This window comes from Mustela nivalis, assembly GCF_964662115.1.
Source record: "Mustela nivalis genome assembly, chromosome: 11".
NCBI classification, from domain to species: Eukaryota; Metazoa; Chordata; class Mammalia; order Carnivora; family Mustelidae; genus Mustela; species Mustela nivalis.
In genome coordinates, this window is record NC_139030.1 from 94,914,720 (window position 1) to 95,048,021 (window position 133,302).

The 133,302-nt window shown below is 38.1% G+C and overlaps 1 protein-coding gene across 3 annotated transcripts; it reads right to left on the reverse strand.

Moving 5' to 3' along the window:
• Window positions 1-9,829: 9,829 nt before the first annotated feature.
• PTH2R (parathyroid hormone 2 receptor) lies at window positions 9,830-96,027 on the reverse strand (the record flags this gene model as incomplete). 3 transcript variants are annotated; one of them, XM_082688993.1, is made up of 13 exons in its annotated part: window positions 9,830-10,383; window positions 12,023-12,064; window positions 14,043-14,181; window positions 20,491-20,585; window positions 26,360-26,426; window positions 40,792-40,852; window positions 46,093-46,246; window positions 47,427-47,616; window positions 50,832-50,929; window positions 59,694-59,815; window positions 59,930-60,040; window positions 67,828-67,930; window positions 95,676-96,027. In XM_082688993.1, 13 exons carry the CDS (start codon window positions 95,748-95,750, stop codon window positions 9,988-9,990), a joined length of 1,653 nt encoding a protein of 550 aa, XP_082545119.1. In that variant the 3' UTR covers window positions 9,830-9,987. The 3 variants fall into 3 exon arrangements, with proteins under 3 accessions (XP_082545119.1, XP_082545120.1, XP_082545121.1); XM_082688994.1 differs by having other exon boundaries at window positions 67,822-67,930; XM_082688995.1 differs by lacking the exons at window positions 12,023-12,064; window positions 14,043-14,181; window positions 20,491-20,585; ... (1 more) ...; window positions 67,828-67,930; window positions 95,676-96,027 and having other exon boundaries at window positions 59,694-59,771.
• Between the last annotated feature and the right edge of the window lie 37,275 nt (window positions 96,028-133,302).

The window sequence follows — 133,302 nt, forward strand, 5'->3', positions numbered from 1 at the left end:
TGACATGAAATGAGATGCGGTATGTCAGAGACTTCAGACCTTTCTAATGTTTGGAGCTGCCTCATGATTCTTCATCAGTTTGCCTTTAAATGTTATTTTCAAAATTATAAAATTATGCTGATTGAATGGCCCATGTCAATTAATCTTGCTTCAGTGTTTTATGTAAAGTAACAACTGATTAATATTTACCAGTGGAAGTAATCCTGTTTGCCTTTACCATTGCTTTTCTAATATTCTCTCTGATATTAATATATAAAGCATCTTCTAGTGGACTTCTGAAAAGGTAAACCTACTTTTTCTGAGTCTCTTCAATATGTCAGATTTATGTGTGAATGCAAATTTCTCTAGTTATTTTTCATAATCTATCAGTATGCCTTTAAGTTTCCTTAAAAAATTTCTAGAATATCTTATAAACATATAATCTTCATGAATACCATTAGAATAGTTTTAGATTCTTTACAGAATTCCTGGATTGATTGTTACAAACTTAAGGCAACCTTTTAAAAAGATATACATGTAAAACATTACATGGATAAGCACGCATCACTAAGACCACCAGCAACAAATGATATGCCATATTTGATGCTCTTTGTACTATCTGATAGCACATAAATCTTCACATTAGAAAACTGCTTATGAGCCAGAGAGTGGGGATCTCAACTGCAAGGGAAGAGGTTTAGGTCTGAGAAGGTCACACAGAAGAGGTAATGGGATGTGGAGCAGGTACTACAGTGCTTGGTAAAGCCAGTGATGGATATGAGGAGACAGACCTCGAGTTTCAAATACTGAGCTGTTACTACAGAACAGAAAAGTGCATGAGATTCTAAGGCTCTGGGTGAAAAGAACTTTCAAACACTGTGAAGTCCTCTGAAACAGGAATTCTGAGTTACTCATCCCTTTATTTTTTGTATCTCCCACAGAACTTGGTACATAAAAGTCATGAGTGTTAGTCAAATGCATGACTTATGAATGAAGTGGAAGTCCATCTGAGTTAAAAATAGGGGGTACTATTTATTCATGAGAGAGAGGTACACCAGGCTCAGCCCTCCAGTCACATCTCTCTTGCTCATTATCTTCAAATAATACTTTTTCATCATATTTTTAGAACACTCAGAGCTCTTCCTTGCTGAAGAATTTTGCCCTTGCTATGTGCCATCTCCCTCGAACATATTTCCATAGCTGGCTTTTTTGTCTCAACTCGGAAGCTACATCCTCAGATAAAGGCCTTCTATGACCTACTGTATCTTAAGCATCTCCCCCAACATTACTCTCTATCACATCACCCTATTACTGTTCTTCTTAACAGCTAATTCAATCTGGAATTATCTTATCTGTGCAAGACTTCATTTATTTACAGACTGTGCTATCTTTTCCCAAAGAATACAATTTTCTTGAGAATAAAGATCCTGTCTATCTGTTCACTGCTTCACTCCCAGGTCTTCGGACACAACCTAGCACATGATAAATATTTGCTGAATGAATAAAATAAGCTTCTAAATAAAATGTGACTTTTTATATCAACATAACTCTGAGTTGAAAATGTCAGAAAAACCTCAACTTGAGGCAAAAAATAAATAAAATAAGGCATTGATTGGTTTCATCATTTAAGCGATCCCATACAAGGTAGAGGAATTGCTACCTAAAACAATGTCATCAGATGTACACATCAGCTTTATTTGCCTCTTCAGGGTTGGCTTTGTTTTTTCGTTGTCAAATTCTGCTTCAGGCACACATCTTAACAATCAGTCCAGGGAAGGAGAGAGCTTCTTTTTCCTGGGACCCCAGCATATTTCTGCCTGGTTATACCCTCATCACCAACCCAATAACTAGCCAGAGGAAAGAAATAAATTGCTTGATTGCAGCCTAACGGGTCCTACCTAAGACTTATAAGTGAGGTCAATCCCACCCAAATCACAAGACTGAGAATGAAGGGGGGGGTGATTTCCTAAAGGAAACTTGGCATCTCATTACTAGAAAGAAAGAGAGCGGATGCTGGGCATCAAACACAAGATGCCTTCTACAGTATCATTCTTCTAATCCCTTAATTGGAATTAGTCACAGCTTGATTCAAACTTATCCCTTTTGTTTGGATGTTACTTAGTTTTACACAGTTCTGCTATTTCTGATCAGAATAAGGAAGACAGAAAGGAGTACAGAGGCTATGTTACTCAGTATTCCTTTGGTTGTTCATGAATATTTCTATAGCTTTAATAGCTGGTTGCTACTCTGCCTGAATGCCCCATGGCTCTTTTCTTTGAGCTGGAAGCTGATAAATAATACTTGGGGGAAAATAAGTAAATTAAAATTTTAAAAAATTTTAAAAATACTTAGGGAAGTCTTGGTGGTATAGCCAGCAAAACTCTGGAACATGCTTGCTCAGCAGGCAGGGAGGTAAACTTTTGCAGTTGGGAGGTGCTGGGGGGAGACAGAGAGTAATGTCTCCGCATTAGACTTCTGCTTCCATCCTCAGGCTACCTTGACTTACAGCGCTCTTGAATTCAGCACACCCAACTCTGGGATTGCAATACAACTCCAGGAGTTCAGCTGCTTTCCAACTCTCTTCAATGTAACAGAAATTCAACTAGAATAAAGATAGCATTCAAAAGACCAGGGCAGGGGGTTGGGGTTGGGGGAGAGAGAGACAGATCTCTGTTAACATGCTCTGGGGAGGTCAAGGTGAGAAGACTTCGGAAATGTCTTTGGTCAGCAAGAATCTGCTCTATGCCCTAGAGATGTGAAAAAAAGTTACACAAACTCATAGCTTCATATACTAAATGTGTTTTCCTATTCAGCCATTTAAATCTTGAATCAAAAGAACCCATAAGCTCCCAAAATGAAATGTGGTGTTGGAAAAGACTAGGGATCTAAGTAGGAGCTGACTCTTATTTTTTAAGTGCTAACACATTAAACTAACAGTCAGTGAGTGAAAAGGACATTTACCTTTTTCTTGGCTTCTGCACCATTTATAGATACTTTCACTGAGTAGTTTTTATAATAGTGAATAAGTGAAAACCCACATAAAATTTATCTTTAAATGCCATAAAGATGAGTAATCTAAAGTGTTCAAAGTCATCTTTGCAACAATACGTGGGCAAATTTTCCATGGTCTCATGAGGCAGCTTAAGAAGGATTTAGATCACTATATCTCTAGCTATAGATTCCATCTAGAATTAAAAGAAGAGTTGAGAAGAAAATAATTTAAAAGTTATTTTTTCCTTTTGTTTAGATTTTATTTATTTACTTGACAGAGAGACACAGCAAGACAGGAAACACAGCAGGGGGAGTGGGAGAGGCAGAAGCAGGCTTCCAGCTAAACAGGGAGTCAGTCCAATGCGGGACTCGATCCTAGGACCCTGGAATCATGACCTGAGCCTAAAGCAGACACTTAACGATGACTGAGCAACCCAGGTACCGCAATATGCTATTTTTTTATTCTAACAGTCATAAAATTCTGGAAATAAAAATGCTTTTACCCAAAACTATAATCATGTTATTACTGGTTTTCACATTCTCATAATTGTTGGTAAGTTGTCATCACAGTAGTTAAAATAAATTCTTATTTATTCCCTGGTTGACTTGGCATAATATTAGTTTCCTGACAAAGAGAGTAAAAATGTCCATAGGCTTGAGAGAACAATCGAAGACCTTGGAGTCAAACTGAACTGGGCTCAAATCTGGATTCATTCCCTTCCATCGGAGCAAGTCATCTACCTTCTGATTATCTCTACATTTTTGAAATGGTGATAACTCCACAGTGTGTTATGAAGATTATATGATAAAATAAACAGAAAAGGCTGAATTCAGTTTCTATGTTATTCCTAAACTACTCACAGGGCGGGCCATCTTTCAGCCTAAAACTTCCCTGGCTGAGCAGGCAAGAGCTTTCTTTACTGAGGAGTTGAGTCCCTGCGTGTCTCATGGAGAGAGGCTGAGGGTAGAATGACATAGGCAGAGCAGCCTAAAAAGAGACACAGTTTGAAATCCTATTCATAAATCCAGATACTTAGTAATCCTTTAGAAAAGTTGAGAATGGCCTTTCCTGATAAATATTTATGTTTCTACAATGAAACAACCGCTGGCTTGGGGCACCTGGGTGGCTCAGTGGGTTAAGCCTCTGCCTTCGGCTCAGGTCATGATTTCAGTGTCCTGGGATCAAGCCCCACATCGGGCTCTCTGCTTGGCGGGGAGCCTGCTTCCTCCTCTCTCTGTGCCTGCCTCTCTGCCTAATTGTGATCTCTGTCAAATAAATAAATAAAATCTTTAAAAAAAAAAAAAAAAAGAAAGAAACAACCGCTGGCTTGAAAAAAAGTGAGTTTGGCAAATAGGCAACTTTCCTCCCTATAATACATGCATCATATAAAATATGATAAACATTAGGGAAATAATTGATTTCCGTGAAGTAAGCAGGTAAATAACAATTATTCAGCATAATTCTAATAAGCCATTATAATTCTTTCCATATGGACCATCTATAGAAATCTCTGTATAGGTTTCTTTGGGTTCCATAACATAGTACCACAAAGTTAGTGGCTTAAAACAACACAAATTGATGGGTGCCAGTGTAGTGCAGTTAAGAATACTACTTTTGGTTTCAGCTCGGGTCATGATCTCAGGGCCCTGGGATCAAGCACCATGTCTGACTCTGTGCTCAGCACAGACTGCTAAGGATTCCTCCTGCCTCTCCTACTTGTGCTCTCTCCTGCTGAAATAAATAAACACATCTCTTTTAAAAAACACACAAGTTGATTATTTTACAGTTCTGTAGGTTAGAAGTCCAATAAGGAGTATACTGGGCTAAAATCAAGGTGTCAGTAGGGTGATACTTTACTCTTTCTGCGGGTTCTAAGGGAGAGTTATTTTCTTTGCCTTCTCCAGTTGCCTACTAGATTCCTCAGCTTATAGACCCTTCTGCCATCTTCATAGTCAGCAACAAGAGGTATTCCTTCTTACATTATGTCACTCTGACATCCTCTTCTGCCTCTCTCTTCTACTTTTAAGGATTTGGGGACTATGCAGGACCTACCCAGATAATCCACTGATTTTAAATTCAACTGATTAGCAATACTTCATTCCCTGTACAACCTAATTCCTCTTTGCCAGGTAACCCCACATAGTCACAGGTTCTGGGAATTAGTAGGCAAATATCTTTGGGGGAGGAAGAGTGGGCATTATTCTGCCTACGATAATCTGTAAGAAAGATCACCTGAATCACATACTATTACTCTCTGGCTGTAAATAATATGCTGCAACTCACACATACCTTATTCATTCTCTTCCAACAATTCAAAAACAGTGAAGTTCTTTCAGCAACTTTAGCTAAAGTGTTTCTAATTGGTTTAACAAGAGCAGAAAGAGACAATGTTCTGACAATACGAGTTATGTGACCAAGATCATTCCTGTTTATACCAGACAGTGGAATTCTATTTTCTCTGATATCAGGGTTTCTTTGGCTATAGGAAAAATAAAGTATCAAAATTCATACCCATGTCAACAAACCCTATATGGCTGTCTTCACACACCCCGTAACCTACCATACAATTCTGTCCTTTTTGCATCTAGAACTTGCTGTATCTCCAAAGAGAAAAATCTCTGTTGTGTTAGCAATAAGTCAGAGTGATGACTTGGAAAGTGAAGCATAGTGTGGTTGAGATCTGAAAGCACAGAAGCTGTGGGATTAATTTTTTTCTTCTGAACAGAATATTTGTGATTTCAAGCCTAAATATCACTACACATAAAAATAGTGGGTTGCAAAAAAAAATGAAAAATAAAAAATAAATTCTTGATTGCTTAACTTAATTAGAAAAATTAAAATTATATAGAATGTCACTCCACAAGAACATTTTATAAAACTATTGTTAAAGTTTTATATAAGTGCATTGTCTAGATCAAGAGATGTAAATTAAAGGGGCCTGGAGCCAAAGCAGGTAACAGAAATTAAGTGGATGAGGCCAATGGCACTGGGTTTACTCGCACCTTTGTCGTCCCATCTGAAAAGGTCAGCCACCATTCAGCTCTAACAGCTGATTTTTGGTTCATAAGATTGTCTGACATTTTTTAAATTGAGAAAAAATGTAATTTTTATGTGGAAAACATTCATATTTTCAAGGCTGGCAACTTAACAATATGCTGCAATCTCTTGATAGAGCAATAAAACCCAGCCATGGACCAAATTTAGCTAATCACCCAGTAGTTTGCACTTCTGAATCTAGATCAGCCAATCCTTAATAACTACCTGATATTTTACTTGATAAAATTAAGAGTAGTATAACTTATTATTTAACTGGATGCAACCGTCAAAACCTGGAAGAAAAATTGCGTACACAGATGAGGTAAAGAGCCTTAGCATGCACCTAAGGGGTTCTTTGTTCCTTACTGGGAATAGATTAATGCCTTATGTTTCATTATGGCCCTAGGGCATAGTGTAGTATCTGTCAAATGACAGGTTTTAAGTAAATATTTGTTTAATTAATGAATAACTGAACTTTTGGAGCACCTAAGTGGCTCGGTGGGTTAAGCCTCTGCCTTCAGCTCAGGTCATGATCTTAGGGTCCTGGGATCGAGCCCCACATTGGGCTCTTTGCTCAGCAGGGAGCCTACTTCCCCCCTCTCTCTGCCTGTCTCTCTGCCTACTCATGATCTCTCTCTGTGTCAAATAAATAAATAAAATATTTTTTAAAAAATGAATAAATGAACTTTTAAATTTTGATTACTCTGAAGATTATACTCATACTTGTTAACATAAAGAATTAGTAACCTAACCTTAAAATATGAGGTTGACTTAGAAAGCAAGAACACTTGGGGTGCCTGGGTGTCTCAGTCAGTTGGTCATTGGCCTCTTGATTTCAACTCAGATTATGATCTTGGGGTCATGAGATTAAGCCCCATGTTGTGTTCCATGATCAGCATGGAGCCTGCTTAGGATTCCCTCTCTCCCTCTCCCTCTGCCCTTTCCCCCACCTTACGTGTGTGCACATACACATGCATGATCTCTCCAAAAAAAAGAAATAAAAGTAAGAACCCTTAATATTTTCCATATTATCAAAAGATATATATTCTAACAGTTGTTGTGTTGTACTGGCCAATAAGGTCTTATTTTTTTTTTCCAGTGTTCCAAGATTCATTGTTTATGCACCACACCCAGTGCTCCATGCAATACGTGCCCTCCTTAATACCCACCATCAGGCTCACCTAACCCCCCCACCCCTCTCCCCTCCAAAACCCTCAGTTTGTTTCTCAAAGTCCACAGTCTCTCATGGTTTGTCTCCCCCTCCAATTTCCCCCAATTCACTTTTCCTTTCCTTCTCCTAATGTCCTTCATGTTATTCCTTATGCTTCACAAGTGAAATCATATGATAATTGACTATCTCTGCTTGACTTATTTCACTCAGCATAATCTCTTCCAGTCCCATCCATGTTGATACAAAAGTTGGGTATTCGTCCTTTCTGATGGAAGCATAATATTCCATTGTATATATGGACCATATCTTCTTTATCCATTTGTCTGTTGAGGACATCTTGGCTCTTTCCACCATTTAGCAATTGTGGCCATTGCTGCTATGAACTTTGGGGTACATATGACCCTTCTTTTCACTACATCTGTATCTTTGGGGTAAATCCCCAGAAGTGCAATTGCAGGGTCATAGGGTAGCTCTATTTTTAATTTCTTAAGGAATCTCCACACTGTTTTCCAAAGTGGCTTCACCAACTTGCATACCCACCAACAGTGTAAGAGGGTTCCCCTTTCTCCACATCTTCTCCAACACTTGTTGTTTACTGTCTTGTTAATTTTGGCCATTCTAACTGGTGTAAGGTGGTATCTCAACGTGGTTTTGATTTGAACCTCCCTGATGGCTAGTGACGATGAACATTTTTTCATGTGTCTATTATCCATTTATATGTCTTTGGAGAAGTGTCTGTTCATGTATTCTGCCCATTTTTTTTTTACATGATTATCTGTTTTTTGAGTGTTGAGTTTGGGGAGTTCTTTATAGATCTTGGATATCAGCACTTTGTCTGTAGTGTAAGGTCTTTTATAACATAATGGAGAAAAGCCAGATTTTAACTCGAAACTGTAATGTAACAACAACCCAAACCAAGTATTTGTATGAAAATTTTATGTTACAAAGTGCTTTCCATATGTGACTTCTCTTATCACCAGAACATTTCTCTAAAGTAGACAGATATTATCTTCATTTTAAAGATAGAAAACTTGAACTACAAAGGAAGCTAAGTGATTTTATAAAGACTTGCAGAAAATTAGCTATAGAACTGAACTTAATCTTTCCACCCATGCTCTTTCTTTCCTGGTAAGGAGACAGCCTGCAGTGTGACAATAAAGCATAGAATCAAATTAATTAAATTTGTACAATGGCACCTTCCTAAACAGGATGGGAAGGAAATTACTTCTGTGTGGCACAGAGGAGGAAGGCAAGAATGAGCATAGAAGGAAAGTATAATATTTTTCATGATGGTGTGTATACATCAGGGTACCTTATTCATCACGACACCAGTTGCATGTTGGTTAAATCATTCAGCACAATGAGATTGATCAGCTTGACCTGTGTTGTTTCACTTAGATTGCTTGTAATATATTCATTTCATATATATATATATATATATATATACCCCACTAGAGTGGAAACATCATGAAGGTCAAAGTTTAAGAAGTAATAAGAGTTCTTAAGCACTCCCTATGAGAAGAAACTAATTGAATATTTTCATTGGTTAATGAGAAACATATATATTGGTGATAGTGGAGCTAATGGTTAAGAACACGGGACTTGAAGTCGGTAGATCTGTGTCAGAAACCATGTTCCATCAAGGTCTAGCTGTGCAACTTTGGGCAAGTTACTCCACTTCTAGGAGTCACAATGCCATCTGTAAAGACGGTGACAGTGATAAAACTGAACCATAAGTCTGTAGTGAAAATTAAAGAAGTTAATGTTTGTAAGAAACCAGCAAGATGGTGGGTGTCTGATACACACTCAATAAATGTTTCACTGCTACAACATACTGAAGATTCAAATTCGGGAAAGTGCTACAGCTACATGCTGATCCCTGCAGTTTTGAAGAAGGAGCATTCGGTTGGTTCTCAAAAACAAAGTTAGATGCTGAGAGAAAATCTTTTAAAGTGACCCAAAATGTATTTTTAAAACAAACTTTTAATGTTAACATAATGGAGCAAAGCCAGATTCCACATGCCATTTGGAATATAATAATAGAACAAAGAAGAAAAAGGCACAGTGTGCCTATCACTACAAATTGATTACAAACAGAATCGGTTTGCAGACACAAGCTCACTGACAGAGAAAACCGGGTGGCATGTCAAGGTTTTCAGGAGCGAAGACCTGAGATTTGGCTGGTCACAGAGGAGACATTCAAAGGAAGGAATAGGTGCAATACTATCTTGATAATTTTCCTTGTTTCTAGAAATAAACATATTTCACCAATTTATTATCTTATCAAAGTCCAGCCTCCTTTTTATTTCCAGTGTGTACTTGTGCTGAGCTCTTTCATCGTTCAAGGTATGTTTTCAGATGCTAATTGCTCCTATGCACAGGCAATAGGAATGAAATTGTAGAAGTACATTAAAATGAGGAAAAGAGAATGTTGATTTCTTAAAAGGGAAAGGACACATATGGAATGGTCTCTATCATACTTAAGTGATATTTTTATGAGAGAAAACTAGAGCCACGCAAGTGAAATGGTTTTCTACCCAAAAGTAGCAGGAAAAAAATGAACAATCACAGAGCACGTACCACACCAACAATTTAGAAGAGGATTTAATGCCAAAATAAGGTAATACACTCCTCCACTGACACCTCTCCTGGGTCTTCACTATTTTTAGAATCCAATCCACGCAACCTGAAAACTTCGGGGAAGCCACACTTTGAACCCTGGATTTTCAGTTCTGCGGCTCAGGCAGAGCAAGGCCAACCAAACCAACACAACCAGAAGAATCGGCTCTTGGAAGCGGCAGGTGTTGACTCAGAGAACGTCCTCGGTTTCTCCTCTGCTTCCTTCCGGCTCTGGGTTCGATTCCAGCGGCCGGGGGGGCGCCGCCATCGGAATCTCCTCGCGCAGCCCCGCGTTCGCCTCCGGGGTCTCCTCAGGGATCAGGTGTGGCGGGCAGTCCTGCTCCGAGCTGCTCCCGACGTAGCCGGGTAACGTCACGTGGCAGTCGGGCTGGCGGCCGGCTGTCCGCGGGGGTTTGCCGGAGAGGAGCACCAGGCGAGCGCTGGCTGCCCCCTGCGACTGGCTGCTGGTGCTGTGGGTCAACGTGGTGAGCACCGAGCCGTACCTGGGGCCGCCGCAGGGGGGCGTCCTTTTCCAGTCGATGGAGAGGCTCCACCGGCTCCACACCTTCTTCACCTCAGACTGAACCTAAGTTGCAGGAAACACGGTGCGTCAGAAACCGTCAGGGAGACCCGGACGGAGCCCTGGCACTTGACGTGGACGTTTGCCCGTCAGCGACGGTCACCACTGAGTTTCCACCCTGGGTGCCAGCGACTTGACGTACATAGTGTCTCTCGACTTTGAAAAACCTCAGAGATAGGTACGCGACCAGAGATGAGCAAGCGCTGGTTTTGAGGAAGGTGAGGGGACTTAACCCAAGATCAGTATTTTAATAGAATTTCAAATGCAGCCCATAGAAGCGTCTGACTTGGGGAGCCTGCGTGGCTCGGGCAGGTAAGCGTCAGACTCTTGATTTCATTTCAGGTCATGATCTCAGGGTCCTGGGATAGAGCCCCCTGGCCTGGGCGCTCAGCGGGCGTCTGTTCAGGGATTCTCTCCTTCTCCCGCTGCCCCTACTCCACCCTACTTGATACTGGTCTCTCTCTCAAATCAATACGAAAGAAAAAAAAGAAAAGAAAAGAAAAGAAGGAAGAAAGGAAGAAGAAAGAGAAAAGAAAGAAAGAAGAGAGAAAGGAAGAAGAAAGAAAGGAAGAAGAAAGAGAGAAAAAGAAAGAGAGAGGAAGGAAGAAGAAAGAAAGAACGAAAGAAAGAAAGAGGGAGGAAGAAAGAAAGAAAGAGAGGAAGGAAGGAAGGAAGGAAGGAAAGAAGGAAGGAAGGAAGGAAACAAGGAAAGAAGGAAGGAAGGAAGGAAGGAAGGAAGGAAGGAAGGAAGGAAGGAAAAGAAAGAAAGAAAGAAAGAAAGAAAGAAAGAAAGAAAGAAAGAAAGAAAGAAAGAAAGAAAGAGAGAAAGACAAACATCTGACTTGTGGGAGAGGGAAAAGAGGCTTATGGGTTGGAAGAGAAGGAGAGAGACATCGTGCCAGCTGTGGCTGAAGAATGGCATCAATTTACTCAACCTGAAATGTAATACTATCCCTTTTGCATAAGCATCCTGAAGGAGGAAAATATGGGGAAGAAACTTATACCATGAAAAGCAAGCAGGCAAATGCATTGCTAATGGGGTGGGGCGCTTGCTTCCAACCTGTGGTTGAAGATTCTATTCTACTGCTATTGCCATTTACCAAAAAGGAGCTTATCTGGAAGTTCTGTGGAAAACAGTAGAAATCGGGTTAGCTGGTGTCACCTGAAAAAACAGGAGGGCTACTTCTCCCCAGCCAACCCCTAAATGAACTGAAAGCGTCCCGTAACCATTGTATAGTTATAAATATATCAAAATATTCTTTCTTGTCTCAAGGAAACTTTTTTTGTTATTTCTTATTGAACTTGAAATTAAATATCAGTTTAAGTATTGACTGGAATACAAAATTCACTGTCCTTCCAAGTATCAGTTTATACTCTTAACAAGTTGGTATTTTGCTATCAGAGTTTCCAACTGAATTGACATTGAAAAGTGCTAGAAGAGAAAGACTCTAGCTTATTTACATTAATTCTTGCTTTCCTCAAAATCATTTATGATTGAAATATCTCCTTTCTCCCTACTCATTTTTTCCTGTAGCTCCTGGGAATCCTAAAGAGATTAGGTCACACTGTGATAGCCATTTCCAAGCTTACTTGGAGCTAGAGCTGTGGGATATGGGACGGGGGTGGGGGGGTCCTTCAAACCTACCTCTCCATTGCAGTAGCAGTAGATGATAGACACAAAGAATCCCTGGGGAACAGAAGAGAAGGTTAGCATGCTGACAACTCATGATGTCCACAGCACTCAGGCACCTTGGATCACAATACATACATTGAAAAACTGGGTTGTGTTTTGCTTCCTTCAGAAAATTTTATTAATCTTTAAGTTTACATTATATTTGTCTGAGATCCTTCCTTGGTTTCAGCTGAACCAAACAAAGTAATGGGATAAAACACTCTAAGACACACAAATAACTGATTTCTTGTTGGAGGCCACGGCATGGTTGCAGTCGAGGACCAAACCAGGCCCTGACTTGTGTCTCTTTTAAAGTCCAGATGCCTTGACAAGGGGTTAAGGATGGGAAAGTTGAGTAAGACTGAGAAAGGGTCTGTGCTATGTGTCGTGCGCTCGCCTATGTGACTTCCCACACACTCCCCCTACAGAAGGGAACAATGTGGTCAGGGTCATGAATTCCTAGTTGGTCCTTGTTGTTCCTGTGCTTCCCATAACCCACTCCCTGGTTGATTGTCTTGCATCAATAGTAGCTAATGGCATTAGCCGTGACTACGTGACTACCTGGCATCACGAGGTTTGCTTGTAGTTAATGTAAACTTGTTATAGAAACCTGCGGTCATCTGACTAGATACTGATGTATTACTCCTTCCATTGTGGTCTGCCTTATAAATGCTTGTAAGATGTGGAATAAAATCGGCACTGTTGGACATCATCCTCAGTGCTCCTCCTGCCCCCATCTCTTTGTCTCTTAATTTCTTTTCACCATCCTCTTACCCTCACGTTCCTGGTCGATTTGTCGCGCCGGCCGCAACAACTTCTATTATATGAGCTTTATTTATGTTGTCACTCAAGGATTACAGAATATCCCCTGGTTGGTAAGAGATATTTATACACTGCGAATGCTGGAAACTACAGACATAGGCTATTATATGGTAAAAAGACAAAGAAACTTTTTGTTTCTCCTTCAAAAATATTTATTGAGCTTCTACAGGGCAAACTGCTCAGCATGCCAGGAATAAATGAGTCAATCAAGACAGAGAAGGTCCCTGTTCCCTTAGAGCTACATTCTAAAAGGAAATATGGATGATGGATAAAATATAAACGACTAGCCACACTAGAAAAATGTAAAATAATAAGAGCTATGCAGGCCAAACAAGTGGCGTGAAAGAGAATGGAAATGAATGGGGAACTAAATGAAGACCCGAGTTGAAGAGATGGCATTTAAGCTGGTTTGAGTGACAAGAAGAAGGCTTGTGAATATCAGCAGGGAGCACCTTCCAGACAGAGCAAACAGTAACTCTGAGCCCCTGAGACAGGAATGAGCTCAAGGAACAGAAAGTGTGGAAGGGCTAGTGGGGCTCAAACTTAGCCGGTGACTGGGAACATGACGGCACGCAACGTCACAGTTGGACAGGATCCCTGTCACAGAGGGCTGTGCACGGCAACAAATGGCATTTGGATCTTATTCTGAGTGCAGTGGGAATCTCTGGTACTTCTGGTAGATAACGGACATGATCAAATTTACTTTTAAGATCCTTCAGACCCTTGTATGGAGACTGGATTAAAGGCAGCCATGGGAGGCAGCGAGTAGCCAGGAGGGGAAGAATGGTGTCCACAGAAAGCCATGTGAGAGATGATGGCAATCATATTTTCAAATGAGATAAAAGGGAAAGAAGCTACTTTTTAATTTTCTCTCCCTCTTCCCTGTCTGCTTTTTCATTGTCTTTCATTTACTTTCTATATACACATGCTACTCTGTACACATTACATAGTCTACAGCAATACGATTTCTTGTCTCACTGCCCAGGCGTGTTTGTGAGATGCAGCTCCTGCTCTGGTCAGAAGTTAAAAGCACAGACTCCAGAGAATAATGCCTTTTCATGGCCCTGTGGGGACAAGTCCCTGAAAGCCCAACAGAGGGGCAGAGAACAAAGTTGCAAAGGGGGAATAAAAGCAAAATGCAAGAACCACATTACTAGCTGGCACGCTCTACCTGAAAGGAGTTGAAGAAGAGCTCACAGTGCATCCGGACCTCCCAGCCCAGCCCCGTGAAGGAGTGGGGCAGGCACAGGAACACGATGTAGTGCACTCCAAAGACCAGCACAAGGACCAGGGTTGATTTGGCGAGTTTCCTGAAAGAGAATACCAAGCCCTTATATTCATCAACTTCCAGTGCCCGTCAATAGAGACAGCTTGCTGGGGAAAAAGCAAAGCTTACTAGAGCTAAGGGGGGCTGCATTGTTTCCATCTCTTTCGACCCCATGGCTTCTGCTCGCCTTTATTCCCCTCCCTCCTCCTCCTGCCCTTTTATACTAAATCAAGTCACTTATTCTCATGTCCCAAGATTATTATCCCTTCAATCTTTCTAATCCCATTTCCACTCCTCTGGCATAGGATGCTAGTTTCATAAAGCCATGAAAAGCCCTTTTTCTCTGCCCTAAGTTTATTTTAACATCTATGTTTGGGACTTAAAACAAGTATTACCTCCATCCTTGTTAACTGTCTTTACCTTCATAGAGTACATTTCTTCATTTTAAAATTAACTATCCCCTAAGTTCTTCTTACATTTGGATCTGCATTAATCATTTTGTATTTTCTTATAAGCTGCATGTGGTCAGTAGTTCCTACTTTTCTAAATATCCTCTGGCAAATATCCTACAAAATATCTACAGTTCTAGGTTTTGGACTCTTTTTTTTTTTTTTTTTTTTTTTTGCATGCTAAGCAATTTGACTTTATTTCTCATAACTACCTCTTCACATACATTTTCTTGTGTAACTGGAGGAACCCCAGGTTTCCAAGATGTTGGTTGATTCTAAAATGGCCCCCAATGATCCCTATCTGGTATTTACATTCTTGTTAGTCCTGTCTCCTTGAGTGTGGGCAAAGACCAGGAACTTGCTTCTAACTGACCAATTACAGCCAAAATGATGAGCTGTCACTTCTGTGATTACATTTCATAAGAGTATAACTTTCATTTTGCTAGTAAAAACGAAAGTTTATTTTGCTAGTAAAAAAAAAAAAAGAGAGAGAGTTTACTAGCAAACTCTCTCCTTTGTTTGGTTCAAGGAAGCAAGTAACCATGTTGTGAGCTACTCTGCTGAATGGGAGAGATGGCAAGGAGAGGTGGCATCGGCCAACAGCCCGCAAGAAACTGAATCCTGTCAACAATATATTGGCTATGGATTCTTGGAAGTGGATTCTTCCCCAGTCTTGGGATAAGACTGCAGTCCTGACAGCCGTCCTGACTGCCCTATCAGCTGAGTCTTGTAAGAGATTCTGAAGCAGGAGACCCAGCCAAAGCATGTCCAGACTCCTGATCTAAAGAAACAGTCAAATAGCAAGTGTGTTGGTAAGCCACAGATATTTGCAGCAATCCATTTGCACAGCACACAACTGATACATCCAAGCACATCATGTGTTTCTGTTGTACTTTTTATCCAAGAAATAGCCAAATCTGGTCGATTCTTTATTTCTCAAATATTCCCTTCTTTACAAATCATTGATACCTCAGTAATCTCAAACAACTGCAACCTTCTCCCTCTCTCACTAGTCTTACCTCCAGCTACTTTTCTTCCTTCTTTCCTACCTCTCTTCCCTCCTTCCTTCCTTATGTACTTATAAACTTACTTAGTTCTCTTCGTGGAAATAACCAGTATGAGTGAAGCCAAACAGAACTGGATTCAGGTTCCAGATTTGCCATTAACTTCTTGAGTGACTGTAATTCAGCTTTCTTTTCTCTAAAATGAGGGAACAGGGCCCAGAAGTTTATAAGAGCTCCACAGTCTAACGCTTTCATGGGGAGGATCATCTTCCAGACACATCCATTTTCCTACTATAACCATCTTTCTAGGTCCTGCAGGAGCTGGGTATCCCACAGAATCGTACTAAAATGCCTAAATTGGGCATTTGGAGTTGCACACCTGCCCCATCCCATTCTCCTCTGCCTCTTGTATCTCTCACTAGTGCCCAGGCCTTCTGCTCTTCTTGGCTCAGAGCCATCTGCTCTGCCTCACACCCAGTTTCCCTGGTGGTCTAGGGGCTTTCTCCTATGGTGCTCTAGTCCCATACTTCCTACCTTGACTCACCAATAGTCTACTTAATTTGAAAATTCTACCTAAAGTCTGTTTCATTCAAGGCAGCATCCCTGATAAGACAATGGATTTCTCTGACCTAACTCCTTCTCTCAACTTTCGGAGGCTCCTCCTAAACGCACCTAGTGACTATCCTCTTCACACCACGGCCTATATGAGCAAGACACTGTGAGTATCTTTATGATGCTGTAATTCACTCTAATCAGATAAAGGGGAACATACTTGCAGAATTTTAGAAGTCTTGGTTAACATCAATCTGAAAAAACAAAAACAAACAAACAAAAACCACCCTGCACTTCTTCCTTTAAGATGAATGGATAAATCCCCCTGGAGACTATTCTCAAAATCAAGCTAACTTTAATTGCTACTATTGTGTGTGCCTAGGAGCCAAAAACTAGGCTAAAACAAAAAGAAAAACAACAACAAAAAAAAAAAAAGAAAGAAAGAAAGAAAAGAAAAGAAGGGAGGGGACAGCGGGAGGGAAGAAGCGAGGGAGAAAGAAGTAAAACACATTGTGAAAAAATCACAAATAAAAAGTTTACGGAGAGTTTGGTTCAATGCAGAGTAAGAAAAAGCTGTCAGACTAAAATTTATTGGGAATCCTGCTAGCTCAGCCGTCTGGGTTTTCTTTCTCCCTTTATCTGTGACTAGGCTCTTTTATAAAAACTCTGTAGAGATAAAAGTGAACTTGTAGAAAACCAAAATTGAATTCATTTTCTATTGCTATGAAACAAATCACCACAAATTTAGTGGCTTAAACCAATATCTATTTTGTCTCTCTCGGTTTCTAAGAGGTCCCCCAGATCTTAACCACAGACCTTCACAACATGTCAGATTACTTCTTCAAAGCCTGCAAGACAATCTCTCTCCAGGCTGCCAGTCACAGGAGTGACTACCCCATCACCTTTCCAATATAATGTAACCTAATCAAGGGAGAGCTTATCCCATCACAGGTCTTGCTCAAGAAGGTGTGTGAAGGATGAGGATTATATAGGGCATATACACCAGAGGTAGTAATCTTCTGGGGGGCGTGGGTTCATCTTAGAAAGCTGCCCTCCACAACAGTGCAAATAAGTTCTGTCCATAGAAATGCAATTTGTGTTCAATGTAATGCCACTAATTACAGCCCTGTGGGTGTTAATAATTTATTATTTGCATCCATTTGTAAATTCATTTTAACATTCATAATTCTCTGTTAAACATGTGTAATGCCTTACCATTTCCCCCATTAATGAATGAAATAAAATCTTTGAGGTGTGTTCATTTATGATTACATCCTCTTTTAAGATTTATCCTTCAATGACAGTGAACAAGTTGAAGCAGAGGCATGTGCCTGGCCAATGTATACATGGGTCATCTATCTGTCTGTTCATTTATAAAGATGGATTTTTCCACGGACATCAAATCAGGCAGCCATCCTGGGCACTGATTTGCTTGGTGTCCATCTGGCCATTCATGCACATTATACATCTTTGCAGCCCGGCTCTCTGAAAAGGCACAGCTGTCTAATGAAATGATCAGCGGTGCACCAGCTGAAGTAGCCTTCTGGCTTGCTGGAGACATGGTTGTGGTTCTGCAGCCAAGAGCAAAGCCATGGGAGGAATATAAAGGAATCAAACGGTGTGTAGGACTCAGCATCCTACTTAGAAAACAGATACCCAATTCTTGCACTCTCTCTCTCTCCAGGTGAAAAGTGCTGGAAATTTTCTACTATTCTATTAAGAGTCAACTTAGCTTTTTTTTTAAAAAAAAAAAAAAAAAAAAAAAAAAAAACAGTACTTACCCTAAGCCTCTTTCAATCCCTCTTGAGCTAGAATTAATCTTTCCTTTTTTTCTATACACATAACACTTTGGAAGTGCATTTCTACTAGCACTGTCCTCATTTTAATTAAATCAATATCTATCTCTCTCTCTCTCAAATTTTTTTCACAGGCAGAAACCATGTCTTCTTAACTTTGAATCTCTTGCATGGCACAAGAAGTGTACTCAGTCAATGAAGCCGTTGGCTATCACGCTCCTGTCACTTCCTGTACTGGTTGCCTTCTTTTATTCTGCCAACCATGTGAGAGAGCCATTATTCTCCTATGTCCAGATAAGGATAGAGGCTCAGAAAAGGAAAGTATTCACCCGAAGTTAGACAATGAGTAGAGGATTCAACCTTAAAATCTGTCCTCTTTACTATCATATTGCATAATAAACACTGATTGCATTTATTCCAAAAATAATAAACACGATTTTTGTCTGATGTTGAATAGAATGTCAAATTTGCCAAAATATTCAAGTGTTCTTTTCCACTGAATTTTGCATTTTTCATATCTCATGTTCTTCCAGTCCAGGCAATCTTCTCTTACGGGGATTGAGTTGTAATATAAAAAAGAATGAGATGCATTAGCCCTATTGTTAAATCTGATAGATTAGTTAATTTTCTACACAATTTGAAAAATCCTTCTTGTTTTAAAATAACTAATTTGAACTACAGATACGTAGAATGTCACTTTTGAGGGAAACTGGGTAAAAGATATATGTTATATATTACATACATATATATATTATTTTTACAACTCTGTATTACTTGTATGTTTTATTTTACCTCTGTATTACTTTTATAACTGCATATAATTCTGCAGTTATCTCAAAATAAACAGTTTCTTAAAAGCTGACTGTATTATTTCATTTCAGTATTTTTGTTAAGATTTTATTTATTTGAAAGAAAGAGAGCAAGAGACAGAAGGAACAGTGGGAGATCTAAAACTCAGAAACTAAATACTGAATTCTCAAATCACTGCCAAGTAAGTAACCACATGTTTCTCTCCAAAAAGAAAGATGCAGTCATTCCTCACCATCTTATCTGTAACTTTGAAGATTATTAAGAATTTAAATATGTTTCAGCTACTTTAAAAAAATGTATTTGGCAGGAAAATACTTTCCTTGACTACTCTTAGCCTAGACCCTGTTCAAATTAATGGCTCCAAAATTTAAAAATTTCCAGGCCCCAATTATTTAAAATTTATCCTGAATTTATCCTGAATTCTAAATAGTAAATTATTTTAATCTTTGATAAATGTTTCTCTTCCGTTATTTTGAGAAATAATCTCCTATGAGTGAACTCAAAGTATTGTCTATTCTATTTTTTACAATAATTCACCCTTTGTTCTCTCCAGAGTTTCTCAAATCTCTTGGGAAACTTTTAACTGAAAGTACAAGTTCACATCATTCAGAACTAGAGAAATAGGAGCTTTTATTCAGGGCTAGAAAAATAAATAACTTTCAGAAACCTTTGTACTGTTCCACTTTACGGAAAAGAATGGAAAGCTATTTACGTTTTCCATTGTTCTATCATCCCTTGGCCTTTGTCTTCATCAATGGGATGTGACATGAGACATGCTAGGAGTATAGCAAAGGGCCATCACTGGAAACTCTCAGGCACAATTTATAACGCTACCGCTAACAGCACATTACAAACGGCTGAATTCTACAGCTGCTGGTTTGTTCATACTCTATAGCCTATTCCAGACTCCAGTCCACACCCAGCATCTTTTCTTCCTGACAGTGAATGTTACCTAAACAGTCAAGGGAAATGACTCAACAAAGGGCTTTGAGAACATTTGTGACACAGGACCAAAATGCTGACTATGGTTTCTTCCTTTCTGTGTCTCAGATAGCATTTCCTAACAAACCAAGACAAAAAGAAATAGATATTTATGAAGATCAATTCCACCAGAAGATCAAATCCACCAGACTACTGGATGTGTATATCTAGTTGGGTAGAGGCTGCTGTTATTCAGAACTCCCAAAATGATCATTGGAAAAAGTTGACACACCCTTAACATAGTTCAATAATGATTATAAACACTCAATTTTCCCCTTTCTTCTTGAAAGACTGAAAAACAGACCTCACTCAATCAGTACATTTGAAAGTTCTTAAAGATTTACATTCAGTAGAGGCCACTCTGATGGACCGATTGGGATCAATACAGCAAACCCAATTTCTTGATATTTTCAGTTATGATATATTATTTTAAGAACACAGATAAAATTGTCTGCCAAGATCATCAACAAGAGATTTTCTAGGAAGTTACACAGTTTATGGGAAAATTCCAATATGCTAAGAACAGATTAAAAATTTATATTAATTAATACTTAAAACTTAAACACATTAGGAAGGTTTTGAGTTATTTAAATTTTCCTAAAATACATATACTCTCCTGATAAATTGCACAATTAAACCAAATGAAAATTAATATGCATAAATTTATCTCTCAGAGACATTTCAGATCAATCAATATCTGTTCTTTACTCTAAATGGTAACACAAATATTTCCTCTGGTGCATACCTGTCCTGCAATTACCTGTATTGTTTTCTTGTGTCATGCCCAACTGCATTGGTCTCCCAGATTTTGGTAGCCAGAACTCTAACAGTATTCAGAAACAGAATAAAATTGAGCTGAAAGAGAAGGTAATATTGAAAAGCATTATTAAGGGAGTCTTCAAGATTATAAAAGTCTTCAAGATTATAAAAATTTACATAAATTAAACTTCTTTGTATTCAAAAACTGAAAATTACCTATTCCACAAATGTGAATGAGGGACCCTGAGATAAGATATCAGACAGTTAGTGATTCATGAGTTGCCATCGTGAAAACATAGAGATAAAAAGTCTCAATAGCACTGAATGGAAATACCAGAGGACGATCTGCCAGAATGAATAGGGAACTTCCAAACGAAAGTTAGGATAAAGTCCTGTGGCAGACTGGCGGGATAAAGGATAACAGTTATTATGTAAATATAACTAACTGACCTTTTTGAAGTTAATTTCCCAGCTTCTGTGTCTATTTTAGGGAGAGGAATAGTAGAGTTGTTTGGGGGATGGTGTCCCTCTTGGAACATAAGAAGTATAGGGTGTTGCCTTAAAAGATCAGTTAATAAAATATACCCATGTACACACACACTGATAGCTCCTACACCAGTTGGGTAAAATTCCGAATAATTACTCTGAATAATTTAGGGAAGTAGAGAATAAAGGTGAATTAGGAACTAAGTTATCAACTACTTATTTACTATTCTAAGTGTATGAGGTGAATTGACTCTTAGTCGTCACAACAGTTCCATGAGATAGGCACCTCATTGTCCCCATTTTGTGGGTAAAGAACCTGAGTAACAGCTTCCACAAATTATCCCTGATCACACAGCCAGCAAGCAGCAGTGCCCTGAAGCCTGTGCAACCTGGATAATGGAGAGTGGGGACTCCACCATAACACCATGCTGCCCATAAAACAGAGTTGAGTTATAGCAGATTGAGATGAAGACAGAAATTTCTTAAAGAGCAGGATGGATTAAGAAAAGATTGTAAAGACTCTAAAATAAATCAAGTTTTAAAATCAATATCAGAAACAGCAAACAGTAGATCTAACAAAGCAGAAGAACACATTGAGCCATGTAGAAGACCACTGAAGACTCTTCCCAAATGGGGGGATAAAAAACAAAGACCCATATGACGAGGGGAGAGATGTTTACACGTATGACATGGAATTGAGAGTCATCGTGCAGATTTATTTCTATCTCTGTAGAAAAGATTATGATAAATTGAAGGAATCAATAAAAATATGAGAGGAAAATTCCTTTGCTAAAGAAAGATCTGAGTCTATAAATGACCTTACACACTGGGCAAATGGAATGAAAAAAACAAGACCAAGTGGAAACTTCTGGTGAGATTGTTAAATTTCATTTTAAAAGGTGTAGAAATAATGCTAGAGAAAATTATTTAGAGAGTCCTTGTATCTCTCATGTGCACTTCCTCTAAAATTTTGCTCAAAGGTCTACTTCAGGCAAAGTACAGATAAAACAAAGAAATAGGAAACTGAGAAGGTGAAGAAAGTGACCCCTCCCTAAGCATTAAAACTAGTCACACATTGAATAAATTTTATGCAAATATGTTTTTTAAATAATGCAAACATAAACATTAGATTCTTTCTCAATTAAAAATTTAAAGATGCATTCAAAGTGAACCACAAATGAATCAAAACAAAGAACTCCAAATTTAAGTTTTGAAACCTCTGGCCCTCAGGCTATCTCAGACTTTGTTCCTGGAGTCTCCTTTGCATGGATCATTCTTCTACTCCCTCTGCTCTCCTTTCCTTACTAGGTTAGCTCACTCAGGTTTCAGGCTGAATGTCAGCTTTTCTCAGAAGCTGTTCCAGCCCTACCACAGCATTTGTCATATTTAAATCTTCACCTCACCAACTCTGTTAACCTTCATGAGAATTGGTGTCTTTTTTTTTTTCTCAGTCAGATTTTATTCCCAGATACACAAATGCCAATTAATAGAATTACTGCTATTCTAATATCCAAAGCCAGAATTCAGTGAGGGGTCCAACTTCTATTTTGAAGTTTTGGTGGAATGCCTAGGAAGCGCAGTTGGGTAACTGTCCAGCTCTTAGTTTTGGTTGAGGTCATGATCTCTGGGTCGTGAGAAAGAGCCCTGTATTGGGCTCCATGCTCAGCAGGGAATCTGCTTGAGATTCTCTCTGTTGCTCTCCCTCTGCCCTTCCCTCCTACACTCATGCTTGTTTGTGTGCTCTCTCTCTGTCAAATAAATAAACCTTCAAAAACGTAAAATTAAATAAATAAAATTATTGACCAATAATTTTTGATAGCATATATGGAGCATATTTATTTATATAAAACCATGCTACATATAATGCAAGTGTGAAAAGCAAATATTTTATCCAGACTTGATATATAAAATACCATAAACATTACCTTAAAAATGGAAAAAAACTTTTTTTCCCATGGAGCGCAAGTGAAAACATGGTCAAAAAATGTAGTTATAATCTTATTTTGTCACACTAGCTATGTGACCTTTATCTGAGTAGGCTTTAGTTTCCTTCTCTAGAAATGAAAAGCTTGCATGAAATGGACTCAAAGGTTCTGTAATCATACCTAACTTTGCTTTGGGCTTTTATTTAACCTCTTTCCTCTTACCAGTTCTCCAGGGCATCTACTTTGTATGCCAGCTTTATTTCTCCAACAAGTATTTATTGAGTGATCACTATGGGTCAGGAAGCTTGCTAGGTACTAGAAATACAGGCATTTAGGAAAATGTGGTCCTTATGGCTTAGTGTACAAGATGGACTTTCAACTCTCAGAAGTTTTATACATTGTGATGATCTAGAGAACAATCTCACCTTGCTCTTTGGGTTATAACAGGTGACCTAATTTAGACTGGAGGCATCAAGAAAGCCACAATGAACTGTTGCATTTAAAGGGAGGGATAGTAGGAAGCACATTGCAGGAGTCTAAGAATGCAGCACAGAACATGGAGGAGACAGAGGTGGACAGGTTCAAGGAACTGAAAGGAAAAAATGTGGATGAGGCATGACACGTAAAGGGTGCAAACACAAGTGACAGGGTCTTCCCTAGTCTACTGGGGATGTTGGCTTTTACTGTAAGTGCAGGGAGCTCATTGGGTAGGGACACTGACCCTGAAGTTAGAATCCCACTCTACCATTCACTAACTGTGTGATTGGGAAGTTTCTCTACTTAAAAGATCAGATAAATCTATGTAAATAAAGCACTAAGAACAGTGGCCACTGCATGGCACTATGCAGTGTCTGTTGTTATTATTTGCATCATTCTTTCTAGCTTCAGGACACTGAACAGCTGAGATGAAGGGACACTTCACTCAAAACACTAGGATGGAGTTCAGGGCACATCTCTTCCCTTACAGACTGGTTCTACAATAAAATGAGGGAATCTTAAAAGGGAACAGTGATAATTGAATTATAACACTAAAACAAAAAGGTAATTCAGTGAATAGAAAGGTGCTCTTGAATCTTTGATTTTTTAAAAAGATTTTAGTTATTTCTTTATTTCAGAAAGAGCGGGTGCATACATCGGGGGAGAGGGAGAGAGAGAGGGAGAGTATCTCAAGCAGGGCTCAATCTCACAACCCTGAGATCGTGACTATGATTTTTAAGATTAAATGGATATTGTGATACTGGAAAAATACTAAAGAATTCTTGCTTTGAAGGTGTCATCATTTAATCAAGACGGTTAAAATGGATTTCATCTAAGTTTTCTTTAAAATGCATATGCAGGGTGCCTGGGTGGTTGGGCGACTGCCTTCAGCTCAGGTCATGATCCTGGAGTCCCAGAATCGAGTCCCGCATCAGGCTCCCTGCTTGGTGGGATGACTGCTTCTCCGTCTGATCTGCCCTCTTCTCATGCTCTCTCTCGCTATCATCCTCTCTCTCAAATAAATAAATAAATAAAATCTTTAAAAAAATAAAATAAAATGCAGATGCATTGAGCATACCATCATTTCTAGCTCCCTTTCCCCAATGGGGAATTTTCTAGAACCTCTATAATCACCTAATTTTATTGTTTCTCTTTGCAATGTAGAAATCCCAGCAAATAAACTTCTCATGCATGTTGACAATGTGAGTAAGTAAGATCTGCAAACAAAAACCAAAGCTTTGGTTAAAAATCAAGTGTTTCAATGGAGGATGTCTCATGATGTATTTTTGTCCACTGTTCTTTGCTTCAATTCTTAATTTGGTAAGGATTTCTTGGAGTTTTAATATATCTTTTCTTTTTGTCAAATGAAAACTCATACTTAATGTTCTTAAATTTGCCCACGTTTTCATATAATATTTAATTATCTCATTTCACAATTCCCGTACAAGGCACTGAGGACACAAAAAAGTAATAAGGCCTAAGTTATCTCCTTCAAAAGAGGATGGTAAGCGATGGACGAACAAACACAGTGGAGGAGGAACTAGGAAGAAAGAAGATGAAAGGCTAGCAAGCACAGATGAGGACAGAATATCCGTGGATGAAAGGGACATAAGAGCAGTAAAGGCTAGACACTACTTTATAAAGTTAATTTGTATCTTTAAGTTCACTAATGTTCCCTAGGGATGCAGTTTATCAGTAGATGATTGGATGGGATAGCTCATCACTAGACTAAGATAGCAGTACTTCATTAAAATTAAATGATAACAGTTTATAAATTTAAGTCATTCATTCATTTATCCACAGTCTGTTCCCAGCTTCTCCTAGGACATTGAAATGGGATCTAATTTGCTAAAGGGATGTTTTAGCAAGGATACAAACTGGCTTCTCTAAAAGTCTTCTATATTTTCTTTCTCCCTATAAACATTTACTCAATGCCTTTTTGAAATGATGAGTCCTTTTCAAGCTTTTCTCTTTCTGTATCTGCATTTTTCCTATGAGATAAATAAGCTTTTCTCTGATTCTGGATAGATCCTACAAAACCTCAGTCCCATTAATAGTTGTCCCTCTGCTATCAAACATGGCAATATAATGATAAACCTGGTGATGCATTATGTTACAGAAAACAAAATGAGAAATGTGAGAAATTGGAGATCAAAGACAAAAAAAAATTAGGCTGCTGCATTACTTTCAAGTTAATATGGGAACATAAGTCCTCTTTTTAAGATGTTTATAATCTTGAATTAATACAAGTATAATTTCTTCATCAAACCATGGAGAAGCTAATGAGATAAAATCTTCAAGGGAAATTAAGAATAAACATTTTGGGGACTTGTATTAGACACAAAGAAGTACAAATTTGTTTTCTTTTACAACACACGTGTAATAATATGTAGGTGAAATACAACAGACAGAAAAGGTCCATGCAATATGCATTGTTTTCCCCAGTCTTTTCCTCATGACCTATCCAACAGGGTTTTGTGGTCTATGTTTCCATACAGAATCATCTTAACTCCTTGGGGATAGCGTGCCAAGGAAGAGCTTTAGTCAATGCTTTATAATGAATCATACTATCATTTTTCTCTCTCTCAGTAATTCCTCCATTCTCTGGTTATTTGTCTCCTTCTTCTGACCTACTACCAAGTGATCAGAACGTTAAAGTGGAGCTCTAATATTATGTATGCAAAGGGGGAAAAGTTTTAGACCTTCCAGCTCCTTGAACACGTAAATGTTCACAGATATTTTGAAGCCCCAGAATTGAATCTATGTGCTAGCTGATTAAAGGGAGGGTGTGTGCTTTATGTATGGATCTCAGTGTCACCTGTGAATATTAGTATGATCCCCAGTCCAGACTCTCCCAACAGCTATTGCTGTAAGGCAAGTCTCCTAAACCTTTGTAGAACAAAGTAAGGTCTTGGTTTTAGCAGCAGTTTAATTATGCATCCTTTTTTCTTTCTTTCCACAACATAAGCTTTTAACACTTACCCCAATAGCTGCTAAGATTGGGGCTTGGTAAATCCACTTGATGTTTCCAGCACTAAGTTCCCAGCATCTGAGACATGAAAAAGAACTTTCATGAATAAATTGGCAAACCAAATAGGCAGTGAGAATTAAGTAGCATTTAAGTTTTACTGAACATTCCAGTCCCAAGCTTTTGATTAAAAAGTAAGTAGACAAAAAGAAATCTCATAAAACACCCAAACCAGTAAAAAATGTGTACTAAATGTGTTACTAAAACCAGTAAAAAAAAATGTATAATAGGACCTAGTTTCTATACTATTAGCTATAGAAGATTATAAATATTCTTTTCAGAGCCACAAAAAGTTATTGTTGTGATGCACTGGTCCCTGAATTGATCTGGATATCTATTAGACCATTCTGAACACCCACTAAATCAGTCTGTGATGTAAGAAGATATATCTGAATCTCTACAAACAATATCTCAGGGAGTTGGTCTTGAGGTATGAAGCAGGGAGCGGTGATTCAGTGAGCAGCTATTGGAAGATAAATGGAAGGGGGAAGGAGCATCTGGAATCCTGTACCTCTGGAACACAAAAGCCTCCCTCGCTGGGGACCAGGCACAGACTTGCAGACTGGTAGTAGCAGGAAAAGGACTTTAGGGCAGCCCCCCAGATTGAAACCTGGAGGTGCTGGGGGGTAGGGGTCCTGCGGAGGGGCACATGGGAACTGGAGGCAACTGGCAGTTTTAGAAGCACAAAGGGCAGAGATGTGCCTGGACCTGGAAGCAAGGGCTGGGAGTGCTGCTGTGGGATGTATAACCCAGGATGTGGGTTTTGGCAGCACAGACAGAAGTGGGGAAGGTGTGGTCTGGAGAGCTCACCAAACAGACAGATTTCTCTGTTGAGACAGAGGTTTGGATACAGTCACTTCTGCTCTGACTCTTGATGGGGATGCAGAAAGCTGCCAGAGAAAGTTGCCAGAGAACAAAATCCCCCCAAAAGCAGTTTTCACTGAGCCCATTCCCTCCCAAAGGGGGTAGGGCAACTCCACCCAAATCCGGTTGCCTGAGTAAGAGCATGGCAGTCCCCTCCCCCAGAAGACATTCTCAAAGAACAAGAGACTGACAACCTTAAGGTCCCTATAAAACAGGTGTATCCTGCTTGGGTTGTGGTCAATAATTTGGACTCTGTACATTCCCTCAATGACCCCTCAACAGAATGCCTAAGAGAAGGAACTCCCAACATAGGAAAAACTCAGAGACCGTGATCTCTGCCGCAGAACTAATGGATATGGATTTAAGCAAGATGTCAGAAATAGACTTCAGGGTAACAGTTACGCAGATAATAGCTAGGATGGAGAAAACAATTAATGACAACATAGATTCTCTAAGGGCAGACATGAGAGCTGATCTGGCAGGACTCAAAAATGTTATCAATGAGACCCAATCCAATCTAGACACTCTAACAGCTAGGGCAAGCTAGGCAGAAAAACGAATTAGTGATCTAGAAGACAAACTGATAGAAAAGAAGGAACAGGCTTGTTTAAGCCTGGAACAAATAGCTTAAAATCCATGAAACAGAATAAGAGAAATCAATGATGCCATAAAATATTCCAATGTCAGAATTATTGGGATCCCTGAGGGGCTGGCGAGAGAGGACCAGAAGTTATATTTGAGCAAACTGTAGCCAAGAACCTCCTTAATCTGGGGAATGATACAAGAATTTGTGTCCTAAAGGCAGAGAGGACTTCTCCCAAGATCAAGGAAAACAGACCAATGCCCCATTATGTAACAGTAAAATGTGCAAATCTTAGAACCAAGGAAACCACCTCAAGGGCAGTTAGAAGGAAGATATTCATTACATACAGAGGACGAACATGAGAATAATGTCAGACCTGTACACAGAGACCTGGCAAGCTAAAAAGGGCTGGCAAGACATAGTCAGAGTAGTAAATGAGAAGGACATGCAGCCAAGAATTCTTTATCCAGCAAGGCTATCATTAAGAATGGATAGAGAGATAAGGAGCTTCCAGGACTGACAGAAACTGAAAGAATATGTGACCACTAAGCTGGCCCTGCAAGAAATATTAAGGGAGAAATATTAAGGGAGAAATACTCCAAGAATGATATAGAACTGAAATATACAGAGACAATTCATACAGAGACAATTCATAGATACAAGGACTTCACAGGCAACATGATGACAATAAAATCATATCTGCCAATAATCACTCTCAATGTGAACAGCCTAAGTGCTCCCATAAAATGGCACAGGATTGCAGATTGGATAAAAAGATAGGACCCATCCATATGCTGTCCACAAGAGACTCATTTTGAACCTAAAGATACATCCAGACTGAAAGCAAAGGAATGGAGAGCCATGTCTCATGCCAATGGACCTCAAAAGAAAGCTGGGGTAGCAATTCTCATTAGAATTTAAACCAAAGACTGTAGTTAGAGATACAGAAGGACACTATATCATTAAAGGGTCTATCCAACAAGAAGATCTAACAATTGTAAATATCTGTGCCCCCAACATAGGAGCAGCCAACTACATAAGCCAACTATTAACCAAAATAAAGAGACATATTGATAATAATACATTAATAGTAGGAGACCTGAACACTCCAATTTCAGCAATAGACAGATGATCTAAGCAGAAAATCAACAAAGAAACGAGAGCTTTGAAGGACATGCTGGACCAGATGGACCTCAGACATATATACAGAACCTTCCACCCTAAAACAACAGAATACACATTCCTCTCAAGCATACATATAACTTTCTCCAGGACAGACCACATACTAGATCACAAATCAGGTCTCAACTGATACCAAAAGATTGAGACTATTCCCTGCATATTCTCAGCCCATAATAACTTGAAACTGGAATTCAATCTCAAGAAAAAGTTTGGAAGAAATTCAAATACTTGGAAGTTACAGACCATCCTGCTCAAGAATGTTTGGGTCAACCAGGAAGTCAAAGAAGAACTTAAACAATTCCTGGAAACCAGTGAGAATGAAAACACATCGGTCCAAGGCTTATAGGATATGGCAAAGGCGGTCCTAAGGGGGAAATACATAGCCATCAAAAAAAAAAAAAAAAAAGAGTCACTTATGGTTTGTCTCCCTCCATAAGTGACTCTTAATCTCACAAAACAAACTGAGGGTTGCTGGGGGGAGGGGCTTTAGGAGAAGGGGGTGGGATTATGGACATTGGGGAGGGTATGTGCTTTGGTGAGTGCTGTGAAGTGTGTAAACCTGGTGATTCACAGACCTGTACCCCTGGGGATAAAAATATATGTTTATAAAAAATAAAAAATTAAATAAAAAATTAAAAAAATTAAATAGAAAAAAATAGAAAAGTCCTGAATACACAAACTATCAACCACAAATTAAGCCTAACGCATGCATAAGAAAGAAAATAATTAAGATTAGAGCAGAGATCAATGAATTAGAAATCAAAAATACAGTAGAACAAATCAATGAAACTAGAAGCTGGTCCTTTGGAAGAATTAATAAGATTGATAAACCACTGGCCAGACTTATCCAAAAGAAAAGAGAAAGGACCCAAATTAGTAAAATTATGAATGAAAGGGGAGAGATCATGACTAATACCAAGGAAATAGAAACAAACATTAAAAATTATTACTAATAGCTACATGGCAATAAATTAAGCAATCTGGAGGAAATGAATGCATTCCTGGAAAGCTATAAACTACCAAGACTGAAATAGGAAGAAATTGACAACCTGAATAGACCAATAACCAGTAATGAGATTGAAGCAATGATCAAAACCTCCCAAAATACAAGATTCTACAACCTGATGGAGTCCCTGGGGAATTCTACCAAGCAATCAAAGAAGAAATAATTCCTAATACCCTGAAGTTGTTTCAAAATATAGAAACAGGAGGAAAACTACCAGATTTATTCCATGAGGTCAGCATTACCTTGATTCCCAAACCAGCAAAGACCCCCTCAAAAGGAAGAATTTCAGACCAATATCCCTGATGAATATGGATGCCAAAATTCTCAACAAAATCCTAGCTAATAGGAACCAATAATACATTAAAAGGATTAGCCACCACAACCAGGTAGGATTTATCCTTGGGATGCAAGGGTGGTTCATTATTCACAAATCAATCAATGTGATGGAACATATTAATAAAAGAAGAGAGAAGAACCACATGGTTCTCTCAGCTGATGCAGAAAAAGCATTTGACAAAATACAACATCCATTCCTGATTAAAACTCTTCAAAGTATAGGGATAGAGGGAACATTCCTCAACTTCATAAAATCTATCTACAAAAAACCCACAGCAAATATCATTCTCAATGAGGAGAAACATACAGCCTTTCCATTGAGATCAGGAACACAACAGGGATGCCCACTCTTACCACTATTGTTCAACATAGTACTAGAAGTCCTAGCAACAGCAATCAGAAAACAAAAAGAAATAAGAGGCATTCAAATCGACAAAGAAGAAATCAAACTCTCTCTCTTCACAGATGACATGACACGTAATGTGGAAAACTGAAAAGACTCCACCCCAAAAGTACTAAAACTCATACAGCAATTCAGTAATGTGGTAGGATATAAAACCAATGCACAGAAATCAGATGCTTTTCTATACACTAACAATATAACTGTAGAAAGAGAAATTAAAGAATCAATTCCATTTACAATAGCACCAAAACTCACAAGATACCTTGGAATAAACCTAACAAAAAAGGTAAGGAACTATAGAACACTCATGAAAGAAATCAAAGAAGACACAAAAAGATGGAAAACCACTCCATGCTCATGGAATGGAAAAATAAATGTTAAAATGTCTATCCTGTCCAGAGCAATCTACATTTTCAATGCCATCTCAATCAAAATACCAATAACATTTTTCAAATTGCTGGAACAAACAATCCTAAAATTTGTATGGAACTAGTAAAGACCCCAAATGGTCAAGAAAAAGAAAAACAAAGGTGGGGGCATCGCATTGTCTGACTTCAAGCTATATTACAGAGCTATGATCACCAAGACAGCATGGTACTGGCACAAAAACAAATACATAGACCAATGGAACAGACTGGAGAGCCCAGGTATGGACCCTCAACTCTATGGTCAAATAATCTCCAAAAGAAGGAGGAAAAAATATACAATGGAAAAAAGATAGTCTCTTCAGTAAATGGTGTTGGGAAAATTAGACAGCCATATACAGAAGAATGAAACTGGACCATTCTCTTACACCATACACAAAGATAAACTCAAAATGGATGAAAGACCTGAATGGGAAAGGAATCCATCAAAATCCTAGAGAAGAATGTAGGCAGTAACCTCTTTGACATTGGCCACAGCAACTTCTTTCAAGACATGTCTCCAAAGGCAAGGGAAACAAAAGCAAAAATGAACTTTGGGGACTTCATCAAGACAAAAGTCTTCTGCACAGCAAAGGAAACAGTCAACAAAACAAAGAGGCAACCCACAGAACAGGAGAAGATATTTGCAAATGACACTACAGACAAGAGGCTGGTATCCAAGGTCTGGAAAGAATTCTCATACTCAACACCCAAAAAACTAATAATCAAGTCAAAAAATGGGCAGAAGACATGTAGAGATAGTATTCAAAAGAAGACACATGAAAAAAGTTTCATTATCATTAGCCATCAGGTAAATTCATATCAAAATCACATTGAGATACCACCTTATACCAGTTAGAATATCAAAAATTGACAGATCAAAAAATGACAAATGTTAGAGAGGTTGTGGAGAAAGGGGAACCCTCTTATACTGTTGGTGGGAATGAAAGTTGGTACATCCACTTTGGAAAACAGTGTAGAGGTTCCTCAAAAAATTAAAAATAGATCTACCTATGACCCAGCAATTGCACTACTGGATATTTGCCCCAAAGACACAGATGTAGTGAAAAGAAGACCCATATGCATCCCAATGTTCATAGCAATGTTCACAATAGCCAAACTGTGGAAAGATCCGAGATCCCCTTCAACAGACAAATGGAAAAGAAGATGTGGCTCATAATACAATGGAATATTACTCAGCCATCAGGATGGATGAATATCCAACTTTTACATCAATATAGATGGGACTGGAGGAGATTATTCTAGGTGAAATAAGTCCCAGAGAAAGTCAGATATCATATGGTTTCACTTATTTGCGGAATGTAAGGAACAGCATGGAAGATGTTAGGAGAAGGAAGGGAAAAAATGAGGCAGGGAAATCGGAGCAGGGGAAGCAAACCATGAGACACTCTAAGAAACAAAATGAAGGGAGGAGAGTGGAGGGATGGGTTAGCTAGTGGTGGGTATTAAGGAGGGCACATATTGCATGGAGCACTGGGTGTTATATGCAAACAATCATGGAACACTACATCAAAAATGAATGATGTACTATATGGTGACTAACATAATAAAAATAATAATAAATAAATACATAAATAAATAAATGTGGTGCACATGGAGGCACCTGAGTGCCTCAGTTGGTTGAAAGTCCAACTCTTGGTTTGGGCTCAGGTCATGATCTTGGGGTTGTGGGATAGATCCCCATGTCAGGCTCCATGACCAGTAAAGCGTCTTCTTCCCCGCTTCCTCTCCCTCCGCCCTTTCCTCCCCATTCTCTCTCTCTCTCTCTCTGAAATAATCTTAAATAAATAAGTAAGTAAATAAATCTGGTGCACCTGATACTTCATTTTTCTTATCACAGGGAAGATAAAGTCCTCTTACTTCCAGAAGCTCCACCAATTGTATGCTATACTTCCACATGCTATAGAATATTGACAATAATGCAAATCATTCTTACCATCGAAATGCAATAAAAAGCTGACAGTAATGCAAATGATTCTTGTTGGTAGAAATGCAACAGAAAACTAGATGCAAATGATTTTTGTGCTTAGAAATGAAAACTAGTTGTGTTCAATGAAATGTGATTAATCATTGTCTTATAAATGCCTTATGAATTGTTGCAAGTATTTATAAATTTATTTCAGGGTTCATTTTGCTAAACACATGCATGTGATTTCTTTATTTCTTCTCTGAACAAGTTATAACATCTGGTTCCTTCAATAATTAGGGAGTTTAAAAAAAAATCTTTGACAAGTGCTCATTTTATATCTGCATAAAATCCATGATTTTATCTTTAACTTTAAAAGTTCATTTTTAGCATTACTTAATAAAAACACTATGTAATTTACCTATTTGTTATGTTTATCTTCTGCTTCACTCCCACCCCAGCTAGAATTTAGTTTCTGCATGAACAAGGATCATTGTTCTTATTTTCTGATGTATTTTAAGTGCCTAAAATAATACAAAGCATATAGATAATCAAAAATATTTGTTAGATTGAACTGAATTCAAGGTAAGTTTGACTCAATCTCACTCAACCTGGTTTATGATGTCATTTTTACACTGAAATAAATGCAACGGAATTGAGAAAAATTAGTTCCACTTGAAACTGTAATGTAGCTTTAAACTTTGAAGATATATAATACTTTGAAACTTTGAAGATACATAATTCTTTGAAACTTTGAAGATACATAATACTTTGAAGATACATAAATAAAATCCTCCATTTCTTTCTCCTTAGACAAAATCTAGCATTGATTGTGGGGATAATAAATGAAATTTTATAAAGAAATTTGAGGGATATAATTATAATTTTTTTAATTCTAGATGATAAACTTATCAAGAAGTTACTTTTAAATTAATGAATAAATTCTGGATAACAGAAAGCTATTTCAATTATTCCTTGAAGGTAAAACACTTTCAGGACATACATAATGACTACGTATTTTTACATTTTAATATTTTCATATAGGCAATACATTCTCATTTCAAAAATCAAACTGTATAAAAAGACAGCCATGGAGACATCTCAGTCCTTCCCATGTTCCTATCTTCCTCGGCCCTGTGTCTCTTCGTATAGGTGATGCTACCTAACATCTTTTATTACTTTATTTTACATGCTTCTAGTGTTTTCTTATGCATATACAGATACAAATATTATCATCTTATTTTCCCCTACCCTACAAAAAATGCAATGTATACTCCATTCAGCAACTGGCTCTTTCCTTTTAATAGTATATTTTTTATTTCTTTCCATATCAGTACCAAGACAGCTCAGTAGGACAGCATTCCATTGAAAGGATGTCCCACAGTAGAATCAACTAGACCTCAAAACCAAAGTGTAATTCAGGTCCCACCACATTGAAATCTGCAAAGTCAATGGACTTGAAGTTTGCATAACATGGAAATATCAAAGACAGGGAAATTTTGCATTTGCATGTTATTAAACATTTCCTAGCATTCTTTGCACGCATCTATGCTTCACATTATTCAACCAAACAAGAAGGATAAAAGAGTGTTCCTGAGTAGTGCAGCACATCTATCACATTACCCTAAAAATATTCTCTACTATATAGAAAGTGGCATATCTGAAAATAAATAAATTGAAAAAATTTAAAAAAAAGAAAAAGAAAAGTAAATAGTATATATGATTGTATTAATATAAATTGAATACCGATTCAATTCTAGCTATGAGACTCCTAGATTCTGTAAATTTTCTTTTTGCTTTGGCATTTGGTAATATCTTCACAATCTTCTTTCTTTCCCTCAGTAACATTTCATCATTGTGTCTCCTAAAACATTACAACTCAATTGCACAATTCCAGGTTGGCAAAATACTTATATTTGGAAATAGGTCAAAACCAGCTACCTCTAAAAACAGAAAAAACTTGACTTTGATAGTTTTCAATGTCAAAGCTTCAAATTTGCCCTTTGATATGAAAGGCAACTGAGATTTCAGAATTTTTTTTAAAGGAAAACACTATCAATCCTTGTTTTTCATTAATTCTTTCCTATCCCAGCTCACACTGTGTTTGTTAACACAGCTCAGAAACTACCCTCTATTCAGACTTTGTAAATGTAATTTTAACGCTCTAGAAAATGCAGAAATGAATGTCAGTAAAAATGCAGTTCTGAAAGGTAAGGATGAGGCACCCAGTTCTGCCTAGAAAGTAGAAACTCTCTACAGCCAAGATTAGGAATAGGAAATGCATGTTCTGCAGGAGGAATCCAGTGAAATGAACACTGCATTGTGTCCATAACTCACATTCTGAGAAGAGGAAGTACAGAAGCTCTGAGACCCATGCAGATTTCCTAGAAATGACAGAGGTTATCTTTTCTTGGTCCTTTGCATTACAGGACCCGCCTTTCCTGCCATTATTCCATTTCCTTTGCATGAGCAGGGAAAAGGTAATGAGGTATCATATAGGGTGTTTCACTTTGGCAAGTAAAAGGAGAAACAAAGGGGCGCCTGGGTGGCTCAGTGGGTTAAGCCTCTGCCTTCAGCTCAGGTCATGATCCCAGGGTCCTGGGATCGAGTCCCGCGTCGGGCTCTCTGCTCAGCGGGGGGCCTGCTTTCCTCTCTCTCTCTGCCTGCCTCTCTGCCTACTTGTGATTTCTCTCTGTCAAATAAATAGATAAAATCTTTTAAAAAAAAAAAAAAAAGGAGAAACAAAAATACTCACTTTATAAGCTCATTTGTCCAATCAAAACTTTTCAACTTTCTTACCCTACCTAAGTCCAATAACTTTTGATAGAATTTCAGAACTGTAAGACTTCCTTTAGACTTCAATATCACCTAGAATGTCTTCAAAACTGGATCTGATTTGCTTACCTCTAAATGGCCAGGATGCAGAGAAAATCAGAGTTCTAGCCTTGAAAGTCCAGATCAGAAAAAGAAGGATCTCAAATGTAAGAGCTAGGAGCAGAGACCCCACCTGTCCTTTGGAGATGCTCCAAGCTCGAACTTTGTGACAGAGGACTATATGGAGGTCAGATTACTTGCAAGAAAGCCCTCAAAAACTCTCTATCTAGAGAGAAGATGAATTCTAAGAAAAATCAAATTAAGGCAATTTTGAAATCATGCTATGTATATGATAATACAGTTTTATTTTATATGCAAAATAAATATAAAATGACCCCTTAACCCAATTATCCTGCTCAGATCAGGGCACTATAGAATTCAAGATTTTATTCTGAGTTGGTATGAATAAATGTTTTGCACAGAGGAGTCAACATGATCTAACACCTTTAATTTTTTTACATTAAATCAACTGTTTTAAAGAAATATTCAATATCAGTTGCATTTTTTAAATATTATGTAGCTCAAAAATAAACTTTTTTCCTTGAAAAATAATAATTTTTCCTTGAAAATACATAACTATTAATGGTTTATTATTTAGTTCATAATTTTCAAGAAATAATACAACATAACTAAGAAAACTAATTATCTAATTCAATATAAAGTGTGTTTGTGAATATACTTGCTTGCATTCTGTGCTCAAGGCTTGGAATGTCTGTTGAACGGATGAATGAGTCAAAACTGCTACAGGCTGTGAAAATGCAACCTGATATCTCTGGGTCTCATTTTATTCATCTGGCAAATGAGGGATTAAACCAAAAAATGCCTTAGGATTTACTTTCTCTAAAACATCAAATGTAAGTTTTATGGTTCCACATCTCAGGTAAAAGTATTTAGCATTATCTAGTACCTCTTTACTGACACAACCCACCCTCCAAGAAATCAAATATCAGACACTCTAAGTTTTCTTTGACATTTCCAGTATCATTGTACACGTATAGCAATGATGATATTGTTGATAATATTAACCCTCAACTATTAACCTAATGTTTGTATAGAAGCTGGAGTTTACAAAGTCTTTTCATAAATGGGCTTTCATTGGATTTTCAAATCTACCCCCAGCAGACTCAATCTTACTCACAGCCACGAATATTCCCATTTTACAAATGGGAAGGCCTTGACTGAGAGAAACTGCCACAATTAACGAATGGACGAGAAAACACATTTCCTAGTGACTCACAACTTGCATGAGTCAAACTTTATCTTTGCTCAATAGACACTTAGCAAATGGAGGAAAGTGGCAAAATAGATCCGTAAGAACTAATCAGCAAGTTTTGGACAGTCCTCTATTGTAAAACAGAGAATTTTACTCCAGCCCATTTGTAACTCATAATTTTTTTAATCTGACAGTTATAGATGAACATCAAGAGAAATAAGATAGTATGTAAGAAAGAGATTAATTATAGAATCTACATACAAAATGCTAAGGAATTTGATGAAGATTTTACATGGGGAAATAGCACCTTTGAAACACACTGAAGTGGTAGAGTACTTGTAGCTATGGCTTTCCCTTATGAACACCATGAAAGGTGGATATAATTTTATCATGTGAATGAGAAAAACACGTGCCAGTAGACAATGCTGTATGCTTACATGCAGTACAAATACACAAGCTTGAACTCATACCTAAGTAAAAACTGTGAACTACTGAAAAGTCCAAGACAGGTGATGGACTATTTCTTATCAAGAGAGTAGGAAGAACTACAAGTGGTAGAAGGACAAAGAGTAGATAAAATGAAGGTAAGAAAAACTGTCCAGTGTACAATGGGCGTTGTCCACCACGCACTCCTCATTATCAGGGGTGTTTGAGCAACTGAAGGGTGAACAGCTGTCAGTGATACTGTAAAAGGAATCCCTCTTCAACACTCCTCCTCCACAGAAAATAAATACCAGTGATCTTAATAGAAGCCTCTAGTCTTCCCATAGTAGTTATTGAGTGCCTCTGGAGCCTAACTGTCTAGAAAATTCCTTCTCTACTATTTGTGGCTATGCAATACGAGGTACAGTTTTTCTGGCCTCAGTCTCTTAGGGTTGATAGGAAGTGCAAATAAGTTAATATTTGCAGAACCCTTAAAAGTGTGTGGAATGTAGGTATCATTCAAAAATGTTAGCTTCATCTTTATTATTACTTTTCTCCAATTTTCCCTCAGTGTCCTGGCAATGATCTTTATACAATGCAAATTTGTTGTCATGATCACTGAAAAAAAAAAAAAAAAATGCCGAAAATCCTAGTATGACCTATGAAGGTCTGGAAGATCTGACCCCCATCTCTTCTCCAGCTTCATTTATAAGCTCTAATTTTAGCAGAATCAAGGCTCCATGGACTTGATAGGATAAATATCATCAGTTAAGATTAATGAAAAAATGGGACGCCTGGGTGGCTCAGTTGGTTAAGCAGCTGCTTTCGGCTCAGGTCATGATCCCAGCGTCCTGGGATCGAGTCCCACATCGGGCTCCTTGCTCTGCAGGGAGCCTGCTTCTCCCTCTGACTCTTCCTTCCACTCTGTCTGCCTGTGCTCGCTCTCACTCACTCTCTCTCTGACAAATAAATAAATAAAAAATCTTAAATAAAAAAAAAAAAAAAAAAGATTAATGAAAAAATAAGTCCTGCTTTCTAATGGAATAACAATAAACAAAAAACATTATTTTTTATCAAACATTATGCATAGGTATAAATTAATGAAATAATTAAAGGAATAATACTTGTTAATAAGTATTTAGTATTTATTATTCCAACCCCTATAGTATTTTACGTACAATATCTCATTCAATTTACAACACTCTTGTGAAGTGAATATTCATTTTATCTGTATTTGATCAATGAAAAAACCAAGGCTCAGAGAGGTCAGGTAGGGCATCTGTTGTCAGAGAACCAAGAAGTAGCAGAAAAGGCCAGTGAGTTACTTGCACCTGAACCCTTTCTCATCATGTTCCCGTTTAGTGCCTACTAGCTGCCAAGCTCTGTGCTGTGTTTTGTCTATTTTAATGTAATTCATACATTATTGTCTCTGCTTTAAACTAAGAAATGGGCATACAAAAAGATCATGTGTGTTTCCCGTGGTCTTAAAACTAATAGCTGGACCAAAATTTGAACTCAGGTCTGCCTTAGTCTAAAAAAGCATCTTTAACTATCATCCAGCATCACTACCCTATACTTTAAAATGCTGCTTTAGGGGTGCCCGGGTGGCTCAGCTGGAAAAGTGTCTGCCTTGGGCTCAGATTGTGATGCCAGGGTCCTGGGATTGTCATGTTGGGCTCCCTGCTCAGCGGGGAGCCTGCTTCTCCCTTTCCTCCTCGCTTGTGCCCTCTCTCACTGTCTCTGTTTCTCTCTATCCCAAATAAATAAATAAATAAAATCTTTAAAAATAAAATAAAATAAAATGCTTCTTTAAATGAACCCCAGTCTACTTGAAAATCCTATTGAATCACGAGGCTGGATTCCAGTTCTAACGTGCATTTGTTTTCTTTTTTGAAAACATTTAATTGTGCTATAGAAGACCAAAAAAAAAAAAAAATGGGATGGATAAAACCCATAGTTTGCATCAAATTCAACTAAATAGGTAATAAGTGGACCCCATGCATGTTAAACGTAAGTATAACTAGACACTAAATATTCATGATACACCTGGGGCACCTGGGTGGCCCAGTCAGTTAAGCCTCTGATTCTTGGGACGCCTGGGTGGCTCAGTTGGTTAAGCAGCTGCCTTCGGCTCAGGTCATGATCCCAGCGTCCTGGGATCGAGTCCCACATCGGGCTCCTTGCTCCGCAGGGAGCCTGCTTCTCCCTCTGCCTCTGCCTTCCACTCTGTCTGCCTGTGCTCGCTCTCCCTCTCTCTCTCTCTGACAAATAAATAAATAAAATCTTTAAAAAAAAAAAAAAAGCCTCTGATTCTTGGTTTCAGCTCATGTCACAACCTCAAGGCAGTGAGATCAAGCCCAGCATTGGGCTCCATGCTAACGGCAGTCAGCTTGAGATTCTCTCCCCTTCTCTCTCTGCCTCTCCCCCCAACTGCATCTCTATCTTTCTAAAATAAATAAATAAAATCTTAATAAATAAATAAACACTCATGATACACCAAATATATGAGGCACAAAATATTCCCTGATACACAGGAAGTGCTCAATATTCTTAACATCTTAATTCAGCCACTGATTGGTGAAACCCATCCCACATACCCTTTGCCCAAGACACACAAATAAAACCCAAAGCTGTTTAGCAGGCTAACTAGCAAGCTGCAGCTACAACCAGGCATAGTTGCTTCCCAAAATATGAAAAAGCAAATGTGTATCCTTGGCCCAAGGCACCTTCTGTCTGTGGGTCTCCTTGCTGCAATCTCATCTCTGGGCTTCATACCCACACCATGAAGTGGGGAAGGCTGATGTAGAACAGATCTGAAAATTGCCCATCCTGGGACCCAGGTGGTGTGGTCTTTCCACATGCTTACATCATATCCTGTGATAACTTAACCATCCCCTTCCCCTGCTTCTCACAATATATTTTTAAATGCTATTATACACCGAAGAGGTCAAGCATCCTAAGCTGGTCTGTGAGTCCTTCTGTCCCATGACCTCTGGGATTGGCTAGCTTACTGGTAATGTATCAAAGGCTACAATCACATCAAGGTATTTCCTACGTGACATCCCTGGGAGGACGTGTGATCAACAACAGCAGCAAGTGTCAGTTCCAGGCAGGAAAACGGAGTCTTGAGAAAATCGGAGGTGCTCTCTTTACCTCTCGTTTTTCACTCACCTTGCATCAGCCAGAGTTGCTCGTGCCACAGCCCAGGCCACAGCAAATGCTGCTGGGAACCCTGCAATCAAAAAAGGATTCAGAGACCATATTTAAGATGAAGGAAATTTTTTAATCTCATACTCAACACAAATAAGAATATACTATTACAAGTTGAAAGAGAGGGGTGCCTGGGTGGCTCAATGGGTTAAGCCTCTGCCTTCTGCTCAGATCATGTACTCAGGGTCCTGGGTTCAAGCCCCACATCAGGCTATCTGCTCAGCAGGGAGCCTGCTTCCCCATCTCTCTCTACCTGTCTCTCTGCCTACTTGTGATCTTTCTCTCTCTCTCTCTCTCTCTCTGTCAAATAAGTAAATAAAATCTTTAAAAATAATTAACTAAAAATTTAGAAAGTTGAGAGAGAAAAACAGATATGAAAAATGTTGATATATCAACAAGAAATTCCACTTAATTATCATCTTGCCCATTCAAAAAAATGAGCAGGTACATTGCTGTCATTTGTTCCTAAAAGTCTGAAGATTGAAGGTTGACCCAATTTTCTCTTGAGGGATATATCCCTCAAGCTATACCGGGAGGGGACAGAAGTTACTGGGGCCAGAAGCAGGCAGCAGTTGGAGCACTGGACTTGACTCTTGCTACTCTGACAGCTACAGGCTTTCAAGAAGGAGTGAAGAAACATGACAGACTTCATGAGAAGCAGCAGGGAAGCTGTCATTTTAAAAAATTAGAACTTAGCCATTCTAAAAGTGCAAGCCATTGAGAAGTTACAAAATTGAGAAGTTTTGATCAGTTTAGCCTCTTCTTTTTGAGGGGTTCATATTGGCTGAAGACAAACATTTGCATGCATTTAGACTAAGGGGTGCCCGCTATATGGTTCTGGTGATTTCAGGGTGAGATATGTATTCCTCATAAATGTTAAATACCTTGTGAGCTTGTAACATCAGATCTATTACACTGACTTTCCACAAGCCTGAAAAGGCCACCTATGGTAAAGGCTGACTGTTCAGTTCATGTTATCGTTGATAAGACTCTGACAGCACACACACAAAAAAATCAAAAAATCATAGCTTCTGTGGAACACAACAAAATAGGACTAAAGGATTTAATGGGCAACTTCTCATTCTGTGGAATTTATAAAAGGAAAGAGAGAGCATCATGGAAACATTGCAGAAGTTAAGAAGCACCTTAAAAGAGAGAGAAAATTTTTAATCTAACTTAGAACATTTTTTACTAAACACCATATTAAATTTTCCTTTTAAAAACACACTTTCAATTTTTCAAATAATCTTTTTTTAGCAAAAAGTAAAAAAGAATAGATTCAGATGTAGGAAAATGCTATTAAAAATGAAAGTAAGATGATACCCTGCAATAGAAAACTTTTTGGCCTCCTCAGTGATCAACTAATTGAATTTAACCTCAGCCTGCCTGTGTGGCTATTAGATTTTATGATTCCATGTTCAAAGTTTATTTGTTTGCTAGAACATCTGAATTTCAAACACCATTTTAAAAACGTTCAAATTCCATGAGAATTGGAAATTGTTTTTGTCAAAATAGATCTACCTAGGGATGCCGGGGTATGTCCAGTTGGTTAAGTGTCTGCCTTCAGCTCAGGTCATGGTCCTAGAGTCCTAGAATTGAGTCTTACATCAGGATTCATTGCTCAATGGGGAGCCTGTTTCTCCCCTGGCTGCTGCTCCCTGCTTGTGCTCATTCTCTCTCTCTCTCTTTCTCTCTATGACAAGTAAATAAATAAAATATTTTAAAAAATAGATATACCCAATTCTAGCTATTCCTTAAGTTCAGTTCACATATTTTATCTATCTTTCTATCCATCTCTGTATCTATCCACCTATCTGTCCATCCTTCCATCTATCCCATAACCATTTATTAAGTGCCTATGTATGTGTCAAGGATTGCTCTACTTTCAGAAGATAAAACAATAAACCAGCAATATCCCTATTTTTCTGAAGCATATGCTGGAAGGAGATGCAAAACTAATAACATAACTTTGGTTATCAATCAGCATTATGAAGAAAAAGCAAGAATGATGTTGTATAATGCAGTAGAGTTCCTTCCGATATAGTGGTTCAAAAAGTCCTGATGCATCTCCCTTTACTCTTCTGCTGCTTCGACTATCTTTTTGTCTTGATCAGAATTTTCACATTTTCTCATTTATAGGTCTTTATCTTTTGCTTCCTTTACAATCTCCCAATCAAGCAATTTCCTGCGTGGTGTTCTATACACATTGATCAATGGTCCTTGAGTTGGAATTCTGTTTTAGATGATAATCATAACAAATACCTTATATCAGATACCATGTCTTAATGAAATTACTTTTCTCATCATCTTGGAAGACTTCCACTCACAAAACTAGCACAGAGGCAACCATGGATGAAAAAGAACTGAAACCACTCTGGGATTTAAAGATTTTTTTTTTAAGATTTTATTTATTCATTTGACAGAGAGACACAGCAAAAGAGGAAATACAAGCAGGGGGAGTGGAAGAGGGAGAAGCAGGCTTCCCACTAAGCAGGGAGCCCCATGTGGGGCTCAATCCCAGGACCCTGGGATCATGACCTGAACCAAAGGCAGACACTTATTGACTGAGCCACCCAGGTATCCCTTAAGGATTTTTGATCACCAATATTAGTATCATATTATTAAATAATTGAGAACACATAAATATTTGAAGTTTAGATGTTATTTTTAATTTAAATATTAATTTGAGTAAATTTAATATAAATTTGAATGTTACTCAATAAATGCATTTACCTTGAGAACTCAGTTATCTTCATAAAATGTCAGTATAAATAAGTGACTCTGAGAGGGATGCAATCTTTAGACTAAAAATAAACAGATGTGGGTTCTAGTGTGGTTCCATTACTACTCTTCTTTAAAATGAAATTTTGGACTAACTAATAGTAGCTAAAATGTGTTAGCAATTAAACCCTTCCTTCACATAAAAACTTAACAGCAGCCAACTGCATAAAACAGAAATGCTCTGAAGTCAAAAATTATAAATGGGATCTTCTCACCTTGGTTTATGTAGTTTCGTCTTGTTTTGGATATTTCAGAAGCTTCATAGAACCATACCTTAGCCTTACCCTCTTCCTGTGGTCCTACTGTAGTATTGTAAAATCACAAACTGATCATGAAGTATAAAGTTAGACCTAAAAAGTAGACACCCATCATAACATAGGATGCCTAGCTTTGCTAAACACATACAGTATCTTACCAACCAGAAACCTTGATTCCCCTAGGAATCCATCTGTATTGACTGCTCAGACACGAAACTCTAGGTTATGCTTCCAGTTCCCTCACTACTCATCATAGAATGCTGGAGTCAATACCCATCACCTATGTTTCATCCTTTAAGGAACCCAGAAGTATCTCTATATGATTTTGGCAGTATTGTTCTCAACTCTCTAAGCTAATACTGAAGGAGTATATCTCTCTTTCAGGAAAATTGCAAAGTCTTTGAAAGTCTTTCATTGCTACAAAGAAGAGGGTCTATTTATGAAACTTTAGAAGAGCTACCTCCTCCTGAGATGGAATTGCTACAGGAAACAAAAGAAAAATTTAAATATGTACCTAATTTATAATCCAAAATAAATGCTCTAGAAGAATAGAGTAAGGCATTGTGGGAAAGGACCAGTCTAAAACAGAAGAGCTACAATAAAAAAGAAAATGTTTACTGAATTAAATATGGCCAGTGGGCAGAAACTATGAAAGACCAAATTGATGGAGATGAAGTGAAATCTTGAAACCAGGTGAACTCAGTGAGATAAATCTACATAACTGCTACAAATACAAATCTAAATGTGACTATAATTTGTTTTATTTTAAAGAGGTAATAATTTATATAATCTTAAATGGTTAGGAATAAAACCCCAAAACATCTCACTTTGGAGGAGAAAAAAAAAAGTCCTTCAAATTTAATCTTGAGCTGCTCAGTTAATTTTTTTACTATGCTGAGCACCTTATAATGTGGGTATTAAAATAACAATAGAGATCTGCAATTGTCCATCATGAGGCTTCTTAATTATAACTACATATGAGTTTCAATTTCTCTTAAATTTGAACAAGCAACATCTTTTCCCCATGTCCTGTTGAGTTAGTGCCTAGTCCAGTGTAGTGCTGAGAAGGCATTTTTGGAATGTGAAATAAATATCCTCTTTTTTTTAAAGTACTTTTGCAGAAAGTAGTTTGCATTGTTTCCTTCCAAAAGACATGAAAAGTCTGCATAATTAGTTGGTAATTTGTATCTTTAAATGCAGTCAAGATGATCTTATAAATTCCTTTATGGAATTCTCATCATATAATCTAAAAATGCAAATCAACATTCATTACTATAGCTTAGAAATTTAAATATCAAAACATTTAAGATGAAATTATTGCCAAATCAGGACATTGACATAAGAAATGAGCATAGCAGTTCTAAATGTGTATGGTGAACAATGTGTTCTTTTATATTTCCACCAAAGAATTCTCTCAAGAATCTGACCTAAGAACACTAACCATAAGTTAAAGATGGTAAATTTGTTACTATTGGGAGGATTTGAGACTTGATCTTAATAATCTTCCCCAATGAACAGTGGAAGAGAAAGAAGATAAAAGGTAAGATGGAGAGATTTCAGGAAAATGGCTGAAAGTATGTTAAGGATACATGATACAGGAAAATGCTGAGTATTCAGAACAAAGTCAAGAAAGAATTCTTGAGTTGTGTTTGGTACAAAAGGTTGTTTTACTAAAGCAAGGGGACAGGACCGTGGGCAGAAAGAGTGGCACTTGGGTTGTGATGGGCATGTGACTGTATACTTTCAAGTTGGGAGGGGGTTAATGCCATCATAAGTCCCTAAGGAATTTTGGAAACAAGGTTTCCAGGACCCTGTGGGAGCTAGCTATTGTTAAGAAAAGGTCACTTTTTACCGTATAGTAAAAGCTCAGTTCTGTGACACTTCAGATGTGTGTCAGTGGGCCATATACTAGGAGGATGATTGCTAACATGTACCTGATGGGTAGAGATAAAGGAAGTTTCCAAAGGAATTTTTATATGTTAAAGAAGACTTACTGGATCTTGGAGGTCAGCATAAGGTTAAGATTGCCTTTTGCCCTTAGCAAAGTGTCAACATTGAGGCACCTGAGATCCTAGAGGAATGTCACTCTTCTTTCCAGTGCTTGTCAATGGGCTGTACGTAGTAAGGACATTTAATTTTTTCTTTTGTTTTTGTCTCTCACATCAGTAGGTTTAAGATAAATCCATAATACAGTTTAAAGAGAAAAGGGATATAAATACCTTACCCCAGCCTATCAAGATGAAGCCCCACAGGTATTTGGTGTCCGAAAAGAATGCCACAAAGATTAGACTATGCAGGTAGAGACCTTCCACCAAGATCCAATAGTAATTTGTAGCCAAGAAGTAAATGAACATAACAACAGCAATCTTGCACCCAATCTGTTACAAGTAAACCAGAATTGCATCATATTAGAACTCAATTATACTACATAAAACATCAGACCATGAAAAAGTAGTTCTGTATTTCTTTTTTATGATCTGTTTCCTGTACGTAGGCAAGCCAAGACTGTTGAATGAGACCAGAACAAAGTTATTTTAAGACAGCATCTCTAAAACTATCGACTCGATTCTATTTTTAAAATAAGTTTTCCTTTAGAAGTTACCAAAAAATCACTTTTCCGTGATTTTTTCCTGTTTATGAAAATAATACTTGATCGCCAGAGAAAATTAGGAAAGTACAGAAAAGCATAAAGAAGAAATACTAACCATTTTTCTACCATAACTATTTTATTCTCATCTTTTTTCTGCCCCAAAAGTCAATGGCTAAAATAATAAGCATTTACTACATCTTATGAACCCATGCATTGGCTAGGTGACTCTGTTGATCTAGGCCAGCCTCTGCTAATCTTGAGAGCTCACTCCCAGAGCTCTACCCCTCACTGCCACACTATCACTCCCACTTCTATTCTATTGGATAAAACAAGTCACAAAAACCAGCCCAGAATCAGAATCAGCAGGGACTACAAAGTTACAGGGCAAAAGCCAAAGCCACAGAAAGGGCATTAATTCAAACCATCAAAACATATAATCTATTACACTTAATTCCCAGATATGTGCATCAGTGATTTAATTAACTGAATTATTCAGTGGTTCTATTTACTAAGTTACACCAGGACATTTCAGAGCAGAATCAAGTACCCCAGAATCTTATATTAGAACAAGCGTGAATCTACAATAAAGTAAATGTCATGGGCTTTTAAACAACACACTTCTGGTTTTGCAAGTGGGCTTTTTACTTCTGAACAAGGCAAGACATGACAGCTAGTTATGAGCCATACATCAAATGCACTCCGGTCATGTGATTTTTGAAGTTTCCATTCCAGAGTGTTCTTACAGAAAGAGCTCAAGACTTTTAATAGTCTAGGATGATGAGTAATTAAGTGTAAAGCTTAAGGACAGAATTGAGGTAGTAAATATCATTATATAAATTAGTCATCTAGCTTGGTTAATTCAGAGATTGCGTAAGCCAAAACAAGTTAATATTTAGTGGACTGTAAAATTTCACTTGTCTATAATGTTACAGGAATCAGTCATGAGAGAAAGTGGTGAAAACACTTACATATTGTGACTTGTCCACAGAAGGCATTTCTATGGAACTTTGTAGGTCATCCTGCATCAACAGGGACTGCAGCTCCTTGACTCCTATGTGAGCATGGACCACTTTATCCTTGACAAAGATGCTTACAGCTCTCAGCATGAAAGACACAAACAAGTGCATGTGGATGTAGTTCCTTGTGCAATGTAATCGTCTATGGAAAGAAAATATTCAGTACTTAGATTTGGGTGAAATTAGACATAGGAAAAGAAAATACATACAAGTCCATACTCAATACAAAACAAGTCCATACTCTCCTCCAAAAAAGAAGAAAATATGGTAAGCCTGAACAAAGACAGAAACCCATTACTATCTACTTCCAGTTGAAACAACTGGGATCAAGAACTAAAATGTAACTTTTTGAGAAATAATTTCAAATTTAACCTGATCTACTATGATGTTTATCTTGATTTTGCAGAGTTAACTATTATGCTATATTATACTAAAGCATTATACTAAAATATATATTACAGTAATAAATGACTAATGGAGAATCATTTTGAAAAGGGATAAACATTATTAAAAACGGAGCTTTCAGGGATGCCTGGGTAAGTCAGTCGGTTAAGTGTCTGCCTGCTGCTCAGGTCATGATCCCAGGGTCCTAGGATGGAGTCCCACATTGGACTCCCTGCCCAGTGGGAAGTCTGCCCTCTCCCCCTACTTATGCACTCTCAATCTCTTTCTCTCCCTCACTCTCTCTCAAATAAGTAAATAAAACCTTTTTTAAAAAATGGAGCTTTCACATTTTCAACACATATGCTACAAGAAAAACTAAAATATTTTGATAACATTACACAACTTTATGTCCTAGTAATGTTAAAGAGTAAACAAGCTTACTTTAACACAAAAGCTTTAACAAAAAGTTTTGCGTTTATAAAAGAATCTTAGACACAAGTTAAGTCATAACATACACAGAAGAAGATATAGCATTACTAATTTCCTGTACAAAAATTTAACTCCAGAAGAAATCTTTTCTTCAGTTTAATGGGAAAATACACTAAGAAAAGGTTGCAGAATCTAGCCCAGCTCTACCATTGCTTGACTGCAAGACAATACAACTTTCCTGTACAAAGATCACCCTATTACTACTTCTCTTCCAGAAAGGACAAAGTGCACAAGTATAAGAAAGTAAGAAAAAAATTTTAATCCAATAATACATTTTTACATTTCATAATATAGTAGGGATAAGCCAACTGAGAATGAGCTAAATTTAGACATTTCAGAAATATCTTGTTTGTATGTTAGGGACACGCATGCATGTCCATTGTACCCAGAGAGTCCTCCTCATTGGTCAATTCCTTCTGGGGAGTGTGTTCACAAATGAGCAGGATTTGACCAGATAGGTTATCAGGTATCTGTGGAAATTATTGACCACGAATAGTGCCATCACAGTATACAAGTGGGTATTGACTTTTAGAAGACTCAACACTCTCTACTATTCTAATAAAAAAGCATTTTGTTGTGTGAAACAGAAGAGTTTCTGAAATTTTTGTGTAACGTCATGCTGTACAGTTTAGTAATTACATAAAAGTATTATAAAGAAAGAATTTGTTAAATAGAGTGATAAATTACTATGTAAATTGAAGAATTACTACGTAGTATAATAGTATATATCCTCCTGAAATTTTATGTAAAAATGTTTTTCTCATAAATATTCATCTATTATTCTGAACAACCAGAGCTACATTTAGTATAATGGAATGAACTCTGGATAGGAATTAGAAGATGAGGTTCTGTTTCCAGCTGTACTACCTATGACCTTGTGACCTTGGACACTAAACTTTAGGTTCTTAGGTCTGTAAAATGAGATAATACTGCCAAGCCAATTTCATGAAACTGTTTTGAGGAGCCCCACCATAATCCACAAATCTGTGTTTCCCTTCTACTTTAAAAACTTCATTAGCTCCCTATTCTCTACCCTTACAAGATAAAATTCAAAGCCTTTGACAAAGACCTGCAAAACACAGTGCTGCAAAATCTAGTTTCTTCCTAGTTATCCCTCTATGGCCACTCCACCCTATGCTCCAAATGTTGCATTCTCATGGGATTCTTCAATGTTCCCAGAGTCTACCCTGCTCCTTTCTGCCTCTGAGTTTTACACATTCTGTTCCCATCATCTGGAATATACTAAATTCCTTCTCATCATTGAATTATCAGTTCACATACATGTCAGTGTGTTCTAGGAAGTCTCCCTCTCTTACCTAGTCAGTTTTAGCCTCTTTGGTCATCTAGCCTCATTCTTTTTCTCCATGCATAGTTTAACCCTGAAGTCTTAAAATGTTCTTGCCTTAATTACTATAGCTCAAGGCCTTCCATTTCTATCCAATCCTCAATCCACTGCCCCTGGTCAGGCCACCATCTTCCTTTCCTGAGTTACTCTAACAGCCTCTTCCAAATGGGCTTCCTATCATGCTTCCCACCAACTTACACTCCACCTCACAAGTGACCTTTCGTGTCATGCTTCTGCTTAAACTCCTTCAGTGGCTCTTCGTCACTTTTAGGGTAAAGTTCAGATTTCTTCATATAACCCACAGTCTCACTGCCCATCTCTCATCTGCACCAAAACTCTGAATTCTCAAATATTCCATGCTTTGATCTAAACTTGGGTTTGGAATTCTGTCCCCTGGTATTCTCTTTGGGATACATCTTATTTAAAGTCATGCTTCTTTTGAAATTTCACTTTATCCCCTTACTCTGCCTTCCCAATTACCATACACCACCTGAATCATACCATTTTTCACACTATATACTAATTGTTTTCTTAGTTATGTGTATCACAAACCAGGTGCAAGCATCATGAGTATACATTTCCCATACATGTTATGTACTGCTTTATCTCCATATTGGTGCTCAAAATTTTGTCCTGATTTATACCAAATTGAATTGGGCAAAAGTTTCAGTGGATAAAAAATAAACCATAACAGAAGCAATAAATATGACTTCTTTAGGTATAATATCAGATCATTTGGGGGATTATTTAAAATGAATTTCTGTCCAATGGCACCAAAATCATTTGGGAAAAATGAAGTCTTTGCAATATGAATGAAAATTTTTGCAGCTCATTCTGCTCTACCCAGTAACACTTTGCAGACAAACAGACTGTAGTGCAGATCTATAGGCTTAATGGTTTCATAGTGCTTTGATGTTTTTAAAGATTTTTCTTTTAGCTTTTAAACACCAACAATAAAAACCCTGAATTTCCTCATGAAAAATAAATTTTCAAAGCCAAAAAATATTATAACACTAGGCTGAATTCATAAACTTGTGCTGGGAAAAGTATCTAGGCCAAAAATTGTGAGACCTCACATCTTCTATACATAGGACACAGAACCTGTCCCTTCATGGAGAAAGGGATTGGGAATCACTCACCTGAAGTAGCCAATGATGACAATAGCCACAGCCAAGGAACCGAAGGAGACAGAATATCCAATTGTGTACATGACATAGAGGCGTTCAAAGAATTCTTGCTGAAGGGGAACATATTTAATTAGAAAAATAACTTTAAACAAGTAGATGTGAATAAACTTAAAAATCATGCTTCTTCCTGTTTAGACAGGCAGTGTGTTAGCACATTTATATAACATAGATTGTTAATCTAGCCTTTCTTTCATTTCTTATGTTCAAGTGAGAGATTTTTTTGTTTTTTTGTTTGTTTGTTTGTTTGTTTGTTTTTCTAATATTTTATTTATTTATTTATTTGAGAGAATGAGAGAGAGGGGGCATGAGCAGGGGAAGGGCACAGGAAGCAGCAGGCTCCCCAACGAGCAGGGAGCTCCCAACACAGGGCTCCACCCCAGGACCCTGAGATCATAACCTTGAGTTGAAGGCAGAGGCTTAACCAAATGAGTCAACTAGGCACCGCTCAAATGAGAGTTAAAGATGTAATAATAATAACATGTGGCATTTCTTGCTTTAGTGAGGTCAAATCAAATGTTGCAATATTTACTTAGTGAATTTTTGTGCTGTCCATTTTAGTTATTTGGAATTATGTACCTAAAATGATAGCTGAAGTAAACAAAACATGTGTTATAGGGCTATTCTAAGAGGAAACTAATAAAAAAAACTTTCATTTTTGGAATATTATTTCTAGTTTTCCTTAAGCTTTTTACTGAGCTGTAATTTACATGAAATAAAATGTACAGATGTTAAGTGAGCACTTTGATGGGCTTTGATAAGCCACGTCTGCAGCCAAAAAACTATCCACCATTCACTTCCAGGTAACTACTGTTCCAATTTCTGTCAACACAAATTGGCATCAACCGTTCATGTACTCTGTGTACTTTTTGACTATTCTTAGCCTTCTTAGAATTAGATAACATATACTTAGTATATACTCTTTCTGTCAATATACTGCGCAATAGTTCTGTATCTCAAATGTAACGCCAATTACAAAAGTTTACATATGTGATAAAATGACAGAACTATAACACACAAATGGCACCATGTCAGATTTCTCCCTCCGATATTTTAGTATAATTATGTTAGGATGTAACCATTGGAGAATACCAGGTGAAGGATAAATGGGACTTTTTTTTACTATCTTTTCCAGTTCTTGTGAATTTATAATTATTTTTAAAAATTACAAAGGAATGGACCATTGATTCATGCAACAATATTGGTGAATGTCAAAAATAGATGAAGTCTTAAAATTGTACTGCCTTAATTACTATACCTCAAGATGTCCCATTTTTATCCAGTCCTCAAGCTATTGCCCTTGGCCAGGCCACCATCTTCTGTCCTGAGTTACTCTAACAGCCTCTTCCAAATGGGCTTCCTATCATGCTTCCCACCAACTCACACTCCACCTCACCAGTGACCTTTCATGTCATTCTTCTGCTTAAAATCCTTCAATGGCTCCTCATCACTTTTAGGGTAAAGTTCAGATTTCTTCATATAACCCACAAGTCTCAAAACATTCTCCCTTCACCATTGTACACTTGAAGGCCTTGAAGACCTGCCTTGTGCTGTCCTTTAAAGTCACCCATAGACCCCTCTTCCCCAGCTTCCCTGACACCTAGCAACCATTAATCTGTTTTCTACCTCTGTAATTTTGTCATTTCATAAATGTTATAGAAATGGAATCCTCCAGTATGTAATCTTTTGAGATTGGCTTTTTTCACTCACAATAATGACCTCAAGATCCATTCAAGCTGTTGTATAGGTCAAGTTTGTTCCTTTATAATGCTGAATACTACTGCATTGTATGTATGTAACCTAGGTATATCAGTATATATAAAATGTTTCAAACTTTGTAGACAGCATACATTTGGGTCATATTTTTTAATAGATTCTTTCGATCTCTGTTTACTGGCATAATTAGATCATTTTTAAATATAATATTGCTATGTTAAGGCTAAGTCCATCACCTTATATTTTTATTTTCTGTTATTCTATTTTTCATTTCTCTGTTTTATTTTTCCTGCCACCCTGTGGGTTACTTGAACATTTTGCAGAATTCTATTCTGATGTTCCTTTTCAAACACTTTTAGTGGTTGTTCTAGGTATTACATTGTACAGCTTAATGTGGAGACTTTGATTACTGAATGCTTACCTTTCTTCTTTCCTAATTAAGCTATAATTAAGCATATAATTGAGCTATAATATAATTAAACAAATAATAAGCTATAAATCTTCTAAAGTCTGCTTTTGTAGTTTCTCCCACTTTTTTGATATATTCAGCTTTCATAAGTATTCAGTTCAAACTTTTGCCATGGGTCACACACATATTTTCCAACAATTTGTAAATTGTCCACGTATTTTTATTTTTTTTAAAGATTTTATTTATTTATTTGACAGATAGAGATCACAAGTAGACAGACAGGCAGGCAGAGAGAGAGAAGGAAGCAGGCTCCCTGCGGAGCTGAGAGCCCGATGCGGAGCTTGATCCCAGGACCCTGGGATCATGACCTGAGCCGAAGGCAGAGGCTTTAACCCACCGAGCCACCCAGGTGCCCCAATCTTGAGATTTATTGACACTTCTTTATAGTCCAGCATATGTCCAATCTTAAAGAAATTTTGATGTGTAATTTCAAAGAATGTGAATTTTGTTGTGTTTGGTGATTGTATTCTATAAATGGCATTTTCATCAAATTGTGTGAAAGATATCCTATGGGTGTTTTTGTCCGATTGTTTTACCAATTACTGAGAGAATGGTATTTTCATAAATTGCAACATGGTGGGACCTGATCATGTCTCTTTGCTTTGACAATTTTTGCTTTATTCAATATGAAGTCCCTAAAAGCGTGCATATTTAGGATCATTACTTCTTTAAATGGATTCTTTAACCATTCTGACATGGCCTTCCATCTCAGTAATACTCTGCCTTGAAGTCCACTTAGCAATACCAACCTTTTTGATGCTGAGGGCATGCACTGCATTAACTCATCCACCCTTTTAATTTCGACACATCTGTTACCTTCACATTTATCTGTATTTTTATAGAGTACATTTCTTACAGACATTATATACCTAAGTCATACATTTATTACCCATTCTACCTTAAGTGATTGGTAAGTTCATTTACACTGAGCACAATCATTGCTATGGTCAGGCTTAAAAATAACACATTGGTACTGGCATTCTAGATGCCCTATCTTTATTCCTCTGTACCTACTTCCTTACCTTCTATTTGGGAGGTGGTGTCAATCAAGTATTTCTTAATATTTCGCTTGTGTTATTTTTTAGCAATTACGCACCCTGAACTTATCAGAGCCTCCATTTAAGTAATATTGAACTGTTTCACAAATGACTTAAAACGTATAAAAATGTATACTCAATTTTGCTCCCTAGCCTTTGCCCTTTTAGATTTTGTCTACATAGTGCTTGCTTTGGCAGCACATATAAAATAAATTTTGCCTATGTAATTTATAAACCTTTGTGAGACTATTATGATTGCTTTAAGCAGTCAGTAGACTTTTAAATGAATTATAAAGATATAAGTACAGTAATAAATAAGGATAAGAATATAGTTTTGTTTACTGTTGTAGTCTGTCACTTTTATCCATATATCTATGTACATATACCCATTCTGGTCCTCTTCATTCCTTCCTACCAATCTCTGTTCTCGTCTGGCATATTTCTCTTTGACTTAGAGAACTTTCTTGAGTATTTCCTATACTGAAGGTATGACGAAGATGAATCCTCTCATATATTTTCTGTCTGAAAAGTCTCATTATTTTACCTTTATCTTTTTGCATATTATCACCTTAAGGATGTCATCCCATTATATTCCAGCCTCCTTTAGGAATCTTTTTTATTACCGTTCCCAATGTGCCCTTATACTCTGCCTTTAAGTTTTCTTTTTACTGTGATTTATAGCAGTTTAACCATGATGTATCTAAGTATGATTTTATTTTATCCTGCCTTGCATTTGCTAAATTTTTGAAATATATGGGTTGATTTATTTCACCCATTTAGAAAATTCTTGACCATTGTCTCCTCAAATATTTATTTTGTCCAATTCTCTCTAGTTACCTCTAATTTCACATTGTTAGACAATTATATGTTGTCTCACAAGTTTCAGATGCTTCCAATTTTAATTTATTTTTTTCTCCTGATGCTTCGGTAGGAAAATTTCTATTGACTTTTCTTAAAAGGCATTAATCTTTTATCATGCTGTATCCAGTATGCTGTTAAGCAAATCAAGTGAATTCTTCATTTTTGGATTGAATATTTCAATTTTTAGAATTTCCATTTTGGTTTTGTTTTGGGTTTTTTTGAAGTTTCTATTTCTTTGATTTTTCCCATCTATTTTACATACCTTCTCACCAAATCATCTAAAATATTTAAAATAGTTATTATTAAGTATTTATCTGAAAATTCTAACATCTGGATCATCTGGTTTTTTCTGCTCTTATTTTTACTCCAGATTTGGGGGCCCTGCCTTGTAATTTTGTATCACACTCTGGGCCCTGTAAGTAAAAGAATGATAGATACTGAAGTATTTGATGTCAACTGCCTGAAAAGGCAGGCCTCTTCCTCCATCACGCTTCTTGAGTAGGGAAGCTGGATTACTCTGTTGTTAACTAAGTCGAGCTTTGTTGTAGTTTTTGTTTTATGTTTTTTGTGATCCTTTTATCCTGGTTTATTTAGGTTTTGAGCCCAGAATCAAGACTCCTTCAGCGGACCTCGCGATCTTAGCGCTAGCAGCCTCTAGTGGCCATTTTATGGATTTTAGTTCACCTGACATTTTCCAAGCCATAGAACTTTTGATGCTCTTTGAACCATCGTCAGATTTTTGAGTTGCTAGGGATTTTACTTTGCTCGCCTGACCTTCCTTGGCGTGCAGTCTGTAGCAATGATGCTCCATGTATCTTTTGTCCCATGCCTTTGGCTAACTGCTGCATTTCACTCTGAGTACTTCGCAACTCTCCCAGAATTTCTCTTACCTTACCTGTGCTGTCCCCAGCCTTTGGCACATGGCCTCCACTCCCATGGGTAAAAACTGGCTGGTGGGTGATAGCGCACTGTGAATGGGCTCACTTCTTGAGATTCTAAGCCTATATGCCAACGCTTATCTATTAAAAGTTGATTTAAGGGGCACTTAGGTGGCAGTTGGTTAAGTGGCAGACTGTTGGTTTCAGCTGAAGTCATGATCCCAGGTCTTGGGGTCAAGACCCATGTCCAGGTCCAAGTCCTTCACCGAGTCTGGCCCAGCAGTCTGTTTCAGGACTCTTTCTCTCCTTCTGCACCTGCCCCAAGCTCACTTGTTTTCTCTCTCTCTCCCTCTAAGATAAATAAATCTTTAAAAAAAAAAAAAAAAAACTGTTGTTTTAAGAGCCTGGCTCTTTTCTTTCCATCTCTTTCTATGACCTGGTTGTTCCTCTTCTGCTACAGACCCAGGGATAGATAGCAGTCATGGGTCTCTTCTCTTATAGGAAGGGCTTGCCCCCTTCTAGAAGTGGGATCATTTAGACTTCTTGGCATCCTCAGCTCACTGATGAATTATTACAAATTACTGACTTTGCATCTTACTTAATCTGTTCCTACTGTCACAACTTCCAGCATCCTAATTGAAAGCAAAAGATTTTGCCTTTTGTTCCTTTTTAAAAAAAGGTTTACTACATATTATTATCAGTCAATAAAATACAAAACATTTTATAGAAAATATTTGGGAATGCCTGGGTAGCTCAATCAGTTAAGCGTCAGTCTGTTGGTTTCAGCTCAGGCCTTGATCTCAGGGTCATGAGTTCAAGCCCCACGTCGGGCTCCATGCTGGGTGTGGAAGACTACTTAGGAAGGAAGGAAGGAAGGAAAAAAAAGAATATATTTGGATAATGTGTGAAACACAAAAGAGGGAGGAACCTCCCAAATTCCTACCAGCCAAAAAGAAACACTTCATGTATTTCTTTTTATTCTATCCCTATGCAGCATTTTCTGTTGTTTTGAGCATCTACATTCCCAATTTATATACAACTTTATTACCTTATTTTTTTTCTGTTAACTGTATAACAAAGGAAATTTCTAAGGCCACAAACTCTTTACAAAAAACATTTATGTAAGTTTATTTAAACTTCTCTGGAAGGTTCTTCACTGGAAACTTAAATTCTTTAGAATATTCACTACAAAAATTAATAGTTCAATGAATATTCTGTCCACTCAATTCTCCACACTCCAAATTCTTATACTTGACTCTTAGAAGAAACTTCATAAGATCAAAAGATATGACCGCTTTGAAGTTATTTTAATACATATTGTTAAATTGTTTTCCAGAAGTTCATTTAACCTTTAAATGTGAGATGGATTATATGGTAATTTCTGCAGTAAGCTGTTGTTTTAAATATAATTCTCTAATGAATTTAATAAACCTATGGCCTATCAGAAGAGTTCTTTCCCATCTTTTTACTAAAAGAAACTGTCTCTTATAAAGAACTTATCCAACTCAACACCTATAGAACAAATAATCCAATCAAGAAATAGAATACATGAATGGACATTTCTCCAAAGACCTCCAAATGGCTAAGAGACACATGAAAAGGTCCTCAGCATCACTTGACATCAGGGAAATACAAATCAAAAACACAATGAGATACCACACCAGTCAAAATGACTGAAATTAACAAGTCAGGAAATGACAGATGTTGACAAGGGTGTAGAAAAGGTAAGCCCTCCTACACTGTTGGTGGGAATGCAAGCTGGTGCAGCCATTCTGGAAAACAGTATGGAGGCTCCTCAAAAAGTTGAAAATAGAGCTAACCTATGACCTAGCAGTTGCACTACTAGGTATTTACCCAAAAGATACAAATGTAGTGATCTGAAGGGGCACGTGTACCCTAGTGTTTATAGCAGCAATGTCTACAATAGCCAAACTATGGAAGAGCCCAGATGTCCACTGACAGATGAATGGATAAAGGAGAAGTGGTACACACACACACACACATACACACACACACACAGGAATATTACTCGGCCATCAAAAAGAATGAAACCTTGACATTTGCAGTGACATAGATGGTATTAGAAGGTATTATGCTAAGCAAAATAAGTCTGTCAGAGAAAGACAATTATATGATCTCACTGATTTGTGGAATTTAAGAAACAAGGCAGAGGATCATATAGGAAGAGAGGAAAAAATGAAACAAGATGAAACCAGAGAGGGAGGCAAACCATAAGAGACTCTTAATCCTAGGAAACAAACTGAGGGTTGTTGGAGGGGTGAGGGGTGGGGGGATGGTATAACTGGTTGGTGAACACTGGGAAGGGTATGTGTTATAACGAACGCTGTGTATTATATAAGACTGATGAATCACAGACCTGTAACCCCTCAAATAAATAATACATTCTAAGTTATTTTGGAAAAATAATAAAATATGAAAGCTAATAAATAAATAAATAAATAAATAAATAAAAGTAAGCGCCTCATTTTGTCAAGCCAACAATAAGGAAATTATTTTAGGAAGAAGACAATAGATGTTCAAAAAAATCTTAGACGTATTTCCCTCCAATAAAGATGTTTATTCTCAATGCACACCTTTTTGTTTTTTAATTTATTGTTCCTTCTATAAAACTCTCATTCCTGGGCACCTGAGTGGCTCAGTCACTAAAGCATCCTCCTTTGTCTCAGGTCATGATCCTGGAGTCCTGGGATTGAGGCCCACACTTGGGGTGGGGGGGTTCCCTGCTCAGCACGGAATCTGCTCCTCCTTCTGCCTCTCCCTCTGCTCCTGCTCTCTCTCTTTCTCAAATAAATAAATTTTAAAAATCTTTTTTTTAAAATGAAGTCCTGACTATTAGTGCAAAATCAAAGAAATCTTCAGCTCACTGCTTCCCCTACTATTCTCCCTATTCCCAACCCCCAGCAAAAAAAAAAAAAAAAAAAAAAAAAAAAAAAAAAATCAAGCATAAAGAAAAATGTCTAATGCTGGTACAGTTTATGTATGATAGACTGTTCTCAGGATCCCCATAAAAGCCATTTATACATCCATGAATCATATTAACTCCTAACATCATATGCATATATCACCATGCATTTTACTTACAAGGTCTGAGTGATAGGAATTCAAGCATAACTCAGTTAAATTCACTATCTAGGATTTCCAACGTTTTCATATGATTGTTACATTGCAAATAGCACTGATCAGGTATTTGGAGATCAGGATTCAGCTGTAGATCCTGTCATCAGTGAGCTGAGTCACTCTAACACCTAATCTCTGGTTCTGAGTTTACTCATGTGTAAAATTAAGGTGTCATCTGGAAGACCTATGGGATGCCACTTGTTTCTCCTTAATTCTACAATCTAATCTTTCATATACTAATAATATCACTTACAGGCCAATCTTACAAAAGGACAAATACATATTTAAAATACAAATCTCCTTCAGGAATACAGAGTGAAATGAGATGTAGCCATTCCTAGGTAACAAAAAAGAAATCATAAATCATGTTGCTGACTACCTATTTTGATTTTGAAGTAAAATATAATGCAATATAGCATAATGTAATATAATATAAATATAATGTACTATAACATAATACACACAAACACATATTTGTAAGTATAGATGCATGTATCTTAGCCAGATAACTCTAACCTAAAGAAAATACCGGAATGTTTCAGGTCCTACACCATTCCTTAACCAGATAGCTAAAAAGATTCCACTCTTGCTTTTTATCTTTCAGAACATTTGTGTTCTAGAATAAAGGGGTTTTTATATATAATAGTTGGCAATCAAGAAATGCATAAAAATATTCCATTTTCCCTGTGCGGTTCACAAATACAAAAATTATCATTACCTTTCCTATGCTGATATCTGGCTGCATAAAGCGAAGGCAGTCTGAATAATTAGCCCATGTTTTATTTAAACTGTACATAAAATCCCACGTTCCATTGGGGTTACAGTGTCTAAAAGCAACTCCTGTAAAGACATGAAGGAAAACATCGAGATTGCTCAATGCTCTTGGCTTTCACTAGGGAAAAAAAAAAAAGTATATTTCTATTCCAAATTAATCATTTCAGAAAAATTCGATACCTTTATGATTGAAGTCATAAATATAAGGAGGGCATGGGACAGCCAGTATTTTCCCCACTGTTCCTCTGGGCCAGCAAATGAGTCCATCCCATTCTGGGAAACAATTTCCCTCTAATAAAAAAAATTAAAAAACAAATAAACAAAAATGCAATTGGAACCAGACAGTAAGTACATTCAAAATACAAAATCTCAGGTCTCTACCTGCAGCAAAACATAGAACAAACTGGTAGTTATGGAAACTAGAATGGGGTAGATATGACGCAAATGTCCTAATCTCTATCCACCTTGCCTCGTTAAAGGTCCATTAATAGAAACATTTTGATTTGCAGAAATTAAAAATATTTTAGTGATTCCACTCTATGTGAATTATAGCAATTAATATATAAGAAACATTGGAATTCATTGTGAACAACCATAGTAAAATTCTACCACAGTTCTACCTACATTTTTTACCCTAGATTTTTAAAAATTGCTATTAAAAAATATGATATGTGAAACAGATTGAGCTTCCCAGTAAGCTCCAAGATTTGAGTTTGCCTTTTTACCAATAATTCTTTTTTTTTTCTTTTCAACAGTTACTCTAGTAATTTGTTTGAGCCTAACTCTCATCTCAAACAAAGTTCTCACAAGCTCTACTCTCCTTAAGAATCAAGTATAAAGATTTGGAGCGGGAGGTACTGAACGGACAAAATGCATCCAGAACCCAAGTAGTTCTCATAATCTCCATTGCCACATCCATGGTCAAAACTCATTATACCATGATGTTCACACAGAAAAATCTAGAATTTGGAAACTTCAACTTTGTCTCTTTTCAGTTCTATAACTGAACTGATATTATAATGTAACCATAACACAGAGAAACCAAACATTTGTGAAGTTGAACTGGGATGAATAATATTTTGAGTTTTGCTTTTAACTACTTGAATCATTTTATAACTAGGTATTTGCATGAACATTCTGTTTTCTTTCATAGACATGAGGAAAATTTTTATTACAAAAATTTTTTCAGGGGAGCCTGCGTGGCTCAGTCGTTAAGCATCTGCCTTCAGCTCAGGTGTTGATCCCAGAGTCCTGGGATCGAGCCCTGCATCGGGCTCCCTGATGGGCAGGAAACCTCCCACTCCCCTTGCTTGTGTTCCTGCTATCACTGTGTCTCTGTGTCAAAAATTCTTTCATAAATAAAGCAATATAATCTGTACACACACACACACACACACACCCCTCACTTAGAATTGACACTTGCTTATATTTTTATCATATTTATTTCAACTATTTTTGCTGTGGTATTTTAAAGTAAATTGCAGACAGCATAACAGATCACTCTTAAATATTTTGATACCTATCTCTCAACTTTAAGGGAATTTCAAAGTGGAAATTTCTTAAATTAGCTAATGAATTCAAAATGCTGTTCTAGTTTTTTACACATAAATTGAAGAAATTTCTTTTTATTTTTTTAGATTTTATTTATTTATTTGACAGAGAGAGAGATCACAAGTAGGCAGAGAGGCAGGCAGAGAGAGAAAGAGAGGAGGAAGCAGGCTCCTTGCCTAGCAGAGAGCCTGATATGGGACTTGATCCCAGAACCCTGAGATCATGACCTGAGCCGAAGGCAGAGGCTTAACCCACTGAGCCACCCAGGTGCCCCAAATTGAAGAAATTTCTTATTGAAAGGTAAATCTGGTCTTCCTGGTTCCATTCTTGCTCTCCTTTCATTCATTCACACAATAAGCCAAAATCTTCCAAAGGCTTCCCCTCTCACTCCCAGCAAAAGCCAAGTCTACAAAATCTGAAAGCCCTTCAACATCCTCTTTCCCCCATACTTATCTCCCTGACCCTGGTTCTGCTAAGGTCCTCCTAGCTCTCCCTTCACTTCAGTCCATTCACCAGATGGCTTTAAGGTTTATTCCCATTCACCCTACAGACTTTTTTACTCACAGGTCACTTCTAAGTAAACTTTCCCCATTTACAGTTACCTTCAAAACTTGCCTTATCCCCTTTCCCTCTATACTTTTTACCTGAGCTCTCATCATCTTCCAATAGGAACTGTTATTTTACTATGGTTTCTTAAACCACAGGAACCCTGAAGGTGGGGAATTTTGTCTGTTTTGTACCAGCCCTAGGCAGGCGCTTAACAAATATTCAGTCAGAGTCAACACTGTGTGTTCTTCAGGACTGCTCTCTGTTAGTTGCATATTTAACTTCCAAGAAGAGAGCATATCCTCCATTTAAAAATGAGATTACTTTTTTTTTATAATTTTTTATTTTTTATAAACATATATTTTTATCCCCAGGGGTACAGGTCTGTGAATCACCAGGTTTACACACTTCACAGCACTCACCAAAGCACATACCCTCCCCAATGTCCATAATCCCACCCCCTTCTCCCAAAGCCCCTCCCCCCAGCAACCCTCAGTTTGTTTTGTGAGATTAAGAGTCACTTATGGTTTGTCTCCCTCCCAATCCCATCTTGTTTCATTTATTCTTCTCCTACCCACTTAAGCCCCCATGTTGCATCACCACTTCCTCATATCAGGGAGATCATACGATAGTTGTCTTTCTCTGCTTGACTAATTTCGCTAAGCATGATACGCTCTAGTTCCATCCATGTCGTCGCTTTAATGCATGTTGTATCCATGTTTCTATTGCTACCATAACAAACTACCACAAATGTAATGGCTTCAAATAACCCAAACTTATTATCACACTATTTCTTTAAGTCATAAGTCCAGTGAGTTCAGCTAGGACTGAGTTCCCCATTTCCTTGAAGGTAATCAACTTCTAGAAACCACTTATATTCTTTGGTTTATGACTCCTTTCCTCCATCTTCGAAGTCAGCAAGGCAAGCTGACACTTCTTATCATGTCTCTCTTCCACTCTCTCTTTCCCCTCCTGATTCATCCACCCCACACACCACATTGGACCCATCCAGATAATCCAGGATAATCTCCCGACTTTAAGGCCCATAACTATAATCCCAGCTGCAATGTCCTTGCACCATTTAACATAGCATATACACAGGCATAACACCAAGTATTGGGGTATGGACATCTTTGGGGACCCTTATTCTGCTACCATTATAGCTCCCTTATTTTTTAGTTACCAATTACACTACGGTAGCTGAGTAATTTTGTTCTAGCTGATGTTCATGATGTCGAGTTGTTTGTTCAGTTTTGAATAGTCATGCAAACCCTGATCTGTAAAGAAAAGAATTCAGCATAAACCTGAAATTAATTTCTTACTGTCCTCCATATCACATGGAAACAAATAACCTGATTTGCTTTGGGGATTGCTGAAGCAATAAGAAAAAGGAAACGCCTTCCCTTACCCACACTGTTCTTATAGAAGAGAGCATTTTCTTGGAAATAGCCTCACTTTGCCCACACAATAAAAGACTGTGCTTTACATATTAAAGCAACCCAGGAACCCATTATACTGGCTCTTGCTTCTGGTGCAGGGCTTCACCAGCTTCTTTCCGCCATTACCTGTGTTTTGTTTTTCTTTCCTGTTCAAACAGAGAGCAATGAATCAACCTCTTCCACCAACTTTACCCTAGACATTCTTCTGTATCTTGCTACCATTCCATATGGCTTCACAGACATTCACTTTGTCTTTAACAAGACATGCATCCTCATTGACCTGTACTGTCCAATCTTTTACCAGAGAGCTATTGTACAATCTACCAAAATTGGACCTGGACACACATTCTTGAGTTCCGAAAACTAGCTATCCCTCTAAAATGTATGCTGCAGGGGTGCCTGGCTGACTCAGTAAGTTGGCACCCAACTCTTGATCTTGGCCCAGGTCATGACCTCAGGGTTGTGAAATCAAGCCCAGCATAGGGCTCTGCACTGAGCACAGCGCCAGCCTGGGAATCTCTCTCTCCCTCTTCCTCTGTCCCTCCCCACTACTTGCATTCTCTCTCTCTCTAAAACAGATACATAGATAAATAAAATGTATGCTGCAATATCCTGATACTTTCTGGCAAGAGTTAGTTAACATGATGGAATAAGGTCTTCGTACAAGTTTAAAACCCAATGACCATTTATTTTATAACTATGTAGTTTTAAACTACTATGGAGATAAATCTGCTGATATTTTCCTCATGCTCTAAAGGGGACAATTTTTCTAGTTCCCTACAAGATACCCCACACACATACACATACACTCCCCAAAATTCAGAAAACCAACATTCCTCAAAAATAAGGTTTCTGTAGATTGTGTTCATCTCTCTGGTGGCTCTTTGACAAAAAGTATAATAAATAGCCACAAACAGGGCGCCTGGGTGGCTCAGTGGGTTAAGCCTCTGCCTTTGGCTCAGGTCATGATCTTAGGGTCCTGGAATCGAGGCCCGCATCGGGCTCTCTGCTCAGCGGGGAGCCTGCTTTCTCCTCTAGGCCTGCCTCTGCCTCTCTGCATACTTGTGATCTCTCTCTCTCTGTTTCAAATAAATAAAAATAAAATCTTAAAAAAAAAAATCCACAAACGTTGAAAGGATTGAGGAAGCCATGGCCTCACACAGCTAATACAGAGATCTTAATTAACATCTACTCTTTGATCATCATTTCACATCCTATGTGAGCAAATACTTTCACCAGTTACCCAGAAACTAATTAATTGCCTGGTAATTCACCAATCTCTCTTTATAAATTAACACCATTAATTATATTCCCTGTCATCTTTTGTGTATGCCAGAACAAACTACTTATTAGTGATGCTTGTCAAACCATGATCTTTACACAGAACAGTCTAAAATTTGGAAACTCCAACTTTGTCTCTTTTCAGTTCTACTGTTACCCATAATACAGTGTAGCCATACATTTGTGAAGTCAAAGTAGGATCAACAATATTTTGGGTTTTGTTTTTAACTACTTGAATCATTTGATAGCTAGGTATTTGCATTTATACTTCCTCCACTTCCACAGACATGATGAAAAATGGTATTTTCTTTTTACTACAATTTTTTTCATAAATAAAAGAATATTTTATATATACAGCACCTGGAATTGACACTTGATAATATTTTGCCATATTTATTTCATCTAATTTATTTTATGAAGACACAAAGGGTCGGAGAAGGTCCTATATTTATCTAATTAGTGTTCCAGATGGAAAGACTAGGAAAATGGGAGAGAACAAAGTTTCAAAGACAAAATAGCAAACCATTCCCATGAATGACTGAAAGACATAAATCCTCAGACCTCAGAAATTAAATGAATCCATACCTAGATACGGAATAAAACTGCAGAACATCAAATACAAAGAAAAGCTCTTAAAAGGAGCCAGAGAAAAAAAATATCATCAACAAAGACTGAAAACTGATTTGTCACCAATAACAACAGAAGCTAGAGTAAAAATGAAATAATATTCAAGTGCTAAAAATAAATACTTATCAACCAAGAATTACACATCCAGAAAAAGTATCTTTGACAATTGAGACTGAAATAAACATTTTTTCTGACAAACAGAGCATTCACTGCAAGCAAGTTCACAAAAAGACATATTTCATCTTGAAGAAAAATTATAATATATAATTAAGATAAAACTATATGACTTTATTAATATAAAATTATATGACAATAGCATATAATTTGGAAGTAATTAAAGTATTTCAAATTGCTTATATTATTTAAGAGGAAGAAGTTATAAATTTTTTTTTTTTAGATTTTTTTTTTTTATTTATTTATTTGACAGATCACAAGTAGGCAGAGAGGCAGGCAGAGAGAGAGGAGGAAGCAGGCTCCCCACTGAGCAGAGAGCCCGATGCGGGGCTCAATCCCAGGACTCTGAGATCATGACCTGAGCTGAAGGCAGAGGCTTTAACCCACTGAGCCACCCAGGCGCCCCAGAAGTTATAAATTTTAAATGTTCTTAAATTAAGTATTTGGAGATTAGAATGAAGGAGATCAAACCAGATATTTCACTATAGGGCATAGCTTTTTTTTTCCTTTTTAAGAGAGGGAGAGGTGGGGGGAGGGGCAGAGGGTAAAGAAGAGAGAGAATTTTAAGCAGGCTCCACATTCAGTGCAGAGCTCAATCTCACAACCCTGAGTTTAACTAATGGAGCTACCCAAACATCCCAGGGCATAGCTTTTATTTATTTATTTATTTTATTTAAACTCAATTTAGCTAACATATACTGTATTATTAGTTTCAGGGGTAGAATTTAGTGATTCATCAGTTGCATATAACACCCAGTGCTTATTACATCAAGTACCCTCTCTAATGTCCAGCATCCAATTACCTCATCCCCACAATGACCTCCCCTCGAGCAACCCTCAGTTTATTACCTAGAGTTAAGAGTCCCTTATGGTTTGCCTCTCCCACAGATTTCATCTTATTTTATTTTTCCTTCCCTTCCCCTATGTTCATCTGTTTCATTTCTTAAATTCCACATATAAGCAAAATCATATGGTATCTGTCTTTCTCTGACTTATTTCTTTTAGTACAACACTTTCTTGTTCCATCCATGTCACTGCAAACAGCAAGATTTCATTCTTTTGATGGCTGCATAATATTTCATTATAGAAATAATACACACATCTTCTTTATCCGTTCATCTGTCCATGAAAATTTGGGCTCTTCCCACAGTTTGACCATTGTGGACACTGTTGCCAGAAACACTGGGCTGCAGGTGCCCCTTCGGATCACTATGTTTGTATCCTTTGGATAAATACTTAGTAGCCCAATTGGTGGGCTGTAGGGTATCTCTATTTTTAACATCTATTTTTAACACCTCCATACTGTTTTCCAGAGTGGTTGTATCAGATTGCGTTCCCACCAACAGTGAAGGGGGTTCCCCTTTCTCCACATTTTCACCAACATCTGTTGTTTTCTGACTTGTGAATTTTAGTACAGCATAGCTTTAGAGACATCTGCTGCATTCAGACTGTTGAGAATTTAAAAAAAAAAAAAAATTCCTAAATTATACTCAACTATCAAGGCAAGGCATTTTCCCATATAAAACATTATAATTTACCTAATACTCCAAAGATTCCAATAAATAGTTTTTCTCAATGGTCCCAATAAGAACTATGAGTCATCACCAGGCCCTGAGGTAAACAAGCCACAGGTTCCTGTGCAGTTATAACAGCAGAGTAACCCCAAGAGCACCAAAGCCACCACAAGCTCACCTGTAGTATTGTTTTTCTTTTCTAGTTCCCCACTTGAAGGTGGAACTAGTTGAGAAATTACACAGAGAGTCAGGCATATGGAAATTAAATAACCATTTTACTAAAAAGAAAAAATATTTTGAGAACAGGGCCTAGGTACATATAAAAGGGTCTGCTTATTTGTTCTTCTAATATTTATATATACTACCAAACTGCAAGCAATACACACAAGAACAGAGTCTGTCTCTCCAAGCTTACTACCTGGTTGAGGGCAAACCAGGATGCATGCTGTCTGCAAGCAAAGAGATCCCAAAAAGAGGCCTGAGAAACAGACTGTTGTGCATGTGCCCAGCTGCTATTCTGAAACTCTAAAGTCAGGCAAGTCATTCTGTCCATAGGGAAGGAAGAGCTTGTGGTTAAAGAAAGGAAAAGAGGACACCTGGGTGGCTCAGTGGGTTAAAGCCTCCGCCTTCAGCTCAGGTCATGATCCCAGAGTTCTGGGATCAAGCCCCTGCTCAGCGTGGAGCCTGCTTCCTCCTCTCTATCTGCCTGCCTCTCTGCCTACTTATGAACTCTATCAAATAAATAAATAAAATCTTTTAAAAATTTTAAAAATAAAATAATTTTTTAAAAAAGAAATGAAAAGAGCATGGCTCTGCTACATGATCCTTCACATGGAAACATGGAATGAGTGATGAGGAATACCCAACTACTACTTAAAAGGGGAACTTGGGTTTTTTTGAGGACTGGGGCCAGGACACAAGAAGACATGATTTTTAGCACCTTTACCTCCTTCCTGAAGCTGAGCTGTGATGTTGAGCTCACACTGTACTTTAGCTTTCAGCACAAGGACAATCTGCTCCTCTATCGTAATAGTGCCATCAGAATCCAGCTGTGGAAATGAAAAAAAAAAAACAAACAGAAAAACATTCCCATTACCTCTTTTTTAAACTATGATATAATATTTCATTGTCTACCTTCTAATACTGTTGAAAATTAAAGTTTTGATATCCTCCTATCTGGAATAGTCTTTTATCTGAGTCAAACTTTCTACGAGGTATCTTTCATTCCCACCCTGGAACATGCACCTAACATACAAGTGAATAATGAATTCTAATTGAATGGGTTCACCTAGGTTTGGCTTTAACACCACCAGCAATGGAGAGGAAATTCTACTTTGGAAAAACTTTCATTTCAATAAAATATATTTTATCTTAAATATGACAAAGCATCCATAAGTGTTTGTTCAAAGTATGGTGCTTGGACAGCCTGAATCTGATTCATATACAAAGTGTAGATCCTTAAGCTAGCATCAGATTCAGTGAATCCTGGAGACAGCAACTGGTAATCCCCGTGTTTCACAGGAACCCTTTATGGTTCTGGCACTAACTTTAACCAACTGAGCCACCCAAGCGTCCCTGGCACTAACTTTAATGAGTTTAAAAACCAACATATGTGAAGGTACAAGATAATGGTAAATATCATTATATTAGTCAAGCTTCAATCAGAGAAGGAGAACTATTAAGAGATTAAGATAAATTACAAAGAAATACAGGTACAGATAGAGATAGAAAGAGTACTTGTGACAGGGATTTGACAATTTGACTGAAGTATTGTGGAAGTTAGTTAAACATCTCCAGAGGCTTTTTTTTTTTTTTTTTTTTTTTTTTTGGTCTGATGCAGGAGCTAGAAATCTGCAGGTCAGGAAATCAAAAAGAGAAGATAAATGTAAAGGGAGGGAGAATAAGAACAAACTGGAACCATGAGCATGAGCTAGAAACCAAAAGGACACACTAAAATACATGTGAATTCTTAGTGCCTCCAACCTTCATGTTGCTGGTGTCCCGAAGAAGTTGGCATTTTTTATCATGGACCTAAATACACACTTAGCCCAAGAATCAGAGAGTTAAAGGAGGACCCAGGAAAAGATGAAACAGCTGCAGGCCTGGCTACTGTCTCTCCCCAGTGAGATGAACCCAAATATAAGCAACAATGTGTGTGAGATATGAAAGTACCTGCCTTGACCATCTGAGTGTAAAAAGACAAAATGGCTGCTGCTTCACTTCTGTCCACCAGCGCTCATGAAAAAATGTCTTGTGTGTCACCCTAACCGGAAACATAAAGGGAATGGGAATTCTGGGGTATACATTTTAACATAACCAAACTGACATATTACAAAGTCATCAAAATCCACCTCTGCTGACTTGGCACCCACACACCTCTTAAAACCACAACGAACTTCCAGAAAACTCAATAACAAAGTCATGCTTCATCTATCACGGTACAATCTACTTGGTACAAAGCGTGATTCCAAAAGAACAGAATTTTAAGGAGAAAATGTCTGTATTCATCATCTCTATCTATGTAACAAATTAACCCAAAACCCTTTGGCTTAAAACAACAAACATTAATTATCTCACAATTGAGAGAAGCTTAGCTGGGTGGTTCTGGGCTCAGTCTCTTAAGAGATTTCAGTTAAGACTTCAACTATAGATGTTGTCACTATAGATGTTGACTGGGACTAGAGAATCCACTTCCAAGATGGTGCCTTCACACAGCTATTGGCAGAGGACTTCAGTTTCTCAGTGGCTGATTAGAAGAAATGTTAGTTCCTCACCACACAGTTCTATTCATATGGGTGCCTGAGTGTCTTTACAACATGACAACTGGCTTTCCACAGATGAGTGATTCTAGAAAGAAAGCAAGGGAAACCCACTATGCCTTTTATGATCTAATCTCAGATGTCACTCATGGTCATTCCCATCATATTCCATTAGCTAAAAGCAAGCCACCAAGTCTCACTTAAGAGGAGAGGAATTAATCTCTATCTTTTAAAGAGAGATATCAAAAAATTTATAATTACATCTTTAAACAACCACAAATTTCTATAAGTGGTCCATAGAAAGAGAATACTGAGTATTAAGGGTTTTGCAGATTTATTAATAATCATAGGGTCCAGGGGAACATGGGGGGCTCAGTTGGTTAAATGTCTGCCTTCAGCCCAGGTCATGATCCCAGGGTCCTGAGATCCAGCCCCATGTTAGGCTCCCTGTTCAGCGGGGAGTCTGCTTCTCCTTCTCCCTCTTCCTCTGCCCCTCCCCTGCTCATGCTCACTGTCTCTCTTTCTCAAATAAATAAATAAAATATTTAAAATAATAATTATTAGTAATGATGATGATGATAGAGTCTAAAGCTTTGCATTTCTGTCTTTCTGTAGGCGACTTAGAAATTCTTAAATCAAATGAGAAGATAAAACTCATCAATTTACCTCAGTAACCAAGTCCCAATAATACAACACTTTGCAAACCCTAAATCTTTAATTTCAGGCTGCAAATACTTATTCTCTAGAACCATTCATTAAGGAACATTGGAAAACAACCCTTTTAATGTTTTGCAGTAAGACATTATGGATTAAAAAATAGAAATAGAAAGATGTTTATATTATTAGCCATAAAAACCCAGAGATTATGACAATTATGATTTTAAATAACATAAAATGACAACCTGGCAGGTTAACTTCAAATGGAGAATATGGAAAAAATATCTATGATAAGAACTAGTTTCAGAATAAAAAAAGTCCTATTCCTGAAAATTATGAGTTTATTTCCCAACATATTTATAATATAAAGAGCAGTTCAGTGAATAGTCTGGTATATAGTTTTAGAGACTTCTGAATAATATTCATAGTTCAATGTTCACATTTAATGATATTTATGGAAGGAGACAATAAACAAAAACTAATTTTTTGGATTGGAATACACACCGTAATTTAGTCATCAGGAAAACACAATGCAGATCCTGACTTAAAAGTAACTACACTAAAAATGAGCTAGAAAAAGCTCACTTACCCAGAAAGGAGAATGAAATGTGGGCCTAATGAACCATCTGGGTGAGCATGGTAGTGAAACTGACTTCTTCTCATTCATTATCCAGAAACAGCCAAGCACCATTCATTTTTTGTTTTGCTCTGTTTTCTGGCTGGTTTTTTCTTTGTTTGTTTTTTTCAGTTCAATAGCTATTTTATTTTACTTCAATCCTAGAAAAACGCTGGGTAAGCTGTGACCAAGTTTCAGAACTCTAAATTTGATTCAGAGAACTGTGACTTCAGTTATCAAACATGAACACTGCAAATCATCCCTTGCTCATTTTTACTTGAATTAATACATTTTTTGTTTTCTTTTGTGCAGATTTAGCCTTTCTATCAGGATAACATTTTCAGGAACATAAGCATCATATATACTATAGCTTCTACAGATATTTTGCTCTATACAATGTGGCCAGTTTAACCAGGAGCAAATTTGATTAGAATGTGCTAATCCATGATTTTTAAATTGCTCTTCAGTCATCAAGTGAGAATATGGAAAATGTTTAACATCTTTTATATTGCTTTCTCTTCCTCCTCAGTTACAAGTGTTCTTCACCATAGAGGGGCAGTAAAATCATAGTGTACTTAAAACAGAAGAGGAGTTTTCATGGTCAATGGCTGTTACTCCAAAGGCAACAATTGCATCCAAAATAAAATGGCACATTTAGTTAAAAAAACAAACAAAACATTTTTTTCTGGGTAAGTGATCATTTACAATACAATTTGAAATAAAAATATTGTATTTTACTGAAAGTACTTAAAGTTGTTGTTATAGGTACTGATTAATTAAAGTCAGAACATGCAAATTCTTATAATTTCAATATTCACATTTATTCCATTTTTAAGTTAACATGAACCCATAAATTAGATGTTCTTAAAAAGAAGCATTCTGGAACTTCCACTTCTGCACAATGGAGTAAGTGTATTTTTTGCTACTTCTCCCAGTGAATACAACTAAAAACTCTGGATATTATATATAAAATGAATATGAGATGATTCTGAAAGGCAAAAAGCAGAAAGCAGACCAGCTAGGGACCTCAGATCCCAAAGAACAACACAGTGGTAAATTCTCTGTTTTCTTTTTGCCTTATGTATTTGGGACTTGGAGTTGAGAAGCTGGCAACAACAGACACTGACTCAAAAAAAAAAAAAAAAAAAGAAAAGCCTCAAGAAAACCACACTCTCCGCAGCAAGGAAGGAGAGGAACCACCTGACTAGACAGAAAACTTTTACATAATAACAGCTCAACCTAAAAATTGGGCAGAAGATATGAACAGACACTTCTCCAATGAAGACATACAAATGGCTATCAGATACAAGAAAAAATGTTCATCATCACTAGCCATCAGGGAGATTCAAATTAAAACCACATTGAGATATCACCTTACACCAGTTAGAATGGCCAAAATTAACAAGACAGGAAACAACATGTGTTGGTGGGAATGCAAGTTGGTGCAGCCACTTTGGAGAACAGTGTGGAGATTCCTCAAGAAATTAAAAATAGAGCTTCCCTATAGCCCTGCAATTGTACTACTGGGCATTTACTCCAAAGACACAGATGTAGTGAAAAGAAGGGCCATCTGTACCCCAATGTTTATAGCAGCAATGGCCACGGTTGCCAAACTGTGGAAAGAGCCAAGATGCCCTTCGGCGGACGAATGGATGAGGAAGATGTGGTCCAAATACACTATGCAGTATTATGCCTCCATCAGAAAGGATGAATACCCCACTTTACAAAAGTTGCTACAAGCAGCATGGACAGGACTGGACTGGATGCCCTTTGGCGGACGAATGAATGAGGAAGATGTGGTCCAAATACACTATAAAGTATTGTGGTCCAAATACACTATGGAGTATTATGCCTCCATCAGAAAGGACGAATACCCAACTTTACAAAAGTTGCTACAAGCAACACGGACAGGACTGGAAGAGATAATGCTGAGTGAAATAAGTCAAGCAGAGAGAGTCAATTATCATACGGTTTCACTTATTTGTGGAGCATAACAAATAGCATGGAGGACAAGGGGAGATGGAGAGAAGGGAGTTGAGGGAAACTGGAAGGGGAGGTGAACCATGAGAGACTACGGACTCTGAAAAACAATCTGAGGGGTTTGAAGGGGCGGGGGTGGGAGGTTGGGGGAACCAGGTGGTGGGTATTAGAGAGGGCATGGACTGCATGCAGCACTGGGTGTGGTACAAAAACAATGAATACTGTTATGTTGAAAATTAAATAAATAAGTAAATAAATAAAATTTTAAAGTAAAATAAAATAAAATAAAATAACAGCTCGACCTAAGCCAAACATCACACAAAAACACTGCAGTTCTAACCCAATTGACACCAGCAAAGGACAAGTGGAGATCCACCCTTAGTAGGTTGAAAGGAGGTAACACTACAGTCTCTGCAGAGCAGTTTCAGAATGAAGTAGAGAGCCAGGATGTTCACCACGCTGGTCTGTAACATGCCCCTTCACACCTCAGGTATCAGTAAAGACCACGTGGAGAGCCTGGACTTCCCTCTCCTGCTGGCAGTTAAAGGGTAGCCCTCCTTGGGGTGTTGTCAGAAAAGACCAAGTAGGGAGTCAGCCTAGCAATGAGGCCAACCCTCTGTGGTGTCAGTGGAGACCACGTGGCCTGGGGGGTTGAACTCATATCCCCGCCCATCAGCTACAAGGAGCTCTCCACTTTGGATGTCAACAGCAGCTGCTTGGGAACCTAAACTTCTACTGACACCCTTACTTCCCCAATTATGTTAATATCAGATAAAGTAGACTTCAGAGCAAACAAAACTACCAGAGACCAAGAGGGACATTACCTAAGATAAAAGACATAGCTATCTTAAAAGTATATGGGCACCTGGGTGGCTCAGTGGGTTAAAGCCTATGCCTTCGGCTCAGGTCATGATCCCAGGGTCCTGGGATCGAGCCCCGCATTAGGCTCTCTGCTCGGCAGGGAACCTGCTTCTCCCTCTCTCTCTCTCTGCCTGCCTCTCTGCCTACTTGTGATCTCTGTCTGTCAAATAAATAAATAAAATCTTTTAATGAAGAAAGAAAGAAAGAAAGAAAGAAAGAAAGAAAGAAAGAAAGAAAGAAAGAAAGAAAGAAAGAAGAAAGAAAGAAAGAAGAAAGAAAAGTATATGCAACAAAAAGTAATAGGGGTGCCCGCACCTTGGTGGCTCAGTCGGTGAAGCAACTGACTCTTGGTATTGGCTCAGGTCAGATCTCAGGGTCATGAGATGGAAGCCCTCTACACTCAGTGGGGAGTCTGCCTGAGATTCTCTCTCTTCTCCCTCTGGCCCCACACTCTCACTCTCTCTCTAAAATAAATAAATAAATCTTTAAAAAAAAAAAAAAAAACAGAAAAATATGTGAAGCAAACATTGATAGAATTTAAAGAGGAAATAGGCTAGTCCACAATTAAAGCTGGAAACTTCAGTACTCCTTGCTCAACTGATAAAACAAAGAGACAGAAAAGCAACAAAGATATAGAAGAACTCAACAATGCCATCAACCAAGAGGACCTAATGGGCATGTAGGCATTTCACTCAACAAGGCAGAGTACAAATTCTTTCCAAATGTTCACAGAATATATATCAAGGCAGACCATGTCCTGGGCCATAAAACAGATCTCAACAAGTTTAGAACTGAAATCATACAGACTAGGTTCTCAGATACAATGGGCTCAAACTAGAAATCAAAAACAGAAAAACAGGAAAGTCTTCACACACTTGGAAACTAAACAACATACTTCTAAATAACCCATGCAGCAAAAAGAAAGTCTCATGGGAAATCAAAACAATACACTGAACTGAATGAAAATGAAAATACAAAATATCAAAATGTGTAAGGTACAACTAAAGTGATGCCAAGAGAAATTTATAACACTAAAACCTACATTGGAAAAGAAGAAAAGTCTCATGTCAATAACATAATGTCTTACCTCAAAAACCTAGAAAAAGAAGAGAAAACTAAATCCAAAGCAAATAGAAAGAAGGACATAATAAAGATAAAAAAGGAAATCCATAATATTTTTTTTAAAAATAGAGAATATCAATGAAACAAAGAGTTAGGTCTCTGAAAAGACAATAAAATTGAAAAATTTCTAGCAAGTGAACAAAGGGAAAAAAAAGAGTGAAAACACACAGTAAATTATAGAAATAGAGAACAGATTAATCATTGCCCTGGGGTTGAGGTGGAGGAGATGTGAGTGCATCCATAGAATGGCAACAGAAGGGGAATATTTTGGAAATAGTAAAGTTCTGTATCTTGACTACATCAATGTCAATAAACTGGTCATGATATTGTACTATACTTTTTGTAAAATATTACCACTGGGAGAAGCTAGGTAGAGGATACGGGGCTCTCTTTGTATTATTTCTTACAATTACATATGAATCTACAATTATTTAAGTTTTTTCAAAAGAATCAATCTGTCCTAACTTGAAAAAACACAATATATATAAAAATATTACCTCATTTTAGTATATGATGATTTGCCACAAGATGATTGTAAAAAAACAAATGTTTTGTGATAATTTGCCACAAGGTGGTTGTAAAAACCAAATGTTTTAAATAAGAAATGTCAGGGCACCTGGGTGGCTCAATGGGTTAAAGCCTATGCCTTCGGCTCAGGTCATGATCCCAGGGTCCTGGGATCGAGCCCCGCATTAGGCTCTCTGCTCGGTGGGGAGCCTGTTTCCCCCTCTCTCTGTCTCTGCCTGCCTCTCAGCCCACTTGTGATCTCTGTCTACCAAATAAATAAATAAAATCTTTAAAAAATTTTTTTTAAATAAGAAATGTTAAAATATGACTATTTTGTAATTTTGCAAAAATGTCTCCTTTATAAAGCGAAATTTCTTTAATGCATATAATGCTTTCTTAGGAAGTTATTGTAATATTCATATACCAAATTTGACTCTAATTTGGAAAGGATTGAAAGACTATGTTTAAAGAGAATGAATTTCTTTGGACATTCTACTTTCCACAGTCCAAGAGAAAGGTGAGCTGGTCTATAATAAGGTATTTTGTTTGGAATTCAGGATTGGTCATGCAGTCTAGTATTAATGAGCTAACCAGTCTTATTAACTTTTTACTTCATGTTTTCACACAGGCCTCAAAAGAGTTCATACAAACATATTAATATTGTTTTGTTTAAATACTAATTTCATTCCCAAGAATATGATTTCATTGAGAGTAGCCAAAGATTTTATGTTGTGGAGAATGAAACATGTTTCTGTTTTTTTGGTTTTTTTTTTAAATAATCTTTCAGAAAGACCTTCCCTTTTTTTAAAAAGATTTTATTTATTTATTTATTTGACAGACAGAGATCACAAGTAGGCAGAGAGGCAGGCAGAGAGAGAGAGGGGGAAGCAGGCTCCCTGCTGAGCAGAGAACCCAATGCGGGGCTCGATCCCAGAACCCCAGGATCATGACCCAAGCCAAAGGCAGACACTTTAACCCCCTGAGCCACACAGGCGCCCTGAAACATGTTTTTAATCATTCAGAATTTATTTTCTATACTACTGGGTTCGAATAGAGAAAAGGATTCTGTTATAATAAACTGATAGCTTTGGGAAAAATATTGAACCATCCACTTTTAATTAAAACTGCAACTATAAAAGTGTTTCCCCATTTGTCCTTTTTTAATTCAAAGTAAAACAAGTTATATGGATAAAACACACAGCAAAAATGCACGCGCGCGCGCACACACACACACACACACAACCCAAATAAGTAAACGCTGTTGGAAAATGGTGGAAACGCTGTTGGAAAACTTCTCAAGTTTTTTAATCCTTTCACAAATTGACCTCTAACTCAAAACTAAATCTAAAGACCAGTCCATTTTGCACATTAGGCAATAAACCATGAAACTTCCATGACCCTGTTCATGCAGAAAGCAAATGGAATTTAAGAATACAATGGACCTATCCGTGGCCTCATTTAAAATCAGTTAGGATTTCAGCATTAGGAGAGTGATCACAAAGAACCGTCACCATTCACACCTATCATCCACACTTTCTCTTTCATCTTAGCCACACGAATTTATTAATATTTGTAGAACTCCAATTACTATTTAGAAATCAAGCATAGTTAATTATTCAAGTCGTCTAATGATTATAGAGATGGAGAACAGATGAGTGGTTTGGCAGGTACTAGAGAGAGCAAGGGACAAGGTAGAAGGAAGAGGCTGCGGCTATGTAAAGGTAGCAGGAGGGATTCCTGTGTAGAAACTGTTCTGCATTTTGACTATGGTAGTGGTCAAGGGCATTTATGCATGTAATCAAACTGCATAAAACTGAATGCACACACATATCAACGAATGCATATAAGACCAGTGAGAGCTGAATTAAGTAGGTGGATTATATCAAAATGAATTTCCTGCTTGGGCTATTGTTTTATAGTTATGAAAGACGACACCAAGGGAGCACCAGGGTAAAAGGTACACAGAATTCCTGTATTATTTCTTATAGTACATGTGAACCTACAATTTTCTCAAAGTACTTTCTTTATTCATTTATTCATTTTTTATTCATTTATTATTATTTCTTTATTCATTTATTCATCTTTATTCATTTATTTTAGTGAATTGTATTTCTTTTAATGATGATAACCATGACAGAGAAAGACCAACTAAACTTTAAATTAAATACAATATAATCTATTAATTTGAGCTAAATTAAGTGCCAATATATTAAGACTATTTGGCAAAGAATTTTAGTGCAAAAGAAATCATGCAATAGGTAGCCCCGCATAATTTATAGGCTTCTATAAATATGAAAATTCTCTATCTTCTCAAACAAAACCAATTAGAACTGACAATTTTAAATTCCTACCCATTACCAAATCTCCCAAGCAAGAGTTAAGTGTCAACTATTAATCACCAACTAATTTAAAATAAACCCCTTAGAAATTCAGTGAAGTAATTATATCTTCCTCAAAAGTAATTTACTTATTTTATGGAAGTTGCCATCAAAACACAAATTCTGAATTAGCCAAGTTAAGAACTAGGCCCACAGGATCAAGCAGGTGTGTGCAACATTCAATCCTCAAGTCAAAAGCTCCATCTCCAAATCTCAGCAAAACTGACCCAAGAACTTTAGTTACTTAAAAACCTAACTAGCTAGTACATCTAAAATGACTTTTGAAGTCATTCCACACTAAGAATTTGGGAATTTTCTATGAACATAGAAAAGCTGAAAATTTGCTTTGAGTGGGGTCCCTGTAATTATGGGGAAATACAGGACTTCAAAAAACCAGCATACCTCATTTAATTGCACTTTGGCTTTATTGCCCTTCACTGATGCTGTTTTTTGTTTTGTCTTTTTTTTAATTAGGAATGAGGCTATCCACACCATTTTCCAACAGCGTTTACTTATTTCATGTCTCTGTGTCACATTTTGGTAATTCCTGCAATATTTCAAACTCTTTCATGTATCACCATATTTCTTATGGTAATCTGTAATCAGTGATCATGATATATTGAAATCTTGAGTGATGGTTAGCATCTGTTCAGCAACAAAGTATTTTTAATTAAGATATGTACATTTTTTCAGACATAATGTTATGATACACTTAACAATACAATATAGTATAAATAAAATTTTTATGTTCACTGGGAAACCCAGTAATTTATTCGACTCATTTTCTTGAAATATTAATTTATTATTAAACCAAACCTGTGGTATCTCCATGGTAAGCCCGCGGATCATAAGTGTTCTCACCATACACTCACACACACACACACACACACACACACACACAGTGAGGTGATGGATGTGTTGATTAACTTGATAATGATAATTATTTCACAGCATGTATATATATGTGCTAAATTATTGCATTGTACACCTTTAAAAGAATCACATTACACAACCAAAAAAAAGAAAGAAAGAAAGAAATGCAATACAAAATAAAAAATCTACCTCCACCATAATAAACAGTGTTGGCCTGTTTGGGGATACGAAAAATCATCAAGAAGATGATTATTTCCTGCAGGCAGTTGGCAACCAGAATTTGAAATACAGAAAATCAGGCTGCTGACCAAATTGCAGTGAAAACATTTCATCCATTTGTATCCATACTGTCACCACCCCAGGCAACACATCTGTCACACAGCATTGCTGTGGGATCCTGAGAAAGAGTTGTGGCAGGGAAAAATAACATGGTTGATATCCAATGAGAATGAGAAGGCTAATTTTGAGCAAAAGCAATGAGGTAAAATTACTATTAATAATAAGGTCTAGAGGTCCAGAGAGATGGAGGAGGACTAGCAGACTGATAGGACATTAGGTCCCAGGAGTTCAGCTGGGTAGTTATCAAACCACTCTGAACACCTACAAACTCAACAGGAGATAGAAGAGAAGAACAGCAGCAATTCTAGGAACAGAAAATCAACCAGTTTCTGAAAGGTAGGACATGCAGAGAAGTGAATCCCAAGTGACAGGAAGATAAACCACGGGGGGAGGTGCCTGCTCCCAGCAAGCAGTGGAGCAGCAGAGCACAAAATCAGAACTTTTAGAAGTCTGCTTCATTGACAGACATCACTCCAGAGGCTAAGCAAAGGTAGAACCCTTGTGTGGACAGTGTGGTCTCAGGTCCCACGGGGTCACAGAAAGATCAGGGTTGTCTGAGTGTGGCAAAACTCCCAGGTATCAGAGCGGGAAAGCCAACTACATAGTCAGAGCCAAGGAGTGAGCTCTCACTCCTTGTTGAAGTAACAAGGTTGCCTTCAACTGTGATCCAACACACAGACCACTGCTCTTCAAGAAGGGACCCCACAAGTGGCAGATCTGGAGAGACTCACCTTCCTCCTCCAGGAGTAGCAGCACACCAGGAATCAGCTGGGTTTGGAGACTCCAAACACGGCTGTGCACCAGAGACAGAAATGCTTGGTCACAGGCAGCGTGAGCTCAGAGCACAGCCAGAGACTAGGGAGATGGGAGTGATTGACTGCTTTTTTCTGAAGGCACACTAAGGAGTCAGGCCCCAAGCTCTCAGCTCCTCTGGGCCAGAGATTGGGAGGCTGCCATTTTCATTCTCATCCTCCAGAATTCTACAGAAAGCATTCAGGGAACAAAAACTCCTGAGAGCAAACCCAAAGAGATTACTTAGCTTGGCCCCTGGCAAGGTTGGTGCAATTCCATCTTGGACAAAGACATTTGAGACTCACTGCAATATGCCCCTCACCCAGAAGATCAGCAAGAACATCCAGCCAAGACCAAGCTCACCAATGAAGAATGGCAGAACTCCAGAGCTAGGGGACAGCAACGCATAGAATTCATGGCTTCTTCCCCGTGATCCTTAAGTCTTACAAAGTTTAATTTTTTTTAATTTTATGTTTTTCTTATTCTACTTTTTTTAACTTTTCCTATTTCCTCTTTTAACATTTTTTAACTAGTTTATCTTAACAATACCATTCTTTTAAAAAATCTTTTTAAACCTTCTTTATAGTCATATTTTATCCCTTCGTTGTATATAATGTTATTTTTTGTATACATATAGGTTTTATTTTCTAAAAAATTTTGGGATACAATTTCTTCTAATAGATCAAAATATACCCTAAATCTAGCATATGGCTTTGTTTTAATCTCCAGCCTGAGCACATTCTCTTCTCTTTTTTTTTTCCTTCTTCCAACCAACTTATTAATTCCTTTTTTTAGAATTTTTTAAAATTTTCATCTTTATAGTTATACTCCATCCGTTCATCATCTTTACCTTTATTTTTGCATATATATGTTTTACTTTCTTTAAAATTTTGGGAAGTAGTTTCTTCTAAGAGACCAAAATACACCCAAAATCAAGTTCACCAGTCTAATATTAATTTATTCATTTATTCATTTATTCATTTACTTATTTTAATTTTTATTTTTTTTCCCCATTCCTTCTCCCCTGGGTTTTGGCTCTCCTCTGATTTGGTTGGCCTACATTTTTGAGGTTTTTACCACCTTTTAGACTTTATTTTCTTGTTCACATATTCTTATCTGGATAAAATAACAAGGTGGAAAATCTCACAAAAACAAAAACAAAAAAAACAAGAGGAAGTACCAATGGCTACGGACCTAATCAGTACACACATTGGTAATATGTCAAAACTAAAGTTCAGAATGACGATTCCCAAGGTGCTAGCTAGGCCAATAAAAGACATGAGAGATATTAAAGAAACCCTTTCTGGAGAAATAAAATCCCATTCTGCAGAAATAAAGGAACTAAAATCAAAGAAGTTGAAATCAAAAAAGCTATTAATGAGGTGCAATAAAAATGGAGACTTTTACTGCTAGGATAAATGAGGCAGAAGAGATAATTAGGGATATAGAAGACCAAATGATGGAGAATAAAGAAGCTGAGCAAAAGAGAGACAAACAACTGCTGGACCACAAGGGGAGAATTTGAGAGATAAGTGATACCATAAGATGAAACAATATTAGAATAATGGGGATTCCAGAAGAAGAAGAAGAGGGGGCAGAATGTATATTGGAGAGAATTATAGTAGAGAATTTCCCTAATATGGCAAAAACAACAAAGATCAAAATACAGGAGACACAAAGACCTCCCACAAAATCAATAAAAATATGTCCACACCCTGTAATTTAAAAATAAAACTTACAAGTCTCAGTGACAAAGAGAAAATCCTGAAAGCAGCTAGAAGTCAGGAAGAAGTAAGTAAGAAGTCAGTAACATACAATGGTAGAAATATTAGATTAGCAGTAGACTTATCCACAAGGACATGGCAGGCCAGAAAGAACTGGCATGATAAATTCAGAACACTAAATGAGAAAAATATGCAACCAAGAATACTATATCCAGCTAGGCTGTCATTGAAAATAGAAGGAGGGATAAAAACCTTCCAGGACAAACAAAAACTAAAAGAATTTGCAAACACTAATCCAGCCCTCTAGGAAATATTGCAAGGGGTCTTCTAAGCAAAGAGAGAGCCTAAAAGTAGTAGACCAGAAAGGAACACAGACAATACAATGGAACTAAATTCATATTTTTCAATAGTGACCCTAAATATAAATGGGCTAAATGCCCCATTCAAAAGACACATGGTATCAGAATGGATTAAAAAAAAAAAAAAAAAAAAAAAAACACCCATCAATATGCTGTCTACAAGAAACTCATTTTAGATCGAAAGACACCTCCAGTTTTAAAGTGAGGGGGTAGAAAGCAATTTATCATGCTAATGGACATCAAAAGAAAGCTGGGGTGGCAATCCTTATATCAGATAAATTAGATTTTAAGCCAAAGAATACTAAGAGATGAGGAAGGATATTGTATCATATTCAAAGGGTCTGTCCCACAAGAAGATCTAACAATTTTAAAAATCTCTGCCCCTAACATGGGAGCAGCCAGCTATATAAATCAATTAATAACAAAATCAGAAACACATCAACAATAATACAATAATAATAGGGGACTTTAACACCCCCCTCACTGAAATGGACAGATCATCCAAGCAAAAGATCAACAAGGAAATAAAGGCCTTAAATGACACACTGGACTAGATGGACATCACAGATATATTCAGAACATTCCATACCAAAGCAACAGAATACACCTGCTTCTCTAGGGCACATGGAGCATCCTCCAGACTAAATCACATCCTGGGTCACAAATCAGGTCAAAACTGGTATCAAAAGATTGGGATCATTCCCTGCATATTTTCAGACTACAATGCTCTGAAGCTAGAACTCAATCACAAGAGGAAAGTTGGAAAAAATTCAAATACATGGAGGCTAAAGAGCATCCCACTAAAAAATGAATGGATCAACCAGGAAATTAAAGAAGAATTGAAAAAAAATTCAGAAAAACAAATGAAAATTAAAATACAACTGTTCAAAATCCTTGGAACACAACAAAGTCTGTCCTAAGAGAAAAGTATATAGCAATATAAGCCTTTCTCAAGAAACAAGAAAGGTCTCAAGTACACAACCTAACCCTACACCTAAAGGAGCTGGAGAAAGAACAGCAAAGAAAGCCTAAACCTAGCAGGAGAAGAGACATAATAAAGATCAGGGCAGAAATCAATGAAATAGAAAACAAAGAACAGTAGAACAGATCAACAAAACTAGGAGCTGGTTCTTTGAAAGAATTAATAAGATTGATAAACCCCTGGCCAAACTTATCAAAAAGAAAAGGACCCAAATAAATAAAATCATGAATGAAAGAGGAGCAATCACAACCAACATTAAAGAAATACAAACAATTATAAGAATATATTATCAGCAAGTATATGCCAGCAAATTTGACAATCTGGAAGAAATGGATGCATTCCTAGAGACATATAAACTACCAAAACTGGTAGTTTGGAAGAAATAGAAAACCTGAAAGGAGTAAGGAGATTGAAGTAACCAAAACCAGTAAGGAGATTGAAGAAGTCATCAAAAATCTCCCAACAAACAAGAGCCCAGGGCCAGAGAGCTTCCCAGGGGAATTCTACCAAACATTTAAAGAAGAATTAATACCTATTCTCTTGAAACTGTTACAAAATATAGAAATGGAAGGAAAAATTCCAAACTCATTTCACGAGACCAGCATTACCTTGATCCCAAAACCAGACAAAGACCCCACCAAAAAGGAGAATTACAGACCAATATCCTTGATGAACACAGATGTGAAAATTCTCACCAAAATACTAGCCAATAGGATCCACCATGACCAAGTGGGATTTAATCCTGGGCTGCAAGGCTGGTTCAATATCCACAAATCAATCAATGTGATACAATACATTTATAAAAGAAAGAACAAGAACCATATGATACTCTCAATAGATGCTGAAAAAGCATTTGATGAAGTACAGCATCCTTTCTTGATCAAAACTCTTCACAGTGTAGGGACAGAGGGTACATAGGTCAATATCATCAAAGGCATCTATGGAAAAACCCACAGTGAGTATCATTTTCAATGGGGAAAAACTGAGATCTTTTCCCCTAAGATCAGGAACACAGCAGGGATGTCCGCTATCACCACTGCTATTCAACATAGTACTAGAAGTCCTAGCCTCAGCAGTCAGACAACAAAAAGAAATTAAAGGCATCTGAATTAGCAAAGAAGAAGTCAAACTCTCACTATTTGCAGATGATATGATACTTTATGTGGAAAACCCAAAAGACTCCACTCCAAAATTACTAGAACTTGTAGAGGAATTCAGTAAAGTGTCAGGATATAATATCAATACACAGAAATCAGTTGCAATTCAGTAAAGTGTCAGGATATAATATCAATACACAGAAATCAGTCCCATTTACCATTGCACCCAAAACCATAAGATACCTAGGAAGAAACCTCACCAAAGAGGCAAAGATTCCGTACTCAGAAAACTATAAAGTACTCATGTAAGAAATTGAGGAAGACCCAAAGAAATGGAAAAACATTATATGCTCATGGATTGGAAGAATGAATATTGTGAAAATGACCATGTTACCTAAAGCAATCTACACATTTAATGCAATCCTTATCAAAATACCATCCATTTTTTTCAAAGGAATGGAACAAATAATCCTAAAATTTATATGGAACCAGAAAGAAACCCGAATAGCCAGAGGAATGTTGAAGAAGAAAGCCAAAGTTGGTGGCCCCACAATTCCAGACTTCAAGCTCTTTTACAAAACTGTGATCATCAAGACAGTATAGTACTGGCACAAAAACAGACACATAGATCAATGGAACAGAATAGAGAGCCCAGAAATAAACTCTCAACTCTATGCCAACTAATCTCCAAGAAAGCAGGAAAGAATATCCAATGGAAAAAAGTCTCTTCAACAAATGATATTAGGGAAAATTGGACAGCCACATGCAGAAAAATGGAACTGAACCATTTCCTTACACCACACACAAAAATAGACTCAAAATGGATGAAAGACCTCAATGTGAGATAGGAATCCATCAAAAACCTTGAGGAGAACACAGGCAGCAACCTCTTTGTCCTCAACCACAGTTACTTCTTGGTAGACACATCGCCAAAGGCAAGGGAACCAAGGGCAAAAATGAACTACTGGGACTTTACCAAGATCAAAAGCTTTTGCACAGCAACGGAAACAGTCAACAAAACCAAAAGACAACTGACAGAATGGGAGAAGATATTCACAAATGACTTATCGGATAAAGGGCTACCATCCAAAATCTATAATGAACTTATCAAACTCAACTCCCAAAGAACAAATAATCCAATCAAGAAATGGGTAGAAAATATGAATACACATTTCTGCAAAGAAGACATCCATATGGCCAACAGACACATGAAAAAGTGCTCCACATCACTCGGCATCAGGGAAATACAAATCAAAACCACAATAAGATACCACTTCATACCAGTCAGAATGGCTAAAATTAACAAGTCAGGAAACGACAGATGTGGGAGAGCATGCGGAGAAAGCAGAACCCTCCTATGCTGTTGGTGGGAATGCAAGCTGGCACAGCCACTCTGGAAAACAGCATGGAGGTTCCTCAGAAAGTTGGAAACAGAACTATCCTAAAACCCAGCAATCGCACTACTGGATATTTAACCTAAAGATACAAATGTAGTGATCCAAAGAGGCATTTGCACCCAAATGTTTATAGCAGCAATGTTCACAATACCAAAACTATGGAAAGAACCTAGATATCCATCAACAGATGAATGGATAAAGAAGATGTAGTATGTATACACACACACACACACACACACACACACACACACACAAAATGGAATACTATGCAGTATTTCATCAAAAGAAATGAAAATCTTGTCATTTGCAATGACGTGACTGGAACTAGAGGGTATTATGCCTAGCCAAATAGGTCAATCAGAGAAAGACAATTATCATTATGATCTCCCTGATATGAAGAATTTGAGAGGCAGTGTGGGGGGCTTAGGGGGTTAGGAAGGAATAAATGAAACAAGATGGGATCAGGAGGGAGACATACCATAAGAGAGTCTTATTCTCAGAAAAAAAAATGAGGGTTGCTGGGCGGAGGGGGTTATGGAATGGGTGACTGCGTTATGGACATTGGGGAGGGTATGTGATGCGAGTGCTGTGAAGAATGTAAGGCTTATGATTCAGAAACCTGTACCCCTGGGGTAAATAATACATTATATGTTAATAAAAATAATTTTTACAAACAATAATAATAAGGCCAAGAAACTATAAAGTAAGTTTCACATGGTAGAAACTGTGCACTCATTAGCTATAACAATTATGAATGTATATTAAGAGAATAAAGGAAATTACTATGAGAACTTGTAAATTAAACCATTTTCTATGACCTCTCAAAAAAGGGTTGAATGTTGAAATGAAATTTTGGTTTCCCTAATTCCTGACTAAGGATGTGATTGCCTATCACACAACTGCTAGCTTTATGGATGAAAGAGAGGAGGTTGAAGTGTGACTATTTTTAGATAGTTGAATGAATAATGGTGTCTGGGGAGTAGGAAAAGGTAACATGTAATAAGGAATTTAGTCAATAGATTTGGGATTAATAAAGGGTTCTAAATCAGTAAGAAGTGGGAGTCCACATGGTCTTACCAAAGGTAAAATAAAATAACCCAGAGAGCCAAGGGTGCGGGGAATTGAAAGGGCTATATTTGACAAGACTGTGTGAGATCAGTATAGTCTAAGGCACAAACTTTTAGACAGATGTGGGGAGAGACATAAGAGCCAGCCACCCAACAATATTGTGTCTTATCATGTTGACTTCCTTCCCAAATGAATCATCATCACTCAAAGGTTGTATTAAACATTAATTCAAATGTCAAAACCATTCTGAGACTACTGAACATGATCTGTTTGAAAAGGTGGGCATGTGTTGACCGTGTTTCTATTTCCAGTGATTATCACAGTGTCCAGCACATGTGAGACCCTCTAAGAACTTGCTGAACTGAATTGTCATGAATAGAAGGTTATGGGTTTTTTATTGTGTTTTAACTGAACTATAATTGATGTGTAACATGTTGTATTATTTCCAGCTATACTGATTTGATATTCGTATATATCGTGAAATGATAACCACAATAAGTCCATTTAACATCTGCTACCATACATTTACAAAATTTCTTTCTCAGGATAAGAAGTGTTAAAATCTACTCTCTTAGCAACTTTCAAATAACGCAATACAACGTGATAACTATGGTCAACATGCTGTACATTACACCCTTACAACTTACTTATTTTAAAACTGGAAGTTTGTACCAGTGACCACCTTGCCCATTTGGCCCTGTTTGGAGATTTTTTTGTTGTTGTTTATTAGATAAGGTGGTTTTTTTTTTTTAACAGCTTTATTAAAATACAAAGAACTAGTGGCTCCTGGGTGGCTCAGTCAGTTAAAACGTCCAACTCTTGTTTCCACTCAGGTTATGATCTCAGGGTCATGAGACCAAGCCCCATATCAGGCTCCATGCTCAGTTTAGAGTCTGCTTGTCCCTCTCCCTCTGCTCCACCCCCCAGGTGGCAAGTGCGCGCATTCAAACACATGCTCTCTCTCTTTCTCAAATAAATAAGTAAAATCTAAAAAAAGAAAGAAAGAAATACAAAGAACTATATATATTTAATGGGTACAGTTTGGTGGATTCAGACACATGCAAACACTTAAGATGCCATCACCAAAATCAAGGTAATAGGTGTAGTCAACAACTTCCTCAGGTAGGTCAGGAATAACAGTATGGCTCTTGGGCACTTATTACACAATTAGCACGAGTGGTAAAAAAATGTGATAAACTCACAGACAAAATGCCATTCCTAATATATTACCAATCTGGTGGGAAATAGAAGCATACTGTGTCTTTTGGGTTGATATTAAGAGGCATTTTTAAGACTGCAGGAAACCCCCATGTGTCTACTTTTGGTTTCTTCTAGCTTTTTAGATATCTCTAAGTTCAATTAATCAATATGAAAATTGTGTTTGAGTTTTGCTTACACGACAACCCAAAAGCTTCTGGATGTTGTGTCTTACAGACTTTATGCATATAGGAAGTAAGAGATGTTGAGAGGAGAAGCTTCACTTTGGTGCTCACAATATGCATGAATGCCTTTCTGAAGGCAGAGTCTCCCGTGGTGTAGGCAGAAGAATATGCAAGCTTAGACATATCTCATGCCCACAGAATTGGTATAAATGTATTGTTAAACATAATCTTTACTCTCATAAATTGTAGTCAAAAAAATTACTGAAAATTTTTTTCTCATAGAAAACAGAACTAGCCTGATTATGTAAGTAAGGAAAGTGACAAGAAGTATAAATTATTCTCATTTAAGAAATTATAGCCAGTTTGCAATTTGATGTAAATGGTTTCATAAAGAAAAGGAAGAAGTTTACCTTAATTACACACAGAAGTCTGCTCTAATCTAGTCACATAAATATTTAGCCAAATAGGATTAAGCAACACTTTTGTTTGTTTGCTAGGTTTTTAAGTATGTTAATAATATGTATCTTGTTATTAACAAGAGTATTTGACTTATTTGCTAATTCAAGCAGCAATATGTATTAGGACAACACTCACCAATATTTAATGAGCATCTACTAGGTACCCTGTACTGTAGAAAAGTTATGAAGAATCATTTCTTGCCCTCAAGTAGTCCACTACCTGTGGCAGAACATCAAAACAATTAATATGACATATTTTCAAAGAAAGAACATATCAGGGGTACTTGGATGGTGTAGTCAGTTAAGTCCAACTCTTGGTTTCAGCTCAGGTCATGATCACAGGGTCCTGGGATTGAGCCCCGTGTCAGGCTCCACATTCAGCATAGAATCTGCTTGAGATTCTATCTCTCCTCTCCCTCTGCCCCTCCCTCTCATGCTGTCTCTCTCACTCTAAAATAAATAAATAAAATCTTTTTAAAAAAGAAATGGCTTATCATTTAGGAATTTAAAATAAAAATTATACATGATATAATTCAGAACTTTCTACACTTGCCTTCCATTTAACAGTTTAATAAAATTAACACAAACATGAGCAAATACCATACATGATAAATCTTTAGAAGCAGTGCCATCGAAGTAATAAACAAGATAGTATCCCTGTAGTAATTATTACCATCCAACACTATATTGGGAGCTCTAGTTAATGCAGTAAGATAAGACAAAAGATAAAAAGAAATAACAGTATTGTTATTGGAGAAAATTGTTACTGTTTCAAAATAAACCTGGTAGGTATGAATCAGTAAATAAAAATAATCACTAAGCATGATACGAAACTGAGGGTTGGTGGGGGGAGGGGATTTGGGAGAAGGGGGTGGGATTATGGACATTGGGGAGGGTATGTGCTTTGGTGAGTGCTGTGAAGTGTGTAAACCTGGTGATTCACACACCTGTACCCCTGGGGATAAAAATATATGTTTATAAAAAATAAAAAATTAATTTAAAAAAAAATAATCAATTCTCAGGGCACCTGGGGGCTCAAGTCACTAAGTGTCTGCCTTTGGCTCAGGTCATGATCCCTGGGTCCTGGGATTGAGCCCTGCATCAGGCTCCCTGCTCAGCAGGAAGCCTTCTTCTCCCTCCCCCCCCCACCCCCCCCCGCTTGTGTTCCCTTTCTCACTGTGTCTCTCCCTGTCAAATAAATAAATAAATTCTTTAAAAAAAAAAATAATCATCTCTCTATACCACCAATAGCTAGTTAGAAAATATAACAGAAATGATGATGATGACGGCCACAATGATAACAACAACAGTGATGGCTAAGAGTTAGAGTGAGCAAGCTCTCTGACAGGTGCTCCATGCAGTGTATTTCCTGAGATTTTCATGCTGTGCAATTCACACACCAACTTACTGAATTTGGCATTAGGTCATTCCCATTTTTCAATGATGCTAGTAAGAGAGGGTAGGAAACGTAGATTCCAAATTCAGTGCTGATATCAAAGTCATAAGCTTAATCGTTTTGTATATTTCCTTCCCCCTCCAGAAAGCTGTGATTTACTTCCTTTGAGATCTGTAAAATCCCACCAGCCAATGGAATAACTGTTAAGCTCAATACTGAGCCTGCTTTATCAGTTATTAGGACAAGAGAGCTTTGGAAACACCAAACTCTCCTAGAGACCAACAGCACTTTTCTCTCCATCTCCATGACCAGAGGCAGGTTCCATGATCTCTGCCCTTAGAACAGAATGACCTTTTTAATATTAAAACCAGAGTAAATGATTAGAGACTTCAGCTCCAAGTGTGATCAAAGAGGATGATTTTCTTGAAATGAAAAAATACAAATGAGCTTATTCAAACATTTATGCAGAACCTACTACCTAAAGATACCATGCTGATTGTCACAGGGTGTTCCAAACTGTTTATTAGTCCCTTTTCCCCTGTGAATTTATAATTTAGGAGTAATCATAAAGAAAACCTATATGTATACCCTCTGTTAAGCAAGTTAGCCAGTGCTTTCACTTCCATTATACCTTCATTGAGAAAATATCATTCACACATGTGGCTCCAGGTACTTCCTACAAAATGCTGATGCTAAATCCAGAGTTTTCTTAAGCTTTATAATCCAAAATCCAACCAGCTCCTAAATATCTCAGGCATCTCATGCTCAGCTTATCTAAAAATTTCACTCATCATATCTGCCCCAATGCACTCTTCCTTCAGCTGAATGTACCTTCTGTCTCTTGAATCCATCTGCCTTCTTACATCTCCAATTCTATAAGGACACACTGATCAGAACAGCTGCCATGGCCTTCTGAGCAGTTGCTCTCTCTTCAGAATGACTTCTCAGAAGGGGAGACAGATATTTAGCAAGTAGTCAGATCAACAAATGTAAAATTATCACAGCTATCAGTACTATGAATAAAATATCCAATTGCTGTCAGAATGCAACTGGATCCTGAAGGAGAGACTGTAAGGAATAGAAGGAACAGTGTTGGAGGCAGAGAAAATAACCTCACAAAATACACACACACACACACACACACACACACACACACACACACACACAGAAAAGAAGTGGCGGGCGCCTGCGTGACTCAATTTGTTAAGCAACTGCCTTTGGCTCGGGTCACGATTCTGGAGTCCCGGGACTGAGTCAGGCATCTGGCTCCCTGCTTGGCAGGGAATCTGCTTCTCGCACTGACCTCTCTCCTCTCATCCTCTTTCTCTCTCTCAAATAAATAAAATTTTTTAAAAAGAAAGAAAGGAAGGAAGGAAGGAAGGAAGGAAGGAAGGAAGGAAGGAAGGAAGGAAGGAAGGAAAGAGCTGGCATTTTCATTATCCAACACCTTAAGGCTTTTGAGAGTCTGCGTACTTTTCAACTCAATATTCCCACATCCCATGTGATAGTCATGGTGTCTTCATCACTGTCACTTTATATTGGAGGAAATGGAGGCTCAGAAGGTACACTGGGCTGTCTAAACTCACATTGCCATTAAAAGATTTAAAGAATAACTCAGGGAGAAGGCAGAGGGGAAAGAACGAACATGGATTCTAGCGGATGACAAATCCAACAGAAGCTCAACAGGAAAATAAGTGGAATGTGTGACTGTTCGTTGAAATGTTCTATTTTTGTTCACGAAGAACTGAGGAAGTTCCAAGGAAATGAAACCTCTCTGTGCGTGGCCAGGAAGAGGCCACACCTAGCTCTCTTCTACCTTGCAGCTTCTGGGCTGCCGACGCTGAGGGTTCTACCTGCAATTAGCGCAGCCACAGAAGACAAGGCTTCCCCGTGCCTGGAAGACCAATGAAAACTGTCCTGGCTGTCAACAGGAAGGAAGGAGAACAAACCAACCATTCCTCTTTAACTACAGTAGTGTTTATGGAAAGAGGCATGGTGCAGACGTTATCAGCAAGCAAGTTTCAGTTTGATTTCGCTAAGAGTAGTCCTTCGGCTGACCATCTTGGAGAAGCTGATGAAGACACCATGGCTATCTCATGGGACGAATATCCTAATTATGTCCTCATTCTTAAATCTACCGATGATGGCTTGTTGCTAGTTCCATCTGCTATCACCATGATCTCCAACTGACACAGAAATTGAGATACGGCTGTAGGCTTACTTACTTATTTCTTTAAATCAATCTATCATCTATCTCCCCTTTTCTCTCTATACCCTACTCCTACTTCTCTACCTCTCCATATGCAACTACTTATGTGAAACTTATATACATATCCCTCTTAATCTAGATCTTCACACAATATTTGTTGCTGCTTTATGTGCATGTATTTAAATGTATGTAAATGAGATTGTGTCATATATCTCATTGTTTATATGCAATAGCTTATCCTGTTTGAAAGATCTCATACCTGCTATTTTGTGTACATTGAATCTACTGCTTTTTACTGCTGCCTAGTGTACCCCATGATGAGCACCCAGGTTGATCCCAACACACAGAATTATTGCAATAACCATTATGAACTTGTCTAAGAAATTCCTTAAGATATATCCACAGAGATGGATATTGTTGGGACAAAAGGCTGAATAGACATAATTAAGCTAAGCAATGCCTAACTCATCTCCACAATAAGGACACCAATCCGAGGGGTGGGTCCCAGGGTAGAAGCCAGGGTGTGGATCATGACTACTCTACTATTTGTGTGACCTGAGAAAATTATGTAACATCTTTAAGCCCCATTTTCTTCCTTATGAAATGAATAATTACAGTGCCTATCTCATAAAGTTACTATGAGAACTAAATGAGATAACAATAAAGTGCTTAGCACAGTATTTGGTACTTAGTAGGTAAATAAATATTATCACTGATTATCACCCCTCTCCACAAATATAAGACTTCTGATTCTCCAATAGACTCTGAATCTTCATACTGGAAGGTCAGTAGAGCTAATCTTTCTCACTGAACCAAATAAGAGCAGAACTATCAAGTTTCATGCCCAAGGAGGCTGCATGTTTTTGGAGGAGGAAATGGAATGTGGCTTTGGGGTTCCCAAGCTACTGCTCCTTTCCCCACATCAGAATGTGCTGTGTTGTTATGTTGATATTCCACTCAGGCAAAAAATGAATGATTACTGAAAAACAAAATCTGCCCATGAGTACCCGCTCATACCTAGTACTGTATGGAAGTTACACACTTCCGCTGAATATGTCATATTCTTCTGAGAATTTTCTCCAGTCATTATAATGCATTTGTGCTTACTTCCGGGCACATACACAGTTGCAGCCACACTGATCTGCAGCTCTGGAGCCTGCAGAAGGTGACTGAATCACGTGGGGTCAGCCCATTCTTGAGCCCAGCAAAACCTGTGTGGTCCCTTGGTAATTTTGTAAGGAAGGCAGACACAGAGGTGCGCCACTAACATAGTCCTTCAAGAAACAACCAACTATTTGTCTGTAAGAATTGTGGTTGCCTGACAGCCTCCAGCTGTGGTTACTTTCAAATATCTGTCTCAGCTTTGGAGCCAAGTGCACAGTGACATCAAGAATCCTGAGCTAATGAGTAAACCACAGGCAGAGTACTAGGACCTGGCAATTTTATCACCACATGGGACTCCTCTGATGGGCACCCTTTACTCCTGAGCTCTCCACGAAGTTGGCCAAGGCTTTGCTGGATTCCCATCCTGGTCTGAAGCTCTCCCTGTCCAATTCTACTTTCTCGCTTTTCTCTCTTTCACAGGCATTCTTCCCCAGTAAACCTACTGTACCACTAATTCCATCTCAGAGTCTGTGTCCAGAAGGACCCACTCACACAGCAAACAAAATACTACACATATTTATACAATGCTCCCAATTTCCATAAGATAATCTGACATCAAGAAATGTATTGCTGGGCACTGTAATGACATTTGATACACAAATACTTGAGTTCTGAACTGTGCATCTTCACCAACCAAAAACGACAGGGATCTTTAAGAAAAATTGATAGGTACGAGTCTGTATTATCTATTTTGTGATGTGATCCAATGCTTATTAAATAATAAACATTTGTTCTTCACAAGCTTTCTGCTTTGATGTTCTATCAATATATTTTCTAAATATAATATACATATTAGCTGGGAATGAACATGAGCAGACTGACGATCAGAGAAGTTGTGAACGTGTCAGTGTAAATCACTTTAAACTTCACATTTTGTTTAAAGGGCCAAAAGCTATCATTTCATTTCATACATTCTTAATTTATAAACATAAACGGAAGTCAATTTAAAGCAATGTATCTCAACTGGGGCTGATTTTGCCTCCCAAGAGACATTTGGCAACATCTAGAGACATATTTTGGTTCCAACAACTTGGGGGGTGGAGTTGGGGGCGGGGTGGGGGGAGGTGACGCTACCGGCCTCTAGTGGACAGGATAGGAATGTTGCTAAATATCCTACAGTGTACAAGACGGTCCCCACAACAAAGAACGTCAATAATGTCAAGGTTGATAAACCTTGGTTTAAAATTATAGAAAAAGTGTCCAATGTCCTGAGTGTTTTATTGAAAGCTAAAAGTAAAAGAAATGTCCTACCCACAATCTCATAGTGATATTTTGTTGTTGTGCTAATCAGTATCTCCCCATTCTCCTAAAAAAAAAAAGGTAATCTCAAACACTGAATAAAATAAATGATTACAATCATTTGCCCCTTATACAAGGAAGCAATGCTTTTAAGCAAATTATTCAAATATCTTAATGAGACAGAAATGCAGGACATACATTAGAGATCACCAGAGTTCCATAACTGTCACCAAATCCTTAGGGTTTCTTTTTTTTTTCCATTTGCTCATATTCTTTCTGTTACCTTGGTGGAGTTTTTCAGGTTTGAGCGTACCCTGCTTTCACGCACCCCTTGTTCATATTATTTGTTAACATATAACACACATATTATTTGATTTTTTTAACATAGCAAGTATACATTAAACATCCTGGTCATGCTAGACAAAGCCCAGGATGTAGCAGGGAAGGGCATTTTTTCCTTTAACGCATGTGGCTATGTGGTTAATAATAATAATAATAATAAATTTCTTTAAATTGTGCTTTTAGGATAATTGACATTTAAACTGATCATCTGAAAGCCAAGAACACAGTATTAAGTTTAGATAGTATTAGTACATAAATCAATGCTTTAATTTTTCTCATGGTTAAAGAATTAAAAAAAAAAAAAAAAAACCACAAAATCTGGGGCTCCATTTGATGGTCAAGGTGCGCCCTCTGCTGAGCAGAAAACAGAAATAACCTTGATAGAGTTTAAATTCACAGGGTTCTTGCACTACACGTATCTCCATTCAGCTCATCTGAAAAGTTGAGTGTAAACCCCACATTTTATTTAACTCAAGAAAATGTTAGGTTGAATTGTGACTTGCATATTATAAAGGGCTTATGCTAAAAGAAAAATTTCTAAACAGTATTAGCCGCATGAAATAACAACTAACACTCAACATTAACAATCTGAGCTTTACTTAACCCTGTATTTTTGCTCTGTCAAGTCTCTTCGCTTTAATGGTATGCGACTATCAGGGAAAGCCAGCTATCCTTTCAGTCAGTAGTTACTATCAGTCCTGGAAGTTCTCAAAAGTGACAGTAAATTACCAGCAGACAAAAATAATTCGGATTAATTAAACGGGAACCAAGGAGTCTAAGGGCAAGAAAAGTTCGTGCACCTCCGTCTCGCCTCCTGATCCAGAACCGGTTGTAAATTAAATACCCCCTTACTTTGCAGATGCCAAAACGCCCACCCAGGACACTCCCCTAAGATCTATCTTCGTGGCTCCACTAAATGCCTGTCAGACCCTGAGGGATGCGTGTGTGCGTGTGTGTGTGTGTGTGTGTGTGTGCGCGCGCGCGCGCCCCTGGATGTGTTCGCATGAGCCCCCGCACGCCTCGGTCTCCGTCTCCCTAACGCCCCGGGTCGCGAGCCTCCGGGAAGCAGGTGTCACGGGGCACCTGCGCTTACCTGGGCTCCCGCGAGAAGGCAGCCGCCGAGCATCAGCCACCCCCAGACGTGGGGCGATGCTCCCGGCCCGGCCATGCCCGGACCAGCCCGAGCGAGCAGCACAGGCGCTGTCCCGGAGCCCGGAGAGGCTCCCCGCTCTCAACTTGGCCGGCGCGGGGCAAACTTGTGGCCGGGAGCGCGGCACCGCTGGGGCGGCTCGGAGCGCGCGTCGGATCTCGGTCCTGCGCGGTGAGGCCCGCGCCTTGGTCGGGTCGGCGGGGGAGAGCGGCCCCTCAAGGCCCGCGTGGGAGGAGGGGGCAGGCGGACCCTGCGGATCCCCGGGTGCAGGAGCGGCGGGAGGAGCTCCCGCTCCCGCTCCCGCTCAGAGTCACTGAGTCCCGCAGCCCAGGGGACCCGAGGGCACCGATCTCGAGCTCTGCTGCCGCCGCCCCCAGCTCGCGCCGTCTCTACTTCCGTGCGTTCTGCACCGGGTTCCAACCCCCTGTCTCGAGGGGTGGCCTAAGTCCTCAGGGAGTGCTCTAAAGCTCCCTGCTGTCCGGTGCGCGCTGACCACCCGTCACGGGGGGCACCGGCTAGTGCGGCTGAAGGCTTCGGAGGCCAGGCGGGTGCTGCACCTGCGGTGTGAGGAGCCGTCTCTACGATGGTCTCCACGACCCTCTCAAATTCTCTTCCCTTTCTTCTAACCACTATGAATAGTGTGTGCGCACCTATGTGAGAGAGAGAGAGACTGAGAGCGAAGGAAAGAGGGAGGGAGATTCTACTTCCCAGAGATTCTAAATCTCTGGGTTGAAATTTCTAAGTACTGGATGCAAGCTTCGTAGAAAGACACCTAATATTCATTTATAGGGGTGGGTGGGTGGGTGTGTGCGCCCGCGCACGTGTGTAAATATCTTTATTTGGGATAAAGCCCGTTCCTTTATTTTTCTTATAGGCGTAATCATCAAGATGCCAGAAACCTTCCTTCAGAGACATTGAGTCCGGAAATAGTCTCCCAGGATCTGATCCAACAGGGAAAGAATAATTCCCATAGACAAAACACAAGAGTTCTCTCTCCTCTTGACAATGGGGATCTGAGATTCGTCGCCATCAGCTTTCATATGAGTGCCAAAGTGAAAACTGGGTTTGCTCTTAAAACTTCTAAATTATTAATGGCTGGCCACCCTAACACTTTACTAAAAAGAGATCTTTTCTATTTCTACATGTCTGAAATGTTCACTCCTATTTCTATTTTAATAGCATTGTTTATAGTACATATATGTATTGTGAACAACCTCGTGTTTTTTGGAAGTAGCAAAATCTAAATTATACAACATACGTACAGGTACATACCAGTAAAATTACCAAGTAAAGTTCACTTTCTACTTATTCTATCAAAGATTTCTAGCACTCTCTGTGGTGATTATTATCTAAAGCCTTCTGTTTGATTAAATTATTTAGAACTAGTACCTGTTACATTATCCTACTCAAGCAAGAAAATAGTGGTAATAGTTTAAGACCTATATAGTAGATATCTCTCTATCAGTATAAAGCATTAAGTGCTTTATTACAGTTCAGTTAGTATTCTAAGTACTTTACATAAAATTAACTAATCTTCCCATTAACCCTGTGAGATAGGCATTATTATTATCCATATTGATAAATAAGGAAACAGATAGTAGTTTAGTACTAAACTACTATCTGTTTAGTTTAGTTTAACAGATAGCAACAGATACTTTCCCAAAGTCAAGATATTCTATCATTGTGACGTAACTAATCATGTGTTCTCCTATTTGTACAAAAATATTATTACAGATTCTTTTCCATATTCCTTGGGCCTCACAAAAGCAGAAACACTTTTCCAACCAGTTCTTATTTTCATTTCTTTGTTGTTCTTCCGCCCTTAGCCAGAGAATTATTTACTGTACATTATTGTAGTCGTTCCAAGCCTGGGACAGTTTTATCCCCCAAGGGACATCTGGCAATGTCTAGAGACATTTTTGGTTGTGTCATATTTTTGGTGCGTTACAGAACACATTACGAGCATGTAGGGGATAGAGGTCAGTGATGCTACTAAACACCCTACAATTTGCAGAACAGTTTCTCGTGACAGAAATATCTGTCCCAAAATGTCAGTACTGACAAGGCTGAGGAACTCTGCATTACAGCAAAAAGGGTACCCAAATTGTTAAATAAGATAGGCCTGTACATTGGAACTTGCAATTTGCATGAAACGTATGCTATTCAAAAGGTTCATTCATTAAAAAGGTAAAAATCAACAGGCTCTAGACTAGAATATTCGAAGTTTTGAAGATATTAAATTATGCTAAATGAAAAAGTTATGTAAAATAAAAAAACACACAAACGGCTATGATATTATCAGGATATTTGTGGCTTTGCTATAGAATATATAATTGCTGATATTATGGGTAAACTTGGAATAATTAGATTAGTTGTAAACTGATAGCTTAAAAAAAGAAAAGAAAACCTTTAGGGTCACCTGGGTGGCTCAGTTAGTTAAGTCTGACTCTTAAATTTGGCTCAGGTCATGATCTCAGGGTCATGAGATCAAGCCCTGCATAGGTCTCCCTATGTGCTTAGCAGGGAGTCTGCTTGAGATTCTCTTCCTCCACCCTCTCTCTGCCCCTCCCCCTGCTTGTTCTCACCCTCTCAAAGAAATAAATCTTAAAAAAAAAAAAAAAGTAAAACATTTATACAAAGTTGATGAAGTAACTTACCCAACAAATCTCTTTGCAAATGACATCGTGTCAATCCTTAAAATCAATGAGAGTCAATGGCAGTTCTGATTATCCCCATTCACAAATGAAAAACAGGATCTTGATCATTAAGGGACTCAACCCCAAGAAAATCCTAGCCCCAAGGAAATCATGTGATTTCTAACAGTTTCATTTTGTTTTGTTTTTCTCTATCATTTATTTATTTGTTCATTGCTGTCCTTTGTCATTCTACTATGTCACATACCGACCTGTTATCAGGATTAGCTGGCATGCTTGTTAAAAATGCACATTCTTGAGCATTACCTGAGACCTGCTGAACCCCAATCTCCAGGGCTGGGGTTTGGAAATCTACATTTTTAAAAAGCTCCTGGATGATTTTCATACAAGCTAAAAATTTCAGCATCACTGTCTAGACTGATTGGTACATGCAGCTGTGAAGTCTACACAGGCCTGGTGAGATCTTAAAGCCCAATACTTCTCTTCTGTGAAAAGTGTACTCAGGGTCCACTGCAGTGAAGGGGCAGGGGTCATGGGTCAACAGCTTATTTTGTAAGGTGGAGATTTGGGGATAGTAGACTGTTAACCCAACTTCCCCACCACTGCACAAGAACGGCCTTCTTGTGAGGAGGCCTACTTTCATTTTTGTTCTTGTTTTTCCATTTCCAAAGAGAGGTATCTTTCTGTGTTTTCATGCTGTGCTTCTGCCTTTGTATTTGGTGAGCAGGACCAAAGGCTCTGAAGCCCTGGGTTGCTTTCTCAGGCTCCAGTGCTCCTTGCTGAGCTTCTCCTGACCAGACCCCCACTCACTATCTCTAGGGACTAATTTGAAAAGCTTTATTCTGGGAGCAAATATCCCTGCTACCAGCAGCTCTGTATTTGGGGAGAGGACAACTAAAATGCTAACTTAATTAATTAAATTGAGATTGATTAATCAATGTAATTTAATTGCCTTAATGACTTCCCTAAGTTCTTTCAAGCTTTTCGATCCCAAGTGTGTGTGTGTGGTTTTTGCTGCTATTGCTGTATGTGTCTGTGATTGTGTCTCTCTGCATTTATCTGTGAATGTATCTGTGTGTATATCTCTGAGTATGTACGTGTCTGTGAGTGTGTGTGTGTGAGTCTGTGACTGTGTGTGTTTGCAATTGTTTCTGCTTTTAACATTCCGGCAATTTCTCAAAAATTTTAGTGTACAGGGGCACTTGGGTGTCTCAGTCGTGAAGCATCTGCCTTAGGCCCAGGTCATGATCCCAGGTCATGGGATGGAGCCCGGAATCCGGCTCCCTGCTCAGCTGGAAGCCTTGTTCTCCCTCTCCCACTTCCCCTGCTTGTGTTCCTTCTCTCGCTGTGTCTCTTTCTCTGCCAAATAAACAAACAAAATCTTGAAAACAAGAAAAATCAGTGTACCAATCTCATTCTTTGATGTTTTCCAGTATGGTGAAGTTTGAGTCTTTAAAAATACAGAGCTGACCTCTAAACAATGCAGGGGTTAAGGACACTGACCCCTATTCAGTTAAAAATCTGTGTATAACTTTTGACCCCCCAAAAACTTAACTACCAATAGCTTCCTGTTGGCCAGAATCTTACCAATCACATAGTCAATCAACACAAATTTTATATGTTGTATGTATTAAATACGGTATTCTTACAATAAAGTAAAATAGAGAAAAGAAAATGCTACTAAGAAAATCATAAAGAAAAGAAAATGCATTTTCAGTGCTGTATTTATCAAAAAAATCCACATATAAATGGAGCCTGCAGTACAAACCGTGATGTTCAAAGGCCAACTGCATATTCATTTTCTCTCATTCCAATGAATGTTTCAACAGAAAGTAGAGTATATTACCAGCCCACCATCTTTTCTGGAAACCCAAGGTAAAATACATATTTAAAAATTCCTAGTTACATTTTTTTTAATATACATGCTCCAAAAGCAAATTTTGAGAATACAGAAAAATCACAAAGAGAAAATCAACCAACATTCCTTTATCTAATCTTTTGTCTACTCATAATTATTTTAAAGCAAAATTGTACTTGCAGTGTACATAACATTTTTTAAAGGAGGAAAACCAAACAGATTCAATAAGAATGTTGGGCTGGATGGGTTTGATTATTTAGCTTTCTATACTTTCTAAATGCTTATTGTATAACATTCTGGAAACAAAAAAGTCATAAAAATATTCTAGAAGCAAAAATATCACTGATAACTTTCCTTGAACATGTTATTTTTTGTGAATCATTGAATGTTACCTTAAACTTTTTAAATCAAAATTTTTGTCAAAGATAAGCTCAAATTTAAAGCTTATAGTGGATATTTACAAAGTGAAACTATTTATAGTCTCAGCAAAGCATTTTCCAACACTCTTGCTTTCATTGGCATTACATTCAGAATCCTGTCCACTTAACAAAGATGACACATCATTATTGCTTTAAGTTAAATTTTTAGTTTGTTAATAAGGTTGACTATTATGTAGATTTATTGGACAATTGTATGACTTCTTTTTAAAATCTTCCATTCTTGGGCACCTGGGTGGCTCAGTGGGTTAAACCACTGCCTTCGGCTCAGGTCATGATCTCAGGGTCCTGGGATCGAGTCCCGCATCAGGCTCTTTGCTCAGCAGGGAGCCTGCTTCCTCCTCTCTCTCTCTGCCTGCCTCTCTGCCTACTTGTGATCTCTCTCTGTCAAATAAATAAATAAAATCTTAAAAAAATTAAATTAAATTAAAAAATAAAAATTTAAAAAAAGAAATAAAATAAAATAAAATCTTTCATTCTTGAATATTACTCAGCCATCAGAAAAGATAAATATTTACCATTTACATCAATGTGGATGGAATTGGATTGTATTATGCCAAACAAAATAAGTCAATCAAAGACAGACAATTATCATATGATTTCACTCATAGGTGGAATATAAGAAACAGTGCAGAGGATCAGAGGAAATGTAAAGAAAAGTGAATAAGAAGTCATCAGAGAGGAAGAAAACCATGAGACCTTTAACTCTAGGACACAAACTGAGGGTTGCTAGAGGGGAGGTCAGTGGGGGGATGGGGTAACTGGGTGATGGGCATTAGGGAGGGCATGTGATGTGATGAGCACTGGTAAATTATTGAACTCTACATCTGAAACTAATGATGTAAAATATGTTAGCTAATTAAATTTATATTAAAATTAATTAATTAGATTAGATTTAAATAATTTAAAAGTAAGTAAGTAAGTAACTAAATAGCATCTTCCTTTCTTTCTTCTCGTTGAAAGAAATGAAGTGACACAGAGTCTAAAGCAGATAGCCTAGGTTTCAAACCCCAGCAGTGTACCCTGGGCAAAAGTTTTTTGGAAAAGTTAAATGCATTAACAAAATATGAAGAGCAATGTCTGGCCCAAGGAAAATACTCAATAAGTGTTATTTATTGTGATACTCAATGTTAGTTATTGTGAATGGTGTCGTATTCATATGATTATTACCATTACTGTTCTCAATGATTTTAGTCTTGAGACCACAGTCTCTAAATGGGAAAAGGACTATGGTGAATTTGAATGTTCTTTACCTGTCTAGAAAAGCACTGTCTACATTTAGTGTATTAAATCTTTCTCTGGTATCAATACCGAAATGTTGCTCCAACACTATTTTCAGACTGATTTGTACAATTAAACACTTGTCATGCTTAATCAATGCAGAAATTCTTCAAAAACTTTTATGTATCTGAATCTATCAATATTTTATTGGACAGTTTCTTCTTTAGTTTCTATGCCAAGAGGGAAAACATACCCTAAAAATTAAAGTAGCTTTTCCTCAGACTTTTTTTCTAGTTCTTCTCTACTTTTTCATAATTTTACATTTAACATTTTAAAGCATCAAATGTGTTCAATGGTAATGTAACAGTTTTCCTAAGTACCTACCACGTTAACACAACATTATGTGTAAAAAGAATCCATCTTCTTAATAGGAAAGCCACTTTGAAGGGAGGTAGGGGATGTAAGTTTGCTGATGGCTCTTAAATCACTATCTCAGCTCGACGTGAGGCTGCTCTCCTGGAAGGGACTTAGAATAAAGCAGAGTTTGCAGAGGGTTTCCTGGATCCTCTCTCCATTTTACCCAGGGTAGAATCCCATTCCTCAAACCCAGATGACAGAGGCCCCTGTCAAGCTGAATGTGTAACTGTTAAGATTTCAAAGATTTCAAAATGAATCAAAAGATTTAATTTATTTTCAAAAGAAATGAAGTCTCTGAGGTTTGGATCTAAAGGCTTTTTGGCTGGAACTCAGGAAGTAGGCACATAACAGAAGGGAAAATCCTGGCCATCTATTTCATTTATTTATTTGAGAGAGAGAGAGAGAGAGAGCGGGGATGAGTGGGGTAGTGGAAAACAGAGGGAGAAGCAGACTATCCAGTAAGCAGGTTGGGGGTCAATCCCAAGATCCTGGGATCATGACCTGACCTAAAGTCTGATGCTTAACAACTGGGCCACCCAGGCACCCCCAACCTGACCATTTATAAACAGGTGTAGGTCAGTTACTCAGAAAGGAAAATGTGTTCCACATGGAGAGGGCTTCTGTCCAGACTCCAAACTGATGTGCAGTGGCTTATATGCAGTGGTTTTCTGCCCATTTACTTTGGGATGGTTGTTATTATTAATAACTTGCTTCCAGTGTTTGTGTGAGGAGTAAGTGAGGCAATGACTTCAAAGAAAGTTATCAGCTGTACAAAATTACACAAAGGACAGTGAACCAGTATTTACAGGATACTTTCATACAACTGTCACATTCAAGTTTTAACTGTTAATATGCAAAGTCTTATAAGATACTCAGTAATTTGGAGCTTAATGGAAGGGGGCAAGAAGGTGGAGGAGTAGGGGACTCCATTTCAACCAGCGTCATGAATTTAGCTGTATATATACCAAACCATTCTAAACACTGAGGAAATCAGCCTGAGATATAAGAATAAATAACTGGATCTCTATAAGCAAAAAAACACCACCTGTCCCAAGGTAGGAAGGGAAGAGTCATGAATCTTTGGGCAGATATTGGAAGATAAGCACAGAGGGAAGGGAGCTAAACTGCTGTGGTTTTTGGCAGTGCTTACAGAAATGGAGACTGTGTTCTCGTGGGTTCAGAGAAGAGCAATCTGTAATTTCTCTGCTCTGGGACAGAGGTCTGGATATAGTCTATTTTTTTTTTTTTCTCTTCTCCTCAGAAAAGGTGAAAGCCACCAGAGATCAAAAGCCAAAGAAAACAGTTTCCACAGAGCCCAACCCCTAACAGGGGGCTGAGCAACTCTGCCCAAGCAAGGTTGTCTGAGACACAGCACAGCAGAGCCCTCCCCCAGAAGACAAACTGGAAGAACAAGAGGATAACAAACTCAGGGTCCCCATAAAACTATAAAACCCCAACACCAGGAGAAAATAGTATATTGAGCTCTAGGCATTGCCTCAGGTTTTGTGTGTTTTTCAGATACAACTCTTTTTATTCTTTCTCTTATGTTTCTTCTCTGTTTTTTATTTTTACCTTTTTCTCAACTAGATGTTTAATATTTTAACTAGATGTTTAATATTTTCATAGTAGCTTTTTAACTTGTAGTTTTCCACGTCTATGTTTTTTAATATAGATATATGCGTAAATGTATCCTTTTTTCTTTATGTAATATTACCTTTATATATACACCAGTTTTATCTTCCCTGTAACTCTGGGAAGCTGTGTCCTTCAACAAACAGAACAAAATACACCAAGGAAGAACTGAAACCTCTACCTTGCCACACTGAGAGATTATAAACCCCCTTCCCTCATGCCCCCTTTTTTCTCCTCTTTTCTTTACATTTTTTAAAAATATTTTTAATTTTATAAATTTTATTCTTGGGTTTCATTCTGGCTTTATTTTTTCAGTGGTGGCTTCTGACCACAGATTTTCCTATGGTGCATCTTGCCTGGGTTGTCGTTGGCATTTTGGACTCTGTACATTCCCTCAACCAACCCTCAACAGAATGAATAGGAGAAAGAACTCCCAATAAAGAAAGAACCAAAGACAAGGTCCTCTCCCACAGACCTCATGGATATGAATATAAGCAAGATGTCAGAGATAGACTTCAGGGTAGCAATTATGAAATCAATAGTCAGACTTGAGAAAAACCATTAGTGGCAATATAGAATCTCTAAGGGCAGAAATAAGAGCAAATGAGGCTGAACATAAAAATGCTGTGAATGAAATGCAGTCTAAACTGGATACCCTAACAGAGGTAGGGTAAATGAGGCAGAAGAATGAACTAGTTATCTAGAATATAAGCAGATGGAAAGGAAGCTGAGGAGGCTGGAATAAACAGCTAAAAGCCCATGAGAACAGACTTGGAGAGATTAAAGACACTATGAAATGTTCCAATGTCAGAATTACTGGGATCCCTGAGTGGGTAGAAAGAGGGAGGGGACTAGAAGTTATATTTGAACAAATCATAGCTAAGAACTTCCCTAATCTGGGAAAGGAAACAAGCATTCATGTCCAAGAGGGAGAAAGGACCCCTCCAAGATCAAGGAGCACAGACCAACACCCTGGCATGTATTAGTAAAACTTCTGTAAATCTTAGAACGAAGAAAACCTTGTTAAGCACAGTTAGAGGGAAGAGATTCCTTATATACAGAGGGAAGAACATCAGAATAACATCATACCTGTCCAAAGACACCTGGCAAGTCAGAATGGCCTGAAAAGACATAGTCAGGGTACTTAATGAGAAAAATACGCAGCCAGGAAAACTTTATCCAGCAAGGCTGTCATTCAGAACAGATGGAAAGATAAAGAGCTTCCAGGACTGGCAGAAACTGAAAGAGTATGTGACCACCAACCCAGCCCTGCAAGAAATACTAAGTGGGATTCTATAAAAGAAGAGGGACCCCAAGAGTAATATAGACCAGAAATTTATAAAGACAATCCATAGAAACAGGGACTATATTGACAATAGGATTGCAATAAATACGTATCTTTCAATAATTACGCTCAACGTGAACAGCCTAAATGCTCCCATGAAACAGCACAGGGTTGCAGATTGGATACAAAGACAGAATCCATCCATATGCCATCTACAAGAGACTCATTATGAACCTAAAGATACATCCAGACTGAAAGTGAAGGGATGGAGAAGGGTGTTTCTTGCCAACAGACCTCAAAAGAAAGCTGGGGTAGCAATTCTCATATCAGACAAATTAGAATTTAAACCATAGACTGTATTAAGAGATGCAGAGGGACACTGTGTCATACTTAAAGGGCTTATCCAACAGAAAATCTAACAATTGTAAATATCTATTCCCCTAATATGGGAGCAGCCAACTACATAAGCCAGCTGCTAACCAAAATAAAAAATCATATCAACAATAACACATTAAAAGTAGGAGATCTTAACACTTCATTCTCAGCATTGAATAGATCATCTAAGTAAAAGATCAACAATGAAACAAAAGGTTTGAATGACACATTGGGCCAGGTGGACTTTATAGATATGTATAGAACATTCCACCCTAAAACAACAGAATACTCATTCTTCTCAAATACACATGGAAAATTGACCACATACTGGGTGACAAATCAGGTCTCAGTCAATACCAAAAGACTGAGATTATTCCCTGAATGTTATCAGACCATAATGCCTTGAAACTGAAACACAATCGCAAGACAAAAATTGGAAGGAATTCAAATAGTTGGAAGTTAAAGAGCATTCTGCTAAAGAATGATTGGGTCAACCAGGAAATTAAAGAAGAACTTAATTCATGGAAACTAATGAGAATGAAAACACTTTGGTCCAAAACCTATGGGATACTGCAAAGGGGTCCTAAGAGGGAAATACATAACCATCCAAGACTCTCTCAGAAAATTAGAAAAATCCCAAATGCACAAGCTAACCTTACGCCTAAAGGAGCTGGAGGAAGAACAGCAAATAAAACCTAAACTAATGAGGATGAGGGAAATAATAAAGACTAGAGCAAAAACCAATGAAATATAAACCAGAAAAACAGTAGAATAGATCAATGAAACTAGAAGCTGGTTCTTTGAAAGAATTAATAAGATCGATAAACCACTGGCCAGACTTATCCAAAAGAAAAGAGAAAGGACCCAAATTAATAAAATCATGTATGAAAGGGGAAAGATCATAACAAGCACCAAGGAAATAGAAACAATTATTAGAAACACTAGCAACTATATGCCAATAAATTAAGTAACTGGAAGAAATGGATGCCTTCCTGGAAGTTTCCTTCCTAGAAAATTACAAACTACCAAGACAGAAACAGGAAGAAATAGATAATCTGAATAGACCAATAACCAGTAATGAAATTGAAGCAGCAACCAAATACATCCCAAAAACAAAATCCAGGGCCAGATGGCTTCCCAGAGGAATTCTACCAAACATTTAAAGAAGAAATAATACTTACTCTTCTGAAGCTGTTTCAAAAAAAAAAATAGAAACAGAAGGAAAACTTCCAAACTCCTTTTCTGAGGCCAACATTACTCTGATTCAAAACCAGACAAAGACCCCACCAAAAAGGAAAATTACAGACCAATATACCTGATGAACATGGATGCCAAAATACCCAACAAAATCCTAGCCAATAAGATCCAACAGCACATTAAAAGAATTATTCACCATAATCAAGTGGGATTTATCCCTAGGATGCAAGGGTGGTTCACCATCTGCAAATCAATGTGATACACTACATAAATAAAAGAAAGGACAAGTACCATATGATCCTCTCAATAGATGCAGGAAAAGCATTTGACAAAATACAGCATCCTTTCTTGATTAAAACTCTTAAAACTTTGATTAAAACTCTTAAAACTCTTCACAGTGTACAGACAGAACATTCCTCAATTTCATAAAAGCCATCCATGTAAAGCCTACAGTGGATATCATTATCAGTGAGGAAAAGCTGAGAGCTTTTTCCCTTAAGGTCAGGAACATGACAGGGATGTCCACTCTCACCAGTGTTGTTCAACGTAGTACTAGAAGTCCTAGCATCAGCAATCATACAACAAAAAGAAATAAAAGGCATCTAAATTGGCAAAGAAGAAGTCAAACTCTCTCTCTTTGCAGATGACATGATACTTTAGGTGGAAAATTCAAAAGACTCCATCCCCAAATTACTAGAACTCATAGAGCAATTTAATAACATGGCAGGATACAAAATCAATGCACAGAAATCAGTTTCTTTTCTATACACCAACAATTTAACTATAGCAAGAGAAATGAAGAAATCAATTCTGCCACCTCCTGATGATGCACGGGAGAAGAATGAGGCACAAACACGTTAGTTCCAAGAGAATGGGAGCAGGGGTGACAGCAGAAAAAAAAGACTGTCACCCCCTGCTCCCGATCTCATGCAGCTGACTTGTTTGTGCCTCATTCTTCTCCTGTGCGCCATCAGGAGACTGCAAGTGGCACCTGAACAGGGACAAAAAAAAAAAACAAAAAAACTTAAAATAAAACAGAAAAAGAAGCCCCAATGTAAGTTTTTGCACAGCTGTGCCTTTTTCCCTTTTGGTGTGTTGTGGGTACTTATCGCAGGGTATGGGTAATCTAAAAAAATTATGTATATTTGTTGAAATGGCTCCTAAGGCAGGAGGAACAAAAGTCAACAAGGGAAAACTTATGGAGCTTGAAAGGGTAATTAAAAAACATTTCTCCTAATTCCCTATACCAGGGACTTTAAACCTACAGACACACAAAAAATGTAGGTCATAAGTTAAAACTTTTGCCTACTTAAAAAAAAAAAAAAGTTGCAATTACTATATGGTCTACTTGGAATCTTATTCATTCCATTCTGTAGCTTTTATAAACCCCAGTGTCTCAGGCAAAAATGAAAAATGGAGTGGGCCCAGGTAAAACATAAATCAATATTTAACCTATTGTTTAACTTAAGTTTGTTGGTTTAATTAAAATAAACATGCCTTTAAAGTTATCAGCATTAAATGTAAAACTTATTCTATCAAGGTTTACCAAAGGTCAAGTAAGCTCATATTATCTCTGTTAAAATTTATTAACAAAAAAAATGACTAAACTGATAGTAGATTGTCCATCTCAAAGTTTTCATGGGTAATTGTTAAAATAACTTTCTTTTTTTTTTTTTTTTTAAGATTTTATTTATTTGACAGAGAGAGATCACAAGCAGGCAGAGAGGCAGGCAGAGAGAGAGGAGGAAGCAGGCTCCCTGCTGAGCAGAGAGCCCGATGCGGGCCTCGATCCCAGGACCCTGAGATCATGACCTGAGCCGAAGGCAGCGGCTTAACCCACTGAGCCACCCAGGTGCCCTGTTAAAATAACTTTCAAAGTCTTTGGTAACCTAAAACTTTAAAGCTTAACTTGGATGACAAATAAAATTAAAAATTGTTAAACATCTAGGTCTTCTACAAATGGGATAAAGTGCTAAAGCATTGATTACTGTACATAGGTTTTTACTTTTTACTCATTATAAAAAACTAAAAATATTTAAATACATTGGTAAACATGTTTTATGCTTAACTAATTCACAAATTTACCATTTAAAAATTCTGGTGAAACAGTTCACAACTGGTTACTCCTTGAGTCTTCACTGGAAATTAAGGTTTCTAAAAAATAAAAAATTCTGCTAACTGTAAAACTGACCTAAATAAGGGATACAACTCTGTATGTAAAAAAGTTAAAAATACATTTTTAAAAAATGCATTTTCATTAAAGGTTAAAAAAAAGTAATTTTTTCCTAAATAAAATGGCTGTTTGGGAAAAAAATGGCTCAAAACAAAATCTAAATACAAAAACAGTTGTAAAAGTTTTGTAAAAAAAAAAATCTTTAAAACAAATTTTAGGTATGGTTAAAATGGACTAAAATTAAAGTAAGTAAATTTTAAAGATGCTGGTATAAAATAAAAAGTCAGGTTTTGTTCTATTCCAAAAAACAAAGTATTCTCAAGTGTTGGTCTGTTCTTAATTAAAAAATATATATTTAGTTATTTTCTCTCTGACTACCTAAAAAACAAACAAACAAACAAAAAAAAACCAGTTTCTATGTCTTGCCTTTATCAGATCTTTAATGTCCCTGTTCAAACACCACTTGCCATCAGGAGGAGACACAATTCCATTTATAGTAGCAACAAAAATCATAAGATAGCTGGGAATAAACCTAACCAAAGAGGTAAAAGTTCTATACTCTAGAAACAAAAGAACACTTATAAAAGAAAATGGAGGAAGACACAAAAAGATGGAAAAACATCCCATACTCATGGATTAGAAGAATAAACATTGTTTAAATGTCTATCCTGCCCAGCGCAATCTACACTTTCAATGCCATCACTATTAAAATACCACTGGCATTCTTCAAGGTGCTGGAACAAACAATGTTAAAATCTGTATGGAACCAAAAAAGACCCCAAATTGCCAAGGGAATGTTGAAAAGAAAAACAAAGCTGGAGGCATCATCATGTTGCCTGGCTTTAAGCTATATTACAAAACTGTGATCACCAAGATAGCATTGTATTAGCACAAAAATAGACACATAAACTACAATAGAGAACTCAGAAATGGACCCTCTTTTAACTCTATGGTCAGCTAATCTTTGACAAATCAGGAAAAAATATACAATAGGAGAAAGACAGTCTTTTCGATAAATGATGCTGGGAAAATTGGACAGCTACATATACAAGAATGAAACCGGACCATTCTCTTACATCATACACAAAAATAAACTCAAAATGGATGAAAGACATTGATGTGAGTCAAGAATCCATCAAATTCCTAGAGGAGAACATAGGCAGTGACCTCTTCGACATTGCCCACAGCAACTCCTTTCAAGACACATTTCCAAAAGCAAGGGAAACAAAAGCAAAATGAACTTTTGGGACTTAATCAAGATAAAAATTTCTGTACAGCAAAGGAAATAGTCAATAAAACTAATAGGAAACCCATGGAATGGGAAAAGATACTTGCAAATGACATTACAGATGAAGTAAGGGCATATAGGAGATCTCTGTGCCTTCCTCTCAAGTTTGATGTAAATCAAAAAATGCTCTAAAAAATAATAAAAATCTTTTTTAAAGACTCATCTAGTGATTGGCATAAGATATGGGAACAACTTGGCTTCATTGTTAGGTCAGTTGTAACCATGGCTCAATTTAACCAAATTTTGACTGGACAGGTAACCCCTTCTGCCCTGAAATTCCATTTTGGCTTTCCAAAATCATATGGCTTTCTCAGAGTTGACTCATTCGTCTGTCAAGAATTTCTGGGAACTGTGATTCTTCTCTAGAGACACCACAAAATACAAGTATTTGAAAAATCTTTCAACTTCTTCCTAATGTGTTAGTCACCTCTACGAACCTATAGCCATATTTCCTCAACAAAAAGATTCCTGAGGTAGTGAGATTTACATGGAAAACATCTGACTGGACAAACCAATAGTCCAAATGAAATGGTTACAGTTGGCTGCCATTTACAATCATTTATATAGTGCTCTATAAAATTTTTATACATTCCCCTCAAAAATTCAAATTTTGCCATGTATCTGTGTCAGCAAAATATCCCTGGTTCCCCCAAACAACCCTAAGAGAGGAGGAAACTAAGTGATGGGATCATTCAGACGAGGCAAGGGCAACACAGAGAGAAACCAAGTGACTTGCAGAAGGACACACAGCAGCAGGTAGGGACCACCACCTGGACCTTCCATTTCCACATCCATCACTTTTCCTCCTAGCCTACCCTACCCTTCTGGAATCCATTTTAGCATCTGTGTAAAACTCCACAGACCTTCTAAGTGCCTTTGCAATCATTTCCCCATTTTTCCCACAAAGACAATCTGTAGAATCACATTTTTTTTTTTAAAGATCCTTGTCAAACTAAAAGATGAGTCACATTTCAGGCAGTATGACATATCTATCAATGATTTATTTTTTTAGTCTTTCAGCACAGGAGGCCCTATGCTCCCAAGAAGGTATTCAATAACACTTAAAAGTGAAATTTAACCTAGATAAGAAAAGGAATGACACTTTAATTTGGAAATGCATTAGAAAAGAACAATGAAATTTTTTTTCTCCAAGATTTTGAGAAAGAGAGCACCAATGGGGGGAAGGGCAAGGGGAGAGGGACAAGCTGTCCCCCTGCTGTTGGGGCTCGATCCCAGGACCCTGAGATCATGACCTGAGCTGAAGTCAGACACTTAACTGACTGAGCCACCCGGGCACCCAGGACATTGAAATTTTTAACGTAGTTATTTCTCTAACTCTTAAAAAAAAGAAAAAAAAAAAAGAGTCAAGGAATCTTGAACAAAGTACTCTGATTAAGACCTTTAAGTCTTCAGGAGCCATGACAGTTTGTTAGCAATTTATACTATGTGCTTTCTAGACACTAAAGTTCACTGTAAGAAGTAAATATTGATAAAAAACAAAGAAACGGAACACATTATTTTGCCCTAAAGAATGTATATGACAAAGCAAAATATCAACATAGCCAAAGTAATGTATTATGAAAATAGCTAAGGGCTGCAGAGTGAGGGAGTGATCGGGTTGGGAGACTTCTAGGAGACAGATTTGCAGGCTTCTGAGGTGATATGACAAAGGAAGGAGGGCTCCAAAGAAGGCATTCTAGACAGAGAGAAAAAAGCATGTGCAAAGGGAGGGAAACCCCGAGAGAGCGTGATGGGCTCCAGAACAGCATTTGTGAGGAAGAGGAGGGCGCAGGGCAGCCATAAACCTGGGGGATGAAATGAAAAGTAGGAAACTACCCAGGAAGAGACAGTGCTGAGAAAAAATGGGAAAGAAAATATTAACAGTTAGACTGACACTAAAAGGTAAAAGGAATGATGGGGTTAAAAACATCCCTGTTTCGGGATACTGCCGTGCTGCAGCTGGTTAAGCATCTGACTCTTGGTTTTTTGCTCAGGGTCATGATCTCGGGGTCCCAAGATCAATCCCCTACTTGGGTTCCATGCTTAAGACTCTCTTTCTCTCGGGGGCACCTGTGGCTCAGGTGGGTTAAAGCCTCTGCCTTCAGCTCAGGTCATGATCTCAGGGTCCTGGGATCGAGTCCTGAATCGGGCTCTCTGCTCAGCGGGGAGCCTGCTTCCCTCTCTCTCTGCCTGCCTCTCTGCCTACTTATGATCCCTGTTTGTCAAATAAATTTTAAGGAAAAAAAAACTTAAAAAAATAGTCTCTCTGTCTCTCTCTTTCTCAAAATAAATAAAGAAATATATTTTTTTAAATCCCCTTTTGCACGTCTGGGGGAACAAAAGAATGGGAGCAGTGCCTAAGGCAGGAAAGGAAACTGCTTTGCGAGGGGAGAGATGCTCATCTGTAACAATTCACATTGCATTTCCAGGAACGGGAACATACCGGCGGCAGGAGGAGGCGAACCGGTGACTGAAGAGAGGCGGAACTGTGGAGGGGGGCCAAGAGGAGCCCTGAGGACAGATTGAGGAACAGTCCACATACACATGAAGCTGAGACCACGAATGGATGAATTACTTAAAGATACTCAATATAGGCAAGAATAGAAACGACTTCCTTGTAGAATGTGAAGAGACACGTGGCTGGAGTATAACGGACCAGGGAGCACAATGTCGCTAAACGAGATCGGTTGCCTCTTCTGTGCTATCCAGTTGGCTTCTACTCCCGAAACATGAAGCCACACTTGTCAAATATTTATTAAGATTTACTATGAGGCCGACCAGGCTGACTGGCTCAGTCAGTTAAGCGTCTGCCTTAGGGTCAGGTCATGATCTCAGGGCCCTGGGATCGAGTCCTGAGTCAGGCTCCCTGCTCAGCAAGGAGTCTGATTCTCCCTCCTCCTCTGACCCTCCCCTACTCATGCTCTCTCTTTCTCTCTCTCTCTCTAATAAGTAAATAAAATATTTTTTTAAAATCTACTATGAAATGTGTGTTTATCCTCTCCCCAAAACTCTTTTGCTTATAGGGAAAGGTTCAGAGATACAAATACATCTGTTTAAATATCCATTTAGACATCAAATTATCTTTTGGTAAAAGAATATCTTGCTTAGTTGAATATAACACACATACATCATATTTCTTTTTTTTTTTTTTTAAGATTTTATTTATTTATTATTTGAGAGAGAGAGAGAGAGAGTGCATAAGCCATGAAGAGGGAGAAGCAGGCTTCCCGCTGAGCAAGGAGCCCACTGTAGGGCTCGATCCCAGAACCTAAGGATCATGACCTGAGCAAAAGGCAGGCACTTAACCAACTGAACCACCCAGGTGCCCCAATACATCATATTTCTAATAAGACATAGATAGGCTTTAGAAATTACAGAAACTGGTGTGCCTCAGTGGCTCAGTGGGTTAAAGCCTCTGCCTTCAGCTCGGGTCATGGTCTCAGGGTCCTGGGATTGAGCCCCACATCGGGCTCTCTGCTCAGCAAGGAGCCTGCTTCCCTCCCCCCCCCGTCTCTGCCTGCTGCTCTGCCTACTTGTGATCTCTGTCTGTCAAATAAATAAATAAAATCTTTTTAAAAAATTAAATAAACTATTTTTAACAACCATATGTTGAACTTTCATTGACTTAATGTGAAAAACATTTAGACAAAATTGTTACTATCTGAATATTCCATGTCTAAAATAATTTTCCCTAAATTAAAACAAGACAATGGGATCTGTATAAAAAGTTAAAGATAATATACTAACCCTAATACCAAAATAACCACTAACATAATTTATTCTGAACCATCTCTTAGCACTCTGGGTAATGTTGCTGTTTTTACTACATTACCAGGCTAAACTAAGTACCTCTCTTTTTTTTTTTTTAAAGGTTCTAATGAGAAAATCAAATAGCTCTTGCTATTTTTGAAAATATAAGAATATCCCACTGCATTGTAAATAGACATATCCTTTCATGTTAGGTGGTCCCAAAGATAGGTACTGATGACTAATTTAATAACTGAGCAGATTTTTTGGCAAGTTCTTCTCGGGATGTTATAATATTACAAAAGAGAAAAGTCTGCTGAAGTCAATTCTATCCCCATACATTTTGGCAAATTTGGGCATCACTATTTAGAATTCATATTTCTATTTGGCGATAAGCAAGTATGTTACCAGCCTCTGGACATATAATCACTATAACAGTTATTTTAGTAAGCTATGAAGAGCAGCATTATCCACAGAAACAAAATGAGCCAAATAACTAAAAGAGGTAGCTTGAGATTTAGGAAGAGTTTTATCTTCCAGGTGACTTAACTGAAGATCAATTTTTTTTTTCCTATGGGATTATTAAAGAAAGTTTAAGCCTCCAGAGACAGGTGAGTAGACGTCAGTATAAAGTGGGGGAGGGATATTACATAGAGGTTTGCAGCCCCATCTATGCTGAGAAGAAAACAGTAAGTAGAAGGCCTGCAAACTTGCTCTCAGAAAGGAAAGACAAACCTCAAATCTCTTTGTGAACAAGCCATACTGGGGGTCTCCAAGCCCACAATCTTCACTCTGGATGATTTGTTAGAAGGACTCATAGGACTCAGAAGCTGTTATACTCTGGTCCAATTGAGGCAAACAAGCCATCAAGCATACAAAACCACTCAGCAGAATATTACAAAAACTCAGATTTCATCTCCCCGAGCCAGGGAAGGCCCTGTCCTGAAGACTGACCTTTCTCAGGAGTGCTCAGGGTTGAAGCACCCGAGCTTACTGAGTTAACCCTTTCCTGCACATATGTTGATGACCAGACATCCCAGTAAACATACTAATGGCATTTACTTGGAGAGGAACAATGATGGAGGGTCTGTATCTGTAAAAATGTTTTGGGAGGATATATCTTGATTATGTAGCTTGTCTATTATAAATACATTTAGAATTTGCAGATATATTGGTGGTATGGTTTGTTGCAAAATCAGAGCTGAAACAGTTAATCAATGGGATATGAAGAAGATGTGTTCCCCAACCAAAACTACTCCCTTTGTTTGAACAATGCTTCTGCACACATCGTGCAGGAAGAATCTTGTCTATTATATATAAACCAAAACTCACGCTCCTGCCTAAGAATAGGGCCACTTTAAGAAGCCATGCCAAACAGTCTCAGAATTCTCCAGGAAGAGACAGTTTCACTTGTGCCTGGTGCTTGCCTGATCTTTCGATTCATTAGTCAAGTTTGGTGCTGGTTAAGAGCTAGTATTCAAGACTGTCTAATTTAATAACTGAAGCCTTTGCTGTGTTACCACAAAATCCATGGGCCAATGAGACAGCTCTTCTCTATGTTAAGACCCAAACTGTTCTAGGCAGGTATCAAATGGCACAAAAACAAGAGAGCAAATTAATGAATAATGTAACAATTTGGGGGAAGAGAGAAGTCCCTTTAAATATTTTTAACAGAGTGGTGTAATTACTTTCCTAAACCACATCCACACATCCCATATACAGGCTCTAAAGTGACTTAATAGTGATATAATGTCTCTTTTTTTTTTTTAAAGATTTTATTTATTTATTTGACAGAGAGATCACAAGTAGGCAGAGAGGCAGGCAGAGAGAGAGAGAGAGGAGGAAGCAGGCTCCCTGCTGAGCAGAGAGCCCGATGCGGGACTCGATCCCAGGACCCTGAGATCATGACCTGAGCCGAAGGCAGCGGCTTAACCCACTGAGCCATCCAGGCGCCCCGATATAATGTCTCTTAAAAAGCTTTTCAATTTGAATGCAAGAGTGTGATTGTCTTCCCTTTCTCAGGTTCTGGGTCTAAGGACATATATTTAATTTAACGCAGCCACTAAATCACCACAGTGATGGGAAATGGGACGATCATTAATCTCAGCTGCTAAAAAACAAATAAACCCTTCCAACCAATAAAACAAACCCGCAGTAAAATTGATAATCCATTTCTCGTGTGAGACGTGTGTCTGGGTTTCATGTCCATTCTGGCATCAGATCCTTGAAGACAATACCAAAGAGTGCTAAGTGTGGGATATGGATGCTATATATTAAAAATTAGGGAAACATTACCTTTTCAATAAGCATGATGAAGATATATACGCACTGAAACAAACATCATTCTGAAAGAAAAAGAAACTAGTATTTTTTAACAAAATGCCTAGAGTAGTAAATTCAGTTTTTTCCAACGTTTCTATGCCTTAAAGAATATTAAGAATCAAAGACCCCACAATTAATTTTCTATTATTGGATATAATTGTTAGACTGGATGAATAAATTGCTTTCTAGTAATAAATCATATGTATTATAATTATTATTCATTGGCTAATGAATATTTACTTTCTCAATAAATATTTTCTGATATGTGGTCTTTGGAGACCAAGAAAAATGTTAGTACCCTCTGAAAGATGGGACTAAAAGCAACTTTTCATCTTGCCAACAAATAATTTTTTAGTGCCTCCTATGTGCCAGTGGCTTTTCTAGATTATGGCAATATAATAATTTTTTAAAAAATCTTCCGTGAATCTTAAAATTTTGCTGATTCCTGGTCTGCAAGAAAACATCAGGGTTGGGAAAACTGTTAGTGGTAACCCTCTTAAGAGTCACTACAGCCATGATTCGCTAATTTCTCCTCATGGGTCACAGACAGCCTAGACTTTGAGAAAAGTGCTATTCTAGAGTCTACACATTGACAACCTGCCAACTAACACAAGCTAAATTTTATTTGTAGGCTAGAAATTAAAAGATGCATTTAATTATCGGTCCTCCAGTGCTTCTGTTATCTTTTGGCATTTGTGAGAGTTAATAAACCACCATGGTTTCTGCAAACATAACTGGCAGTAATCCACAATTGATTGAGCTAATTAAGCAGAACAACTGGCAAGAGCTAAAAATAATGAGAAGAATTTTAATGAAATGGTGCCTAATGTTGTAGACCTGCACTAAGGAGTATAGACAATCTATTTTGAGACTTTTTTAAAATAAATTATGTGTGTGCTTTCTTTTAATATATGTAAAAAGTATGGCATATTTCTCTAACATTCCAAGTCATGGAAAAATAAATGATTAGAAATTCAGTCTTTTCCAATACTCTCTAATGTTTAAATTCAGATGCAATGAAAGCATCTTCATTATGAACACCCTGTAATTTTTAATCAGAATCTCTTGGTTTTAAGAAGGGGGTAAAGATGTTGATACTAAGGCTACTTTATTCAATTCAACATATTCATGAAATGTTCAAATAATCTTTCCTTGCTTTCTTATGTGTGGAGCCCAAGGAAATTGGGCTACAGGACATTTGCTGGTTACATCAGTAAGTGTTTACTGGGTACCATACCCTGGGTTAGGATTCTCTCTTCTAGTGTTGGTGCCAGCTAAAAATTGCATTTGAAGCTGCCAGGGGTAGAATTACAACTAAACGTCAAGAGAAGCAGAGGTTCCAGGATAATGGGCACGTGAATTGCTGTGTTTTCTCCTAATAGTTTGGTCATGGTCTTTGACAGTTTTCTTTCTAAAGTCATGTTTATTATACCACTTCTAGTTTGCCCAACAATATGATTCTTATCTCAACATGTCCATACCAGAACAATTACTATTACTTAGAAATGCAAAGCACACAATTCTTAATGCTGCATTTTATGCAAAGATAGAGGATTTGGGGATTTAAAATAATCTAAGTACCAACATGGAGGATATAGACAGGGAGATAAATATGACCTGAAAGGTTATCTCAAGGTTTGATGGGATGGGACTCAGGACTGGACACAGTGGAAGAGAAACATCTTATGACAGTATTGAGCAGTGGCAAGGAACATTGCCGAAGGTGAGACCTTACAGAAATCACATGTGGAATTAGAGCTTCAACGCTGTTGGGACCAATGCTGACTGAAGGCTGAAGTCTTCAGTTGTTGCAAGTTCACTCATGGCTCCATTCACATCTTTGTAACCTGTGTTCTGAGGAAGTATGGCACAGTGTTAAGGGACTTTGAGTGGGAGAGCCCTGCATCCAAATCCAGGTTCTGCCACTACCAGGATCATCTGTGATCCTTCGGCTAAGTTATTTAACACTTGAACACCAGTGTCCTGTTCTTTGTAAAATAAAGGGGGGAAGCACCTGGGTGACTCAGTCGGTTAGGCATCCAACTCTTAATTTCAACTCAAGTCGTAACCTCAGGGGTGTGAAATCAAGCCCCACATTGGGCTCTGCACTGGGCATGGAGCCTGCTTTAGATTCTGTCTCTCCCTCTCCTTTTGCCCCTCCCTTTTAATTAAGTAAATTAAATAAAGGGAAACAGGAGGGGACACCTGGATCAGAGTTGTTGCAATGATGTAATTAGGGATTGAAATAGATGTGGTTAGTTCCCCTTCAGAAAATAATCAAGTAAAAAATTATAATACTGTGACATCCTTACTTACAAGAGTCAAGTAAAAAGATGACAATCCTGTGACAGACCTCTAGGTCATACTACGATGGGAGAATAAAGAAGCAGTATCACCTAAACATTATTTTGCCTCAGTGATTTTCATTATGGAAAATGATCATCTCATTGCAAAAGACAGAGCCACACTTTTAAGAGAGGGCTAGAGTTCTAGAATGCAATTAAGCAACTCCTCATTTCTGAAGCCCCAGGAATTTTTTCTAAAGGAACCAAAGCAGGAGTCAGGAGCTTCAGCAGTCAGGGAGGTGAGGAAAAGAGTATAATATGGTCGAGACTTTTAGGAGGGTGTTGCTTTGACAGTTCCGTGTACAGACTGTTGGATTAATGGGAAGGGAAGGGATAGGATAGGATACCTGAATATGCATTTGGAAAAAGAGGCCAGTTTATTTAGGATTTAACACCACTACATTCTAGCTATATAAGGTACCCCAGACTCCACCTGGAGATTACTTATAAAATAAATATGTATGTCCTTTCTATTTCATATAATGCTTCGAGAAAAACCAAATTTGATACAGCACATAAAATTGTTTTTAATCATATAAAGTACTATCTCTGCAAATTTAAGATTATTCGATGATCATGATTATAATAATGCAAATAATCCAGATCTCAAAAAACAAAAACATTTAGTCAAATTGTTGCTTCTTTGCATAGGGAAGGTTAAGAACTGAAAAAAGACTTTTTTTTTTTTTTTTTTTTAGATTTTATTTATTTATTTGACAGAGAAAGAAAGCACAAGCAGGCAGAATGGCTTGTAGAGGGAGGAGACGCAGGTTCCCCACTGAGCAAGGAGCCTGATGAGATCATGACTTGAGCCAAAGGCTGCCGCTTAACTGACTGAGCCACCCAGGCGTCCCAGTAAAACTTTTTTTTAAAGGAGAGAACATAGACTACAAATTCCCACTTAAACTTAAAATTCTGTCATTGGGACACCTGGGTAGTTCAGTCGGTTAAGCATCTGCCTTTGGCTCAGGTCATGATCCCAGGGTCCTGGGACCAAGCCCCGTATCAGGCTCTCTGCTCAGCGGGGTCTCTGGTTCTCCCTCTCTCTCTGCCACTCCTCTGCTTATTCTCTCTCTCACTCTCTCTCACTCTCAAATAAACAAAATCTTTAAAAAACATTCTGTCATTAATGACAGATCCTTACATAAGGAATATAAATTCTTGAGATATTGCAACTTACCTGTTATGGACGTAAACATTTGGTCTCCCAAATTTTATATATAAACTCCAATGTGATGGTACTTGGAGGGGAAGCCTTTGGGAGGTACGGAGGTCACGAGAGTGGAGCCCCACGATGGGATTAGCCCTCCGACCCAAGAGAGCAGATCTCTCTCTATTTCTGTCTCTCTAGCACTTTGCCATGTGCAACTACAGCAAGAAGATGGCCGTCTGCAAATGAGGAGGATGGCCTTCCCAGGAACCGAATCTTCTAGCACCCTGATCTTGGACCTCCCAGCCTCCAGAACTGAGAAATGTCTGTTGTGTAAGCCATCCATTCTGTGATATTTTATTGTAACCGCCCAAACCAAGATACTACCAAATAAATTACATTTATGAGCAGGTTCCCTCTGTGTCTGTCTCTCTGTATCTGGCCCTCTGTCTCTCGCCCTCTCTGTAATTATTATTGATTGCAACTTGCCCAGTGCTACACTAAGAGCGTCATATATATCCACTTATTTATGCCTCACGAGTCAATAAGGTATTGGTGTAGACACAGTCTAGATATACACAGAATATAAAGGGAATTATACAACTGTGCTGTATCCGTGTCAGTTCTGCGCCTCCATCCACTGTAACTGTGTACTCACATCTAGATACACCACAACATGGGGCGCCTGGGTGCCTCAGTCAGTAAAGTGTCTGACTCCTGATTTCGGCTCAGGTCATGATCTCAGGGTCATGAGATCCAGCCCCGGCTCCACACTCAGCAGCACAGAGTCTGTTTCCTCCCTCTCTCTGCCCCTCCCTCTGTTCATGCTCTCTCTCTCTCTCTCTCTCTCTCAAATTAATTAATTTTATACACACACACACACACATACATACACCCACACAAATACATCACAACAGAAACACAATGTAATATATGTATACACATGTCAACGTGAGTTATGTGAGTACAAGTCAGCAGGTCCTAATCTGTGAGATGTCCAGACGATGAATATGACAAAGCACATAAATCTCACTTTCTCTGGCATAAAGGTCATACTGATGAGGGAGCACGAGGCTGGCTGAAGACAAAGCAAAAGCTGGCGCCTTGCACCCCCCTCTCCATCCGCTCCCCCTCTGTCCTACGTGTAGCATCCCTCAGGCAGCCCTGACTGCCATGGACAAGAAGCAAATAGTTAACTTGCAGAGCTCACAATCCTGCTAGACCGGAGTCTCCCTTGGCTTACAAATGTCCTAAATCTCACTAACAAAGACGATTGATAGCAGGATTGTGACACCCCACCAAAAAGTCTCCCAACTATCTTAATGTTAATGGCTGGTCTAAAGACAACATTGATCCAGCCGCAAGGGCAAGGCCTCTGGTAGGCCTGGAACATCCTGGCACCTTGTAGGCCCTCTTCAGCTTATGAAAACTCCGTTGAAACCTCCCTTCCCCCAACCGCAGGGTACATAACCTGCCACCCCTCACAACCAGGGGCAGCAGCTCTTCCTGCCCACGGGTCCTGTCCCCGTGCTTTAATAAACCACTATTTTGCACCAAAGATGTCTCAAGAATTCTTTCTTGGTCATCGGCTCCGGACCTCAGCCCACCGAACCTCACCTAGGTTCTAGAACTTCATCAATAAGGACACCTCCTTGGGCCAGATACATGAAACAAATCAAAGATTTGAGGATTCAAATGTTCTCTGGAATTTTCTGTATCTGAAGAGACTCAGGAAAATCGACAGTGGGGACAGAGATCTGGCTGCTAAAAGTAGTTACTCACAGACTATGGTGAAAATGAATGCCCAGATTTGGGGAGTCTCTGAGTCAAGGTAGGGGTGGGCAGTTTCTTCACAGGTCTTTCAGGTGGGTAGTGCTGTTCTCTTTAACAAGAACTTCTTCACAGCTTTTCCTCATTGTAGCTCTATCGACCTAGTAGTCAGTAATTACAGAAATAAATTATTTTTGCCGAGGATTTTTTTCTGTATCTAGCTCTTCAAAGGCCTTTTACTATGGAGCTGGGAGAAGGCGTAGCATGTCCAAAAGCCCGATTCCACTCCAAATCCGGAGTTCCACAAATAAATTTGACTCAGGAGTTTGACTTGCAGTAATATCAAAAATCAGAGCATGTACCACTGCAAGAAAGACTGTAGCCCAGGAGAGGATCAGATTGCCCTGAGGCCTCTGGGCCCCATCAGGTGCTACCCCCACCCCCCATTGAGATGACCTCAGAGCTCTGTGCACCAAAGTCTAGAAGTCTAGGGTCAAAGCATAAGTGTTTTTTGTTGTTGTTTTTTTTTTTTTTTTAGATGTGCATCAATTGCCTGGTCAATTCTATCCATAAAATTTACACAACAATTTTCAAAGTATTGAGAACCAAAATGGTAGCTCATTATTTTAATTTGCATTTCTTTGAATATTAGTTAGGGAACATTTTTTAACATGTTTATTAACCACACTTACTGCTGTCTTTTTTAAATGACCTGTTCGTGTCCTTTCCTCAATAGGCCATTTTAAAAATAATCATGGCACACACACAATTAAGTCAAAGGACACAGTTTCTTGGAACAGGTCATTTCCCTGTATTTTTTTTTTAAAGAAAGGTACTAAATTAAAGTATTAACACTATCAGGAGTTGTCATGAGGAGAATGGCGAGCACAAATAACATTTCTCTAGCCCATAGTTTAAAGCCCAAGGCTTTTATGTCCATTCTAAGAATGGAGTGCTGGAAGGGAGATGAGTGTTTTTCCAATGTTCCTGCTGTTTTTGCTTATGCTCTTTTATTTCCATCCAAAACACTGAACCGGAATCAGTTTGCTATATATGCTTAAACAATAATCTCTCCTTTGGGGGTTAGCCACTAAATAACTGGTTGTTTTATAGAACTAGTCACTTTTTAGTTTAAAAAACACTCCATCTATCTACTAGAAAAATTCTCAGAACAAAAGTCTATGTGTGTGTGTGTGTGTGTGTGTGTGTGTGTGTGTGTGTGTGTATAAAGAAGCTGACACTCAGCAGTAGCCCAAAATCAATGATCTTTTTTACACTAAATTATCAGGGGTACTATTCCCCGCAAAAGAGGTAACAGAGTGGTCAGAGGTTTGGGTTTTACTCCTTCTGCTGACCAAGTTCAGATTTTAAGAAGCTTTCATAGGTCTCTCTTCAAATCTCCAGAGCCCCTCATCAGCATGCCTCAAACCGGACTTCACGAGCCTCCATACTTTGAAGGATTCCTCCTTACCATCAAGCCCTACTTCTCCTGGGTTTTCCGACACAAATACTCACGGGTCCTCAAATTCACTGGCTCAGCTGGGTTTTGGCATGAGACACCCACCCTCTCTTCACACTAAGCCAAATCCCTGAGGGCCTGGTCAAGCCCCACCTTCACCAAGAAGCCTGTTCAGACCTGTGCGGCCCACACAGAGCTCTTCCTCTGACCACATGTACACTTGCGTCTCTTCGCCACACGTACCAGCGCGGGGTACTGGGCTCTCTTATCCGGACAACTCCTCTTCACAAGACTCTCTCCTCTTCCAAAGTAATGGTAGGTGGAAACACGCATTCCCTACACCTAACTTACACAGAGAGGGTCTTAATTAGAGGGAGAAGCCTGCTCTTTCCCCATGTCCCACCTTCTATTTGTTCCAAAGTATTACCTTCATCACCGCAAACAGTCCTTCACAGTGGAGATCCATCTTGCCCAGAGCATGTGGATCCCAGCGACGCTTGGTGAGGGGCTGGGATGTCCCTCTGGTCTCAGTGGAGGGTGACAACAACAAACTGTCTTCATGGGGGGCCCACAGCACCAGCGCTCACACTCACACATCATGTTTAAGGTTGGCTGTTGGCAATCTGCATGTTCCCCATTCATTACTTCAGTGAAATGTATTGCTAGGTTATTTTCCTGGGATCATTCACAGGTCAAAAAAATTTAGGTCAAGGGGCTAAAAATAGCCACGTTTTTCTCTGCCACACAAGGTGGCCAGAATGCTTCAAGTAATAAAGTTGTTAGAGTCATCACTGCATGCTGTATGAGCTTCACAAGAATCTTAAATATTTAAGCACTTCTACCTTTTGCAATAATCCTCTAAAGTGCCTTGCGGTTTCTGACAGTATTATTTCTCCTCGGCTGTGCATCCTACTCCCCTACACCTCCGCTGGGAGCTACCTGTGCGCAGTTCAGCAGAGACACCAGACTGTTGGAGGAGGTCGTCGAGAGGACGTGACCGCCGGTGACCAGGCAAGCTGGACCCAGGATATGAGAGGCTCCTCACCCTCTCTCTTACCCTTGAAATGTACATTCTGCTCCCCATTCCCAGAGCTGGGGCCATTTCAAGGATGCAGCCTTGAGAGGATAGTGTGTTGTTGAGACCATATGGATGGCATAAATGACTGAACCCAGTGAAGACCTCTATATAAACTCTTAAGATTCTCGCGGGGGCGGTGGGAGGCAGCTGTAGGGGTCTGGTTGTAGAGCTCCACTCATCTTGCGGCTGCCCAAGAGATGTCTCCTGTGTTATTCGCTTGCTTATTCCAACTGCCACCTACCAAGGCGAAGTGGTCTGCCTCTTTCTCTGGTCCCTCCCTATATCCCCAGTACTGGGACCGGTTTCAGACTCATCCACTCAACAACCCACAAAGATATGCCTTTTATTTCACATCCCTGCTCCTTCACACATTTCTGCCCAAGGTTTAAAGATCAATTGGTATACACTGTGCACATAAGAAAAGGAAAATCAGCCCTGCTTGAGATCCAAATCACACTTAAAGGAAAGAAAAATATTTAGCACCTTACAGCTTCTACCTACTTTCCTGCAAGTGTTTTTCTCACTGATGAATTTCTGGACAACAAAACAGCTTTACTATAAAAAGGTTTGGGATAGCCCTCGATCTGCCCATGAAGATGAAACAGAAAGGGTGGCCTGATTAGTGCGCAGGTGCAGTTCTTGGGTAGAACAGACTAAAAATAACAATAAGCAAGAGCCTCAGGTCTCCCAAGGGGACAGCAATGGGAAGGAGGGACAAAGAGTTTGTATGATCTCCATGCTGAAGACGCAGCTTTCTGATCCAGGGCCCACAGGGAACCTCACACAGTACCAGAGTGGACTGCTCAACACTGGGCTAACAACTGAGCTCGCCACCAGGGTGACCTATGTGGCCACCCAGCGATCCATTAAGTACAGAATAATATCAAAACTTCCCTGAAATAGCTTACGTTTTTCCTGCCTCTGTGTATCTAGAGGTTCAGTAACTAGAGCAAAAAAGGGCCTGAAGGCTGAAGAATCCATCCCCTTGCGAGTAGACATCAGACCTGGAATGTGGTGGGATGAGCAAGCTGAGGCAAAACGTTCCAACCCAAGTTTCCTGCATCTCTGGTGCATCTCGCCACACTCTCCAGGCATTACCTGCACAATTCCCGCATGGTCTGGGAAGCTATTTGATCCTCTAAGGTTATAGATATACGGATTTGAAGTAGGGCTAATCTGTTTTCTTTTAAAACTCAAGTATGGTAAAACCATTGTAGAAAACAGTTTGGTAATTTCTTATCACTATAAACATATATTTGCCTTAGGACCCAGCAATGCTAGTCCTATGTATTTACTTAGTAAGGTGGGTATGATTACCCCCATTTTCTCAACAAGTAAACCAAGGGTCTATGAAGGTAAGTGACTTGCCAAGGCTGCAGAGTTCATGTGTGATGGGAGATGAACTAGGAATTCAGGCGCATTGTCCCTTCTTCCCTACCAAACCTGGCATTCCATTGCAGCATGGTGCCTCCTTTAAGAAAAAAAGAAAAGAAAAAGAACCAAAGATTTCCACGAAGTTTGGCTTAAAAAGGAAACAGAAAAATGAAAGGAAACATCTTTTGTAGAGCCTCATTATTAAGTAAACCATATTTTTCAGAATATTTTCATTGTACTGATTTTAACATCATTCATGCATTTCTTTTTTTTTTTTTTTTTTTTTTTTAAATTTATTTTTTATTTTCAGCATAACAGTATTCATTATTTTTCACCACACCCAGTGTTCTTGTTGTATTAAAGTATTTGAATATTTAATACACCTAATTGATTTTGTATGGTGCTGAATTCATGAAAAAGGGGGTTACACAAGTTTTACTGAAAATATTTTACTTGAGCTTTATGGAAACCAAATTCTCCTTTCAAAACTGGTTCAGGAACAAATAAAACATGGTCACGGGTACATGTCATAAGTTAAACAAGACTTTATTTTCCCCACCTTCAATAATTTCTTTATTTTCTAGACAGGTTTATGTTTGTATCTACAGAATAGAGAAATTACTGCAGGTAGACTCCAAGATGTATAATACTAGGCTAGCAAACGAATTGCAATGAATGTAAAATTGCTCTCCAAGAAAACAACAAAACAATTATGTACTTTGATTAATATAAATTAATATATAAATATATAAGTTATATATTTATATATATAAGTATATGTATATTTATATATATATATTATATAAATTAATATAAGGATTTTTAACTCCAAGTTAAGAGTTGGAGTACATGGCGTAAGGCTGATGGTCTTCAGGACAAAAATCTTGACTACACCAAAAGAGTGTTCTATATCCTTTGTAGTAACAACTGGTTAGAATCCTGAGAACAGGTATCTCTAATATACAGTTGGCATCCTCCTGTTTGAGAGGAAGTGGCTATTACTGAATTTTACTCAAAGAGAAATCACTTTTCACTGCTAAAGAAGGTCTTCTTTATATGTGAGTCATTATTTTCAGTAAGTAAAGAAGGTCTTCCAACTACATGAATCAAAAATGCAACAACAAACAAAAAAAGAAAAGAAAAATGCCAAAATCTACACAATGATGGATCAGGCTCTGTTGAGAACTTCCATAATCTTGACCTAGAAATAACTGCTTGCCTGTGATTTCAGGATTGAAATTAATTTAGTAGGAGCCTCTTACAAATCTAGCAACAATCATTAATAATTTGGCTACTTTCTTGCCTTCTTGTATTTTTCCATGTCCTTATGAAATTCTTGAACTTTCATAAAAAGGACATTATATTTCCAATATGTATACTTATTTTTTTGAATCCTTATAACATTTGCATGTGAAAGGACTGGGTTGATCATTTTAAAATATTTGTTAAATGCTTTTAAATCTGCAGAGCAGTAGGAATTAGGGGAAGTACACCCATTGTCAGATGCCCTGCAAAGTCAGTTCTACCTGGAAACCCTTAAATGTCATGGCCACTGAGTTGGCTCTATATTTTAATTAAATTAAAACAGACCTGAATTCTGTTAGAGTTCAAGTCAGTCTTCAGCACTAAGGAAACCAGTTCTGTCTAGGAAACCAAACATACCTGAATAATTTAACTTTTCCTCACTTCAATCTGAATTCCTGGTTTTATGTTCATGATAGCACATTTAAAAAAAAAAAATCACATTTTCTCAAGTCCCTGAAGGAGGGGTAAGTATTGGGTACTGAAGGCAATTGTCCATCAAATGTACTTACATATTTGAAAGAGGCATTTTTCTTTAAAAGGGTGGAATTTTTCTTTAAAAGAGTCATTTTTCTTTAAAAGGCACACACTAAGGAAAGATGAAGGGGAACTGGACGATTGCAGAAAACAGAGCCCATTCATGTGAATATGACCAGTGTATATGCTAAATATGAGACCAGGAAATAAAATCCTTTGTCTCAGAGCGGAACCTAGACTTTAAAAGATGATTCAGATGAGTGTTTCCTTTTTTCTGACTCTTACTTAATTGCCTGTGTGGGTTGGGGAGCAAGTCCAAAAATAACAGCTAAAACCCTGTGGGTACTCTCATAAATCAATTTACCGATTGTAAATGAGCTTCTGCTGATCATTCCTGTGGTGACATGAAATTTCAACTTCAAACAGGACACGTTTTACAAATGCATTTAATCTTCAATCAAACAAAGTGTATCTGATGAAAATCATGTATTTACCAGTCCTGAGTTTATATATATGTACAAAACACATTAAAATAGTATAGCAAGGCATTTTGATTTAAATAAGAACTGTTCTAAAATAATATGGGTAATAAAATTCTTTCTCAGGCTAACCTGCTTAGTTTTGTTTGTAATACTTTTCAAGGTGCTAGTTTACATTAAAATCACAGTATTTCAAGCAATACAATTTAACACTATTTTATCTTGGCAAAAATGAAAGCATATGTATTGGCAAACACGGAAGCAACATAAGGCTATATGTGAACATTATGGTGAAGTTGGCATGCTGTTACAATGTGTTATATGGCAATGGAAGCATGAATATATCCTTTTAGAATTATCTGCCTAAATATTGTGTTTGACTCTTAGAGGCTGTGAGGAGCAATGATGGCCACCTCACCTGATGGGCACTTATTATGTACGTGAGAGAAAGGAAGGAAGTCCTAGGACCTCTGTGGGCTTCGTGGAGAGCTGGCAAAGCCCTTGCTAGTCACAAGAGAGAGGACGTTCAGGCAGCTCGAACAAGTGCTGGGCAAGCAGTCAACCCCTCAGCTTTGTCTCTCTGCCTCCTCTACTGAGCCCACTATACTCAGGACTCAGCTGCCTTCTTAGCTTCTCCCTCTGCTACTTCAACTTACACACACAGCCACTGCTTCTACTGCCTTCTCTGAAAATTCAAATGGCCAAAAGAGAGAATTTGATGGAATCCATTAGGCATCATCTAACATGGAGTCTTCCTACTGGACACACTCCTCAAACCAGACCATCCCACAGGCTAGTGGGCTCTGTACATCTAGCCTATTTGGAGAGTTGCTTTGGGCATAAAGAAGGGTTGGGTCAACCAGTGAGGGTCATGGTAATAACCAAATCACATGACAAGAATCATGGAAGCTTATACAGAACAGACTGTGGTTGCGTAAGTCATTCTCTGTCCCTAGAGTTCCATGGGCTTGTCTCCAGTTCAACTATGCAAAGAACTGTTACAGGAAACATAGAAATGAGTAAAGAAAGGTCCCTGCCTTCACAGAGCAGCTACAAACTATTAACAATGTGTTTTTAGGTGCGATTTCACTTGGATGTCCTCAGAAGGGTTTGGAGTTACGCTCCTGCCTTAGCTTAGAGAACCTCCCTCACTGAGCAATTCAGGTTGTTCCATGAGAGATGCTTAAAATTAGCTGTTCATGCCAAGCTGTCTTCTCCCCGACATTCACAGAGGAGATGCGATACTTTACAAAGCAGAAAACATCAAGTTCACATCATAAAGAACAAATAAAAGATAAATCTCTTCTAAAGTTGCTAAAACAAAGCATTCTTCAAATTGGCAAATTTGTCATGTAGCTAATTGAATAAATATTCTCAGAGAACAAAGCTTACCTCCACTCACAAAATCAACATGTATCGATTTTTTATCTCACACCTTACAGTGATTTGTTGTATGTCCATTTCCACCACTGAACTGTAAGCGTCTTGAGATTGCGAGGGGGGTCATTCATCTCCACAGCAGCAGAACCTCAAGAGTACATGTCTCATAGGTGTTTCTGGACTGAATGAGTGAAGGTATTGATTGCCACCAGCAGACAACAGCAAAGCGTAGCTGATACGGTATAATGAAATAGCACACACCATGTTCAAGAGAAGGAGGAGATAAAAATCTCACTCTAGCAGCAGAGAGAATGTACCAGATACAGCTTCCAGGCTTGGACTAAGGCAAGGTGTATCCACCTTCTACCATAATCGAAGAGCCTGGATTTCTCAGAGCCATCACACCCACCTTCTGTAGTGTCACTTACCCTGCATTCACTTCTAGGGGATAGAAGGGAAAAGCAATATCTCTGACATTAAAAGCAACCTATCTCTGCAGTTTCCACCTACAGGTATTTAGAAATGAGCACAGGAAAGCTACAGCAGGGCCCCTATACAATGGTAGTGTGACTAGTCCCAACAGATGTTTCTAGAAGAATCACTGCTAGAACCTCAGGGTGTGCTCTTCTGCTAGCAGCTTGAGCTGGGCTCTCCTGAAGGAGTACTTCGTTAATGAATAATGATCCCTTATGTGTTACCACTGGAAGGGATGATGATAATCAGAGTCTGAAGGGCTGGCTGGAGCTGCCAGATGCGTTTCTCCCAGGTCAATCAGCACATTAGCAATAGAAATGCCCGTCAAATTCTAGGTGGAAAAATCCATAAGTACCTACCAAGCTCTGCTACAATAAGCTAGCGGGCAATTAGTTATGCCCAATGTTCAAGATATTCTTGAACAGCCTTGAAGCCGAGAAGCTAAAAGGCAACTACGATGGCAACACCAGGAGCCTGGCTCAGGGTTTTTTTCTCCCCAGAACATGCGCTGCCAGCTGATAATGTATATCTGTGTAGAGGATCACAATTATCTGCTGGTACCCCAATGCATATTTTTGCATATTGAATTAAAATTTTCTTTCCAAGGGGCACCTAGGTGGCTCAGTTGGTTAAGCGTCCAACTCTTGATTTTGGCTCAGGTCATGATCTCAGGGTTATGAGATCAAGCCCCACCCACATCAGGCTCTGCACTGGGTATGAAGCCTGCTTGAGATTCTCTCTCTCCTTCTTTCCCCCCACCAAAACAATCAATACAATTTTTTTCCTAGTTATGTTGTCTATTTTAATGTTTTGCAGAAAACAGGACTTCAAATAGAAGGGACTGGATTTTTTAAATCATTTTTACAACAGTTATGAACAGAGTACTACTTTTTACGTTGACAGAGGAAACACTGTGTCTATAATTCAACATTGCATTTAGATATAATCCTTATAAATCCACCTAATTTCGGCCTCTGCTTCTGGCCAAAGTGAGGTAATAGGGTCCAGATTTACTGAAACAATCATGAAAGCCAGATAAAATCCATAGAGCAACAGTTTTCAAAAACTGGGTATCAGCCAGTAAAGGACAGCAGATCCTTGAGCAGTGGGGAGCAAAGGAAGTGAGCCCAGTTTGTCCCAGATGATGTTCGGAAAGTTTTAAGGCCAAAGCAGAGAGGGGGCAACTGAGGAGAACCCTGTTCTATTCCTTGGGGAACACTCAATGTAGCTGAGTTCATGGGACAGTGTACCAGAGAGGAGAGGGCCTCACAGAGTGAGAGCCCTGGAGACATGCAAGTATATCCTCTTTCCGCTTGCCTATCTTCTTCTAAAGAGCAGTCGGTTCTTTGAATTGGGGAAGGAAGAAGTGTTTTAATAGGAAAATAACATCAGAGGACAAAACGACCTTCTAGTTTAATTCCATTAAATTCAACATCTCTGGAGTGACACGCTTCCTATATACAATATAATCACTTGGTTGTTGTTTCAGAAAAAAAACATACAAAGATAGTATAGTTTCCATACACCCAGCTTCTCCTACTATTAATATCTAACTTAATAAGGTGTAACTGTCACAATTAATGAACTAATATTGATGCTTTCTTCTTAAAGTCCACATACACTTTGAGATTTTCCTAGTTTTTCCTAATGTCCTTTTTCTGATAATCACTCATTTGTACTTATGACTCTATTTCAGTGGTGTATGGACAGCAAATTTATCAAAATTGTGTTTTTTCAAATGAAAAGCTTTTAGTGCTATCTTCATTTGAAAAAAAGAATTACAAATCTGAGTAGAAAATACTAAAGTAGGGGTACCTGGGAGCTCATTCAGTTAAGCATCTGCCTTCAGCTCAGGTCATGATCCCAGGGTCCAGGGATCGAGTCCCACATGGGGCTCCCTGCTCATCTGGGGGTCTCCTTCTCCCTCTGCCTCTGCCCCTCCCCCTGCTCATGCTCTAGAACTCTCTTCCATTCTCTCTTTTTATCTCCTTCTCTCTGATACATAAATAAAATCTTTAGGGGAAAAAAAAAATACTAAGCTATTTCTAACTTACACCTCCATCTGAAAACTACATATTCTAAGATATAACAGACTATTGTCAAAAAGTAGCTTAAAAGGCACTTTGGACTCTGGTAAAAAATTTTTGGGACTTGGGTCTCCTTGTCCCCAGGGGTCCATTCAAGGGCTTCCTATAGCTCTGAAGAGCCAGTTCAGAAAGCTTAGAATCCAGTACCTCAGAGCCCTCTACTGGCCACTTCTCACCACTGCAACTTCAGTTTGGTCCATTCTTAACCCTAACAAACTCCCTGAAAATACTTCGTCCCTCAACCCTAAGAGCAGGGGCAGCTTTTATGATACAGTGCTGAGACCCATATAAATGCAATCAATGTCTTAAAGTGAGGATTTAGAAAGGTCAAGAGTTTCCTCTGCCCTGTTACACATATTCTGACAAATTTGAAAACTTTAAATGTAATAAGCTGCAAACAACCAATCGGAGCCAAATTCAAGACCGCTAACTCCAAGGACGCTTTAAAGGACATTTACTACAGTAAAATGATGATTTCATAGCTTTTACTTGCAGTTTTAACAATCAGGAATAGAGATTTGGGGGGGACCCTTCTTTTAATAGGTAAAGACATCTGGAAAAATCCCTAGGGCAGCAACGGGTAGTCACGTTTCATTCGTGACATTCAATTTCAAAACAATTACTAGGATCTCTCCCTTCTCTTTTGTTTCAACATAAGACACCAGAATACATGTTCTAGAACAGAAGATTTCTTTTGGGAAGGAATCGTTAAGAAGACTGGAGTCATACCAAGTATCTTTACCAACGACAATGGAATAAAACTACATATCAATAGCAGTAGGAGAACTGGAAAATACGTAAATACGTGAGAATTACACAACACACACTTGAACAACCACAAGTTCAAAGAAGAAATCACAAGGGGGATTAGAAAATATCTTGAGACAAATGAAAAGTTAGACACGAAATGCCAAAACTTATGGGATAAAGTCAAAGAAGAATGAAGAGGGAAGCTCACAGGTGTGAACGTGTATACTAAAAAAGAAATCGCACATCAACAACATAACTTTACACCTCAAGGAACTCAAAAGAAAAAAAAAAAAAAAAGAACAACCTTATATCCCAAGGTGCTGGGTGGAAGGATATAATGAAGATTACAGCAGAGAGAAAAAGTAGAGAATAGAAAAAACCAACAAAAGACTTGGGTTTTTTGAAAGTTCCATAAAATTGACAGTCCCTTAGCTAGATTAAGAAAATAAGACCGACAACTCAAATAAGTAAAATCACTAATGAAAGAGAGGACATTACAACTAATGTCACAGAAATAAAAAAGGATATATGAGAATACTCTGAACAACTGTAGGTCAACAAACTGGATAACCTACATGAAATGGATAATTTCCTAGAAGATACAATCTGCCAAGAGTGAATCACAAGGAAATAGAAAGTCTGAACAGACCTATAACTAGTAAAGAGATTGAATCAATAATCAAAAACTTCCCAACAAAGAAAATCCAGGACCAGATGGCTTCACTAGTGAATTCTACCAAACATTTAAAGAAGAATTAATGCCAATCCTTTGCAAATTCTCCCTAAAAAGTGAAGAGATGGAAAAACTCTCAAAATGATTTAATAAGGCCAGGATTACC